General features: G+C 45.6%; 4 protein-coding genes across 4 annotated transcripts; 3 read left to right on the top strand and 1 right to left on the bottom strand.

Annotated features, from left to right (window-relative positions):
- Positions 1 to 7,394: 7,394 nt before the first annotated feature.
- Positions 7,395 to 23,139, top strand: LOC137545276 (zona pellucida sperm-binding protein 4-like). Its single transcript, XM_068266390.1, has 12 exons — positions 7,395 to 7,593; positions 11,129 to 11,256; positions 13,993 to 14,086; positions 14,397 to 14,555; positions 14,750 to 14,937; positions 16,460 to 16,557; positions 16,863 to 16,990; positions 17,280 to 17,469; positions 20,125 to 20,269; positions 21,336 to 21,414; positions 22,481 to 22,567; positions 23,003 to 23,139. Exons 1-12 carry the CDS (start codon positions 7,395 to 7,397, stop codon positions 23,137 to 23,139), a joined length of 1,632 nt encoding a protein of 543 aa, XP_068122491.1.
- Positions 23,140 to 35,028: 11,889 nt separating this feature from the next.
- On the top strand, positions 35,029 to 47,735 carry C2H3orf38 (chromosome 2 C3orf38 homolog). Its single transcript, XM_068270685.1, has 3 exons — positions 35,029 to 35,206; positions 40,648 to 40,853; positions 44,300 to 47,735. Exons 1-3 carry the CDS (start codon positions 35,080 to 35,082, stop codon positions 44,861 to 44,863), a joined length of 897 nt encoding a protein of 298 aa, XP_068126786.1. The 5' UTR covers positions 35,029 to 35,079; the 3' UTR covers positions 44,864 to 47,735.
- A 17,888-nt stretch (positions 47,736 to 65,623) lies between these two features.
- LOC137547270 (cingulin-like) lies at positions 65,624 to 108,504 on the top strand. The gene is made up of 10 exons (XM_068270684.1): positions 65,624 to 65,863; positions 67,810 to 68,367; positions 77,829 to 78,407; positions 87,096 to 87,174; positions 95,735 to 95,853; positions 97,432 to 97,533; positions 97,636 to 97,868; positions 100,192 to 100,264; positions 103,618 to 103,680; positions 106,573 to 108,504. Exons 2-10 carry the CDS (start codon positions 67,813 to 67,815, stop codon positions 106,762 to 106,764), a joined length of 1,995 nt encoding a protein of 664 aa, XP_068126785.1. The 5' UTR covers positions 65,624 to 65,863; positions 67,810 to 67,812; the 3' UTR covers positions 106,765 to 108,504.
- Positions 108,505 to 119,790: 11,286 nt separating this feature from the next.
- On the bottom strand, positions 119,791 to 138,734 carry LOC137547269 (uncharacterized). Its single transcript, XM_068270683.1, has 10 exons — positions 134,382 to 138,734; positions 132,179 to 132,325; positions 131,909 to 132,090; positions 130,726 to 130,823; positions 130,492 to 130,616; positions 129,352 to 129,544; positions 126,951 to 127,098; positions 124,560 to 124,635; positions 121,330 to 121,437; positions 119,791 to 119,958 (listed from the first exon to the last, which is right to left on the bottom strand). The coding sequence occupies exons 1-10, from the start codon at positions 138,685 to 138,687 to the stop codon at positions 119,825 to 119,827; spliced, it is 5,517 nt and encodes a 1,838-aa protein (XP_068126784.1). The 5' UTR covers positions 138,688 to 138,734; the 3' UTR covers positions 119,791 to 119,824.
- Positions 138,735 to 144,179: the final 5,445 nt, after the last annotated feature.

Below are 144,179 nucleotides of genomic sequence, written 5' to 3'. Positions count from 1 at the left end.
CGTGGTGGAGTAGGTTGACTCGGTGATGAGGTGGGGCTGGAGTCTGATGTGTAGGTACTAATTTGTGATATCCTTAGGTCGTTAATGGAGGGGTTTTCTTCAGGGTTGAGAGATGGTGGGGAGGGATGGTTAGCTATGGGGGGTATTTCGGCGGGGGTCTCGCTTAAGACCCATTTTTTGAAGCTAAACTTGAAGGAGGAAGGTAAAGTAACGTTTTTGACTGTTGTGTGGTCAACTCCAATATGTGGGTTCCTGGGGGTGATATCTGCAAGTGGAGAATTAGTGGAAGGTGGGGGTCGTTTAGAGAGTGTGGGGCGTTGAATCTTGGATATACCTTTATCCTGGATGGGTTTTGTGTAGTTGAAGCTGTGAGGTGGTGGTGCTGCAAGTGTGGGTTGGTTCATGGTGCCTGTGGGTAACGGAGTGTGAGGTGGTGGTGGATGTGTTGGGTCGGCCGCTGGGGTTGTGAAGGTGAGGGGAGGGGGTGGGAATGGTGGATATTGGATCTGTGTGGGCTTTGGGATGTTCAGGCTCATTAATGGGGGTGGTGGTATGGTGGGACCAGTGTTCGGTGTGGGTGGAACTGGAGGGTTTGGTATAAATCGTGGTTTGCGTTCCCGCTCTCTGTGTTCGGCATATGCCAACCTGTCACGGTTTAATTTCTTAAGTTTGGTTTCGGTGGTGTCCTGCTCAAATCGTTTGAGTCTAGAGGTGAGGTTGGATAATAGTGGATAGTATTGGGGATTGGTTTTGTGTTGGGCTATGTAGTCTTTACAATCATTAATATTTGGTTGTAGTTCAAGAACAAGGGATTTCCTTTTTTTGATAATTCTCTCCATGATGCCCTGGGTGCATATTTCTAAATAATTATAAAATTCTGTGGTGAACACAGTATCTTTTGGAAATGCAGACAATGTTTTTATGCGAATGCCATCTGGGGAGATTTTTTCGCTTATATATGTTTCCTGCATGGCTACATCAGCTAGATTGAAAAATTCATCTTTCAGGGCAGACTCCAATTTTTGGAAAGTGGGTTTCAAGTCTATATGGGGAATGTTATCGGGATTTGGGGAGTTAATAGTGGGTTCTGTTGTAGGTGAATTGTTCATTTTAAATTGTGCCAACAGGACTTTTCTGTGTATGGTGTGTTCTTCAAGGAAATCCATTTTCTGATGGGCTGCAATCGAGTCTGGGTTGCCGTGTAGTCGTCGGAATACTTGGCCAAGCGTACTTGCAGAATATGAAAAGATAGAAGACCGAGAGCCCAATATAGTGTAGTATGTATTAGTGGGGGATGGGAATAATGAAAGTAAGTAATATACTCACAAGTCAGGGTTGCCCCAAGCGCAACCACTGAAAACGCAGGTGGGGAGAACAAGCCTGTCCCCACTCAGGAGTAAAACGTCGCTCTCTGTGGATAGAAGAATAGTAGTAGTTTTATATTGACCACTGGAGGGCAGCAGCGCTTTATATAGAGTATAACCAAAATATTAACAAAGCTACACGGGGGAAAAAAACTAATATAGGGACAAACGGGGATTAATTGCTTCCTTTAGAAAAAACTATTTACCACGTGGAGGTCTTAAACAGTATACATAGCCTGTATACTGAAGCTCATCATGTGTGAACATGCCTCCTCCCTCCGCCCCTCCCCTTCCCCTGACTGGCCAAGCTGAAGTACGGAAGTGTGTGATGCGTTCCACACATTCCACAGCACTGTGACGTAGCGCGCACATGCGCACTAGCACAGCGCCACGTTATACTCGCCCCATAATCCCCCGCGCAGATCACTGGCACACATTAGACTCAGCGCACACATAACGGTCACTGAGGGGCCCTGCCCATCCCCTCCGCATTGACCAATCAACGTAGGCAGCCTATCCTGCCCCTCACATCGCCACACCCCCCTCACGTCCCTCGGCACCGCCCATATTCTCCTCATAAACCCATTACACACTATCTACTGACACAGAGGTGCCAAGCTTCATTCAGACTTGACGCTGGTAAGTGTATACTTTCCCCCCCATCCAGGCAATAGTATAGCACTATCATGTTGTTGTATCCTTCTCACTCTACCACGCTCTCTACTACATGTAGCCATCACTCCATTATTAAGCAGCACTTAGTGCTACGAAGCCAGCACAGCCCACAAATAGATTCTTCCCACGGTAATCATACACTGTCACTACCCCAAACGTCCCTACATTAAGGACACATATTCTGCAACAAGCAATGTTTTACACAGGTGTAATTATGTTTTATGACTGGTCAGCGTGAATATATAATTTTTAACACTATTCATACCAGAAAAATCATGTGTATATATAACTCACTAACTGTGTACTATGTAACACACACAGTATGTTTGCTGATGCTAGCTATGTATCTCTGTCATTTGCAGTGTTGTTGCTCCTACCCCCTATTGCCTGAAGAAGCGGGTTGATGCCCGTGAAACGCGTTGCGACTATTTGCTGGGAGCTTTCTAAATAAATTTTGTATATATGTATTGAAAAACAACAGCCTTGTTGTCCGTTGATGGTCGGCCGGTCCACCACCGCGACCAAAACATTTTAACGTTTTAGCCATTTTTACTCTTTCGGCGCCTCTGTACATCTTGACGTATAATTTAAGTAGGCCTCAGTTATTGGGACTGAGTTTTAGGTAAAAGGCTTGTTCGCAGAATATACCTTTAAATAGAGGTTTTCGTGATGCAGGCAGAAGCATCTCAGTGTCTGCTTGAAGCAAATGATACAAGCAGATACTGAGAAGATGTTCCTAGTCCAAGGTCTTAGGCCTACACTGCCCCAGACAAATGGACTACGGGAACAATCAACATGGGCCATATTTATAAAACAACATTTTTGCAACTAGGGCATAATATCTTATTGAATATTAATCGAGTAGGTGTGTGTCCTGACATCACAAGGGATCTGAACCAATCATAGATGGCTCAGTGAGGTCACATTTAACTCTTTCTGGTTCATATAAAGAGGGAGCACGGAGGGAAAAGGGGGGCACTCTACTTTCCAGCTATCCGGCTCTCTATGCTTCCTAGTTAGAATACTAGCTTCCTGTATGTATGATGTAAATATATGTGATGTACATAGGACGTAGGAAAGACTATTTATACTTTGAAGAAATCAAACTGTAACACAAGATGCTTAATAAACCCCTTTGAAAGGTGAAGAAGGCTGTCTCCGCTCTATCTCCTGTATGCTGTCGCTGTGAGTTGCAGCTCTGATGAGTTGCTGGTGCCGGAGCTAAAGGTGATTTATTACATATACCTGAAAATAAAAGTATGAGAATATTTTCTTTGCTGCTAATCTTCTAGAAATTATTCATAGTGCACAACCAATTCATTATATCATATTTTTTTTTTCGCTTCAGTGTCTCTTTAAGCCTCCACACTTCATTAAAGTCAATGGGATGCGGAATATATCACCTACTACTTGTAGGTGATAAAAAATCGGTAATTAACGACGAAATGATGCGCCTGAACATTTTTGAGAATTGATCTTTTATTGCGGAAAATACCGACTTTTGCAGAAATTTTTCCGCATGAATCCCGCACTTTTATCACACTTTTCCGCATGCGGAAAAAACATGCAGAACATTTTGAGAATTCCAACTTGACGGTATTTTGTGCTTTACCGCATGCGGGAAGTCTTTGAGAATAGAGCCCAATGTCAGATAACCCCTGATCTGCATATGCTTGTTTAGGGTCTATAGCTAAAAGTATTAGAAGCAGAGGATCAGCAGGACAGCCAGGCAACTGGTATTGCTTAAAAGGAAATAAATATGGCAGCCTGTATATCCATCTTGCTCCAGGTTCCCTTTAAGGTAGTGAGGATGCATACACACATCCAATTTTAATTTACCAATTTTCAAAATTGGATGTGTGTATGCACCCTCGGTAACTGGAAAATCTGCCTCTTGAAGAGGACAATATATAATGGCGTTACGGATCGCCAGGTTAGAGGAATTATCTTAGTGGCAATCAAGCACTGATTAATAGTAACCAAAATATGATTGTTGTTTGATAAATATTGCTATAAACATGGAATCATATTTTGAGCATTGGAGAGCACAAAAAAAGCACTGTATAAACAGACTTCATAATTTACATGCTTTTTATACTTTATGCTTTTTAACAGCCTCAAATATACAGCAATACTGACATCTTGTGGATACAATAAACAACTACCTGACTTGACAACCTGAATTGAGCTGAGATCTAAAGTGTTTTTTAAATTGGTCAGCAACTGGTCAATCAAAAATGCTTGCAATTGCAAAATTGCCAATGCTTTCTCGTTTTTTCAATGTGCGATTTTTCATGCTACTTTTAGTTTTTAGCCCATTTGAATACATTGGGCTCTATTCTCAAAGACTTCCCGCATGCGGTAAAGTACATGCGGGAAGTTTGCACCCAAAATACCGGCAAGTTGGGATTCTCAAAATGTTCCGCATGTTTTTTCCGCATGCGGAAAAAGTGTCATAAAAGTGCGGGATTCATGCGGTAAAATTTCCGCAAAAGTCGGTATTTTCCGCAATAAAAGATCAATTCTCAAAGATGTTCAGGCGCATCATTTCTTCGTTAATTACCGAATTTTTATCACCTACAAATAGTAGGTGATATATTCCGCATCCCATTGACTTTAATGACGTGTGGTGGCTTAAGGGCTGTGCTTGCTGGACTTTAACTTTTTTTTTTTAAACACTTTTTCATGCGACCTTTTTACCGCATGATTCCCGCATGAATAATGCCTGTTTCCGCATCTTTTTTCCCGCATGCGGAAAACATGCGGAAAATATTAGTGAATGTGGAAAAAATGCGGAGTTTACCGCTGGCGGGAACATTTTGCGGAAAATTTGGCTCTTTGAGAATAGAGCCCAATATGTGCTTCACAAACTCATGCAAAAATGTACTGCATGTACTCTGTTTTTTTCCCACGGCATTTCACTGCCTATCAACAGCTCGTGGAAAAGAGGCCTAAAAATTATTTTTTTTATCTCTACAATTACCAGAATAAGGCCTCTTTTCCACGAACTGTTGAGCTGTGTGCTCAGCAAGCAGTTGCCAGGCAGCAGTGAGCAGTTACCAGGCAGCGACAAGCAGTTACCAGGCAGCAGTGAGCAGTTGTGAGAGAGGCATTTCACTGCCTAGAAATAGTTAGTGGAAAAGAGGCCTTAACGATTTGAGGACCCTGGTCTTAAAATAGGTCTTACAAAATAGGCCACTGCAGCTTTAAAGGGCAACTGAAGAAAGAGGTATATGGAGGCTGCCATGTTTATTTCCTTTTAGGCTGGTTTCACAGTGGGACGTTACAGGCGCACGTTAGAGCAGCCTGTAACGCAGCCCACCGCACAGCAATGAAAAATCAATGGGCTGTTCACAGTGCCCACGTTGCGTTACATAGTAACGCTGCGCCACCAGACAACGTACTGCATGCAGTACTTTCTAAGCGGCAGAGCCGCGTTAGACTGCTTGCACATGCTCAGTAACGTTGGGGAGGAGCGGAGAGCGGCCAGGCACATGGCTAATTAATATTCACTGCACTCAGTGACGTGCAGTGTTTACTTCCTGGAGCGGCCGCTCTCTGCAGCGATTGGCCGGCGGGACCACGTGATGCCGCATGCGCACAAGAGTGCGCATCACGGCATCACGGACGCCAGAGTGAGCTGCACAACGCGGCTCACTCTGACGTCCAAAGCAGGGAGCACCAGGCGTTGCGTTAGGGGCACATTATGCGACCATAACGTCCCCTAAAACGCAACGTCCTGGTGTGAAACCAGTCTTAAGCAATACCAGTTGCCTGGCAGCCCTGCTGATCCTCTGCCTCTAATACTATTAGCCATAGCCCTTGAACAAGCATGCAGCAGATAAGGTGTTTCAGACTTTAAAGTCAGATCTGACAAGACTAGCTGCATGCTTGTTTCTGGTGTTATTCAGATACTACTGCAGAGTAATAGACCAGCAGGGCTGCCAGGCAACTGGTATTGATTAAAAGGAAATAAATATGGCAGCCTCCGTATACCTCTTACTTCAGTTCCCCTTTAAGGCCTCGCTGCAGGGCCGTACAACTCCGCACACAAGTGATCCCCCCCCCCTCCTTTTCTGCCCACCAACAAAAGCTTTCTGTTGGTGGGCTGTGATCCCTGCAGGGATGTTTGTTTGTTTTTATAAATATTTGTTATTGTTTTTTTAATTAAATTTTCCATTTTTTATTAGTATTATTAATAATTATTATTATTATTTATTATAGATAATCCCTCCCTACCCCTGCCAGCCAATCAGCGTGATCCGCTGTCATAGGCATCAGCCTATGACAGCGGATCGCTTCCCTACCGCCCAGGGGGATAGCCGTGTCAAACGTCTGTCCCCATTACAGCGCTGCTGTAGATCGCAGCGCTGTACAATGCAAATAGATGGCGTTTTCGCTGTCTAACAGCCTCCTAGCAGCGATCGCTGCTGGGAGACTGATGGCGGAGCTCTGTTATTCCAGCGGAGATGCGTGCATCAGCACTTGCGATCTCCTGCAAGACACGCCCCCAGGACTGCACGCCGATCGGCGTCATGCGGTCCGGGGGCCGCCACGTCCACGCTAATTGGTGTGGAACGGTTGTTAAATAGTTAATACATCAAGCTGTCAGGTAATTAATCATTCGTCTTTCGTACCCAATCAGCACCGTGCAAAGTTCTGGTTCAGATCATGCCAATTCTGGTCCTCGTAGTCCAGAAACACACACATATGTAAAGCTGAATTGGATTCTCATGTCTTATGATCACAGTGCAAGAGTGTATCATACCTAGCAGGAATGCTCAATAAGACGCAAATCATTCTGATTAGGTGCAGAATTATGCAAATATTATATGCAAATTTATGCAGCTTGAAAATGGACCAATCAAATTCCACCTCAGAATTATATGCATCTCACTGAGGCCTCTTTTCCACGAACTGTTGAGCTGTGTGCTCAGCAAGCAGTTGCCAGGCAGCAGCAAGCAGTTATCAGGCAGCAGCAAGCAGTTGTGAGAGTTTGAGAGGCATTTCACTGCCTGTCAACAGTTCGTGGAAAAGAGGCCTGACTATCCCTAAACCCTACTAATCATCTCTAATGACACCTAATAAGTACCGGTAGATCTGCACTAGTTGATGCAGGATTATGTCAATTCAAATGCAAATGCATGCAACTTAAAAATGGACCAATGGAATTGCAACTTGATGGGGTTTAATTGGTCCATTTTCAAGCTGCATACAAGATTTGCATAATCCTGCCTCATACTTTGCATTGCTTGCATTTCATTGGCCATCCCTAATTATGAGCAGCTGCTAGTAGGTGGTCCTCAGAGTAGAAATAGGCGGGAAGCCTAGCAGTAGGGGTACTCAGTGAGCATCATGGCTGCATATGGGAGATGGTGGAGTGCCTGGATACCAGCTCTGCTGGTGGGCTTATGGCTGGGCTCAGTTGTACAGAGCTTGGATGTTAGTGGGTCTTTCTATGATGAGCCTTCCCTGGTGTGTGGAGATGACCTTATGGAGTATAGTCTACATACTGTAGCTGATGGCAATGCAACTGTCCAGCTCTCTACTATTGGTAAGAATATCTTGATGTTTTGATAATGTAATATTAGGTTTGAGGTAGAGGTTTCACCTAATTACTGATGTGCTGTGGAACATTGGATTTTTTTTTTTTTTTTTTTTTTTGTGGTTCAGACTAGCGATAGTCAATGAGACTCATGAGTTGCTGTACAGTATACAAATTTTTTATGTGTATTTAAGCAGTTTAAACAGGAACCAATCAAATCTTGTGGAGGTAAACATTTTGATTGGTCAATTTTCAAGCTGCATAATCAAAATTATTTGAATCTGATTGCCCATCCCTAGTTTAAACCAATTTGGCTTCATTCATTTCAGGTGTGACTTGCTTTGCTTACATGCAGGTTGTCATAAGACAGGTGTTTTTGGGCCTTATGCCACATCTCCTGCATGTCTGTCAACTGTCTCCTGAAAGCTAAATCCACCTATCCCTTAAGTCTATCAGACATGTGCACAGAGGCGGGACAAGGTCCTCCAGCACCCAAGGCTGCGACACCAAAGTGCGCCCCTCCATCCCTCCCACCCCAGCCGTCACACACTGATTGCTATTAGACTAAGAGGGCCCCAGGGCCCACAACCTCCCCAACACCTTTAATATCTAGTTATCTGGCTTGCAGTCACTGCTATGTATCCCCTTTTCTTATTTCTTTCTGCTTCATACATGATTAGGAATGACAGCTGAATGAATTGTGTGCCCCCTCCTACACTGCGCCCTGAGGCTGGAGCCTCTCCAGCCTATGCCTCGGCCCGGCCCTGCATGTGCAAACTGTTGTTCCCACAGATGTGTTACTTAGCTTCAAAGTCTAAGGCAGTTAAAGCAGAATATAACCCTGCATTTCAACTTTGTTTTAAAATATTATTTACAGCATATTATATGCAAAAAGCATTTTTTTTTTTTACTAGACCAGCATTGGAAGGGTTAAACACAGAGGTTTAAAGTTCCGTGGAGAGATATGCAGAAGTTCAGATTGCTACATTCTATTTAGATGAATGTATCTATTGATAAATGTTACACACTCTTTGGCTGTCCAAGCTCCTCAGTCAGAGATGAGTCACATTCAACACTTAGATACATTTATGTAAACAAAATGTATCTATTTCAGCTTCCGATGCATCTGCAGAAATCTCCAGGAACTTTAAAGCCCTGTGTAACCCTTCCAATGCTGGTGTAGTAAAAAAAAAATGCTGGTTGCATATAATATACTGTAAATGTTTTAGAGCAAAGTTGAAATGCAGGGTTATATTCTGCTCTAAGTAGTAACTAGTGTTTTAAATAAATCATATTCAGCATGGCTATTCCAGTGGTAAGTAAGCCTCTATCTCATACAGCTTGGAGGTCTGCCTCTGCATTACTGTAATACATCCACATGTGGCTGATTGCTGTAACCTGACTGGTGTGTGCAGGTGCAGCTTGTAACTGTCCTCACCTATGCTGTCTGAGTCAACTAGACCATAGCTGTAGCTTTTGTCTTTATAATTGGGTCCCAGGTTTGTATGCACAGCCAGGGATGTCTACATGAGTTTCCTCCTAAAACATACAGATATTTGGCTTGGCCTAAACTGGCTGTAGCCTGCAATGGACAAATGACTAAAATTCCTGGCTAGGGTCATTATCTAGCCAGTAAGGCCTTTCTTGAGTGCATCCCAGTGGGGTTCTTGAGAAAAGTGCTATACAATTGTTTGGATTAGCACTATGGAGGGGATTAGATTGTGAGCTCCTCTGAGGGACAGTGACATTGTTAATGATCCCTACTATTCAAAGTATCTATAGAAGTGATCATTATGAGCACAGGACCAATAGAGGGCAATACTGTCATTGAGGGAGGGCCCCTCTGGCCCAAGGGCCCCAATGTGGTGGCTCTGCACCCCCTATTGCTATGCCCCTGCATAGGAGCCATGTGTATAATTAAATGCTTGCATGGCTTGAGAATTCTCAGCTCTAGAGGGTTGGTTCAGCATAGGATAAACTTGCTGGGAATAAATGACTTGGGGACTCTCTAGCAGTTTTCGCACTAACTCTGCAGATGTGACACTGGCTGTCCTAAAATTGCAGCGTTAGCATGGCCATGCAGGTAGCTATGCATCTCTAAACACCTGGCCACCTGCAAGGTAAGAGGCCCTTATCTGAGGATCCTCCCCAGTGGATAACTGCTTATAACTAATATGCTCTGCACATCTGAATGTCTGCAACTGGTGTTTGCCTTGAGGTCCTAGTGCAGCTATAGTAGTGGGGTAGGAGTGGCCCAGGTCTAATCAATGAAATGCAAACTTCTCAATGCATTCAAAATTTCATGTCAATGCTATGCAGTCTAAACCTGGACCAATAAAAATTACTGGAAGTTATTCTGACTGGTCAGGTTGAAGCTGCATAACATTCATTTGCACATTTGTTATCCCTACACACAGGGCTGAGGCAAGAGGCTCTAGCCTCAGGGTGCAGTGTAGGAGGGGCGCACAATTCATTCAGCTACCCCCCCGTGTCTGAAGCAGAAAAATAAAAGGGGTTACATGGCAGTGACTGCAAGTCTAATAGCAATCAATGGCTATCATTTATAAAGCATTTCCGCATGTGGAATTGCTTAATACCGGTGACTTTACCGAACACTCTGCAAAATCCCCATTCATAAAGGCTCTTTCCGCATGAAAAGCTGACAGAGCGATACATTTACGCCTTGTGCGGAGTTTTTCTAGATTTATCTAGAAAAAGTTACAAACACATCCATTCATAAAGATTAGAGCAAGCGGTATGCAGAAGGAAAATACCGCTTGCTCGACAGTAGCGATAGGCGGGTGGATTACGTGTAAATGAATGGGACGGACCTCCCAAGCAGCATCAGACAGAGGAGCGCACGGAGGGAATCGGGCAGCTTTAATCTTTCCGCATGTCTTCCGCCAGCTTCCTCCAGAAAACCTCCGCACTTCTACCGCAACAGGCAACTTCTTTATGAATGACCACCCAGAAGTCTTAAGTACCGGTTGCGGAGAAGAACGGTGTTTTCCCGCACTACCGACTGCACCTTTATGAATGATAGCCATTGTGTGTGGCTGGGAGGGATGGAGGGGCACACTTTGGGCTATCAGCCTTGGGTGCTGGAGGACCCTGTCCTGGCTCTGCCCACACAATACTTTTCCATCAACCCAACTGTAATTAATTGATGCTATAGTTGTGGTTACTTAGAAGTGAACTCCATGCTGATATGTACTGCCCCCCCCAAAAAAAACCTGCAGCTTATCTCCTGCTTTGAATGGTATGCATGCAATGCAGTTGCTAGTCTTTTCTGATCCGCACTAACTCAGTATTGTAATTTCGATAGCCATCCCTAAATGGTGAATGAGATGCAAATCTGATGTACGCTGGTTGGCACTGGACCAATTGCAGGTGTCAAAGTTCCTCTGGCCCAATTCCAAGCCACAGACCACTAGAAAGAAATGTGTGCATACTTTGACTCAATTCTCTAGGCAGGGTGACCTGTTGTGACAGGTGGTTTAATAATCTGCATGAAGCAATAATTTGAACTTCTATTTATCTGCAGATGCTGATGGACATCGGGCTGTTCTGTTGGATAATACAGTTAACCCCTGCAGCGTTTGGCTTACCTCTGAAACTAAAGGAGTTTCATTCCTCTATGTGCCATATTACAGCTGCTATCTTTATGAGAAGGTGAGTGTTCCTAAATCCCACCCCCTGATTTAAAAAGGGTTAAAGTGGAAAATCTAGATCAGTGATGGCTAACCTTGGCACTCCAGCTGTGACAAAACTACAAATCCCATGCTGCTGCCTCCCTGAGTTATGCTTAGCAATGTCAGAGTATTGCAATGCCTCATGGGACTTGTAGTTCCACCACAGCTGGAGTGCCAAGGTTATCCTTCACTGTTCTAGATCAATACTGAGTGATGTTTGGAACCTGCACTTTTTACAAAACTTGTGTAAGCAGCTGCAGTTGTAATTTGTAAAGTTTATTTTGTCTAATCCCAGTGGAGGGGAAGTGGTTTTTTGTTTTCATAGCGCTGCATTAGCAAGAGCTTTTCAAATTACAAGCACTTAGAAAAGTGGTGCTGGTGGGCTCCAGGCCTGAAGTCTACCCCCAAAACTTTAATCACTGCATCCTTATGTCCATATTGACACTTGCTCAGACATCTGGCTTTCTCCAACCAGGTGTATGCATTTAATGCCCACATCTGGAGACATCCCATCTTGCTGCATGATGATCTGCGGAGTAAGGACTTTGTTAATCATGGTATTTTTCTACAAATGTATGTTGACTGGAAGCAAGTCTAGATATTAACTTCAATTTTGTAGACATCAAGGGTGCATAAACCAATCTACAGTGGCCAGTTTTAACACTGCCAACAGTGTTCAGTGTATTCAGATACTATAAACTGATTTGTGTAGGTAAGCTCAAACAATTGTGCATGTGCCAGGCTTAAAGAGAAACTCTGACCAAGAATTGAACGTTATCCCAATCAGTAGCTGATACCCCTTTTACATGAGAAATCTGTAGGAAGACAAAGTCGTGAGCCCCCAATAGTGTATTGATATAAGGTAATCAATTTGTACAGCAGATGGGGATATACTCACAAGTCTGGGTTGCCGACCTCAGGCAACCATTCCAGTCTTGAAATTGTATATAGACAGCGCTCCGCAGGTACAGACAACAGTGTTTCACTCCCTTAGGAGTTGCACTCACCCCGCCTGTTTGACCACTGCAAGACTGGTCAAAGATCGCTCAGTGGTGTCCCTTTCACTCCATCAGGGTTGCGATGCACCATGTAGTCTTCCTCCTCCAGTTGTCCCAGACTCCGCTGCTCCTAGAAGCTGTTGGTTCCAGTTATTCTCCAGATGTTGCTGTTCCTATATGCAGTAAGCTGCATATGTCTTGGTTTAAACACTTGCCTGTGAATCTGTCTCAGAATGTGCTTCTGATTGGGGCACTAACTCTGGTGAATTGCTTGTTGCTCCTGGGGCTTGCGGATGTGCCTTGCTTGCAGCATTGGGTCCCCGGTTCACATCCCAGCCAGGACACTATCTGCACAGTTTGTCTGTTCTCCCTGTGTCTGCGTGGTTTCCTCCGGGTACTCTAGTTTCCTCCTAGAATGTACACATTCAGAGATCTGCCTGCTGTGGCCTAATGACCCTCCAATCCATTCTGGCAGTAAAAGACCATTCCGATTGCATATGGGGATATTAAGCCTGTCCCCACTCGGGCTAAGAAGTCACTCTCCATAGAAGAAAAATAAGGGTGTACACACCCATCAACCAGGTGGATAATGTATTTTCTCCTAGAGGTGCCAGCAGAATAAGTTAGTAGTCTATTAAAACCAAATATTGGGGACTGGGGTGGAGTCATCTCCCCAATATGACACAACCACCATATATGGTATCCAGAATGTATAGTTAATCAGTACTCCACATGAAATTATGCAATGCATTTTGTGGATTCCAAGCCCACTTCCTCAGTCAAATACAAGAGCAGGAGTAACTCCGCAGTTGTGCAGATAGGTGCAGCGCAGAGGCGCTGCACCTATCTGCACAATCTGAGTTACTCCTGCCCTTGTATTTGCCTTGTCATATTGGGGAGATGAATCCACCCCAGTCCCCAATATTTGGTTTTAATAGACTACTATTTTCTGCTGGCACCTTTATCTACTACATGCATGAGAAATCTATTCCTTTTCACAAACTGACCATCAGGGGGTGCTGTGTTTCATTGTGGTGAAACTCCTCCCACAAACTGAGGACCATGGTACTCCTGGCAGTTTCCAGTCTGAACCCTGTTACATTGTGTGACATGGCTGTTTACAGCTGTTTCCAACTGCCAAAAAAGCATGCAGCAGCTACATCACCTGCCAACTGTAAATGTCAGAATGTAAATCAGGGATTTAAAAGATTTTACAATGGCCATACACTGACTAAATCATTTATACATAATTATTGTAAAATGAAGTGCTGTATTACATTTTCACTAGAGTTCCTCTTTAAAGATGTGTACACACTTCAACTGTTCAACCTCCATATACTGTAGTATGGTGGCTAAACTACTCACCATTCATGGTATGGTTCAAGATCTCCATCTTCAAGAGGGCTAAAACAAGGCTGGCAAATCATGCAATGTAAAGGGCTGAAGGGAGTGCATTGTTCAGCTAATGTTGACTTTAATTTTTCTCTGGCCACCAATGCATTGGTAACTTGACAGCCACTCAACTTCCTAGTAATACAGGAGTTTAAAAATATGTGCTTTTAGTTGAAGTCATTGCTCCCAAACTTGTCTTGTTCCAGGTGTTGGGAAAATCTATTGTGCTTCCCTCAAATAGTTAGAAGCTGCATAAACTTATCTGCCATGTAATAGTTAACTAAAACTTGTCAATGAGATAACTTGGCTATCTTGTCAACATACAGGATGGGTACTACATGATGACCATCTTCTTGGAGGTGAACACCACAGGAGAATGGGAAGTGTACCAGAAGGAAGTTCTCAGGTGTCCAATAATTGGTAAGACCTACAGTGCTACAAGGCCAGATGGTTTTAGACCATACCAGGGTTTCTCAAACCTGTCCTCGTGACTCCCCAACAGTGCATGTTTTGCAGACAACCTCGCCTATGCACAGGTGGGGCAATTGGTCTCTGGTACATGGAATCCACCTAGATGAGACACTACCCCACCTGTGTATAGGTGAGGTTGCCTACAAAGCCTGCTGTTGGGGAGTCACAAGGCCAGGTTTGAGCAACACTGCACCATACTAACTTGTGCAGTGATTTAAATCTGTTCTCTGTATGTGACGAGCTCTGCTTTGTTTTGCAGTGATGGATGATGCTCCATCAGTTGGTGATTGCTCAAACGTCCCCAGAGAAAGCAGACTTTCATGTGGTGGCACATCAGTCTCTCAAGATGTCTGCTCACAAAATGGCTGCTGCTATGACCAGACAGACTCCAGGAATCCCTGCTACTATGGCAACAAAGGTAACTGGAGGTTTAGTACATGTGAGTTGCTAATTCAAGCTTCCATACAAATTTGTATGTAGCTTGATGCTGTCAATCAGCAGGAAGTGCATACAGCTGACCAATTTTGCATGACTAGAAATGGCCAGACCTGCATGCAAGCCAGCTGTAGCATCTCATTGACTACAGTATAGTATTCATTTTTTCTCTTCTAGTTACTGCCCAGTGCACCATGGATGGTCAGCTTTCTGTTGCAGTTTCCAAAGATGCCACTGTGCCATCTCTAATTCTTTCTTCTGTCAAGCTTCTGAGGGGAAGTGGACCTGGATGTAATCCTGTAGTCCAAAATGATGTCTTCCTTATCTTCAATTTCCCATTATCTGCTTGTGGCACAACATATACTGTAAGTGCTTTTGATTACTTTCCAAAATGTGCTCAGCTAAGGCCTTTACATAAAAGCAGGGGTGGAACTACCATGAAGCCACCTGAATTGCATAATTCAGGCAGCAAAATCAAGGGGGCAACATTTGGGGCACTTGCTCTATTTGCCCACCTTCCTGGCACACTACAATCATCCCCAAATCCATGTCCTCATTTGACCAGTGGCACCTGCCACCCTTCCCTACAACCTCATAAGCAGGTGAGGTACTGCTATATGCCTCTTTATCAAGGCATGCTACAGGAACACCCATCACTGGTGACATCACCATGTCCAGTCAGGGGAAAGCTTGGGCACATGACAAATTGGATCAAGGAGCTGGAACCAGGCCAGCCAATCACAGCTAGCAACTGCTCCTTTCAGTACTTGGTGCCAATGGTCTTGTGGGTGGTATCATGGTGCAATACCTGGACCAGTGAAGTGCAGCAATTGGCCCAATGAGGGTGGTGTGGTCAGTAGGCCAGAGCACTGTAAACAGCACAGGGGATTTGAGCACCGCCATAGGCCATAATAGGAATTATGGCTATAGCAGTAGCAATCAGTGAGTGATTTGGGAGCCATCAGAAGACAGAGTGCTAAACACTAATCCAGCCGCCAGTAATAGCTGGAAGTCGAATTTACAACTTTCCTCAACTATCCATAGCAGCCTGGAGGGAGTATGTTGATGCTGCTGGGACTATGGCCTCAATTCACTAAGCTTATCTCCTGTCTTAACTCTTCTAGAGTTGTTACCATGGTGATAAGGCATGTAGTATTAAGGAAACATTTTACCTCAGGCAAACCTAACTCTTCTGTCTTTAAGTTAACTCTTTAATCCTTAAAATAACTCCAGAGTTAGACAGGCTGTTAATTAACTGCGTGTGAAAATGACTACAGAGGAGGTAACGTAAGGAATGGAAGAGATAAGATAACTCTCACTGTGTGAAGGTAAAGTTTTTCTCTTGCCTTATTATCTCCAGCGTGATCTTAGTGAATTGAGGCCTATATCTGCTTTCCCCTGCACCAAAATATGGCAGCTATGTAATGGGTACGCATTGGGCCAATCACTGCCATGACTGGCCATGGTGCTCTCTCCAGTGATTGGTCTATATGCCTGGTATACATGAAATGGGGTATATCCCATTCTCAGTTTCTGGGGCACATCCTCCAAGTTTGCTTTTAGGCAGTCTAAAACCAGCCCTGCATAAGTTAAATTTATACAGAAGCACATCCAGTGCCTGTGGTATCTAATGCTCAAACCAGCAGGAGAAGAAATTAACTATACAGCACTGGTGGCCAGAAAACATTTTGGTTTTGTACTTTCTTTATCAAAAGAATCACACAACTTAGAGTGGTGCTTGGTAGAACAGGAGGACTTGGGAGACCCTGCCCATGTGAATAAGGCCTTGCAGTATTTTTCCTATGTTGCATTCTACTGCATCTTACAGTAACCTAGTTTTCATAGATATGAACACAAACCTAATTTAAAACCTTTTTGTCCTGAAAGGATGATGGCACTGCTGTGGTTTATGAGAATGATCTGGTTGCTGATCAAGATATTGAGACATGGAGAGGTTCCTCAATAACCAGGGACAGCACCTTCAGGTAAGCTATGAAATTGAAAAATACAACCCAAATGTTGTTTTAGACATGTCATCTGAGGGCACTAGGCCAAGAATAACAATATTGAATAGGATGAAGTGTTTGTCCCCTTTTGTGGTGGTTTCCTCACATCCACTAGTGCGTCTTTGACCTGCTTCAGACATGGACAATGCCTTCTGCTACTTCTGAAAAGTGTAGAGGCTTTGTAAACCTAAATGGTTCCCAGCTACAGTGCTTGTCAACTGGAAGAAAAGGCATAAGACGGGCTTAATGTTGCTCCTTTCTTACAGTAAAAACTGTCTTCTTAGGTTGCACATCCGTTGCAGTTATGTTGCTGGAGGCTCAGTTCCATTGAGCGTTGAAGTCTTCACCCTGCCACCTCCATCACCTGCCAGCAGTACCGGCCCACTGAACTTGGAGCTGAGAATTGCCAAAGGTAAGTGCTAGTCCTAAATTCTAAAATGGGCATTCAATTAACTGACTTGCTGTAGATGGTACTGCATACATGGAGATGGGTGTGCAGGCTAACATAGCTCAGTCACAAGATACTGTGCTGGCCTGGGACTTCCACTATGGTGGAACATGCAGCTACAAGCCAATGCAGTTTCAACCAGTAGGCAAATGTGTGTTTTTTTTGTTTGTTTTTCTTTCTTCTCTCCCTTCCCTGGCTGAGCCTGGAGTGAATAAACACTAACATGCCACTTTCTGGTCTTGATTTTCCTTAGATCCTCAGTACCAACAGTACTATGCAGATGCAGAATACCCCATACTGAAGGTCCTTAGGGATCCGGTTTTTGTTGAAGTTCGCATCCTTAACAGAAATGACCCGAACTTGGTGCTGATGTTGGATCAATGCTGGGCCACAAACTCTGAAACCCCCATCCTTCAACCTCAGTGGCCACTTCTTATAGATGGGTAAGATTTACTGGTAGCAACAATTTCCAGACCATGTAGTACAGCCCATGAATATTAACAGCAGGTATCTGCATAGTTTTTGGTAGCCATGCTATTGACATGACATTCGCTCACTCTTACAGGGTCTTTATTTTTTTAATCTATATTGACACTGCACTTCAGTAGTATTAAATCATCTAAGACTGTAAAACATCTGAAGTGTGCCTTAAGATTAGACACTCGTCTTTTCTGCCTTCTATGTAAAATTGACAAACTTGAGCAAACAAAGCTCAACAGGCTCCATCCTAAAGGCCAACAGCAGAGAAGTGGTTATTACCTACCATTTGTAAGTGATAAAAAAAAATCCTTACCAAATTTTCAATTGAGAATCTCAAATTGGAGATAAATTTTGAGGTAATTACCACACTTTTACCACATGAGGTAATTTAGGGAGAAAAATTGTGACTTTGAAAATGGAGATATTTTGGTCAGTGTCTACCACTACCTAATTTAACTCATGCGGTAACTCATTGAGAATAGAGCCCATTATCGTGCTTACAGTATCATACAATGTTCAGCAAATTGTAACCAGCAGTAGCACATAATGCATCTAAATGTGTGGCTCCCCATCTTGAGAAATCATAACTCTCACCACAGTGCAAAACTTCAGGACAGCATATATCACAAATCTCCAAGTCAAAGACCTAGTGCCTAATGCTGATGCCCCTTCCAACCAAATGATCCCCAGGACCCCTGAGTCAGCTGCCAATCTGATTAAATATATCAGCACTGTACTGCAGCATTTAACAGCTTGTGCCAGACCTTTTCAGTTTCTTTGAGCTGTCTTCCTATATACTAAAGCATTACTGCTGTTATAGGTCACCATAGCTGGGGGTTAGAGGTGCACCTTGGGGGCCCTGTCAGGCTATGGGGCAATTGCCTCTTTGCCTCTATGGAAGCACCAGCCCTAATACAGATTGTATGTGTAGGTCTAGCAAAAGGCTTTGGGGTCTATCTTTGTAATCTGGCCATATCAGCTAATAGCAGAGCTATATTTTCATGGGACTAAGAGGTTCTCCAGGGAAGCCAATGTTTTCAATTGGCTGTTTCAAGAGTCTTTCCAGTTAAATGTGAAAAAAAACATCAAACAGTAACATTTGGCCTAAACTGCTTAGGAGTCAGGTGGCCTAGTCAGGATTTGGTATTTCCCAGATCTGCTGGAGCCATTTTTAAAGTATTGGGAATTTTTATTTTTTACAACCCTCCCACCCAAAAGGATAAAATCCAGTCCAGCCCCCAGGGGCTGACCTTGAGGTCACACCCAAAACTGGGTCCTTGAAAAGGACAAGGCTGGGACTCTGCCCAAGTCCATCTTACCACCACCAGAGCATGCTGCTAGCCTGAGGACCAAGCTAGCAGCCTTCTTGCATTTTGATCTGGAACAAAGGACTCTAACTTGCTTCCACAAACACTTCACCTGAACTCAAGTATTTGTTTTTTCTTTTACACTGGGTTACTTTACTGTTTAATCGTGGTTTTTAATTTCTGTATATTCATATTACATTTATAATGAAGACTTCTAAAGTCACTTTCTCAGCTACACCTACTATTCAGCCACACAGAACAAATCCTAGTTTTCTGAAGTCACTACTATTCATTATATAAATATTTTTCCTTGCCAGTCTTAGTCAGTGATGTTAGCTCCTCTGTCCTTTACAGAGGTGGTGGCAGCTTTGTACCCTGAGATACTGTAGTTTGTAATGCTGTAGCTCACAAGCTCCCTTCTAGCTGGTCTGCAGCCAAATTCCAGCTGGTTCAGCTTAATTGCATCCAAGAGGTTGGTCACTCTGTGGGTTGGAAGGCTTTGAGCAGTCCAGCCACTAGGGGCATGTGATGCCTAGTACTACACCACTCTGGCAGGTGGTGTGGGATCTACCCAGTAGACTTTTGCAATCTACCTAATAGGCACCCTTGGATTACACCATCTCCTAATTGTAAGTGGTAAATTCTTGCGGTATAATTGGCATATGATATCTACTCAATAAAGCACACTGTCCAGCCAGGAGCTGAAACTATGGACCACTACCTCAAATGAGGTTTCATGGCTTTTGACCATATCTGTGCCATGAGCCTGGAATCAGATGGGCAGCTTAAAATCAAAACTTGGAAAGGTTATCTCCAATCTGAAGTTAACATTTTCCAAGAGGCAGATAAGCCAGTCTTCTGAAAGTAGGGCTGCTAGTAACTAAAGGATTTGCCATGCAAGACCACCTAGTAGTAAAACTATGTACAGGGCCAGATTTGTAATCTTTACCGCCCAAAGCCACTGTCACTAGCCACCCCCTTTGGTATAGGTAGCAAGCTTGTCTTCACACCGCAGCAGCCATCAATGTCGCTTATTTCTCTGCTCATCTCCTGTGCAGAAGCATCCTCTTCCTTTCAGTCTCCAATGCTGCCAAAATCCATAGCTGCTGGCCACAATGCAAACATGCACAGAGCAAGGTGGCTGTTGCACAGGCCTCGAGCAGCAGACTACCATGGTCAGGTGCTCGCCTGATCTCCATGCATTGGCAAGCTTGCACCAGTTTCGAAGGCTGCTTTGGTGCCATGGCCTTGCCCTGACTATGCTACAGACCTTTTAGGCACCACCAGTAAACTGTTGTCCTTTACCTACAGGTGCCCTTTTGGAGGAGACAACTACAAGACTCAACCAGTAAACATTGGGAACTCTGGAATTCAGTTTCCACTTCATTATAAGCGCTTTATTGTGAGCACTTTCACATTTGTCAACTCTGGAAATCAGCAGCCAATAGGTGGACTGGTAAGTTTTATTTTACCCCCAACCTTTTTTTCACCTTTTGAAATTTGGTGCCTCTGTTCCATCTCATGAGTTCCACATATGGGATGGCATAAGATGAATGCTTTGCTGTAGAATTGTTACACTTGGAGACCATAAACTGCACTTTCTACAGGAAACTGTAGTGTCGCTCTAGACTAGTCAAAGTAACAGCACCTGCATTTGGTCTGACATCAAGCTGCATGAAAGCTGTAAATTAGCAGCTCTTTGGTAACCTCTAGCTTGCATACATGCAGTGGCTTGGTTTGGGAACCATTGAGTAAGACTGAAGACTTTAAAGGGGCACTATGGCACAATTTAAAATGTGTGCAAACTTTTTTTTTTTTTTTTTTTTGAAATAGAGCCGTAAATTTTCTCCTGTCGCTTACAGTAGGTAGTAATGACAAGCAAAAGGTTTTGTACTAGTCAATCTCCATGGGGGAGAAAAGTAATTTATGGGTCATTTTACTCTGGCAAAATGTACAAGTTAAATTGTGCAACAGATAAATAATTTCCATAGTGCCCCTTTAACCAACCAGGCTTGGGCCTCTTTTTTCCATGGACAGTTTGAGGCATTTCACTGCCTGGTAAAAGCTTGCAGAGCAGTTTAACTGTCCATGGAAAAGAGGCCTTACCTGTTACAAAATACTAGAAACCAGAGCTGGATTAAGATGTAATGGGACCCTAAGCAATGTAGTAGATTTAGGGTTCTCCATGGTCCTTTTTGGTAAGCTGAAGTGGGGAGGTCAAATGCTGGCAGGTGGGCCTGACACCCACTAGGCCCCGAGCACCTGCCTAGGTTACCTGGTAAATGCTCCTGACACTGTTGCTGCATGCCCCACAATTGCAGAATCTTCTCCCTATAAAACCTAGGATGAGAGATTTGTCTTAAGTTACTATGTGTAGTAAAATGAGTGATCTTCCAATAAAATTCCTAGGCCTTAAACAAGTATTGGGCTTAGTCCAAAATGTCCACCTTGCTATCAATGTCATGCACTTGCTAAGCTTTAGTACTTGTATGAGAGCTGACTACATATTGTCTGTCTTGCAGGTATATTTCCACTGCAGTGCATCGGTCTGTGTCCCATCTCCTGGTAACCCATGTGTGACCACATGCAATTCTGCAAGAAGTAAGCAATCTGTGTGCTTAGGCCTGCTCTTAGTAAACCATTCCATTCTAGTGCATGCACTTCCATTATGGTACAGCAGCCAGAATGCCATGTTGCTTCACCATGAATTTAAGGGCCATGGTGGCATCTACAGCATGTCATACTAGCTGAAGTAGTTTACATTTCATATTGAACTAAATTTCATATTGTGCAAGTGCCACCTACATTTTGTAGGTTTTATGAAGTTTGTATCCTGCATCCACCCAATGAGAATGACCATACCTAGTGCTAATGACTTGTTTTCAGAGTTCCCTGTTGATCAAAAGTGCACAAAAGTGGATGCCAAGGTAAACAGGCACCTACATAGTCTAATGCAGATAGAAAACCCTACATGAATTATAAAATGGGACATAAGCAGAGGGCCCCAACCAAGATAAGTCTAGACTAAAATCACAGAACATTTATCACGCTCTTCTCCTGGTGGACTTGAAGCGCCAGAGCTGCAGCCACTAGGACACGCTCTATAGGCAGTGTTGAGGGAGACTGGCCCAAGGTCAGTGAATAGGTTCTGACATACTGAACAGTCAGGGCTGAGATTCGAACCCTGGTCTGTCAGAGGCAGAGCCCTTAACCATTACACCATCCAGACTAGATAATGGATGGAATCCTAAGTAATGACTTAAGATTTAACCTTCATGTTGAAATTAAAAAGTGGTGTCAAGGTAATGACAGCATCAAGTTTCATGTGCTGGATCCCAGTAGCATCAACCTAGTACCACTTCTGGGTCAATGTAGAGTATTGCATGCTATAGAAAACATGAGGACTTGAATAGATAACTACCCCTGCCAACAACTTTTGGCTTTAACACATTATGATCTTAAGGTAACATACAAATGATAGAACCTGCAATAGTTGGCACATAATACTAGTGTATTTGTCACTAGCAGGTCTACCCAGCTTCTGGTTGCTTAGCCACAAAGGTCTGGCGCAAGGCACAAAATGCCAAGAGATCAATTAACCTATTATGGATGGCATTGAAGGCTGTTTGAGTTAAGCCAGTAGATCTCACAGATGTTTCTGTTACAGGAAGAAGAGCTCATGACTTGGAGTCTGGAACTCTGGTGTCAGCAGAAGGACCAGTTGCATTCTACCAGGGTGCAGAAGAGTTTGAAGGTATAGTGCTGGGCTGCTTCAACTTGATAAACGTGTGTACAAGGCTCAGTCAGACTTTAATACTTTGTAGTGCTTAAAGTCCCTTTCTTCCCAAACAGACTCATTGCCAGAAACTCATGACCACTTATGACTTCTCTGCTTTATAAGGCTCATATTTCCAGAGGTGTCTTGCATTCACCTCCATTAGAAGGCACTTATTGCTTGGCCAGACCCTGCTGCCCCTTCCACAGTGCCCAATTTACTTTCCCCATCCCTTGGTGTTCATAACTTCCCTGGCACCAACAGTACTCAAGCCAAATGCTACAAATGGCCCATGTCACTTTGTAGTACCTTATTCCTCTTGCATTCATTGGAGGAAAAGTTGGCCCAAAGGTTTTAGATGAAGTTAATTCTGAAATGAACATATGGTCTTATGTGTAACTTCTTTCCTCCTAGGTGTTCATGGAAGTGGTCCTCTTTCAAAGATGGGCTGGATCTTGGCTGTGGTACCTGGCTGTACTGTTGGTGTAATCTTGATCATTTTTCTGCTGAAAAGGCAAAACAAGTATAGCATTAAAAGAGTAAATATTTAACCCATGTAGTCTTTGTGTTTATTTTGTAGGTATAAGTCCACAGCAATAGATCTTGTCAATGTTACCTTTGCCCTGCATAGGTTTTGGATGAGCCAATCCATATCAGCTGGAAGCACATTTAATTGTATCATTTCTGGCAGAATTAAACTTGCAGGGATAGTGGTTGGATAATGTACTTGTCAACCACACCACCACCTCTGACATGAGACCAGTTTGAACCCTGGCTGAAACCAGTACCTATTCAGCAAGGAGTTCTTGGGCAAGACTAGAGTGTACAATTTTGATTGGCTGGTCACTGACCAATTTTAACACCCATGTATGAGGGCAAATCAAAGTTTTTTTTTGTTTTTTTTTTAACTGGGCTGTAAAACTGTAGGGTGAGCCCTTAGTGACTGCAGCTCTCAAATGAAGTCAACAGAGCACTATACAATAGCATTCTCATTAGGCATTTCTAGTCTGCATCCACCCCTTCACGTTCTCTGTACTTGTGCAAAACTTTATGGCTGCGTGCAAACCTTTTTTACTGTGGTAAGTCCAAAAGGCACAGCAACCTGAAGTAGGTTTCTCAATTGCAGGTATGGTCAACAGAATGCACATTTTGATCTTGTGCAGCTTTTTTGATCTAATGCAGCAGCTGCATAAGCCTGCAACTGTTAAACTGAGGAGGTGCAGTGGCTTGATGCTTACTAGTTTATGCCAAGTTTTAAAAGACTCTCCTGCCATGGTGTCTAGTCACTCAGCATGCAAGAGTTGCCCCACCTGGTAGTTCTGCTTTGGGAGAGGGGTCCCTTGCTGCTGGGGTATGGGGAATAAGTGCTTACTGCAATTTTCATGGCAACCTTATTGGATACAAAGGTCAGTGGGCACCTTGTGAAGCCTTGCCATGGTGCCCTGTTATCTGGCCCCCTCACTCTGTTAATCTTAAGTTAAGCACCCCAATTTTGCTAAAGATCAGAATTTGGCATGGCTGCTCTTCCCACACGGATCTGAAAACACATCGGAATCCCTATAGATGTGCATGAGATAGCTACAGGGAGTTTAATTGTGCTGTCTTGGAAACAGCTCGGGTCTAGTAGAAACCTGGCCTTAGCAGTCCACTAGTTAAAATGTTTTTTTTTCTTTTGGGAACAGATCCTTTTCATGGGATCTGATCACTGTTAAGGTGGCCATAATACAATTCTTCAGATGCTCAATTCTGTTTGAGTGGCTGAAACTTCTGCCCTGGGCAGACAATCAGCTGACACTAAAACGATTGGCTCCTGCTGTTACACCCCATGAGGCTGGGTTCCCACTTTAGCCAGGCCTCAGACTCTTAATACAGGGCTCAAAAATGCCCCTAGGGCATACCTATAAAATCACTGCTGGGAGACTTGGGCACAGGACACAGCCAATATATGGCTTACCCTGCTCCAGCATTGGGCTCGTCAGTCCCTAAGGACTTGCATTCATGATTCAAAATGAAACCTAATTGCCGCAGCTGAGAGGGTTACTTGTGCAGAAGTCAGTCTATACGTTCCAAATATCTTGCATGCATCCTATGGGACGCGTTGCAAGACTCACTACCATGCACTTCTACTTCCGGCTTGGAAGTGTGAAGTAGGGAGTCTTGCAATGTGTCCCATAGGATGGATGCATGCAAGATGTTTGGAATGTACAAATGGACTTATGGGCAAGTAACCCCTCTCCCAGCTGCACAGCTGAGGCACTTAAAGGATACCCAAAGTGACATGTGACAGACATAGTTATGTACAGTGCCTAGCACACACACTTTTTTTTTCTGCTTGAAAGTTAAATATCAGGTATGTAAGGGCTGACTCAGTCCTGATACTCACTGATAAGAAATTCAAACTAAAACACTTTCCTAGCAGAAAATGTCTTCTGAGAGCAAGAAAGAGATAAAAAAAATTCTTACTAGTGAAGGTCACACTGTAGTCACTTCCTGTATGAGTCAGACACATACCTGACAACACTAACACTTTCAGGCAGAGAAAGAAAAGCACAGCATAGTTGGCCTTTGGGCTAGGCACTGTACATACCCATGTCGCTCATGTCACTTCAGGTATCCATTAAGCCTCATTTTAATCACTAATTTGAGTCCTTAGGCACTTGTGAACCCAACGCTACCCTGCTAAAACCCAACGCTACCCTGCTAAAATCCCAGGGGTGTTAATTACTATTCCCCCTCCAGGTAAAATGGATGGTGGGGAATTTTGTAATTCAGCTTCCAGCTATTCCTGGTGGCTGAATTAGTGTTAAAATGACTTAAGCTCCATCTTGCAGCACCAAAGCTACTAGCTGTGTGCCACTACAGTAATTCCTATTACAGCCTATAGGGAACCAGCTCCACCCAAATATCCACTGTTACAGCACTTGGCCCCTAGGAGCTGAGATTCACCTCAGTAATGGCTGCAGTTTACTTATCAGACTTCAGTATATTCCTACAAAAAGGGAATCTGAAGTGAGAGGCCATGGAGGCTGGCTTAAACTTTAACCACCTTAGCAGTAATCCTGAGTCAGGCTGGAGACAAATCCACAACTTGGAGCAGTAATCCTGAGCCTGAGTGGGTTGTATGCAGGAGCTGCTGCAGTTTTTTTTCTAGGGTCTAAAAGCTTGTCCAAAATGATTGTACAGCTTTTAGACACTAAATCTGGAAATCGTAATGCCAAGGAGGCTAAACGTGGATTCTCTGTCCTACCTGATGCTTCTGAAGGTCATACTTTAGGGGTGGGTGGGAAAGAAGGCTCCTGGGTAAGTCACAAGGGATTGCTGGACATAGAATATCCCTGCAATTAGCAATATTCTGTGTGCTGATAGTGAAGTATCTTAAATGATCTTGTAATATTGCCAAGCCTACTCTACAGAACCCTCCCCTGGTGCCCCTGTTCCCTAAACCTTAATTAACCCTCTGCCATCAAATGCAGCTAGGGTGGCAAACTTCATCACTGGAAAGGTGCCTGATTACTGGCAGACATACTAAAGTAGCTTGTGGAAATGCATATTACAGCACGCATCTCCCTAAGTCCCCCTGGTGGTGCTCAACCCTGCCAAACCCCTCCACTCCAAACCTTAATTCACCCACTGTCACAATATGCAGCTAGGGTGGTAATTTTAGCATCAGGAGGCACCTGATGACCAGCAGACAAGTCTATGCATAGTATGCCACACTTTGCATACAAGCTCCTTTAGTATGTGCTGGTTATCAGGTGCCTCCCACCACTGAAACTTACAACCCTGGCCTCATAGCGCAGACATTGTTAAAGTTGTGATTTCAGGCAAAGTTAGATTTTGGCATCAGGAGGTGCCTGACAGCTGGCTCTACCATGCACATGAATTTCAGGATCTATGTGGCCAAGTAAGTTTGCACTTACAAGGAACTTGATTTGGAAATGTGGTGCTGCAAATGGCAACTTTTACAATGGGGTTTTGTTTTTGTGTGGACTTCTGTACGCTCTTGCTCTAAAGGTGCACAAACATCTGTGTCTAGTTAAAAACGGCACCCTCTTCTGCCCGATATATGTTTAAAACGATATTTATCGTTAAAGGTTAAAATAGTGCAGACCTTTTGAATGAAATATATTGTTTTAAAACTTTTTTTTGTCCTGCCTGAACGATATTTATCATTTTAACCCTTGCTTTGCTGCCGTTTGGAAAATATCTGCCCGCCGGCTTTAATGTTTAATAGCAAAGCCCCCTTAAAAGGTAAAAACACCAAATTTGCAGGGAATGTTAAGAATAAAATTGTGAACAAGAGGAAAACATTTTTTCAAAAAGACCTTTATAGTGTTTGAGAAAATCGATTTTGAATCTTCTTCTGACTGTGGGAAAATTAAACACCCGCTGACTTTAGCGGTTAATAGCAAAGCCCCTTTAAATGCCAGAAACACCAAATGTGTACAAATGTGTAGGGAATGTTAAGAGAATTTTGAACAAGAGGAAAAAAAATTGTTCAAAAAGACCTTAGTTTTTGAGAAAAATTGATTTTAAATCTTCAGAGGAAATGTATCTATTTAAATCGTGTACTGACATTTCCGTGGAAACTTTTTCTGCCGATTTTAGCAGTTAATAGCAAAGTCCCCTTAAATCCTAGCAACACCAAATTTGCAGGATATGTTAAAAAGATACTGGGAAATAATATTTAAAAAATTGAATTTTTTTTAAATTAAAATTTGTGGGTTATGTTCAGAGTGGGAATTTTGGAAAAAAAATGACGTGGGGTCCCCCCTCCCGAGCCTCTGTAACCTCTTGTCTCCCATGCAGGCTGGGATAGCAGAATGCGGAGTCCCGGCTGACTGGGGCTTTGCACCCTGAGCTATACCAACCCGCATGGTCCATGGTATGGGGGGGGGGGGCTTCGGGGGGGAGGGGCAGCCAAGCCTTCCCCTCCCCTGGAGCCCTTGTCCAATCCATGGACAAGGGGCTCTTCCCCCCCCCCCCACCTCCGGTGCCCCAGGAGGAGGTGGGGGTAACGACTCCCGGGGGGGTTCATGGTGGTATCTGGGAGTCCCCTTTAAGGAGATGCCCACCCCCTCCCAGGAGAAATGAGTATAGGGCTACTTTGTAACCCTTCCCCACTTTAACAAAGGGTTAAATGAAATAAAAACACAACCACAAGAAGTATTTTAATCTTAATTAACCACAAATACTTGTACCTTTAATAAAAAAAAGTTCCCATGCCACTATATCCTCGTAAATGATCCAACGAATAACAATATCCTCTTATCTTGCGATCTTCAATTTAACTTGATTGATGATCTCCCACGCCAATTAGAATACTATACTTTACAATGTGTCCTGTGTAGGGACGCATGGCTCCCGCTGTCCTCCCCGCCTCCTCACCTGTCACCCTCACCTAGCCTGGCACCTGGTGCACCCATGGGTGCCACCCTAGGTGAGGGTGACAGGTGCAGGCAGATGGGGAGAGACAGCGGAGCTGGCAGCTATACGTCCGCACAGGACGCATCCTAAGGTATAGCAACCGGCTCTTTAGTAGCCGGTTCTTTTTGTATTGAATCAAATGAATCGATTTGCTAAAGTTGGTGGGCGTTTAATTTTCCCACGGTCAGAAGAATATTCAAGAAAATGGGTGGAGCCTACAACAGCCAATCAAAATTTGCCTATTCATTTTCAAGGGCAATATTTAAACTGCTGCTATTCTTACACTTTTAATGGCAGAGGCTTCAAACATGCTACAGTTGGTCATTGGGTGACTGGGGTCCAAATTCACTAAAGGGGTGGGGCCATATACAGCTACTCAGATTTCCTTGGTGGATAAACTGTTTCAATTCACTTTTATGCCAGGAACCTGAAAGCTCACAAACCTGGTCATTGGGTGACTGTGTCAAACTTACAAAAAGTGGGCGGAGCCAAAACAACTTTTACTGGGAAAATATAAACTGCAGCCTTCCTTACACCGTTAATGGCAGGGTTCTCAAACTTTGCACAGTTGGTCATTGGGTGACTGGGATTAAGATTTTGGAAGGTGGGTGGAGCCTACAATAGCCAATAAAAATTCACCTTTTGATTTTCAAAGGGAATGTTTCATCTGCTACCATTCTCTTATACTGGTAAAAGCAGATGCCTCAAACCTGGTACAGTTGGTCACTGGGTGACTAGGGTTCAAATTCAGAAAGGGGTGGAGCCACAAACAGCCAGATTTGTTTATTTTTCAATGGCAATATACAAAGTATTGACACCAAGGACTCCAAAGCTGATAATTGAGTGACTGTATGCCAAGGTTAGAAAAAGTGGGTGGTGCTAACAACTAAATTTTTAACATGGCAGGGTTCCCGAACTTTACACAATTGGTGATTGGGAAGAATATTCATCAATGTGGGTGGAGCCTACAACAGCCAATCAAAATGCACCTTTTGATTTTCAAGGGGAATATTTACATTGCTGCCATTCATGCATTCTTAATGGCAGAGGACTAAAATCTGCTACAGTCAGTCACTGGGAGACTGGGGTTTAAATTCTGAAGGGAGCGGGCCAAAACCAGCCAATCAGATTTGTTTTATTTCAATAAAAATAATAATGGTAAAATGCAACGTATCGATGCCAAGGACTTCAAAGCTCAAACTTGGTCATTAAGTGACTGTCAAGATTAGAAATAGTGGGCAGAGCCAAAAACAACTAACTTTTTACATGGGGAAATGTAAACTGCAGATTTTCTTACACTGTTAATGGCAGGGTTCTCAAACTTCCCACAGTTGGTCACTGGGTGACTAGGATTAATATTTTGAAAAGTAGGTGGAGCCTACAAGAGCCAATCAAAATTTACCTATTGATTTTCAAGGAGAATATTGAAACTGCAGCCATTCTCACACTGTTAATAGCAGAGGCCTCAAACCTGCTACAGTTGGTCGTTAAGTGTCTGGGGTTCAAATTCAGTAAAGGGGCAGAGGCAAAAACAGCCAGATTTCTTTTCTTTGCTGGGTAAACTACTTTCATTAGCACAATTTTGATGCTAGGAACCCAAAAGCTCACAAACTTGGTCATTGAATAGTGACTGTGTCCAGGTTACAAAAAGTGGGTGGAGTTAAAAACAGATTTTTCTGGGAAATTGTAAACTGCAGCCCTTCTTCACTGTTAATGGCAGGGTTCTCAAACTTAGCATAGCTGGTTACTGGGTGACTGGGATAATATACAGACAAGTGGGTGGACCGTAAAAATGCCAATCAAAACCATACCCAAACTGTACTGTGCAATTGAGAGGCAAGTGGTGTCATCTATTGCGAAAAGCGTTGGGTCAAGGGTCCACCGGACCACGGATGCCTGGTCTGCCAAGCACGGGCAGGGCCGCTACATTACGTACACAGCCCTTTGGGTCAACCTGGTGACCGATGGCAGCAAACAGGGAGTACGTGGCTGTGCAGCGGACCGACTTGTCACACCTCCACGGCTTGCAGGCAGGCTTCCAGCCACCTCCTCTCCACCTGCTACCACCTCTTTGCTGTCGTCATCCTCCTCCTCCTTGGCTGGTGCCGCAATCTCCTCTCCAGCTACACAGCCCCCGCACCCCAGGGCCTATGCTGCATGCCAGGTACGACGGTGTCACGCAGTGTTAGACATGTCTTGCCTTAAAGCAGAGAGTCACACTGGAGCAGCTCTCCTGGCTGCTCTTATCAAACAGGTGGAGCAATAGCTGACCCCGCACAAGCTTGACATCGGCAACGTGGTGTGTGACAACGGCAGCAATCTCATTTCTGCGTTGAATTTGGGAAAGCTGACACACGTACCATGCATGGCACATCGGTATAAACGAGTGATTCCTCAAACAAACCCATAAAAAGATTTGCATAGGACGGGGCCACATTCGACCCCATCGCTGTTCCCCTCTGCTGGACATAAAAGTTATCCTCAAATTTGAAATAGTGGAAATGCAGTACAATTTTCAAAAGTTCAAGGAGAAAGAACCTTTGCTTAACTGAGATCAAGATGGGTCATTAAGTACCAATCAACAGCCTCTACACCCCCATTATGCGGGATGGAGGTGTAGAGGCTTTCAACATCCAATGTGACCAAAAGAGTGTCACCATTGATGTCACCAACCCCTCTCAACTTCTCAAGAAAACAAGAGGTGTCCCTGACATAGGAATCCAAACCCACTACGATAGGCTGCAACACCTTATCAAGATATTGTGCCAACGGAACGAAAATGGAGTCCACGCCGGACTGGTACCCATCTTGATCTTTCAGTTAAGCAAAGGTTCTTTCTCCTTGAACTTTTGAAAATTGTACTGCATTTCAACTATTTCAAATTTGAGGATAACTTTTATGTCCAGCAGAGGGGAACGGCGATGGGGTCGAACGTGGCCCTGTCCTATGCAAATCTTTTTATGGGTTTGTTTGAGGAATCACTCGTTTATACCGATGTACTTTTCCGCTAGCATGCCAAATGCTGGTGGAGGTACATCGATGACATTTTTGTTTGTTGGCGGGGCCGCGTTCGACCCTTGACGAGTTTTTACGTACCCTCTCTGAACGAAGTCCTGCAATTCGTCTTACAGCTCATGCTGATGTACAGAGTGTCTCCTTTTTAGACACAATTGTTTATAAAGATGGATCGGGGTTGAGTACAGATTTATACACAAAGGTCACCAATAGGAATTCGATTTTACATTATTCTAGTTTTCATCCCACTCAGATCAAGAATTCTATCCCGGGAAGTCAACTAAAAAGAGTGACTAGGATTGTACCAGATGGAGAGAATCAGCAAGTACAGTTGGCCAAAATGAAACAGAAGTTTAGACATAGAGGTTACCCTGCCCATACCCTGAGCACTTCCCATAAGAACAAGAAATCCAGAAATAATTCACTCCGAATGCCCTTTGTCTCCACTTTTAACACCTGCAGTACACAAATCACTGGTGTGATTCGAAAACATTTGCATCTGCTAAGGGAAGCCTTCCCCAGGGTTCCAGAGGTCCGCTACCCCCCTTTGTCATCCTTTAAGAGATCACCCACGATTAGGGACAAACTAGTACACACGAGGGCCAGGACATCTAAACCTAGAGAAGGCAAGAAGGGTACATACACTTGTCTTAGCTGCCACCTTTGCAATTCCATAATTAAGGGAGATGTCTTTAGACCTCCCTCTAAGGGTACACCTTTTGTGATCAGAGAACACTATGATTGTAATTCAACGTATGTTATTTACTTACTTAAGTGTCCTTGTGGACAAGCCTATGTGGGTAAAACCACAAAGGCTCTCAAGGTGAGACGCTCATTACATAAGTCAGCCATTAGGAACAGGGATATGACACAGGTGGTAGCTAGACACTTTGCCGAGGCAGGCCATAATGTCTCACAGTTGAGGGTCCAAATTATTGATGGGGTTTCCATTGGTTGGGGGGGAGGGCGCGATCGGGACAAAGAATTGTCTAGACGTGAGGCATTCTGGACTAGGAAATTAGATACTCTGGGTAATGGAGGTCTAAATCTGGACTATGATCTGTCCTTCTGCATCTGAAAGGCGCTGGTATTCAGGTGGCATGTTCTAGATTATCTCTTTTTTAATTGTGTCATTTTTTTTAATGTCAGTGTGAGGCGTTTGATTTTGGTTCATTTGAAGGTGCATTATGGTTAAGTCAAAATATAGAACAATTGGGGTCTTGTTGCCTGATTGTTAACATGCCCCCCACCTTTATTACATTGAGATAGGTAGGCTACTCACTGCAGTTGTGGCTGTGCTTACGGAGGACCTTTATTTTGTTTATGGTTGCCTAGGTGATCATACAAGGAAGTGTTTCCTTGTTGTTGATAGGCAATTTTTCACTGACATCCTTTTGAGCGTCCGCATTGGACGCTCTAGCACTGTATCTGACGCGCATTGGTTGCGTACGGGAGGAGGCGTGGCCCTCTCACTGAGCGTGGCTTTTTGCCGCGCCGAGTGGGGATGGATATTATTGGCTGGCGGGGACATGGTACACATGCGCCGCCCATTGGTTATACACTTGGAGGCTGCGTGACGTCCGAGCTACTGAGTGGCTGCCAGGTTGGTGAATGCTGATTGGTCGCCATCTGACCTGATGTCTATGCGGATAGGTGGATGGCTGAGGCCGCTGATTGGTCGGCGACGACTCGAGAGAGTATCACCTATTCCACTTTGATAACGGAGTTGGGGTCCCTCCTGTGCACAGCGACAGCTGCGGTGAGATGTGGCAACCTTTTATTAATATCATGCGATTTTCTATAATGTATTTATTTTGACAATATAGATAGAGGGAGTGGTTTTTCCTTTAGGGGTGGGCTTTACTGGGCTTTGCACAGTTCCCCATCAGGTCCTTTATGCTGTTGCTGCACGTAGGGTTGCCAGGTCGGCTGATGGAGAAAACCGGACAGGGGGTGGAGTTAGGGGCGGAGTCAGAAGCGCACTTTTATGTAGAGTGGGGCTAAGCAATGGGCTTTTAAAAAAATGTTTTTTACATTATTTATATCGCACTGACATCTTCTGCAGCACATTACAGAGTACATAGCCATGTCACTAACTGTCCTCACCAGTACATGCACATAAGAGACCACTTTTCACCAGTAAATGCACATAATAAGAGACCGCTTTTCACCAGTAAATGCACATAATAAGAGACAGAGCAGAAAACTATTACAAAACTGGAAAACTATGCAGATAATGCAATGCATTTATGGCGTTTTTGCACAGTGAAGTGGTCGATTTCTTGCGGGAAGTTTTAAAATTTATTTATTTTTTCCCACCAAAATTTTTTATTGAGAACAATAAAGTGGACATACATAGGCATAAAGTTAAAATATAAATCTGCGCATACATGTATGTACACATTTTGAGCAAATATAACAAATATAACAGTATAACAGTATAAATTGCGTTGTACAATAGTATGAATTCAAGTGTAAAGTATAGTAAGCAGCGGGCTCAGGCGAGATTGAATGAGATTGAAAGTCACGCCTGGCCTATACGGAGGGGAGATAGAGCGGAGCCAATGCACACAAAGAGCGGAAATACAACCAGAGAATTATGGGTCACTCACTCACCATATCTCCAGACTCCTGACCTTACCTTGCTTCCTTCGCAGATGCAGAATCGCATTGCAAATGACGTGAGTGACGCACGTCATGCGTGCGTTGGCAACGCAGCGTTGGCGTTGCCGTAGCAACGTCGGGAAGCGCGGGCTCGGGGGCGGTACTTAAGCTGGCGTAACTTACGCCGCGTAAGCTGGCTGGCTGTGCCTTTGACTGACAGCCAGGCAGCGAATCAGCGGTCGCGCAGCGCTGGCGGACAGGTGGCGGCAAGTGGCAAAAGGCATAAAACCGGACATCTTAATTGTCCGGTTTAACATGCCTTTTTGGACAGGACACAGCGGCCAAAAACCGGACTGTCCGGTCTAAAACCGGACACCTGGCAACCCTAGCTGCACGTTCATTGGCTCATTAAAACGCTGACCACTGATTGGTGCTTGTATTGTATATATTGAGTGGTGGAATGTTAATGCACGTATTGCAGTTTTGACAACTTGAGAAAGAGCATGGTAGCTCGAAACAGCGGTCTGTCGTTGTTGTACTGCTGCTTTTACTGATGTGATTAATAAAGGAGCGTTTTATTACATCAGTGGTGCCTGCTTCAAGTGGATTCTCTGAAGTAACAGCTCCAGTGGTGTGGAATGCTGTAAGCGTGGGCACACATCTGTCTCCTTACATGGGTGCTGATCCAAATCTCCTTTGCTCCTAACATCAAATTTGATAAAAATGATTGAATCGTATGTTCGATTGGGCTGTAGAATTGCATAGCTCCCATCTGCCCCTCTTTTGGAAGCCCTGTCCCTCCGTTGTCCTCATTTGTCCCTCTTTCAGGACTTTGTCCCTCTTTCTATGTATATATATATATATATATATATATATATATATATATATATATATATATATATAATTTCTCTACTAAAAAATGTGTTTGACTCTAAACTTTACTCCCATCCTTTAAACTGATATATTATTAATTTTAAAATGTTAACATGAAGGAAAATAAACCAGGATAGAGAGGACCAGTGTGGCTTGAAACATAAAACATATTTTTCTTATGAAATCTTTATGGTATGTGTGATTAGGGGTGTGACAGGGGCGTGGCTTAAGTGTCCCTCTTTCTCATCTCAAAAAGTTTTACACTTAATATGACTTCCTGCATATCAGTGATGCTGATTCCGGACCCTCACACAAGGAAAGCAAGCACTGTATCACTGCTGAAAGTGAATTATATCCTACAATCCACATCAAGCCAGCAGCCACATGGCTCTGTGACGTCACGCAGTTCTTTCAGGCCGCGGGACCGCGTCTACTTAGGATGGAAAACTACAAACCCCGGCATGCACCTCGCCGGCTGCTTTCTGCTCTTCCGCCAGCAGGTGGTTTCTGTCAGCTGTAGACCGGAAGTGGCGGAGTTCCCTGAGTTTAGCAGGAGGAATTGGGTGTTGGGTATGTCGGGGCTCAGCGCCCGGGAGAAGGAGGGCTGCCGGCGGCTGCTGGAACTGCTGGACAGCCCGGATCTGTTCTCTGTGGTGGAGACTGTCACCAACCGCCTGATCCAGGTCTTCAGCCGGGAGGGTGAGGCACTGCCTGATGATCAGCCCCCTTCCCCATCACTGCCTGTATAGTGTACACTCCAATGTATCCTAAATGCTATATACAGCTCATGTATCATGTATACACCCCAGTATGTCCTGTGTGCACCCAATGTATCAGTTATATTATCCAATATATACTGTGTACACTCAATATGCCTTGTAGACATGCTGTATACTGTGCATACATAGCAATATATCCTCTAAACCACAGTGTATAGCCTAGATCCCATATAGACCACAACGATTCCTGTATAACCCATAAAATATAGGTTTACACCCCAATGTATCCTTAAAGAAAACCTGAACTGAAAATTAAAAGTCAAAATAAGCATACACAAGTCATACTTACCTCCTATGTAGTCTACTCCTCAATCTCTTTTTCCTCTCCTGCATCCTGTTTGTCCACTGTGATCAATGGAATTCTCTGTCCTCCATTTTGAAAATGGCCATTACACCATAACGGCTTTCTGGCCAGCACACAGTTAAACTGTAACATTGCCCATAGGGAAACCTGGACACATCAGTTCTTCTCTCAGCTGTAACTGACAGCAACTGATCTATAACGGAGAGCAACTGATATATTTCAGTTCTGACAAAATGTTGTCAGAACTGAAAGGGATCATTGTCAGAAGAAAATGGTGAGCTTCTGAGAGGAACTGATGGCAAGGTAACTATGTAATGTTCATTTGAAGTTACCTCGAGTGTTTATTTTAAATAATTTAACTCAGTACAGGTTCTCTTTAAAGGAAACCAGAGACCAGATCATATAAAGTTTTATGCATACCTTGGGCTTCCTTCAGCCCCATCCGCACGGATCGCTCCCACGCCACTGTCCTCCGCCTTCTCCAGCTTCAATACCGGGTCCTGTAACTTCAGCCAGTCGCGGCCAATCTGATGCAAGAGAAGTGCTTTCTTTACTGCAGCCTCCGACGTAACTCACCTGAGGACGGCAGCGTGGGAGCGATCTGTGCAGATGGGGCTGGATGAATCCCCGGGTAGGTATAAATCTTTTATGTGATCTGGTGTCTGGTACACTTTAAAGCGGACCTGAACTCAGAACTTCCTCTCTGCTCTAAAAGATAAGCAACAGTATAATAACCTTTAACCTGAGATGTGTTTGTCAAACCTTAGGACATAGAGGCATGTTCTGTGTACAATGACCTGCCTCCGTGTCCTTCTATTGAGGCCCCCCCCCCCCCCCCGGTGCTCTGCTGTCCACCCTTAAAAAAAGCCTCAGGCTGGCGACAATCTGCTTAGCTAGTCTGCTATTTGCGTAACAAGAGGAATAGGGGCGCAGGGTACAGCCGGTATATGGCTGATCCTGCTGCTGCACAAGTCACGGCCATGTTAAATACTATTCCCCCTCCAGGCCGCCATAGATGGTGGGGAAAGCAATAGCTGGAAGCCGAATTATTGTGTTTTAAAAGTAACTTCAGCTCTTCTGACGGCGCCGAAGTTGCACCCTGTGCGCCCAAGTCTCCTGCGCTGGATTCACTGTGTTCGCCTGCTATTTAGCCGCGCTTGTCACTCATCGCCGCTCCCCCGCCTGTGTCCCTTCCCTCCCGCCTCCGTAAGCTTCCGATTGGAGGAAGCTTGCGGGAAGGGAAGGGGCACAGACAGGGGAGCTGTGCAATTAAGGAGGCAGGGGTGCAGTGATGAAGTGACAAGCGTAGGTAACAAGCAGATTGTCGCTAGCCTGGTACTTTTTTTTTTTTTTAAGGGGGGGACAGCAGAATCTGGGGGAGGTGGCTGGAGGCACAATAGAAGGGCACAGAGGCATGTCATTGTACACAGAACATGCATCTGTATCCTATTGAGATTTGACAAACACACCCCCTGTTCTCTTTAAAGAAAAATATTTTTGCTACAGCTGATACAAATCCTGCAATAAATCTGCAGTGTGTGTGCTTTCTCGGGAGCAGGCATAGGGTTAACATACATCCTTTATTCAATCCAATAAATACTCTGTACACCAAATATAAAATGTGTGCACTCCAATATGTCTTATAAATAACCCAGCATATCCTGCATAAATGCAATATACCCTGCATACATACTGATATACCCCAGTGTGCCTTGTATACAGCCTATTATTATTATTTAGTATTTATATAGTGCCGACATCTTCCGCAGCGCTGTACAGAGTATATTGTCTTGTCACATAACTGTCCCTCAGAGGTGCTCACAATCTAATCCCTACCATAGTCATATGCCCAGTGTATTGTAGGCTAGGGCCAATTTTTTCGGGAAGCCAATTAACCTATCTGTGCCTATCTGTTAAGTTCCCCAGAGCTGCTCCACGCTCTGTACACGTGCTGCTGCTCCACGCTCTGTACACGTGCTGCTGCTCCACGCTCTGTACACGTGCTGCTGCTCCACGCTCTGTACACGTGCTGCTGCTCCACGCTCTGTACACGTGCTGCTGCTCCACGCTCTGTACACGTGCTGCTGCTCCACGCTCTGTACACGTGCTGCTGCTCCACGCTCTGTACACGTGCTGCTGCTCCACGCTCTGTACGCGTGCTGCTGCTCCACGCTCTGTACGCGCGCTGCTGCTCCACGCTCTGTACGCGCGCTGCTGCTCCACGCTCTGTACGCGCGCTGCTGCTCCACGTCCTGTACGTGAGCTGCTGCTCCCCGCCCTGTACGCGCGCTGCTGCTCCCCGCCCTGTACGCGCCCTGCTGCTCCCCGCCCTGTACGCGCCCTGCTGCTCCCCGCCCTGTACGCGCCCTGCTGCTCCCCGCCCTGTACGCGCCCTGCTGCTCCCCGCCCTGTACGCGCCCTGCTGCTCCCCGCCCTGTTACGCGCCCTGCTGCTCCCCGCCCTGTTACGCGCCCTGCTGCTCCCCGCCCTGTTACGCGCCCTGCTGCTCCCCGCCCTGTTACGCGCGCTGCTGCTCCCCGCCCTGTTACGCGCGCTGCTGCTCCCCGCCCTGTTACGCGCGCTGCTGCTCCCCGCCCTGTTACGCGCGCTGCTGCTCCCCGCCCTGTTACGCGCGCTGCTGCTCCCCGCCCTGTTACGCGCGCTGCTGCTCCCCGCCCTGTTACGCGCGCTGCTGCTCCCCGCCCTGTTACGCGCGCTGCTGCTCCCCGCCCTGTTACGCGCGCTGCTGCTCCCCGCCCTGTTACGCGCGCTGCTGCTCCCCGCCCTGTTACGCGCGCTGCTGCTCCCCGCCCTGTTACGCGCGCTGCTGCTCCCCGCCCTGTTACGCGCGCTGCTGCTCCCCGCCCTGTTACGCGCGCTGCGGCTCCCCGCCCTGTTACGCGCGCTGCGGCTCCACGCCCTGTTACACACACTGCTGCTCCACGCTCTGTACACAAACTGCTGCTACATCCAAAGTCAACTGTAGCAGGCAAAGAAAGGAGGCAGTGCTGTTAGCTGCAAGATGCCTGCAGATAATATTCTGGTGTCTCACCTTGTGCCTGTCCCCAGATATGGCAACCGCCCTGGTCTGAGGGGGGATTCTGGGCAGCTGTAATCCCACCTGAACTTGCCTATGACACAGGAGGTAGAAGTTGGGTGTAACAAGTGACAGCTTCCAGAGGGTGTGTTTATTCTGTGACTTCTACTTACTGCTGCCAAGTGAAGCTTATTTGTGAGGTAGGAGAATGTTTTGTTTATTAATAGATTAGGGAGGAATATAAGGTACAGTGTTTATGAGGTGGTGTTAGTTTGGCTGTTTAGGAGTTGGTGTATTTTGAGGGCCTGCTTAAAGTGGACCTGAACTCTTGCACAGGACAGAAGGAAAACATAGAGGAATGCACCCTGTGTGTATTTAGAGATTAGCCTGTCTAATTCCCCCTCATCTGTGCTAATCACAAGTTTTAATTTGATCCCTCAGCTGTGTGAGCTGGCTGACAGCTGATTATTGCAGGATTTGTATTAGCTGTAACAAAGAAATGTTTTTGTTTAAAGGGTATTATGCTGTTGTGTATCTTTTAGCAAAGAGGAAGTTCTGAGTTCAGGTCCGCTTTAAAAGAAACCCAAGGTTTGAGACCTGTGGAAACTGCCATATTCATTTCCTTTTAAAGAGTAACTGTCGGGCATAAAATAAAAAATCAATTCTTTATTTTTATCTGGTAAATTCAGGTCCACTTTAAACCCTACTGAGCAGGGCTGCCAGGCAACTGGTATTGTTTTAAAGAGGAGCTGTCAGCCATACTATCTCAGGAAAAAAAAACCACATATATAAGTAGATAAATGCTTGCTCTAGTTACATAACACATGTATTGCACTGTCCATGTTATGATTCCTGTGAATTTTATAAAGGAAAAGTAGAGAATCCTATTCTAGACGGTTTCCATATTTACTGTGGCTATTTTGAAGCCAGTTGTGATGTAATATCTGCCCTTAGTCTCCTCTGCCTGATTTGCCAGCCCTTCACTGTAGAAAGTGCATTGTTTCAGCATGAGAAATATTAGCCAATCAGAAAGGAACAAGAGGTGTGGGAGGGGAAAACAGGAGGGAAAGAGGCTTCAGCCAATCAAGCTGCATTAGTTAAAGTGGACCCAAACTAAAAATACAAGATTTCAGAAATAAAATCTATTTTCTAAGTTATAATAATAAATAGCAGCCTTTTTTCAGCTGCATGATGACAAATATAAAATATTTTACATTTATTGGAGGAACCCCTCCCTTCCTTTCAAATTGCCGGGATTTTTCCGGCAAACTGGTGGAGTAGATGGTGTCTGGCAATGGAGGAATTGCTAATGGCTGCCCCCAGTATAACCCTAGCTATGAAAAGAGAAGGGTGAAAAGCATGCACTGAAATGCTCATAGGCTTGAAGGAGTGTTTATTTATCTTTGTATGTGTCAGAGTAGTGCAACTAAATATTTTTAATTAAAAAAATGTTTGGTTTGGGTCCGCTTTAAGTCTGAGGGGAAGTAGAGAAGCAAAAGAGGACAACCCAGCATGCCCTGCAACTTCTATTTTGTGTACCAAATTTTCTGTGTACCAAATAAGTCATGTAAACTGGGGAATGATAATTTATCAACAAGAAAAGTAATAGTGATTTTAACTTTTGGATTGCCTGATTAGCTTCCTTATTACTTGTTTACCAACTAAAAATAAAGAATTGATTTTATGCCCGACAGTTACACTTTAACAGTCTGTGCTTTCAAATGGGCTTATATGCTTACCTACCATAGGCAGTCATGTGACACAGGGGAGGATCAAATTACAACTTGAGATTAGACACAAATAAGTCGTAAACATGCTAAACTCTCTGAATACATACAGGGTGCATTTCTCTATGTGTTCTTTTATTGCGCTACAACCATGACATTAATTGACACGCTCTTTAATTCAAACTTATCAGTGTATATGTAATGTCACCCCCTGGATTTGATTTTTTTTCTAATTTATCTCATGCTGGTTTTCTGGATATAATTGACCCCTCTGCCTTGTTGATCTCTTTTAGAGGCCATTGACGCCATATTAACATACAGCAAGAATTCTGCAGAGCTGTTGAAAAGGCGGAAGGTTCACCGCAATGCTATATTTAAGTACCTGGCTGATGAGAGAGTCCCAGTGCCGCCATCTTGCGAAAAGCATCAGCTGATCCAGTGCGCCATTGACCACTGGGCGGGGCCAGGCGTTCAGAGGACACAGTCTCCTGGGAAACAGGTGAGCAAAGTAACTAGTGACAGTGTCGCTAGGGGGATCACTTGTGTTGCGTGACTCGCGGTTTAAATAGTCTTTAAGAAACACGTTTCTTCTGTTACCATTACAATCAAGAATCCCCATCAGATGTACATTTTTTAAACATCTGAATTGAAGTGCACTGTGTGCTTTTCTGGAGTACAGTAGAAATGATTACAGCAGGGTCTCGGTTATGCGATGGCAGGGATTCCATGATGATGGATATGTGTAATTTCTGGTTGCTTGAGAGTTCAAGCAACCGGGGGCTAGGGCTGCAAGGTTTTTCGGTTTAAAACCGAAACCGCGGTTCGTGTCAAGACGATCTGGTGATCGTCAGTATCCTCGGGTTTTTTTTTATAGTGCCCGCCCGCTGCCCGCACGCTTCTCTGGCCCGGCTACCGCTGTGCGCGGATTGGCCAGAAGCAGTAAATATGTATGTGTTAATGGGCGGGGGGGGGGGGGGGGCGGATCCACTCGAGCGACCGGCCGGGCACACACAGCTTTACCAATCGCTGGATAGCGATGGAATGATGGCAGCGGTAGGCGGAGCTATACGCTCTGTACAGCTCCGCCTACCGCTGCCGTCATTCCATCGCTATCCAGCGATTGGTAAAGCTGTGTGTGCCCGGCCGCCCGCTCCAGTGGATCCGCCCCCCGCTCATTAACACTAATACATATTCACTGCTTCTGGCCAATCCGCGCACAGCGGTAGCCGGGCCAGAGAAGCGGGCGGGCACTATGGAAAAAAAACAGAGGATACTGACGATCACTACATCGTCTTGACACCAACCGCCCCCACCATTCCCCCCCCGCGCTCCCCGTACGCCCCATCAACCTGACAGTGACAGACACTGACCCCGCCCCCCACTAAAGCTTGTTTTTTAAAAAAAATCGTGAATAAATTACAATTTCTGAGAGAAAAATCGCAATTTCGATTTTTACCTAAAATCGTGCAGCCCTACCGGGGGCCTCATCATAACATTAACCTCCCCCCAGAGAGCAAGTGCAGAGCAGCGGAAACAGTGGAGAGCCTGCACATTGCCACATTTTCCTGGCTTATGTGCATGCTTGCGTGTGCGCACCTACCGCAATGCATGCCGGGAGATGTAGTCCGTGGATGCGAGTACTACCGCAATGCATGCCGGGAGATGTAGTCCGTAAATGTGAGTACTGCTGCAATGCATGCCGGGAGATGTAGTTCGTGGATGTGAGTACTACCACAATGCATGCCGGAAAATGTAGTCCGTGGATGTGAGTACTGCTGCAATGCATGCCGGGAGATGTAGTCCGTGGATGTGAGTACTGCTGCAATGCATGCTGGGAGATGTAGTTCGTTGATGTGAGTACTGCTGCAATGCATGCCGGGAGATGTAGTTCGTGGATGTGAGTACTGCTGCAATGCATGCCAAGAGATGTAGTCCGTGGATGTGTGTATTGCTGCAATGCATGCCGGGAGATGTAGTCCGTGGATGTGAGTACTGCTGCAATGCATGCCGGGAGATGTAGTCCGTGGATGTGAGTACTGCTGCAATGCATGCCGGGAGATGTAGTCCATGGATGTGAATACTACTGCAATGCATGCCGGAAGATGTAGTTTGTGGATGTGAGTACTGCTGCAATGCATGCCGGAAGATGTAGTTTGTGGATGTGAGTACTGCTGCAATGCATGCCGGGAGATGTAGTTCGTGGATGTGAGTACTGCTGCAATGCATGCCAGGAGATGTAGTCCGTGAATGTGTGTATTGCTGCAATGCATGCCGGGAGATGTAGTCCGTGGATGTGAGTACTACTGCAATGCATGCCGGGAGATGTAGTCCGTGGATGTGAGTACTACTGCAATGCATGCCAGGAGATGTAGTTCGTGGATGTGAGTACTACCACAATGCATGCCAGGAGATGTAGTTCCATGGATGTGAGTACTGTTGCAGTGCATGCCAGGAGATGTAGTCCGTGGATGTGAGTACTGCTGCAATGCATGCCGGGAGATGTAGTCCGTGTATGTGAGTACTGCTGCAATGCATGCCAGGAGATGTAGTCCGTGGATGTGAGTACTGCTGCAATGCATGCCAGGAGATGTAGTCCGTGGATGTGAGTACTGCTGCAATGCATGCCGGAATATGTAGTTTGTGGATGCGAGTACTGCTGCAATGCATGCCGGGAGATGGTCCGTGGATGTGAGTACTTCAATGCATTCCAGGAGATGTAGGCCATGGATGCAAGTACTGCTGCAATGCATGCCGGAAGATGTAGTCCGTGGATGTGAGTACTGCTGCAATGCATGCCAGGAGATGTAGTTCCATGGATGTGAGTACTGCTGCAATGCATGCCGGGAGATGTAATTCGTGGATGTGAGTACTACTACAATGCATGCCAGGAGATGTAGTCTGTTGATGCGAGTACTGCTGCAATGCATGCCGGGAGATGGTCCGTGGATGTGAGTACTTCAATGCATTCCAGGAGATGTAGGCCATGGATGCAAGTACTGCTGCAATGCATGCCGGGAAATGTAGTCCGTGGATGTGAGTACTGCTGCAATGCATGCCGGAAGATGTAGTCCGTGGATGCGAGTACTGCTGCAATACATGCCGAGAGATGTAGTCCGTGGATATAAGTACTGCTGCAATACATGCTGGGAGATGTAGTCCATGGATGAGTTCACCTCTATACTCACATTTATGGACTACATCTCCCGGCATGCATTGCGTAGCGAGCGAGTGCTTAACACTGCTGGGAAAATGACAATTCGGCACCTGCGGTCGGTCGGTGGAGAAGATGGTGGATGCCATTCTGGCTGGGAGCCAGAGGAGCAGCACCCTGTAGGTTAATAATGCTGATCACCGCACCCCCCACATCCCCAACGGCACACTCCATTAAGAACCTCCCTTGGTGGAGGGTTCAGTTACAAAAAAAAATATCCAGTGCTCAGTTTGCTTTAACGCTAATTCTCTCTGATCCTTCTAATCTATCACCTATACTTGCCTTTCGAATTGGAAAGTCCAGAGAATCGCTTTTGCATGCTTCTGTGTCCAGATGAAAACCAGTGTATTGTAAGATTGGTGTAAAAGTGGCCATATATCTTTTCAACGTGGAGGTGGATCAACCATCCAATTTGATAATTATTATTGAATCGGATACAAATCTGTGCCGCCAAGAGCATGCGTAATTGATTATGCAACCAATTTGCTGAAATTGGTTGCATGTATCGATCAGACATGCTGCAAGATGTCGGGCCGCCATGGCAGCGGTAACGTCGAGCGATATTGGGACACAGTACCTGCGATCTGAGAGAGATCTCTCTCTTGATAGAATCTGCTCATCCTAGAATCTGCTCATCATCACTCGTTGTATGGACACCTTTTGGTCTGTTTGTTTTTTATCCTTGCATCGTCCTACCTTCCAGGACTGATGATATTGCTTGTTATCTCTTTCAGGTATCAGAAGGAGGTGCGTCTGAACTTCATCCTCTTGACTATAAGCTGCTTGGCGAAAAGTTCTGTGAGTGGTTCTATCAACTCCTGAACTCCCAGAATCCTCTCCTGGGGCAGAAGGGAGACTGGGGTCCTCAGCACTTCTGGGACGACGCTGTGCTTAGGTTTGTTTACAAAGCGGTGGAAGCCGCCAAGGAGGAACACCACGGGGCTCAGATGGCGAGTCTGCGGCTGCTTGCCCTCACACGTGATGAGAGACTGATATTCAACCCCAACCTCGACAGCAGAGGACTGAAGTGTGTGTCTTCCCCCCACGGACTGGTGGTTGTGGCCGTCGCCGGTACGGTCCACAGGGACAATGTCTGCTTGGGATTATTTGAGCAGATCTTTGGACTAATACGTTGTCCGATTGGTAAGAACTGGAAGATCAAACATGTGGATCTGAAAGTCTTGGGACAGAACGCTCTGGGCACTGAGCAGACAAATTGTTTGCCCTCTGTCAATTATCAGGATAGCGAGTTACAGGTTTACTACGCTGATTCTCTCCTACCCAGCCGGGTGGCATGAAAAAGTAGCCGGGTGGAGCGAGATGAGAGAATGCAGGGCCGGTGCTGCTCTGCACAACTCTGCTTACAGCTGAGGAGGAGGAGGTGAGCCAATGACAACCGGGTTGTCACTAAAACTAGCCGGGTGGAGCACCCAGCCAAAAAAGCCTCCCCAATGCATCGCTGAGAGATCCGGAGTGCTGGATCGTTACAGCACAGAACGTTGCTCTTCTCCTTATCCCACCTGCTGGAAGCTGCACCGTTGTCCCCCCTTTCCCCCTATCATGTAACAAAACACTTAAAGGGAACTAGAGACGAAGACTGCCTAAAAAATGAAAAAAAGATTTTATACATACCTGGGGCTTCCTCCAGCCCCATCTGCATGGATTTCTCCCACGCCGCCGTCTTTCGCTGCCTCTATCGCCGGCCCCGTCACTCCCGCCAGACGCGACTATTTTTCCGCATGTGCAGGGGCTCCCTCCGGCTCTTTACGCATGCGCCTGCGCAGTACGGAGGGAGCGGGGAGCGCACTGCGCTTGCGTCGACTGGCCGAAATGACGGGACCCGGTACAGGCGGCCAGAGGCAGCGGAGAAAGGTGGCGTGGGAGCGATCCTGGCTGATGGGGCTGGAGGAAGCTCCAGGTATATATAAATCTCTTATGTTCTTGTCTCTGGTTCTCTTTAAGCTCCGTTTACACTTAATCAGTTAGTACGTGTTTTTTTTCTTCCTTCTCCATAGCAGTACATTGTGAAAAAGTTTTCAGTTAAAACGTGTTAAGTGTGAACTTTGCCATAGAAAAACATTATTTTGATAGTCCGTTGTCCTTTCAGTTATAACTGAGAGCAACTGATTAAGTGTGAACAGGGCCTCACTAAACTGCAGTTGCTTAATCCAACGGCCAAAATAGTGTGCAAACACTTAAAGGGAACCGGAAACAAGTAAAATTATTTAAAATAAACACATGACGTAGCAGCAAATGAATATTACATAGTAACCTCACCGTCAGTTCCTCTCAGAAGCTCACCATTTTCTTCTAACAGTGATCCCTTCCAGTTCTGACAAGATTTTGTCAGAACTGAAATATACCAGTTGCTGTCAGTTACAGCTGAATGTGCAAGGTAATATCCATGTTTCCCTATGGCTCAAGTGGGTGATATTGCAGTTTACAGTGTGCTGACCAGGAAGCGGTTATGGGATAATGGCCATTTATTTTAAAAATGGAGGACGGAGAATTCCATTGATCACAGTGGACAAATGGGACGTAGGAGAGGAGAAAGCGATTGAGGAGTAGACTATACAGGAGGTAATTATGACCTGTGTATGGTTATTTTGACTTTTTTTATTTTCAGTTCAGGTTCTCTTTAAAGCAAATCTGAAGCGAAAAATAAACTTATGATATAATGAACTGTTTGTAAAGTATGGATATTAAATAGAACATTCGTAGAAAAGAAAAGATTCACATATTTTTATTTTAAGTTGTATAGCTTTCTTCATAACATTGCATCATACTGTCACAGTTGCAATTTAGAATCCACACTCTGTATTTTGAGCTGTAAAACAAGCAGAGCTAATGAGCATATTTGAACTGTTGTGCAGTAAAACCTTATCTCAAGCTGTCTTTCGTTGTTTAAGCTCTTCAGAAAACAGGACAGAATTAGGCTCTGTTCCCACTAGAATGGAGAATGGACATTTTTTTTTTCTTATTTTATAAATCTGCCGTTCACACTTGTCATGCTGCAACAGGTCCGCAGGATCCGTGGTAGTATAATCCTGGGAAGGTTGATGCGTCGCTCATTCTGCCCTGAGCGGCCGCCGGACCATTGGAGCAGGCATTAGACTGTCCGCCACAAGTCAAGTGGGAACCTAGCCTTATGCTGGGTACACACGGTACGATTTTCCGAGCGATAGATAGATCCGATTGATAAAATCCCTCATGTCCGATATTCCTCCCGATCGATTCTGTGCTGGATTTCTCATAGAAGTGAATGGAAAAAGATAAGATAAACGATTCTCCACTCCATTCTCTTATCTTCCTCTCGTTTTTCTTATCTTTTTTCCATTCACTTATATCAGTAATCGAGCGACATAATGATTTTAACGGGAGATCGGACATATCGGAAATTATCTATCGAACCATCTATCGGCGGCAGAAACGAACCGCGTATTCCCAGCATTAAACCAAGTTGGTCGACTAGCTCCGATACTCTTCCTGTACTCTTCCTGTACTTGTATTATATACATGTAGTAATGTTCTATTTGTTGTCCGAACTACACCTATAATTCATTATTTCATAAGTTTATTTTCGCTTCAAAAGTACCTGAGATCAGAAAAAAATGTGCGCATGTACAATAAATACATACATACCTGGGGCTTGCTCCAGCCTCCTTCAGGCTCATCGGTCCCTCGTTGTCCTCCGCCGCCTGCATTGTCTGTAATTATCCAGGTAATTCGGCCAATCGGCACAGACGCAGTCGACCCGCGCATGCTCCTTCTGTCGCCAGGAGCGTTCTGCACCTATGCAGTACTACTACAACGCTCTCGCTGGGAGGAACATAGGGGCCGGACATCCCTTTTAAACAATGCACATTGCCTAGCAGCCCTGCTGGTCTATTTGGTTGCAGCAGTATCTGAATAAAACCAGAAACAAGCATGCAGCTAATCTTATCAGATCTGACAATAATGTCAGAAACACCTGATCTGTTGCATGCTTGTTCAGGGTTTATGGCTAAAAGTATTAGAGGCAGAGGATCAGCAGGACTGTCAGGCACCTGGTATTGCTTAAAAGGAAATAAATATAGCAGCCTCCATATCCCTCTCGCTTCAGTTGTCCTTCAAAGCAGAACTACTGTCTTGCATAACATGCAAATAATAAACCTGACTCCTTTTTCACCACATACTCTCCAGTCTGCTTTTGACCCAAAATAAATTTCCACTATATAACGATCTTCAAGGAAACATGAGATGAGTTTCCCTGGTGTATTTGTACGTACCTGGGGCTTGCTCCAGCTCCATGAGGTGCGTGAGCTCCCTTGCCGATTCATCGTCTTCTAAGCTGCCGCCCCCCTCCTCCCCGATTCTGCACGTGCACTCTGTGCAGGCGCAGAATGTTCCCGGGGGCACACGCGCAGCTGGGCCGCAAATACGCAGGAGCGCATGACTGGCTTGATTACCGGGGAGGATTAGAAGACAACTGAGCGACCGGAGAGGACGGCAGGAGAGCCAACGCACCTTATAGGGCTGGATAAAGCACCAGGAAAGTATAAATATACCCTTTAATCCCATCTTAGGTACACTTTAATTTTTCACTCTGGTCATTAGATGTGGGCCATGTGATGCCGATAATTGGGACTTGCATGGAAATTCAATGTACTAGTAAACTTGTAATTTGTTGGGAGCTAGGGTCAGGCTATGTGAACGCAAGTGGAGGTTTCACAAAAAGCTTTGACTGACTTTTCTGTCAAAAGCCACAGGAACCGAGGCAGGAGGTTTTCGAGGAAACAAAGGCTCAGAGTGGGTTCTGGGTCAATGGAGCTGAGTAGAGAGTAGATTCTCCTCGAATCATCCGGTGTTGTTGGCTGTGGAGAGCTTTTGAGATTATTGGAGGGTTCTGTTAGGTCATCACATCTCCAATTTGTCACACAATTGGCCGCCATTGCTTATTTAAAGAAACTGCCACACAAAGAATCCTCTACTGGTCTCCCTTTCCCAGCAGAACTTCTAGACTGAGGTAAATCTCTCTCTGAGAGCAGTGCAACCGAGTAACCAAGCAGCTCGGGGGTGACCCAAAAATAGATAATTTGCATATTCAGTAGCGGTGCATTGTGGGTAACCACAGATGTTTGCTTAAAGGGGCACTATGGCAAAACATTTAAAATTGAAAGTGTGTAAACATAGACATAAAAAGTGTGTTTTTTTTCCAGAGTAAAATGAGTTCTAAATTACTTTTCTCCTATGTTGCTGTCACTCACAGTAGGTAGTAGAAATCTGACAGAAGCAGCAGGTTTTGGACTAGTCCATCTCGTCATAGGGGATTCTCAGGGATTTATTTTCAAAAGCACTTAGTAAATGGCAGTTGCTCTGTACAACTGCCAAAAAAACTGTGTAGCAAGCAGGGAAGCTGGTCAGCATCATTGTTTAAATAGTTTTTAGGGAATATCTTTATAAAGAATAAAAGCCTTGCTGAGAATCCCCTATGAAGAGATGGACTAGTCCAAAACCTGTCGCTTCTGTCAGATTTCTTCTACCTACTGTAAGTGACAGCAACATAGGAGAAAAGTAATTTATGGCTCATTTTACTCTGGAAAAAACATACTTTTTATTTGTTTGTTTGCACATATTTTCAATGTTTTGCCGTAGTGCCCCTTTAACCACTTCACCTCCAAGGGCTTTTCCCCTTAAAAATAAAGAAAAAAAACATTTTCACCTGTCAGCGCTCCTTCCATTCATTTGCCTCTAACTTTTACTACTTATCACAACGCAAACAATCTATATCTTGTTTTTTCGCCACCAATTAGGCTTTCTTTAGAGGGTACTTTTTGCTAAGAATTATTGTATTCTAAAAGTGTTTTATAGGAAAAATAAGAAAAAAATTGAAAAAAAATGCATTGTTTTTCAGTTTTCGGCCATTATAGCTTTAAAATAATGCATGCTAACGTAATTAAACACTGCACATTTTTTGCCAATATGTTCTGGTTATTGCACCGTTTAAAATGTTTCCCTAGTACAATGTATGGCGCCAATATTTTATTTGGAAATAAAGGTGCATTTTTTCAGTTTTGCGACCATCCCTAATTACAAGCCCATAATTTATAAAGTAATAGTAATATACCTTCTTTACATACATATTAAAAAAAAGTTCAGTCCCTAAGGTAACTATTTATGTGTTGTTTTTTTGTTGTTGTTTTTTTGATTTGGTAATTATTGGGGAGTGTGGGAGATCAGGGGTTAATTTAAAATTTAAAAATAGGACTTTTATTGAAAGAAAAAAAAAATGTAATTTTACTATTTGGCAACAAGATGTCCTCGCAGTTGACTTCCATATGCTTAGTATTACTACGCAAACAGGAAGCACTGCGTGGACGGTCTGTGTCAATGGTGGCGGCGTCTCATAGACTGTTTCGGTCATTCACACAGGCACTTAGATCAATGAATGGCAACTGTACGGCTAACGGTCGGCGACAGTAACGAGTGCTTGGGGAAGGGCAAGTGGAAACGCGCCGCAGGGGGAGGGACGTAATAGCTACGTCCCTGCACATAGTTATAGCATTTTGCAGGGATGTAGTTACTCGTCCCGGGGGAGGGGAAGTGGTTAAAGCTGAATTATTGCAAGTACCTTCTGTTTTAAGAAGACAAATCACGCTGAGAGCAGTACATATACATATAAGTAGTCAAGAATAGTAATGTGCACTTACGACTACATAACTTCTGGTCATCGATATTAAAATTAGACAGCACTGCCTGCGGTATGGGGGGGGGGGGGGGGGGTCATAGGCTTTGTATTGAGTGTGACTTGCTGGTGTCATATGGGCTGCTGCTAGGGCTTTTATTTAATGTCTTATATTTCAAGCATGCTAGGCTTATTCTCAGGGGATGTCTTACTTTAGGGGAAACACAGTAGCCATCACTATGGCCCGTAGAATCGGGGAGATTCAGGCAGTTAAGCCCGCACTCAGGACTTGTAATTTAGAGAGAGGCTCAACACCTCAGAATAACGTAGGCAGCATGGACTCTCAATATAGTTAGTCCCTGTAACCTACAGGAAAAACAAAACACTGATGCATGTATCAAGTCCTTCAATCTTCACACATTGTATTGAAAATCTCTTTGGTCTTTATACCATTCATTTACACAGAAATCAGGTCATTTAGTTAATAATTACTGCTTGGTGGGTGTTCATAAAAGTTGGCAGATAATTTTGCTGCAGAAAAATCCAGTTTGACATGACCTAAGACCCTGTAGCTAGGTCATTTCTAGCGTAATCACATTTACAAAGTAAAGAGAAAAAGTACTTTGGATCTATCTTTCATATAAATAATGGAAGATATGATTTCATGTAAAATGCTACCTTCGTTTGTTCCTAAGGTGGTTTCCGCTTTTCGTAAAGGACAAGAGATTATGTTGCCATCTTTTTTTTGTCCTAATCCAGGGAATGAAAAAGGAAAGAAGTTTGATTCTCTAGATGTAAGGAAATGTTTTGTTTTATTTATTATATTTTTGAGACTATAGGACACCCTGGACTGTAAGATGTACCCAGGTTTAGAGGGCAAAAACCAGGGGAAAAAAAATATACTAAACCTGGTGCGTCCATAGTTCAATAGTGTCTTTTAGATGTTCTCCCACAGTAATTGGTTTCCTGTATCCCCTTCTGTCCCACTGTGTCCTTCTTTGCCCCCTTATATCTCCCTGCGTCTCCTCCACTCCCCTGTGTCCCCTCCTAGCCCACCACGTCTTCTCTGCTCCCCTGTGTCCCCTCCTAGCCCACCACGTCTCCTCTGCTCCCCTGTGTCCCCTCCTAGCCCACCACGTCTCCTCTGCTCCCCTGTGTCCCCTCCTAGCCCACCACGTCTCCTCTGCTCCCCTGTGTCCCCTCCTGGCCCACCACGTCTCCTCTGCTCCCCTGTGTCCCCTCCTAGCCCACCACGTCTCCTCTGCTCCCCTGTGTCCCCTCCTAGCCCACCACGTCTTCTCTGCTCCCGTGTCCCCTCCTAGCCCACCACGTCTCCTCTGCTCCCCTGTGTCTCCTCTGCTCCCCTGTGTCCCCTCCTAGCCCACCACGTCTTCTCTGCTCCCGTGTCCCCTCCTAGCCCACCACGTCTCCTCTGCTCCCATGTGTCCCCTCCTAGCCCACCACGTCTCCTCTGCTCCCCTGTGTCCCCTCCTAGCCCACCACGTCTCCTCTGCTCCCCTGTGTCCCCTCCTAGCCCACCACGTCTCCTCTGCTCCCCTCCTAGCCCACCACGTCTCCTCTGCTCCCCTGTGTCCCCTCCTAGCCCACCACGTCTCCTCTGCTCCCCTGTGTCCCCTCCTAGCCCACCACGTCTTCTCTGCTCCCGTGTCCCCTCCTAGCCCACCACGTCTCCTCTGCTCCCCTGTGTCCCCTCCTAGCCCACCACGTCTTCTCTGCTCCCCTGTGTCCCCTCCTAGCCCACCACGTCTCCTCTGCTCCCCTGTGTCCCCTCCTAGCCCACCACGTCTTCTCTGCTCCCGTGTCCCCTCCTAGCCCACCACGTCTCCTCTGCTCCCCTGTGTCCCCTCCTAGCCCACCACGTCTCCTCTGCTCCCCTGTGTCCCCTCCTAGCCCACCACGTCTCCTCTGCTCCCCTGTGTCCCCTCCTAGCCCACCACGTCTCCTCTGCTCCCCTGTGTCCCCTCCTAGCCCACCACGTCTTCTCTGCTCCCGTGTCCCCTCCTAGCCCACCACGTCTCCTCTGCTCCCCTGTGTCCCCTCCTAGCCCACCACGTCTTCTCTGCTCCCCTGTGTCCCCTCCTAGCCCACCACGTCTCCTCTGCTCCCCTGTGTCTCCTCTGCCCCCCCCCCCCAAACAAATATAGAAACCACCACTCACTTCAGTTGTCCTTTTAAAAGTGTAAGCTTACCCTAACCTGTAAAATGTTTTACATGAACTGTGCCCACAAAGTTACCAAATGATCCTCTGTTCCCCTGCCACAGCTCACTTTTCCTCCTGGTAGTCGATGTCCACTGCGCCTGCGCAGCTCTGGCTGCGCGCGGCCGCGTTCGCCCTCCCATTGCCGGAAGCGTACTGTGCAGGCACAGTAGATTTTCTCATACTGTGCCTGCGCAGGATGCTCCTGGCCAAGGGAAGCACGTATGAGGAGGCGCGCAGGTGCAGTAGTCGTTGACATGAACAAAAGTGAGCCCATGGCAGGGGAACTGAGGTTTGATTGGATACTGCGCGGGCACAGGACAGCTGTAGGGGGCTGGCAGAAGCCCCAGGCAAGTGTAACACTTTTTTTTCAAATCATATCTTCAAGGTCCATTTTAGGCTAGGAACACATTTAGCAGAAACGCTAGCGCTGTGGAAAACACAGCGTTTTTTGCCGCTAATGGAAATCAATGGGCCGCATCAAAAAAGCATATAAAAATGCATAAGCATTTTCAAACATGCATCTTTAAACCCCTGGTTTTGTTGTGCATTTTTGATGCGTTTTTGAAAAATATACATCATGAAAGTCAGTGATGTATTTCTGCTTCCTGTTGTCCTGTTCCTGTAGTGATTTGCATAAAATATAGTATAAAAACACATGGAAAACTCATACAAGCGTTTTGTATATACAAGCTTAAAAACGCACAGAAAACGCTTGAAAAACTCATGCGGGAAAAAACGCAAATGCACTAAAAATGCACACACTTTATACACCCCACACACACCCCACACACACACACTCCACACACACACCCACACACACACACACACACACACACACACACACACACACACCACCAGAAAGGCTTGGTCAGAGAAACAAAAATAGGAGGAGCGTTCCATAGTGTAACAACGCTTTATTAAAACAAATTGCGCAAATAAAAATCCACTTACTAGATGTAAGTTGAGTGCAGGCATGTAGTCAGGCTTACAGCCTTAAAATCCTTCCTAGGTGGGTGCAACCTCAAACTGCGGTGGCCATCGGAGTTGAATGGATCCGGTGGTGAACGACCCTGGAAGCTCGTCAGTTATCTGATGAAGGTGTAGAACGCCGAAACGCGTAATAACGCACCAGCACACATTCATCCCTTGGGGGAGCATCCAGGGTCGTTCACAACCGGATCCACTCAACTCCGATGGCCACGGCAGTTTGAGGTTGCAAGGATTTTAAGGCTGTAAGCCTGACTACATGCCTGCACTCAACTTACATCTAGTAAGTGGGTTTTTATTTGCGCAATTTGTTTTAATAAAGCGTTGTTACACTATGGAACACTCCTCCTTCTCTATTTTTGTTTTAGTCACAGTAGCTGTTCAGTTACAGTTGTACTGAACAAAATATAAAAAACGCTACACAAAAACGCTCCAAAAAACGCTCCAAAAAACGCTAGGCATGTTTAGAAAATCTCTCTAAACATGCCTAGAAAAGCCTCTTCAAAAAACGCTAGCGTTTGCGGATCCGCTAGCGGTTTTTGGTGTGCATTGGCCTTTTGTGCTAGTGTTTTGAAAAGGCTCTTGCTAATGCAATGCTGTGGGGGATTTATATAAAATTACATCGCTCAAGTGGGATCGCCCCCATAGCATTACATTAGCAAGAGCTTTTCAAATCACAAAGTGCTCAGAAAAGCGCTTCTAGTGGGCTCCAGCCCTGATGCAGCTTGGCACTGGACCAAACAAAACCATTAGCAGTTCAGGCCTGGAACCCACTAGGAGAGCTTTTCTGAGTACTTTGTGATTTGAAAAGCTCTTGCTAATGTAATCCTATGGGCACAATCCCACTTAAGTGATGTGTTATTTTATAAAAATCCCCCATTGCATTGCATTAGCAGGAGCTTTTCAAATCACTAGTGGGTTTGTGCCCTCAAAATTCTTATGGTGTGTACACACTTGAAAGATAAATGAAAGATATCAGACCAATTTTACCCCCTTCCATGTAGTATGAGAGCCATACTCTACACAGTCTATTCTATGGAGCTGAACTCCCCATCAGATAAAACGGAAAATTGTATACTTACCTCAGGTAATTTTCCTTTCCTGTCTAAACTCCATGGCAGCATACTACGGGGTTAACTCCGCCCCTTAACCCCCCAAGGACTAGTGTCTATAAATTTCAGCCCTGCCCACTTCCTCCTGCTTTTTTGATTAGTCCAAATACTGACTGTAAGCCAAGGGTGGGTCCTCCGTATGCTGCCATGGAGTTTGGACAGGAAAGGAAAATTACCTGAGGTAAGTATACAATTTTCCGTTTTCCTGTCCAACTCAATGGCAGCATACTACAGGGACTTAACTAGCATTATAACAGGGAGGGACAAGCATAAATAAACTATACTTGCACGTGAGACAGTTTGCTTATCACACCATGTATTTATTTGCATCTCTAATACATTCAATTTTTCTGCCTTGTCGTCCTGACAGCGGACAGAACCGCTCTACCAAATTGGACCGTGGATAACGCTCCCGGATCCACTTTGTAGTGATTAATAAACATATTCGTCGAGGACCAACTTGCTGCTCGACAAATTAATTCTGGTGACATCCTGGTTAATGTTGCCCACGACGCCGAAATCGATCTTGTAGAGTGCGCAGTTACCACCTCTGGCGGTGTTTTGCCCATTATATTATAAGCCGCTCTGATTGCCCTCACTAGCCAGTCTGCGATCGTCCTTGTCGTCGCTGGGTGACCTTTCCTGTAACCCTCTGGGATTACAAACAGTCTGGTCGACTTACGTATCTCCTTTGTTCTGTCTATATAGGTCTTTATTATTTGCGGAACATTCCATGTTTCCGGGTTTTCCGCTTCAGGATCCGAGAATACTGGGAGATTCCACTCCTGATTAAAATGGAAAGAACTCGTAACTTTTGGTAGAAATTGCTGTACCGGTCGTAGAGCTATTCTGTCTTGGAAATACTGTATGTAAGGAAATTCGCAACTTAGTGCCTGCAGCTCAGCTACTCTACTTGCCGAACATATTGCTGTGAGAAATACGGTCTTCAGTGTTAAGCTGTATAGCGTGCATTCGCTGAGGGGCTCGAACGGTCTTTTAGCGAGTGCCGTCAATACCAGTGGTAAGTCCCACTGCGGGTACCAGTCCCTTCTCGGTGGTTTAATCTTGTTGACAGCCTGAACGAACTGGATTACTAGGGGGTCGAAGGCCCATCTTTTGTGCGTCAACGCTGAGATTGCCGAGATTTGGCCCTTGATCGTTCTTGATGCCAATCCCAGTTCTAACCCTCTCTGCAAGAAGTCTAGTAGGTCTGTAACTTTGAGCGTTGCTATTTGAACGTGTCTTTCCTCAATAAAGTCTAGGAATTTGACCCATGTTCTGTAGTAGGTAACATTGGTTGTTGTCTTCCTTGATTTAAGTAGGGTCTCTATGACAGTGGGAGAGCATCCCAACGTCTCTAATCTCTGCCTCTCAATTTCCATGCCATAAGGTTTAGCACCTGAGGATATGGATGTACTACCTCTCCCTGCATTAGCAGGTCGTTCGGGCACGGTAGTTTCATTGGACGTTCCACCGCTAGCTTCTGGAGTAGCAGAAACCAGGGCCTGCGTGGCCAGTATGGAAGAATCGCTATTATTACCACCTTCTCCCTCTGAATCCTCTTCAACAAGCGATGTATTAAGGGTATCTGAGGAAACACATACCCCTGGGAGAATCGCCAAGGTGTCGTTAGGGCATCCCAGCCCGCTGCTTGCCGGCATCTGTATCTGGAGAAGAAGGTCACACATTTTGCGTTCTCTGCAGTGGCCATCATATCCACCTGAGGGTTGCCCCATTTCGTGCAGACCAGCTTGAATACGTCCTGTTTCAGAGACCACTCCTTGTGATCCAGCCATGTTCGACTCAAAATATCGGCCAGATGATTCTGTGTACCGGGTATGTGAATTGATTGGAGAGAGGAAAGATTGTTCTGCGCCCACTCCATTATGGGTGTTACCTCGTTCAGTAAGGTCCTGCTGTGTGTGCCCCCCTGGTTCTGAACATATGCCACCGCCGTGGTGTTGTCCATTCTCAAGATTACATTTGCGTGCCTGATGTGGCTGCCGAAATGAAGGAGTGCCTTGTATGCTGCTCTTAGCTCTATTATGTTTGCTGGTAATTCCTGCGATTGTTCGTTCCACCTCCCCTGAGCATACATCTGGTTCATATGTGCTCCCCAGCCCCACTGGCTGGCATCCGTCGTTATGGTAATTGGTGGTTTTGGGACAAGACTGTGGCAGTTTAGCAGATTGTCCCTGTCTGTCCACCAAAGCAATTGCTTCTTCATCGGAGGAAGTAGGGTGATCCTCTGACTGTAATTCCCTGCCGTCCATTGATGAAGGAATGACATTTGGAACTCCCTTACATTCCACCTCACCCACTTCACCATTGGTATAGTGGATGTAAACATTCCCAGTATCGTCAGGCACTGTCTGGCTGATAAGTAGGGTTTCTGTGCAACCTCCTTCACCTTCAGCCGTATTCTCTGTATTTTTTCTTCCGGAAGACTGACCGTATTTCGGACCGTGTTTATTTCTGCACCCAGGAATATTAGTGTTTGAGAAGGCTGAAGCCTGCTCTTCCTCCAATTGATCAACCAGCCGAAGGTTTGTAGTGTTTCCAACAAGATTGCCTTGTGATGGTCTAGGCCTTCCGCCGAGTCTGCTACCAGTAAGATGTCGTCCAGGTAGTGGTGTGTACGTAGACCCTCCTGTCTCAACTTCGCAATGACTGTAACCAGGATCTTTGTGAAGGTTCTGGGAGCGGTGCATATTCCAAAAGGCAATACTACGAACTGAAAGTGTTCTTCTCCTACAGCAAAACGTAGATACTTTTGGAAGGTTGACCGAATCGGTATGTGCAGGTATGCATTGGCACGGTCGACTGCCAGTAACCAATCGTTCACCGCTATTGTAGGCAAGATACTTTGCAACGTCTCCATTTTGAATTTGTCTAGTCCAATGTGTCTGTTCAGCAAACGTAGGTCCAACACTGGTCGCAGTTCTCCCGACTTTTTGGCAACAAAGAAAAGTGGGGAATACATTCCCGTAAATTTTTCCGTGTCGGCCACCCGTACAATGGCCTTCTTTTGTATTAATTCCTTTATATACTGGAACAGTATGTCCCGCTTGAATTCTGATGTTGGAACCTCTGTCCTTACAAAGTGGGGAAGAATGGGGTCTGACGTGAATGTCCAATAGTGACCTCTCCTTAGAGTGTCGATGACCCAGGGATCGTTTATCCTTTTTGCCCAAATCTGGATATATTCTTGCAATCGACCCCCCACCGGTTCCAGCTGGGCGGACAAGTAGTCAGAAGGACTTTGCTCCCTGCGTGGTTGTAGTGGTATTTCGCTGCTTGTTGTACTTGGCCAGCGAGGATTGTGTGGACTGCCATGACTTGCGAAAGGAGTGGCCTCCTCTGTTATTCCTAAAGTCTCTTGACTTGTATTGAAACTGTCTTCTATCCACCGGGTGAGCTTTCCTCTGTTTCCTGTCCTGTGGGAGTAGTCCCGATTTGCCACCGGTGACCCGAGAAATGGCTGTGTCCATCTTTTCTCCAAAAATTCCTCCCGTCATACGGGATCTTGCACCATACAGCCTTGGAATTAGAATCTGCTGACCATGGTTTTAGCCACATGGCCCGTTTAGCGGTGACAGCGTTGACTATGCCTTTTGTAGATAGACGGATTATGTCGATAGCTGCCTCTCCCACAAAATCCGAAGCCAATCGAAACTCATCGAGAGCAGAAATGAGGGTGTCTTTATCAACTCCTGCACTGATAGCCCCTTCGAGATTGTCTGTCCAAGTTCTCATGGCCTTTGCTATCGAGGTCAGAGCGATTGCCGGTTTACACGCTCCTCCAACGTTAGAGTACACTCTTCGCAGATCCTGGTCCGCCTTTCTCTCCATAGGATCCCTGAAAGCTACCGAGTCTTCCAGCGGCAGAGTAACATGATTCGCTAGACGCATCACTGATGCATCTACTACTGGTGGGTTTTCTAATTTTGTTATTAAGCTGCCTTCCATGGGATATAGCTTGGCCAGGCGATTCGATAACGGTGATTTTCTGTCAAGTCTCGAAAATTCTTCTTGTACCTGTTCCTCGATTTCCTCCATCACTGGAAACATAATGTTCTTCGTTTTGAGGTGTGGATAGTAGCGTCTCTTATTAGGTGGTTCCTCAGTGTCCTCCCACTGTATCGCTTCTCTCACTGCTTTAATCAGTTTTGGAACTAGTGAAAAATCGAAGCCAATCGCCACAGCATCTCCCAAGTCTGAAGAACCGGCAACGCTAGCCGTCTCCTCTTCCTGAATAACCGTGGCCGAACTGGCTGATGGCAAATGTTCCGCTAAAGTCTGCTTTACTATTTCCTTGACTAGGGAAGGTAAGTCCTCCAGAGCCTCCTGATAGGGATCTGCGTAAGGCTCCTCTTCAGTCTGCATCGTATAAAAACAGTCACCACAGACAAGTTTGCCTGGTAGTGTCCTTTCTCCACAAGCCCAGCAATCCTTAGGTCTATTAGTAGGTGGCCTATCCTTATTGTTACTCTTCGAACTTGAGCGATGAGAGGAACTGGATGATGATCTTGTAGTACTCTTAGAGGTAGAAGCTTGAGGTTGTGAGGGGCTGTGAGAGAAACAAAGAAAGAGACAAAAGAAAAAATATTCTAACATTTTGTCTCTGTGTGCCTCAAAAACAAAACATGCAGAGTAAAAATCCAAATACAACTAATCTTCTGGTCCTTACCAATCCTTATGCGGCTGATCTGTTTTTGGGGCAGTTTGCAAGTCCATGGTCTAGCCAAGACACTGCAAGTATAATTAAATATTATTTGAGTATTGTGAATCAAAAACTCAGGGACCTCAAAAGTAAACACAACCCTGTACTGCTGACCTTTCGTTAGTACAGAAGTTGCACGGCCTCCGGCACAGACAGTCTTCACTACTGCTGACCTAAAAAACATGACATAGTATGACTCTCTGCCTCCTCTCCGTGCGACAGGTAACACAAATCTTCCTGCGCACATTTAGTCTTGCAGCCACCAACCTTATCCTCCGTGAACGTAGCCCTGCCGAAAGCGGGTTGCGGCGATACCGCCGTAGCTTTAATCAGCTGGCTGCTGACGCCGCCCAGCATCCGGCTCTTCTGACAACTTCCGGGTCAACCCGGAAGTGAATGTTCCGCCTTCCACCTCTGCGTTCCACAGCGGCTTCTTCGTGGAGTGTGTCTTCTTCCGCAATACTGACCCATCCGCATTCCGCCGCTTTACGGCGTACTCAGGCTCCATCCGTGCCCCAGAAAGATCAGCAGAAAGAGGGGCTCCACCGCAGACACCTTGTTTAAAGGTATAGCGGGGACTTCATGCTCTGAGGCTGACGAGCATGGACGGCTGTCAGGAAAACAGCCGGTAAGGACCAAAAATTTGAAAGAAAGATAAAAAATAAAAATAAAGTTATTTATGTGCCATAGACACTGTCCTTAGGTAGAACGAAGAAAAAAAGCAGGAGGAAGTGGGCAGGGCTGAAATTTATAGACACTAGTCCTTGGGGGGTTAAGGGGCGGAGTTAACCCCGTAGTATGCTGCCATTGAGTTGGACAGGAAAAATCTTTGCGAGATGATGTGCACATTCAAAAGATCAGTGTCTGCAAAAGATCTGTTCCTGCAAAATGCATTCATAGTCTGATATCTGCAGATCCTCATACACACCTTGTTAACAGACATTCATCTGCATATCTGACAATAATCTGTAGATCCATCCTGGTGGATGTGATCTGCAGATGATTGTTTGTTAAACAAGGTGTGTATGATGATCTGCAGATATTATAGACTATGAATGCATTTTGCAGGAATGGATCTTTTGCAGGAACAGATCTTTTGCAGATACTGATCTTTTGAATGTGTACGGGCATCTTTGTGTGCAGCATCTTGCAAAGATTTTTATCTGATGGGGAGTGCAACTCCATAGAATAGACTGTGTAGAGTATGGCTCTCATACTACATGGAAGGGGGTAAAATTGGTCTGATATCTTTCATTTATCTTTCAAGTGTGTATGTAGCATTAGTACCTTGGCTGAGAACCGTCTACAGCAGGGCTCTGCAAACTTTACGTGGCCCGGGCTGCGTTCCTAACATATCCTCCCTCCCTGCACAGTTGTGAGCGGGGTGAAAGGGAACGGATAACTCACCTAATTGCCTCTTCCAGCGTCTTGTCTTCATGGCCACAGCAGCATCATGTGAGACGCCGTCAGGACGTGCCAACGTGTAATACACTGGAACGTATTGCCCAGTCGGGGTCTATGGCTAAATGTACTAGAGGCAGAGGATCACTAGGCCAGCCAGGCAATCTGCATTGTTTAAAAGGAAATACACATGTCAGCCTCCATATCCCTCTCACCTTGGGTTCAACGATTAAAAAAAATAGAAAATCAGATACTTGCCTGTGGAGAGGGAAGGTTCTGGGTCCTATAGAGCCTTCTTGTTCCTCTCCCGGTCCCTGCTTTCCAATTTACTGCTACGGGAAGCTTGAGAAGCCCTTGTGTCCCTAAGTGTGCCTGAAGATGGATGACTCCGCATGGGGTGGCCCTTCCTAGGAAGTGCTTGGCGGAGCAGTGCTTTTCAGCGCTGCTAGATTTGGGCACAGCCGGCGCCTCCATAGACTATAAAGGGATTCAGTCTATAGCGGCGCTCAGTGAGTAACGTTGGCGCCGTCAGAAGACGGAGCCGAGGTTGCTTAAAAATCATAATAATTCGGCTTCCAGCAGTTGCTGGAAGCCGAATTATTTCATTACCCCACTATCCATGGCCTGAAGGGGGAATAGTAATTAATTCGGGCCGGACTTGTGCAGAAGCAGGACCAACCATATAACAAAATCTTAAACCACAAGACTGCTCAGCGCTCAGATGAATACCTAGCCAATATGGTTCAGTATATGTTATCTATAATCAATATGATTATTCAACTATGACACATTTATAGTCCTTATATAATAAGTATACGACAATCCGGAAATTGTGAACAGTACAGTCCTTGTATGCTACACACAGTTCAATGGGTGCGCTTCTGGAAAAAAGGCTTGAGTCAGTCCTTTCTTGCAAACACTATTTCTATACCAGACCAGCGCTGCGACCATGCATCCTTTTGTATAGATTGTAGCCACCACCAAGGACACCCTAAAAGGTCCACACTCACCAGCTGCGATGGGCCATTAGTCACAGTGGCCTTAGTCCGCTTGTGGGGTACTTATCAGGCTCCCCATACCCTGTGGCTGACACCACTCACAGATCTCTCCTTATCTGCTTGGGTCACATATACACCTCAACATAAACAGAATCTATCATTGCGCAGATATCATGTAAAAACGTATGGTTTATTAAAAGGTTCCACTCACATATTCCAAGCAGATGGTAAGCCTGTGGAGTATAGGAACGGGCTCCACCCCGTGCGGCCTCCCGGGCTGACCGCCGTTAAGTTGTTAATCCAGGGCTTCCCTCGCTCCACCACGCCGCCAGGTCCCTCTGCTTCTACTCCTCTTAGTTCCGCATGTGGCTCCTCCCTATCGATTTCGTCATACAATGACTCATTCAGGGGATGGAGCCACTGTGCACAACGTGCCCACAAAGCGCACTGACGTTATGGAGGGAGGCGGGGCCAACAGCCTATACAAGCACGATCTCCGCACAGTGGCTCTATCCCCTGAATGAGTCATTGTATGACGAAATCGATAGGGAGGAGCCACATGCGGAACTAAGAGGAGTAGAAGCAGAGGGACCTGGCGGCGTGGTGGAGCGAGGGAAGCCCTGGATTAACAACTTAACGGCGGTCAGCCCGGGAGGCCGCACAGGGTGGAGCCCGTTCCTATACTCCACAGGCTTACCATCTGCTTGGAATATGTGAGTGGAACCTTTTAATAAACCATACGTTTTTACATGATATCTGCGCAATGATAGATTCTGTTTATGTTGAGGTGTATATGTGACCCAAGAAGGAGATAAGGAGAGATCTGTGAGTGGTGTCAGCCACAGGGTATGGGGAGCCTGATAAGTACCCCACAAGCGGACTAAGGCCACTGTGACTAATGGCCCATCGCAGCTGGTGAGTGTGGACCTTTTAGGGTGTCCTTGGTGGTGGCTACAATCTATACAAAAGGATGCATGGTCGCAGCGCTGGTCTGGTACAGCCATATAACAGCTGTATCCTGCGCCCAAGTCTACCGGCGCCGAATTCAAATGTACTCGTGCTTGGAGGCAAGAGTGCTTCTGAAGCCTCCCGTGGAGTCAAAATTGAACGCGAGGAACAGGGAGGCTCTGTAGGACCCAGAGCTTTTCCTCTCTGTAAACACTCAGAGACGTGTGTGCTTTCCAAATGCACTCGGTGGCGGATGGAGCTGTTTTCGACCCAATGGTCGAAAACAACTAACGGGGATGACATTGCTGGAACGTGGGGACCCTGAGCGGAGAGGGAAGGCTCTTTAGAACTGAGAGCCTTCCCTCTCCATAGGTAAGTATCTGAGTTTTTTTTGTTTTTTTTATAAATCGCTACAGTTCTACTTTAAAGGAAATAGGCAAAATACTCCACTCGACGTGTAATGCACCTACGCTCGTCACCAGGAGCATTCTGCGCAGGCGCAGAAGTACTACGCCTGTGCACAACGCTCCTGGTGACTGGACCATGAACGTGAGTGGCACGGCTGCTCGCTTGCACAGGCACGGTAGCCGCCGACCTCTCCGAAATAGGAAGCCCCAGGTAAGAATCTGTTTATTATTTTGCCTGATATTTCCTTTAAAGGTGCCCATTATCCGAACCATTTTTTCATCACATGCAGTCTTTTGACGCAATATTTTTACGTTCAAATTGTACAGAAAACTGCGCAGTGTGTGGCAAAAATGTATGTAAAATGATTCTATGGTCGGTTGGAACAGTAGTTTTAATTGATTTTAGAACTGAAATGGAAGAGAGAAAATGCCCTAATAGACCCGTTTGTGGGAACAATCAATAATTGCCTTCCAATTTCTTTCCAACACAAAAAGTCGTGCTGAAACATTGCATCTAATGAAAAATGTGTACTGTAAATGGACACCTTTAGGCTCGCTCCACATTAGAGCCAGATCTTTAACCGCCAGCCGGAGCGGACAGTGCAGCATTTGAAGTCCAGCACTAATACGATGCCTACTGGATAGGGGAATGGGGCTTTGACTCTGATTTGGCGAAAAATGAAACTAGCTGGCAGCGGGGGACTGGAGGAGCAGTGAGTGACTACGAGGGCACAGTATGGCTGCAGGGGGCTGGTAGATGCCCCAGGCAAGTGAAACTTTTTTTTTTTTAAAGAGTTAAAGTGAACCTAAAGCCGATCAAAAAAAATGAGATTAACTCACCTGGGGCTTCCCTCAGCCCCCTGCAGCCGATCGGTGCCCCCGCAGCTCCGATCCGATGCCTCTGGACCCGCCGGCGACGACTTCCGGTTTCGCCGTCACCGGCCGACAGGCATGGGAACGCGAGTGATTGTTCGCGTTCCCAGCCTGTATATCGCCCCCTATGCTGCTATTGTGGCCAGGAGGTCGCAATAGCAGCATAGGGGCGATATACAGGCTGGGAACGCGAACAATCACTCGCGTTCCCATGCCTGTCGGCCGGTGACGGCCAAACCGAAAGTGTTCGCCGGCGGGTGCAGAGGCATCGGACCGGAGCTGCGAGGGCACCGATCGGCTGCAGGGGGCTGAGGGAAGCCCCAGGTGAGTTAATCTCATTTTTTTTTATCGGCTTTAGGTTCACTTTAAGGTTCCCTTTAGGGCTCGTTTCCACTATTGCGGTGCGGAATCGCCACGGAGGAAATCGCATGCGGGTGCGATTCCACATGCGATTCCGCATTGGTAAGGGTATATGCGATTTTAACCACGTCACTGCCTGTGTAAATTAACATAGATTTTTATGCTGAATCGCATGCGAAATCGCGGGGAAAACGCATATGATTTTCCTATTAAATACATTGCGTGCGATTCGCATGCATTCCACACGCAAGCAAATTCTGCGGGGTCTACCGTACAGAAAAATCCTGCACGGAAAAAAGCTAAGGAAACCTGACAAGTGGAAACAGTCCCATCCACTTGTATTGCCTATGCGAATCCGCATGCGTTGTTTGCATGCGGATTTGCGCTAGTGGAAATGGGCCCTTAATGTGACCCTGAGATTGGGGCCACAGCAATAAAATATACATACCTGGGGCTTCCTCCAGCCCCCTTCAGCCTGTTCGCTCCCATGCCATCCTCTTCTGCCTCTCTGTTCTTCCACAATTGGCCCAAGAAAGTTCTCTTGTCCAAGGCCAACATGTGTGGCCGCTGTGTTCACGTTGCCTCAAGGGCTCTGCGCCTGTGCAGTGGTACTGCGCACGTGCAGAACGCTCCTGGCAAGGTGAGACAGGTGAGCGGGCCTGGCCGGACTGCGCATGCGCTGACTGGCCCCGACTGGAGGATGTTTCGGAGCCAGTTGTGGATGAAGGAGAAGGCAACTGAGGACAACAGGGGAGCCATCAGGCTGGAGGGGGCTGGAGGAAGCCGCAGGTATGTATACATTTTTTAAGGTGCCCCATCAGGTACACTTTAAGGGCCCCTAAGTTCAAATCTCTGCACTTCCTGTTGTATCTATTTACTTAGGCCCCATTCACACTTACAAAACGCCTGCGATTTTTGCCGGCGTTTTGCAGGAGTGATTTTTCCACGATTTCACGCAGAAAAATCACTGAACACTGCAGTGATTTTGTCGCGATCGCGTTTAGCGCTTCTATAGCACTGAAACGCAATTGCCTGAAAATGGTGCAGGCGATGCATTTGCGGTTTGCCCGTTTTGGGGTGATTTGTAGCGATTAGCGCAAATCGCCCAAGTAAGAACGGGCCCATAGGTTTTCATTACGCTAGAGATTTTAAAAGCGCTAGCGTTTGAGCGGTTTGCCGAAATTGCGTGTGAATGGCGCCTAACGAGACCTTGGGCAAGACACTGCTGCTGCCTACTGAGTGCACTCTACTGTAGTGGCTGCAGCTCTCAAGCGCTTTGAGTACAATGTCAATTTCTGCTGCCGATCACTTTTTGCTGCGCATGCGCAGTTCCATAACTCCCGGCGAGGCATGCGTATTGTCGGATTTTCCCCCGATGCGATTTCATCCCCGCCTCCTCCACACCCCTGAATGGAGGCCACAGCACGTGATAGGACTGCGGCTAACAGGAATTGGATTGGAGGTGTCCCCAACCCCGCCCAGCCTAGCCGCACGGATTGCTGGGAGAGGAGGCGGGATTTTTGAATGTTTTGAAAGCTACTAGTGGCCAATCTCGAATACGGGAGAGCCCTTTACCGCTGTGCTGCCTGTAGCTGATCGCTGTGGTGAGATCTGCTCTGTTGTTAGTAATAGTGGCGTGTAAGCTTCTCAGCAGCGTGTCTCCAGCGCTGTACAGTGTGTGTTACTGTACCCCCTCCCCCAGCACTGTCCCGATGTGCGCCCTCTCGTCTGTGAGATTTCCCCCCCCCCCCCCCCCCCCATCCCCAGCACTGTTCCAGTGTGCTTTCCTCTCCAGTGCCCGTGTGTGATCCCTTCTCCCCCCCAGCAGTGTCTCACGATGTGTGACCCCCCCCTCTCCACACAGTGTGTACTGTATGTGTGACCCCCCCTCTCCACACAGTGTGTATGTGTAACCCTCCCCCCCCCCCCCCCAAAAAAAAAAAAAAACCACAGTCTCAAAGTGTCCTCTCCAGTGTGTGCAATTCCCACACCACCACCACAGCTCTTTAGTGTGTTTGTGTGTCCCTCCTTCCTCCAGCATTGTCCTTCAATGTGTCCCCCTTCATTCTCTACCACTCCCCACCACCCTCTGGTGTTTGTGATACCCACCACCACAGTGTGTATGGGTGTCCTTCCCTCCCCCAGCACTGGAACATGATACCACATGGACTGTATACCCCCCTCTATGGACTGTATATCCCAGCCCCCCATACTGTCCCTTACATCCTCCACATCCTAAGGACTACATACCCCAACCCCCTATACCCTTCCCTTATGGCCCGTACTCACGGGCTGCAAAAGTGGCCTGTCGCCAGCACACGTGAGCGTGTGCGCGACAGCTCGTCGCCAGGTCCCTCCGCGTACACACGCGGAAGAGGGACCAGCTCTGCGACGGAAGCTGTCGCCTACGTTCCTCCCCCGCCGCCGGAAGCGCCGTGTTGCAGTAAGAGGTTGGTATCGCTAGTCCGCATACTCACGCGGACTAGCGACAGCTGCGGCGGAGTTGCGGCCAATCGCCCGGCGACAGCAGCGACGAGCGACGGTTTGGGGTGCGCGCCCGTGCAACGGCCCATACTCACGGGCGACATTTGTAGCCCGTGAGTATGGGCCATTATTCCCACAACCCCCTTCCCATGTTAATTCTTTGTTTTGCTTTAGCAATGCTAAGGGCACGGTTTCACTGCTAAATGATGCGGGCGGATGCAGCCGTGCGATAATCCGCTGAATGCTCCAGATTCACGGATCGCACCGCTCCGCACAACATGCACGCAGTGGAAACTCTTCCACCGGCGTGCATGTGTTTCAGGACACCTGTGGTACGATGCGGCTATGTAGCTGCATCGCACCGCTGCTAGTGGAAACGGGTCCTTAATGTATTTGGTCCTGCCAATAAAGCTTTTTTGGATTTGTATAACCCTGCTTTCCAGTGTGTGACCCCCACCACTGTTCCTTGATGTGTGTGGGATTCCCCCCCCCCCCCCAACCTCTCCAGTGTGTGTGTGTGTGACACCTTCTCTACCCAGGATCAGCCCCCAGTGTGTGTGTGTGTGTGTGTGTGTGTGACCCCCCCCCCCCCATCTCCCCACCAGCACTACCCCCAATGTGTGAGTAACCCCCACACACACTGCTACCCAAAATGTGTGCTACCTCCCCCTCTCTCCAGTGCATCTGGGTGTGACCACCAACACCACACCAGCTCTGCCTCCCAGTGTGTGTGACTGTCCTCAGTGTGTTTGGAACACCTTCTTCCCCCGATACTGCCCCCCAAAATGTGTGCAACCACCCCCTATCCAGTGTTTGTGTGTGACCTCAGCTCCCACCAGCTGCACACCCCAACCCAGTGTGTGTGTCCAGCCACCACGTATGAGGGCTGTAACCTGGTAGGGATTGGGATTCAATCCCTTGGGTGACTGTGTGGTTGAGGCTGTGTCATTGGCCGTATTCAGCATCTATACTGGTTCTTTAAACTCATAAGTTCACATAGTTCAAGCTGGATACAAAGGAAAATAGTCATTTTTTTAAATGTGGAAATGTCTGTATCTTGCTGTAGGCGATGGCTCTTCAGGGCACGGGGAGGAGGCAGCCTGGCAGTAAAAGCCACCGAGCTGCTCCTGCTGATATGGATGCTATCATTCTGGTGAAAGAATTTGCAGAGCAGAAACGGAAAAAGCGGGAAAATGACCCTAATGTGAGGCGTATGAAGAACAGATATAAACTGAAGCCCTCCGTTTCTCCATCTCCTGGGAATACTCTCCATAGCAGCGGGCAGCTGTTACTCACTGTGGGGACTGACGTTCTGCTTCATGTGCCGCCGCCGAAGTCTGACGCTCTGATACCCGGCGATGACTCCTCTGACCAGCTGGAGACTTTGCCAGCTAGAGACTGTAGAGCTACTTGTGGCAGGCAGATGCCCCTCACTCCATCCTCAACAAAGACTGAGCAGAGTCCTGGGCTGAAGGAGGTGCAGCCCAACACTCAGGGCCGTGCACTCCGCAGCAGCACACAGAAGATTGTCAGGAAAAATGCTGGGAAGATCCAGGCTGTGACGACATGTGACACCCTGCCAGACTCCGAGAAGGAGAATTCCACTGGTGTCACCGCACACAAGGTGAGTCCTTTCTGCAAGACTGTTAAAGTAAAATAACTGGTAGGAAGGAAATTGGTGGGGCGGATGGTACATACCAAAGAACGATAAGACCATTTAACTTGAAAAAACTGTATAAATTTTATTTATCAAAAAAAGAAAAAACATTTAAAAAGGTTGGTCCCTGAACCCCCCCCCCCCCCCCCCCCCCTCCCGAAACTCATCAACCCGCTGGGGCCCCACACGCACTCACTCCATTCACCTCCTCAAACATGCATAACTGATGATCCAGGTGCACCTGGACTTTTAATGTGGTCGTATACAGTTGCTGCAGGTCACTCCTAAGAACACAAGAGCTCCCAATGTTCCAAATTAACTCCACAACGTATTAATAAAGCAGGTGAAATGTCCGCCTCCCAATAATTGCTCACAGGTAACAGTCCTTTTTAAATTGCAGACAGCAAAAAAGCACTTGTAAGTCGTAGCAGTGGAGCGCAGCACAAGCCCAAATAGTTCACAATGTTCAAGCAAAGCAGTCTTCTAAGCAGAAGCATAAATCCAATTGCAATGGGCACAGAAACAGCTGAGTACCATGCGTACAGGCATACATGCCTTCAGCTAAAAGTCTTGCAATCAAGGCAGCTAATGCAGGGGCTCACCATATCAGATGCAGAGAATTGTATCCTTGGATTTGGCTAGATGACCATGTGCCGCTATGGCATGGGACGCTGGTGGATTGGAGCGGAGGTGTCCGGATGCCAGGGGGCTCCCAGTAAGGCAGAGAGGTGGGGAGGGTCGGACCAGCAAGCGGTGACGCCACCTAGACTGTTAAAGTAAAACTACAGCTGAGGATTGATCATTATCATGATCTTAGAGGAGAAATGTAGTGAGAAGGATATGGAGGCTGCCATGTTTATTCCCTATTAACCACTTCAGTACCACCCGCTTAAACCCCCCTAAAGACCAGGCCATTTTTTTTACAAAATGGGCCACTGCAGCTTTAAGGCCTTGCTGCAACTCTGCACACAAGTGACAAGTGGCGTTTTTTAAAAGCGCTCAGAAGCGCTCTTGGTGTGCACCAGCCCTTACTGAAGTTTGACTGGTTTAGCCACATGCTTGTTTCAGGTGTGTGATTCAGACACTACTGCAGCCAAAGAGATCAGCAGGATGCCAGGCAATGTGTATTGCTTAAAGAAAACCTGTAGCTTAAAAAGTTCCCCTGGGGGTACTGACCTCGGATGGGGGAAGCCTCCGGATCTGATCAAGGCTTCCCCCGTCCTCCTGTGTCCCACGGCGGTCTCGCTGTGCCCCTCTGAATAGCGAGGATGTAAATATTTACCTTCCCAGCGCAGGCGCAGTATCGGCTCTCCGCTCGGAGATAGGCGGAAATAGCCGATCGCTGTCGGTCCGCTCTACTGCTCAGGCGCAAGTCTCCTGCACCTGCGTAGTAGAGCGGACTCGACAGAGATCGGCTATTTTCGCCTATTTCCGTGCGGAGAGCCACTACAGCACCCCCTGCTGGAGCCAGGAAAGGTAAATAAATCCGAGCTTGTCGGGGGGGAGGGGGGGTTCCGGGGTGCTTCGGGGGAGTCAGCGCTGGATTGCCTGCAGCTACAGGGATGGGGGAAGCCTCAATGGGACCCTGAGGCTTTCCCCTCCCGAGGGGAGTACCCCCCCAGGGGATTTTTTTTTTTTTTTATAAAAGGAAATAACTTTGGAAGCATTGCTTTAGGTTCCCTTTAAAGAGAAACGCTGCATCTCCGCGGCTGAAATCTCAAATATTAATAAATATTGCGTCTCTGGGAGCTTACAGCGTAGGTGCAGTACGAGGTTTTTCTTGTACTGCGCAGTAAGCTCCCGGAGACGTGAGCGAGCACGTGCACGCTAGAGGAATAATCTCGGTAGAGGAATAATTGGACCGGCGGCGGGGAACGGATGATCATAGGAGGACGGCACGGGACATGACGGCTACAGAGGGCGATAGAAGCCCCAGGTAAGTGTCAGTTTGTTTTATTTACACTCCACAGAGCCCCTTTAAAGAGACTCCGTAACAAAAATTGCATCCTGTTTATCATCCTACAAGTTCCAAAAGCTATTCTAATGTGTTCTGGCTTACTGCAGCACTTTCTGCTATCACAGTCTCTGTAATAAATCAATGTATCTTTCCCTTGTCAGACTTGTCAGCCTGTGTCTGGAAGGCTGCCAAGTTCTTCAGTGTTGTGGTTCTGCTATGAACTCCCCCTTCCAGGCCCCTCTATGCACACTGCCTGTGTATTATTTAGATTAGGGCAGCTTCTCTCTTATCTTTTACAAGCTGGATAAATCGTCCTCTGAGCTGGCTGGGCTTTCACATACTGAGGAATTACAGACAAAGGCAAAGCTGTTTGCATGAAGAAACGAGCAGCCTGAAACTTCAGTGCGTGAGAACTGCAGGGGGAAAGAAACACAAATGATCTCTTGAGATTCAAAAGGAAGGGTGTATACAGTCTGCTTGTGTATGGATGTATTTTCTATGTGTGGACATACTGTACATCAACCTACTTCCTGTTTTGGTGGCCATTTTGTTTATAAACAAACTTTTTAAAACTGTTTTTAACCACTTTTAATGCGGCGAGGAGTGGCGAAATTGTGACAGAGGGTAATAGAAGATGTCCCCTAATGCACTGGTATGTTTACTTTTGTGCGATTTTAACAATACAGATTCTCTTTAACCACTTCCCGACCGCCCACTACACAGGGGCGGCGGGGAAGTGGAGCCCTGCAGGACGGCCTCACCCACAGAGGCGGCGGTCCATTTAAGGGCATGGGCGGAGCGATCGCGTCATCCGTGACGCGATCCTCCGCCGGCGCCTGTCACCGCTCGCCGCAACATCCCGCCGGCTATACGGAAGCGCCGGCGGGATGTTAACCCCGCGATCGCCGCATACAAAGTGTATAATACACTTTGTAATGTTTACAAAGTGTATTATACAGGCTGCCTCCTGCCCTGGTGGTCCCAGTGTCCGAGGGACCACCAGGGCAGGCTGCAGCCACCCTAGTCTGCACCCAAGCACACTGATTTCTCCCCCCCCTGCCCCAGATCGCCCACAGCACCCATCAGACCCCCCCCCTGCCCACCCCCCAGACCCCTGTTTGCACCCAATCACCCCCCTAATCACCCATCAATCACTCCCTGTCACTATCTGTCAACGCTATTTTTTTTTATCCCCCCCCCCCTGCTCCCTGCCCCCTCCTGATCACCCCCCACCCCTCAGATTCTCCCCAGACCCCCCCCCCAGACCACCCCCCCCTGTTTACTGTATGCATCTATCCCCCTGATCACCTGTCAATCACCTGTCAATCACCTGTCAATCACCCGTCAATCACCCATCAATCACCCGTCAATCACCCCCTGTCACTGCCACCCATCAATCAGCCCCTAACCTGCCCCTTGCGGGCAATCTGATCACCCCCCCACACCAATAGATCGCCCACAGATCCGACATCAGATCACCTCCCAAATCCATTGTTTACATCTATTCTCTCCTCTAAACACCCACTAATTACCCATCAATCACCCATCAATCACCCCCTATCACCACTTGTCACTTTTACCTATCAGATCAGACCCTAATCTGCCCCTTGCGGGCACCCAATCACCCGCCCACACGCTCAGATTGCCCTCTGACCCCCCCTTATCAATTCACCAGTGCATTAATTACATCTGTTCTTCCCTGTAATAACCCACTGATCACCTGTCAATCACCTGCCAATCACCTATCACCCATCAATCACCCCCTGTCACTGCCACCCATCAATCAGCCCCTAACCTGCCCCTTGCGGGCAATCTGATCACCCACCCACACCATTAGATCGCCCGCAAACCCGCCGTCAGATTACCTCCCAAATGTATCGTTTACATCTGTTATCTTCTCTAAACACCCACTAATTACCCATCAATCACCCCCTATCACCACCTGTCACTGTTACCTATCAGATCAGACCCTAATCTGCCCCTTGCGGGCACCCAATCACCCGCCCACACGCTCAGATTGCCCTCAGACCCCCCCCCCCCCCCCCTTATCAATTCGCCAGTGCATTAATTACATCTGTCCTTCCCTGTAATAACCCACTGATCACCTGTCAATCACCTGCCAATCACCTATCACCCATCAATCACCCCCTGTCACTGCCACCCAACAATCAGCCCCTAACCTGCCCCTTGCGGGCAATCTGATCACCCACCCACACCAATAGATCGCCCGCAGATCCGACATCAGATCACCACCAAAGCGCAGTGTTTCCATCTATTCTCTCCTCTAAACACCCACTAATTACCCATCAATCACCCATCAATCACTCCCTATCACCACCTGTCACTGTTACCTATCAGATCAGACCCTAATCTGCCCCTTGCGGGCACCCAATCGACCGCCTACACGCTCAGATTGCCCTCAGACCCCCCCTTATCAATTCGCCAGTGCAATATTTACATCTGTTCTCCCCTGTAATAACCCACTGATTACCTGTCAATCACCCATCAATCACCCCCTGTCACTGCCACCCATCAATCACCCCCTGTCACTGCCACCCATCAATCACCCGCTGTCACTGCCACCCATCAATCAGCCCCTAACCTGCCCCTTGCGGGCAAACTGATCACCCACCCACACCAATAGATCGCCCGCAGATCCGACATCAGATCACCACCCAAGCGCAGTGTTTCCATCTATTCTCTACCCTAAACACCCACTAATTACCCATCAATCACCCCCTGTCACTGCTACCTATCAGATTAGACCCCTATCTGCCCCTAGGGCACTCAATCACCCGCCCACACCCTCAGAATGCCCTCAGACCCCAGCCCTGATCACCTCGCCAGTGCATTGCTTGCATCCATTCCCCCCTCTAATCACACCTTGAGACACCCATCAATCACCTCCTGTCACCCCCTAGCACACCTACCCATCAGATCAGGCCCCAATTTGCCCCGTGTGGGCTCCTGATCACTCGGCCAAACCCTCAGACCCCCTTCCGATCACCTCCCCAGTGCATGGATTGCATCTATTTTCCCCTCTAACCACCCCCTGAGACACCCATCAATCACCTCCTGTCACCCCCCTAGCACTCCTATCCATCAGATCAGGCCCAATACAACCTGTCATCTAAAAGGCCACCCTGCTTATGACCGGTTCCACAAAATTCGCCCCCTCATAGACCACCTGTCATCAAAATTTGCAGATGCTTATACCCCTGAACAGTCATTTTGAGACATTTGGTTTCCAGACTACTCACGGTTTTGGGCCTGTAAAATGCCAGGGCGGTATAGGAACCCCACAAGTGACCCCATTTTAGAAAAAAAAGACACCCCAAGGTATTATGTTAGGTGTATGACGAGTTCATAGAAGATTTAATTTTTTGTCAAAAGTTAGCGGAAATTAATTTTTATTGGTTTTTTTTCACAAAGTGTCATTTTTCACTAACTTGTGACAAAAAATAAAATCTTCTATGAACTCGCCATACACCTAACGGAATACCTTGGGGTGTCTTCTTTCTAAAATGGGGTCACTTGTGGGGTTCCTATACTGCCCTGGCATTTTAGGGGCCCTAAACCGCGAGGAGTAGTCTAGAAAACAAATGCTTCAAAATGACCTGTGAATAGGACGTTGGGCCCCTTAGCGCACCTAGGCTGCAAAAAAGTGTCACACATGTGGTACCGCCGTACTCAGGAAAAGTAGTATAATGTGTTTTGGGGTGTATTTTTACACATACCCATGCTGGGTGGGAGAAATTTCTATGTAAATGGACAATTGTGTGTAAAAAAATCAAACAATTGTCATTTACAGAGATATTTCTCCCACTTAGCATGGGTATGTGTAAAAATACACCCCAAAACGCATTATACTACTTCTCCTGAGTACAGCGGTACCACATGTGTGGCACTTTTTTACACCCTAAGTACGCTAAGGGGCCCAAAGTCCAATGAGTACCTTTAGGATTTCACAGGTCATTTTGCGACATTTGGTTTCAAGACTACTCCTCACGGTTTAGGGCCCCTAAAATGCCAGGGCAGTATAGGAACCCCACAAATGACCCCATTCTAGAAAGAAGACACCCAAAGGTATTCCGTACGGAGTATGGTGAGTTCATAGAAGATTTTATTTTTTGTCACAAGTTAGCGGAAAATGACACTTTGTGAAAAAAAAATATTAAAATCAATTTCCGCTAACTTGTGACAAAAAAATAAAAACTTCTATGAACTCACCATACTCCTAACGGAATACCTTGGGGTGTCTTCTTTCTAAAATGGGGTCATTAGTGGGGTTCCTATACTGCCCTGGCATTTTAGGGGCCCTAAACCGTGAGGAGTAGTCTTGAAACAAAAATGACCTGTGAAATCCTAAAGGTACTCATTGGACTTTGGGCCCCTTAGTGCAGTTAGGGTGCAAAAAAGTGCCACACATGTGGTATCGCCGTACTCGGGAGAAGTAGTACAATGTGTTTTGGGGTGTATTTTTACACATACCCATGCTGGGTGGGAGAAATACCTCTGTAAATGACAATCTTTTGATTTTTTTACACACAATTGTCCATTTACAGAGGTATTTCTCCCACCCAGCATGGGTATGTGTAAAAATACACCCCAAAACACATTGTACTACTTCTCCCGAGTATGGCGATACCACATGTGTGGCACTTTTTTGCACCCTAACTGCGCTAAAGGGCCCAAAGTCCAATGAGTACCTTTAGGATTTCACAGGTCATTTTGAGAAATTTCGTTTCAAGACTACTCCTCACGGTTTAGGGCCCCTAAAATGCCAGGGCAGTATAGGAACCCCACAAATGACCCCATTTTAGAAAGAAGACACCCCAAGGTATTCCGTTAGGAGTATGGTGAGTTCATAGAAGATTTTATTTTTTGTCAAAAGTTAGCGGAAATTGATTTTAATTGTGTTTTTTCACAAAGTGTCATTTTCCGCTAACTTGTGACAAAAAATAAAATCTTCTATGAACTCGCCATACTACTAACGGAATACCTTGGGGTGTCTTCTTTCTAAAATGGGGTCATTTGTGGGGTTCCTATACTGCCCTGGCATTTTAAGGGCCCTAAACCGTGAGGAGTAGTCTTGAAACGAAATTTCTCAAAATGACCTGTGAAATCCTAAAGGTACTCATTGGACTTTGGGCCCTTTAGCGCAGTTAGGGTGCAAAAAAGTGCCACACATGTGGTATCGCCGTACTCAGGAGAAGTAGTATAATGTGTTTTGTGGTGTATTTTTACACATACCCATGCTGAGTGGGAGAAATATCTCTGTAAATGGACAATTGTGTGTAAAAAAAATTAACAAATTGTCATTTACAGAGATATTTCTCCCACCCAGCATGGGTATGTGTAAAAATACACCCCAAAACACATTATACTACTTCTCCTGAGTACGGCGATACCACATGTGTGGCACTTTTTTGCAGCCTAACTGCGCTAAGGGGTCCAAAGTCCAATGAGCACCTTTAGGCTTTACAGGGGTGCTTACAATTTAGCACCCCCCAAAATGTCAGGACAGTAAACACACCCCACAAATGATCCCATTTTGGAAAGTAGACCCTTCAAGGTATTCAGAGAGGGGCATGGTGAGTTCGTGGCAGATTTCATTTTTTTTTTGTCGCAAGTTAGAAGAAATGGAAACTTTTTTTTTTTTTTTTTTTTTCCTCACAAAGTGTCATTTTCCGCTTACTTGTGACAAAAAATAATATCTTCTATGAACTCACTATGCCTCTCAGTGAATACTTTGGGATGTCTTCTTTCCAAAATGGGGTCATTTGGGGGGTATTTATACTATCCTGGAATTCTAGCCCCTCATGAAACATGACAGGGGGTCAGAAAAGTCAGAGATGCTTGAAAATGGGAAAATTCACTTTTGGCACCATAGTTTGTAAACGCTATAACTTTTACCCAAACCAATAAATATACACTGAATGGGTTTTTTTTTATCAAAAACATGTTTGTCCACATTTTTCGCGCTGCATGTATACAGAAATTTTACTTTATTTGAAAAATGTCAGCACAGAAAGTTAAAAAAATCATTTTTTTGCCAAAATTCATGTCTTTTTTGATGAATATAATAAAAAGTAAAAATCGCAGGAGCAATCAAATAGCATCAAAAGAAAGCTTTATTAGTGACAAGAAAAGGAGCCAAAATTCATTTAGGTGGTAGGTTGTATGAGCGAGCAATAAACCGTGAAAGCTGCAGTGGTCTGAATGGAAAAAAAGTGGCCGGTCCTTAAGGGGTAGAAAGCCCTAGGTCCTCAAGTGGTTAAGCTGTGCTGCAAAAGCAGTGCAACTTGGATTGAGCAGCATGAGTTAAAAATCCCCAACATATGCTTCGGGCTATAGCGCTATGTAGTGTGTGCTCCTAAGTTCTGTGCGCTCCCTTTAGGCTAGGTGCAAACTTAGCAGAAACGCTAGAGTTGCAGAAAAAGCTGCGTTTTTGACGCTAATGGAACACTGGGCCACAGGGAAAAATGCATATAAATTTTTTTTTTAAAAAAATACATGCGTTTTATATACGTGCATTTTCAAAAATGCTGGTTTTGTTGCATAATATGCAAAAACACATAAAAAATGCACATAATGAAAGTCAATGGAAACGCAATGATATGCATTTTTCATGCATTTTTATAAATAGTTTTGTGATGTATTTCCTGTTTTCCGATTAATTTACGTAAAACACATATGCGTTTTGTATATGCGAACAACAAATGCATTAAAACACACGCTTGAAAAATGCATCTGCGGTATAAAAAAAAAAAGCTAACAAACGCACACAAAAAAATATGCACATGTCCTAAAACGCAGCCTTTCATGTTATCTTATGTGTGCACCTACCCTTAAAGGGAACCTGAAGCGGAAAATTATTTAAAATAAACACATGATGTAGCTGCAAATTAATATTACATACTAACGTCACTGTCAGTTCCTCTCAGAAGCTCACTATTTTCTTCTTACAGTGATCCTTTCCAGTTCTGACAATATTTTGTCAGAACTGAAAAATACCAGTTGCTGTCAGTTATAGATCAGCAGCTGTCAGTTACAACTGAATGTGCAAGGTAATGTCCATGTTTCCCTATGGCTCAAGCAGGCAATGTTACAGTTTAACAGTGTGCTGACCAGGAAGCTGTTATGGGATAATGGCGGAAAAATCCATTGATCACAGTGGACAAATAGGATGCAGCAGAGGAGAAAGAGATTGCGTAGACTACATAGGAGGTAAGTATGATCTGTGTATGGTTATTTTGGCTTTATTTTCAGTTCAGGTTCTCTTTAAAGTACTGGCGGCTCCTAGCGTGAGCTGTGAGGTAGCTGTGATACATATTTACTGGCCAAAAGTTCTGCTTGTCACGAGGCGCATACCACATAGGGCTTTGCTGTAAGCCCGCCTGAACCACCAGCCTTTTGTTGAACATGTGTAACTTGCTGTTGATGGGGATCTCTTTGTACTTGCTTGTAGGGGATGACTTCTGAGGACACGGAGAGGAGGCAATCTGGCTGGACATGCTCTAAGACTGCTCTTGGGGTGGAGGAAGCGGTAAAACTTCTGAAGGAATTGGCGGAGCAGAAGTGGAAAGAGAGACCTGATGACGCTGAAGGAAAATGCGTTGAGCGCAAACCTAATTTGAAGGTTCCTGCTTACCCATCTCCTGGGAATATTCTTCACACTGGACGGCAGCTTCCACGCACTCCAGGCCCCGGAGTCCTCCCGCTGCTGCCCTCACAGAAATTTGATCCGCAGGTGCCTGATGAGGACTTATCTGAGGAGCAGAGGTGTTTGCTTGCTAAAGAAGTGGACAACAGGGTTCCCTGTGGCAGGCAACTGCGCCGAACCCCCACAGCCGCTGAACCTGAGCAGAGTCGTGTGCTGAGAGGGGTTCAGCCCACCGCCCAGGAATGTCCACCTGTCCACAGCACACCGAGCCGGACTGTCCGCACCTCAGAAGTGCCTAATAACAGTATTCGGGTTGTGACTGAGTGTTGCATGGTGCCGGATTCCGAGAACGAAAATCCCACTGCTGACCTCTCTGCACACAAAGTAAGTCCTTTCATGAGAGTGTTATACATGGAATTTTTCGCTCTTGATCATAAAAATATAGCACAGATGGGAAACTTTTTTTTTTTTACATGTAGATTCATTTGGGGATCTATACTTAGAGTTGTGCTTTAAAATGTGTATCTGGCCTAAAAAGTACATTTCGGTGGACCTCCTGTAAGGAAAAGTTATAATCACCTGTGGTGTCTTCTAGGGTTGCAACGGTATGAAATTCCGCGGTATTATACAACTATTTGGACCTGCCCCCACCCCGGTTTGGTAGCCAGATGTGCCCCACTCCCTCGGCATACATATGCTCAAGCTGCCGGGGGATTTGAGAGAAGGGTAAAGCTGTTCACCCTGCTCCTACACAAGTCCTAGTGGCGTTAAACACTATTCTTCCTCCAGGTTACCATGGATATGTACCGTGTTATCAAAGCGCTATAGCTTGTACAATTTAAAACTGATTAAAATGTCCCAGCGGAGTGCGCTACCACAAGGTCCGGCAAGACCTAAATACTTATACACAATCGCTTAAGCGCACATCCTATTCAATATAAAAGTCCACAAAACACTATTCAGGAGTTTCTCAAAGCTGTTCTCATATGCAGTTTCTCGGTCTCTTCTACCACCATCACCATGGACACCCAACAGTAAACAGACTCACCAGATGTATTGGCCACTGCTAGACTGGCCAACCATGCACAAATCCAGGAGCCTCAGTACTTCAGGATCCTGGTACCGCTGTGATGCTGTCCGTTTAGACCACCATCATCCTCCCCATAATCCATGCATTGTACCTCAAAGAAACAGCCTCCATAGCGTAACTCCGTAAAAAACTTAAAACTTTAATATTAAAATTGCACTCACATGCTCCAGATTGTATTGCACATTTAGAGTTTCACGGGCTCTCCCCCGTTGCCTGGCAAGGCACAGCTTGTGTTGGGTCCTCCTGTTCCCCCTCCACTCAGCTTGCAGACACCACCGCCTCCACCGGCTGTTCGCTTCCTGGTATGTCCAACCTCCCGCCCGATCGATTTCGTCACTCCCTCGTGACTCATCAGGGGCACGGGAGTTGGACTCATTACCAGGGTTTTTATATCCTTTAGTTGGAGGCTAATTGCCTTTTCCTCCTCTTCCGTCCGCGTCATACGCGTCATGACGTACGCTTGATCACGTCTTTCAGTTTTCCACTTCCGCCCTTACTGCATGCGTCATTACGTCCGCGTTCGTGCACCGTTTGTCCGCGTCGCATACATCAATACGTACGCATTATACTTGTTGCTCTAATTGGCTGCCTGTTTCCGCGTCACATGCGTCCTGACGTACGCGTTAGTTTTAACTGGTTTGCAAGCTGATTGGTGTTCCCCTTTCCCACTTCCTATCTCCGGGACCTCCCCATCCTATCCCAGTTAACCCTTCATGTAGGTGCATTCCACACTTAGGGCAACTGTATATCAAGCTTGTAGTGTCCTCTCCAAGGAGTGTGGGTACTTATGTTTTTACCGGGCCACCCCTTCCTATACTGTTTCCCTGCAGCCCACCCTGCAAGGGAGAAGGCCCGTTTACATCACAATCCTCTACATTCACATTATTTGCACATGAATTATACCCCCCTCCCCCAAAAAAACCCTCCCCCCACATCAACCACACCACGTTACATATTCTTAAAATCATATTAACCTCTATAACTACCTGTTATTCTTGGTCAGTTATCAGCTATAAAACAATTTAGGTCCAGGTCAATATTTAACCCCCCTGGCTGCAGACTCCCCAGCCCATATATCCATCTTGTCTCTTTCCTAGATATGTGTCGGACCTTGTGACAACCCCTCCACCCATATTCCATCTTTTCAAGGCCGGAGAAATGTAGTCCCCCCGGATTGCATTGGTGGTGGGTTCTAAAGTGTTCTGATACACTATGTCCTCCAAACCCTTTCTTGATGTTCCTGATGTGCTCCATCACCCTAGATTTCAATGCCCTGGTGGTCCTACCCACATATTGTTTCCCACACCCACACCATAACAAGTATACCACCCCCACTGTGTTACATGTGATGTTCTGTAATATATCTTGAACTTGGCTCCATTTGCATAGGATATGACCTCACTTATCTTGCTACCCTTGGCCTCTTCGCATGCCTTACACCCCCTGCTCGGAAAGAAACCTTTCTGCTGCCAGAAGGCTGCCTTTTTATTCTTGGGTCCCTCCACCAGGCTGGGTGCCAATATCTGTTTTAAATTCGGGGCCCTTCTATATATGAACTGGGGCCTCTCTGGCAGGATCCTCTGAAGTGTTCTGTCCTCCTTCAGTATGTGCCAGTGTCTCCTAACTGCACCCTCCATCTCTCTATACTGACTGGAGAATTCTGTGACAAATGGAACGACATACTTTGTACCCTCTTGTGTTCTTCCCCTTCTAATCAATCTATCCCTGTCTTTCTTCCCTATTTCGATGACCTCTTTATATAACTCTTCCTCCCTGTACCCTTTTTCTTTAAACCTTTCCACCAATGTGTTTGATTGTTCCATGTAATCTTCCACCCTACTGCAATTCCTGCGAATACGTGTGAATTGTCCCCTTGGGACAGCCTTCAACCACTGTGAGTGGTGACAGCTTTTTGTGGATAAATATCCATTCCTATCCGTGCTTTTGAAATACGTGCGTGTAATAAAGTGCCCATCTTTTTTCTCTATTTCTATGTCCAGAAAGTGTATATTCTTAGTGTCACACTCCATTTCAAGTCTTATATTCAAATCATTATGGTTCAAAAACTCCATGAACTTTTCCAACTCCTCCCTATTTCCCCCCCCCATACAATGAACAAATCATCAATGAATCTTTTCCACATTAATATCTTCCCCTCCTGTTGTGAATTTTCCAATACCAGTGATTCCCATCTCCCCATAAACAAATTTGCAAGTGAAGGTGCAAACCCCGCCCCCATTGCACATCCCCTGATCTGTATATAAAATTGTCCCCGATACCAAAAATAGTTCCTACCAAGTGCATAGGTCAACAACTCAAGTATGAATTCCACCTGTTCTTTCTCCAATGTTCCATCTTCCCTAAAAAAAAATGTTTTACTGCTGCCAAGGCTGCTTCATGTGGTATGTTGGTATACAGACTCGCTACGTCTGCCGTCACCATAATGCTATCATCATGAACCTGATTGTCTTCCAGTATTTGCAACATGTGTTTCGTATCCTTAATTACATATGGTAGCTTCTTTACCAGTGCCTGTAGATAAAAATCTATGTATTGTCCCAACCTGTGGGTTATGGACCCAATCCCACTTATTATGGGGCGGCTAGGGGGGGCACTGGTGCTCTTATGAATCTTTGGTACCTGATATATAATTGGTATTCTTGGCGCTGTGGGTATCAAGAACTCAAATAGGAAGTGGGAAAGGGGAACACCAATCAGCTTGCAAACCAGTTAAAACTAACGCGTACGTCAGGACGCATGTGACGCGGAAACAGGCAGCCAATTAGAGCAACAAGTATAATGCGTACGTATTGATGTATGCGACGCGGACAAACGGTGCCCGAACGCGGACGTAATGACGCATGCAGTAAGGGCGGAAGTGGAAAACTGAAAGACGTGATCAAGCGTACGTCATGACGCGTATGACGCGGACGGAAGAGGAGGAAAAGGCAATTAGCCTCCAACTAAAGGATATAAAAACCCTGGTAATGAGTCCAACTCCCGTCTCCCTGATGAGCCACGAGGGAGTGACGAAATCGATCGGGCGGGAGGTTGGACATACCAGGAAGCGAACAGCCGGTGGAGGCGGTGGTGTCTGCAAGCTGAGTGGAGGGGGAACAGGAGGACCCAACACAAGCTGTGCCTTGCCAGGCAACGGGGGAGAGCCCGTGAACTCTAAATGTGCAATACAATCTGGAGCATGTGAGTGCAATTTTAATATTAAAGTTTTAAGTTTTTTACGGAGTTACGCTATGGAGGCTGTTTCTTTGAGGTACAATGCATGGATTATGGGGAGGATGATGGTGGTCTAAACGGACAGCATCACAGCAGTACCAGGATCCTGAAGTACTGAGGCTCCTGGATTTGTGCATGGTTGGCCAGTCTAGCAGTGGCCAATACATCTGGTGAGTCTGTTTACTGTTGGGTGTCCACGGTGATGGTGGTAGAAGAGACCGAGAAACTGCATATGAGAACAGCTTTGAGAAACTCCTGAATAGTGTTTTGTGGACTTTTATATTGAATAGGATGTGCGCTTAAGCGATTGTGTATAGGTTACCATGGATAGTGGTGAAGTTTAAATTCGGCTTCCAGCTATTGCTGGCAGCCGAATTACAGTGCTTTTATAGTCATTTGTGCTCTCTTTTGACGACGCCCAAATTACTCACTGAGCGTCGCTATAGCCGTAATTCCTATTGCAGCCTAAGGCGGCACTGGCTGCGCCCAAATCTCTGGCTTTGTTTTTACAGAACTTCACGCCCACACCCCTCTGTATGGTAGCCAGGTATAGGTGCCTCCAGTATAACTAGCTAGTTGGGTATAGGTGCCCCCATTCTAAGTAGCCAGGGATAGGTGTAGCCAGTAATGGGTGGCCGCAGCATAGGTAGCCAGGGATAGGTGTAGCCAGTAATAGGTGACGCAGCAGAGGTAGCTAGGGATAGGTGTAGCCAGTAACGGGGCTACAGCATAGGTAGCCACGGGTAGGTGTAGCCAATAATGGGTGGCCGCAGCATAGGTAGCCAGGGATAGGTGTAACCCAGTAACAAATGGCCACAGCATAGGTAGCCACGGGTAGGTGTAGCCAATAATGGGTGGCCGCAGCATAGGTAGCCAGGCATAGGTGTAACCCAGCAACAAATGGCTGCAGCATAGGTAGCCAGGGATAGGTGTAGCCAATAATGGGTGGCCGCAGCATAGGTAGCCAGGCATAGGTGTAACCCAGCAACAAATGGCTGCAGCATAGGTAGCCAGGGATAGGTGTAGCCAGTTATAGGTGGCTGCCGCATAGGTAGCCAGGGATAGGTGTAGCCAGTAACAGGTGGCCGCAGCATAGTTAGCCAGGGATAGGTGTAGCCAGTAATAGGTGGCCACAGCATAGGTAGCCAGGGATAGGTGTAGCCAGTAATAGGTGACCACAGCATAGGTAGCCAGGGATAGGTGTAGCCAGTAATAGGTGCCGCAGCACAGGTAGCCAGGGATAGGTGTAGCCAGTAATCGGTGGCCGCAGCACAGGTAGCCAGGGATAGGTGTAGCCAGTAATAGGTGGCCGCAGCACAGGTAGCCAGGGATAGGTGTAGCCAGTAATAGGTGACCACAGCATAGGTAGCCAGGGATAGGTGTAGCCAGTAATAGGTGGCCGCAGCACAGGTAGCCAGGGATAGGTGTAGCCAGTAACAGGGCTGCAGCATAAGTAGCCAGTGATAGGTGTAGCCAATAATAGGTGGCCTGCAGCATAGGTAGCCAGGGATAGGTTTAGCCAGTAACAGGTGGCCGCAGTATAGGTAGCCAGGGATAGGTATAGCCAGTAATAGGTGCAGTAGTTCTGCACCTGCGCAGTTTGCTGCGGCCCACATGGCCATGACTGACAGCGGCTCTTCGCGCAGCCGCAATAAGGCCGACCCCGCGGTCGGTCTGAAGAACGAGAACGGAGACCGGGACATCGGTGGGGAGCAGAGCGGTCGGCGTGGGACAGTCGGCTGCAAGGGGCTGGAGAGAGCCCTAGGTGAGTAAAGCTCATTTTGCCTAATTTGGCTGATGGCTCCTTTAAGTGCTTCAGAAAACAGGACTGTCTTTGACCCAAGTTGCTTGAAGAGCCCCGAGAAGCTCTTTTGTGTAGATAACTGAAGTTTAACTATTCCTGTACTGGAAAACAATTACACTTTTTTTTTTTCTTCTTCTTCTTCCTCCTTTGCTACTTATGTTCTATATATAAGCTGTACTACACATACAATTCATTTTCCTCATACATTTATTTTCACTTCAGGTTTGCTTTAACCACTTCAGGACAAGAGCAATTTTCACATATCAGCTCTGCTCCCATTCATTCGCCAATAACTTTATTACTACTTATCACACCTAAATGATCTATTTTTTTTATTTTTTTCATGACTAATTAGGCTTTTAGCGTGTGATAATTTTGTTTAGTATTCATCTTCTTTTTCTATGCATTTTAAAGAGAAATTAAGGGAAAAAATAGAAAATACACTCCTTCTCCATTTCCATCCATTATAGCTTTACAATAAACATTGCTAACTATAAGATAAGTTAAACCCACAAATTTTATTTGCTCATCCATCCTGGTTATTACAACATTTAGATTACCGTATATACTCGCATACAAGCCGAATTTTTGACCCCCAAAAAGGGGGTCAAAAGTTGGGGGGTCGGCTTGTATGCGAGTCTTCCCTGGTGGTCTAGTGGTGGGTGGTGGGTGGTCCGCTCCCCGCTCCCCCCGCGGCCGCCGCTGCTATTACCTGCTTAGGCAGCGGCTGCTTCCTAATCCGCGTGCCCCTTCTGAAACTTCCTCAGAGTGTATCACAGCAGCGCGCCTGGCGCTGCTGCTGTGACGATGCAGGGAGCAGGAAAGAGCGGTTCCCTTGGTAACGGCGATACAGATTGCCGCTATAAGGAGCCGCGCTCTTTCCTGCCCCCTGCATCGTCACAGCAGCAGCGCCGGGCGCGCTGCTGTGATACACTGAGAAAGTTTCAGAAGGGGAACGCGGATTAGGAAGCGGCCGCTGCCTAAGCAGGTAATAGCGGCCGCGGGGGGAGCGGGGAGCTGGGGGGGAGCACTACCTACCTATGCTGGGCACTATACTGGCTAAACTGGGCATTATACTTGCTAAACTGGGCACTATACTGGCTAAACTGGCCACTATACTGGCTAAACTGGCCACTATACTGGCTAAACTGGGCACACTGGGCACTATACTGGCTAAACTGGGCACTTTACTAGCCATACTGGGGCACTATACTGGCTAAACTGGGCGCTATACTGGCTAAACTGGGGCATATACTATACTGGCTAAACTGGGCTATACTGGCTAAACTGGGCACTATACTGGCTAAACTGGGCACTATACTGGCTAAACTGGGCACTATACTGGCTAAACTGGGCACTATACTGGGCACTTTACTAGCCATACTGGGGCACTATACTGGCTAAACTGGGCACTATACTAGCTAAACTGGGCACTATACTGGCTAAACTGGGCACTATACTAACTAAACTGGGCACTATACTGGCTAAACTGGGCACTTTACTAGCCATACTGGGGCACTATACTAGCTAAACTGAGGCACTACCTACCCATACTGGGCACTATACTGGCTATACTGGGCACTATACTGGCTATACTGGGCACTTTACTAGCTATACTGGGCACTATACTAGCTATACTGGACACTATACTAGCTATACTGGACACTACCTACCTATACTGGGCACTATACTAGCTATACTGGGACACACTGGGGGGCTGCACCAATCCGGCATTTCCTACCCCCGGCTTATATGGGGGTCAATCATTTTTCCCTGTTTTTCAGGGAAAAGTTGGGGGGTCGGCTTATATGCGAGTATATACGGTATGTTCTTAGTTCAGTGTAGTGACAATATTATATTTGGGAAAAAAACTTTTTTTTTTGTTTTTTTTGTTTTTTTTGTTTTTTTGCTTTCTCATTGTACGCCATTGATTACTAGACCTTATTTGCAAAAATAAAAGTAATATACTCTCATGGCATACATATTTAAAATGCCAGGTTCCGAAGGTAACAATGTAGGTGTTTTTTTATTTTATATCTTTTTTATATTCTGCCACTTTTCATTTTACTAGCATTTTTATTTTGGTACAGAATATGCGAAAATGTTTGACTAAAAAGAATACACAAGACATGGGACTCAACCCTAAAACTCTCTCAACCCTTTTTTTACTTACCACACTACCACATATGTTTCTTGTAGTTTTGCTAAAATTTTCCCAAGTTCGGATTGAGTTTGTCCGTACCTAATTTTTTTATGTGACGTGGGTCCAAGCTTTAAAGTGTATCAGAGCTGGTATACATAAAACGTTTTATACATACTTGGGGCTTCCTCCAGCCCCATACGACGTATCGCTCCCACACCGCCGTCCTCGGCTGCCCGCAGTTCTGATACCAGGTCCCACACTTCCGGTAGTTTGACGTAAGTGAAGTGCGCTGTTTGCGTATGGAGAGATAAGTAGAGGGCGCATTTCTCCTGCGTAGACTGGCCTGACTGACGGAAGTGCAGGAAACCTGGTATCGGAGCTGCAGAAGACTGAGGATGGCGGCGTGGGATCAATCCATGCGTATGGGGGTGCAGGAAGCCCTAGGCATGTATAAAACGTTTTATGTATACCAGCTCTGGTTTCCTTTTAAGACGCACCAAAATGTATTCTACAACTCATCATGGTTAAAATGATACCACATGTGCCTGATTTAGTAACAAACTGGTGGTGCTCTGTCCAACTACACTGGACATATATATACATTGTCATTAAGTGCTTAAAGGAGGACCCCTGACATTGACTTTTTAGGCTGCATATCTGCTTTAATGTAAGACTAGGCAGTGCTGCTTGTAGTGTAGGTGTTTTGCTTGTCCTGGTTGGTGTTTGACCACAGAATGCATTGCTTTCTTTGCATTAAATTATAATGTACCTCATGTAAGTAACCTTTACTTATAATTTCAGGAAACACATACTGAAGAGATGAACTCTTGCAGCCCTGAGACTCGTATTGTCAGGAGAATAAGTGAATTGCCTGTGAAAGGCAAGTATTGATAACCTGCTCTTCATAAGGTTACTGTGCAGTTCCTATCCTCGTGGCGTTCCCACACACGTTAGTCTGTTAAAGGGGCACGATTGAGAATTAAGGGGGGGGGGGGGGGGTAGTGTTTGCGTGTTTACATAGCATTGACATCTGCACCAGCTTCTCTTTTTATTTCCAATCATTTTGCTTTGAAATGGAATCTCTTAAATGGAATACTGAGATAAATCAACAGTGCTAAAACAATCTTATGTGCATGTACTGTCGAGGTTGTAATAAAATAAAAATGTAATACTTTTGACCATGCAGGGAGACTTTACTATCTGACCTTGACAATATATGCATGTAGGATCGTTTTAGCTTTGTCATGAATCTCTGTATTCCTTTAATGATGGTTTGGCTCTCATCCTACCTCTCCAACCGCACCTTCACGACCTCCTTCAATGAGTCCTCATCCACCCCCCAGCCACCTCTCCGTATGAGTCCCTCAAGGCTCGGTCCTTGGCCCCCTACTGTTCACCCTATACACATCCTCCGTTAGAAAGGTTATCTCCTCCATGAGTTTTAATTATCATCTGTATGCAGATGACATCCAGATCTACCTCCACACCCCTGACCTATCCATCACTACCATGGACAAGGTTTCCTCCTGCCTATCTGCCATTTCCTCCTGGGTGTCCGCTAGGTTCCTGAAACTAAACCTGGACAAAACAGAATTTATGATCTTCCCACCCGGCCATCCCTGACCCTCCCAGTTGTGAATGTCACTGTTAACCACATTACCATTCACCCTACCTCTCAAGCCCGCTGTCTGGGTGTCACCCTGGACTCCACACTCTCCTTCACTCCTCACATCCAAAACCTCACAAAGCCCTGCAACTTCCACTTCCATAACATCTGCAAGGTCCGCCCTTTCCTGACCTATGTCACCACAAAGCTCCTCATCTATGCCCTCATAATTTCCCGCCTTGACTACTGCAACGCCTTTTGTCTGGTATCCCTAGGACCCAAATTTCCCCTCTGCAGTCCATCATGAATGCTGCATCCAGAATTATCCACTCCTCCCATCGCTCCACCACTTTTCTCCCCTTTATGAATCCCTTCACTGGCTTCCTATCCAGTCCAGAATCTGATTCAAGATACTGTCTGGCCTACAAATCTGTCCACAAAACCCGCCCAACCTACATTTCCAATCTTACCCAGAGGTACACCCTAGCTGCTCACTCCACTCCTCCAATGAACTTCGCCTGACCGCCCCCGCAGCACCCAGTCCCATGCAGGCCTCCAGGACTTCTCAAGAGCTGCTCCAACACTATGCTCCAACACCTCCCTCCATTAGGGTTTCCCCCTCCTTCAGCATCTTCACCTTTACACTCTGGCCTACCCCCCTCCCCCCCCCCCCCCCCCTCCCTCACTGGAGCTCTGAACCGGCAGCTGAACTCAGGTCCCCTACCTTTCCTTTCCCTACCTCTCCCTCTAGATTGTAAGGCAGGGTCCTCCTCCTTGTGTCTCCTACCTGATCATGTACCTCCATTACCATACACCCATCCTATGGATCTGAATGAACTCCACTTGCCTAATCTCCATGCTCCATCCAGTGACTGACTAAGTATTACTTTGTACTCTAAATATTGTCTGTAAGCTTAACTAATGTCCAGTGCTGCGTTATATTGGCGCTTTATAAATACAATATATAATGGTGTGACAAGTTTATTCAGCGGAGTGCAGTGACCTAGAGACATGTCAGCGGAGTGCAGTGACCTGCAGGACTGGATCGCATTGTGCTGGACTGTACACTAAACAATTAATTGCTTAGCTATTATTTACCTGACCTGCAAGGCCTGAAGGTGTTCACTTTAGGACCACACAGTTTTTTTTTTTTTTAACCAGAAAAGTTTATTCAAACAAAACAAAAAGGACACATATCGTACAGTGAAACCAGAGGTTACATTTGAGAAGCAGTCTTCGTATGGGGGTACAAATGTGGTAAAGTTGGGTCTGTGCAGTTACATGCATAACAGATTGTGTTATAAAGGGAGGCACACATTGCTCCAGAGGAGCACTTATTTAAAGAATAATCACATAGGTTAAATAATATAAGAGATGGAACATTCAAAGGGGAACAAACCATTGCTCATATTGTACCACATCGCCACTGTCTAGGTGCGTGTATAAACCAACAATTAAGAATAAAAAGAGAGGGTACATACGAGCTTATATAGTGTAATTTTAGGCTTGTATAAAGGTTTCATATTTGGAGCTCATTTTCTATCTTTCCAGACATCCCAGATTAGGTGGAATTGCTTTATTCTGTTTCTGTGTGTATAAACCAATTTTTTTGAAGGGAAGGCCTTTATCTAGACGTTGAATCCAGCAAGAGAGCAGGGGGGGGGGGGTTAGGTGACAGCCAGTGCAAAGCAATTTCTTGCCGAGCGGCAAATAGCGTCTCTCTCATTAACATTTTGGTACATGCTCTTATTTCTTCCTCATCGATTATACCCAAGATGCATAAAAGGGGGTTGAGGGTAGTTGGGCAGCAAATACGGTCATGTAGGAAATTTACAGTTTGGGTCCAAAAATCTGCCACCGGGGCGCATTCCCAAATAAGGTGGTAAAATGTAGGAGCACTATATCCGCACTTTGGGCAGACGTTTGTTGCTAAGGGGTTGTATTTTATCATTCTACTAGGGGTCAAGTAGGCCTGATGGAGTATATAGAGTTGAGTGGCCCGGTCTTTAACATTGAGAGATACTCTCTTAACTGCTTCCAGAGCGTCTACCCAGTCCTCCGTATCTAGAGTCATACCTGTGGCCTCCCATTTTTCTTTAGAGCCTAAGGTTCTGTCGTAGGCAGAGCGCTCTATCATTTCTTTATATAGAGTTCCTATTAAGTGTTTTTTAGGCCCATCTGCTATTGTGTTAAGTACTGAGTCTGGCTCAATATGTACGGGGTCCTTCTTAAACTGACTGTAAAATGCGTGCTTCAATTGCAGAAAACGGAAATAGTAAGGTGAAAGTGCAGGGCATTGGTCCACCAGTTTAGCGAAGGGGATAAGTTTCCCGTGTTCTACTATTTGGCCTAAGTAGATTATACCCATTTTAGCCCATAGGTGAGGGTCCGGTACAGAGGTAAATTCCTTCAGGTGTTGGTTATGCCAAAGGGGCGTGTGAGCATCAAAGCTAAAGGATTTATATAGGCCTCCGGCACGGCGCCAAATCATTAGTGCCTGCGTAAGAATTGCATTAGGCATCTTACTAGCAGGTATCTCCTCTCTGAGGAGATCGTGGGCAACACAATCTTTAAACAGATCAGAGCTATATCCCAGTGCTTCAGGGTTATATAGGTTCCCCGTAAAGAACCAGGATGAGATGTGTTGCATTTGGGATGCTAAGTAATAATGCTGCAAAGAGGGCAGCGCCAGACCTCCCTGACCATTTGGGTTTATAAGTATAGTGTATTTAATTTTGGCCCGTTTGTAATTCCAAATAAAAGAAATTAATATAGTTCTAAGCCGTTTAAAAAAGGACATGGGAATGTATACCGGCGAATGATGTAGAACATATAACATCTTAGGTAAAAGTATCATTTTGACCAAGTTAACGCGGCCGACGACCGTTAAGTATAATTTGGACCAGGCCCTGCGCTTTGCCTGTACAAAGGATAGAAGTGGATAGACCTCAGCTTGTAGATATAACCTAGGGTCTGAATGGATCTGAACACCAAGGTATTTGAAGGACTGAACGGCGAGCAGCGGGAGGTCCGACAACTGGGACGTAGCTGGAGGGGAATCTAAGTATAGGAGTACTGACTTGGCCTTATTCAGTAGAAGACCTGAATAATGCCCTGATTCTGTAATGGTGTCTAGAGCGTTGTGCAACGATTCAGCAGAGTCTGCTAAATAAAGAATGGTATCATCCGCATAGAGGCTAATTTTTCTCTTCTGTGTGCGGTGTACAGAAGCCATGTATTGAAGGGTGTGCTCTTATGCGGCAGGCGAGGGGTTCCACTGCTAAAGCATATAGTAAGGGGGAGAGCGGGCAGCCCTGTCTAGTACCCCTGCCCAGAGAAAAAGACTCGGAGATCCATCCATTCGTACATACCCTTGCCTTGGGGTGATGGTAGAGAATTTGAACCCACTTGCAAAAAGTGTCTCCAAAGCCAAACCTGGCAAGGACCGCATTGAGATATGGCCACTCGACAGTGTCGAAGGCTTTTGCCATATCGAGTGAAGCTACCACTCTTTTCCCCATATTGATGTGTCTAGCTTGGATGTTTATCAATAAGCGGCGAATATTCATAGCAGTATTTTTCCCAGGCATGAAGCCCGTTTGATCGGGGTGTATCAGTGAAAGAATAACTGTGTTGAGTCTGTTGGCGAGTATTTTTGCTAATATTTTAATATCCGCAGTCAAAAGAGAGATCGGACGGTACGAGTCGCATAGCAGCGGGTCCTTGCCAGATTTAGGGAGTATAATAATTAACGCCTCCATCAGTGATGGTGGTAGTTCGCCCGTTTCAAATGCGGAGTTGTACATTTCTAAAAGGAGGGGTGTAATGTTATCCATATATTTTTTGTAGACTTCAATGGGGAGACCATCCAGACCAGATGCTTTTTTAGATGGGAAACCAGCAATGGCCATACAGATCTCATCTAGTGAAATTGGGGCGTCTAGGCCATTAGCTTGGTCAGGAGTAAGCCTAGGTAATGTAATTTCCGATAGAAAGATCTCCGAGTCTGTCTGGTTTGTAGTGGTATGGCTGGCATACAGGGCTGAATAGTATTCATAAAAGGTTTTGTTTATATCTTCACAACCTGTTACTTGAGTACCGTTCAGGTCTTTTATGTGAGTAATAACAGGTGGGGAGGTGTATGCTTTGCTTATTTTGGCAAGGAGCGTGCCCGCCTTCTCCCCCTGTTCGTAAAAGTTTTGCTTGTTAAAAAACAATTTGCTTTGAGTGATTTCCTCTATTAACTGTTTATGTTTTCTCTCAGCTACTCGCCATTCATCCAGCAATTCAGTCGAGGGGTTGGCGATATAGTGCTTTCTAGCTGTTTCAGCCAATGTTATAAGCTCTCTTTCTTTGTGTTTAGAGTCTGATTTACAGTTGGAGATTGCACTAATAAGTTCCCCTCTGAGGAAAGCCTTGAAGGCTTCCCATTTTAGAAGTTGATTGTCTTCATCCCTGTGGTCAAATTTAAAGTTTTCAATATGATTAGCGATGTGGTCTTGGTCAGTGACCAGATCTAGCCAAAAAGCATTAAGTTTCCAGAACTGAAATGGTGGTTTATTACCCCACGCAATCACCATAGTAATGGGGGAATGGTCCGACACTAGGCGCGGCAGGGCCCCAATATCAGAGACATATTTAAGGAGATCAGGCGACGTAAAAAAAGGTCTATGCGAGAGGCTGCTTTAAAAGAGGCAGAGTAGCATGTAAATAGTTGCTGCGAGGGATTAAAATGGCGCCAAACGTCTGTTAGGTGGACTTCAGCCATAAGGTTTGCAAAAGAGGTAGTGTTTCCTGACTTGGAGGGGTGTTTATCTAGTGAGGGGTTACATACAGCGTTGAAGTCGCCCATCCATACTGTATATTTACAGAAAAATTTAGCTGCATACTGCAACCCCTCCTTAATTACAACAGCACTGTAGGGTGGGGGAATATAAATATTCATTATTAACAGAGGCTCACCATTTATCCTGCAGCAAATAAATACATACCTGCCATAATGGTCTGTTTTAGCATTAAGGAGTTGAAATTGTAAGGACTTTTTTTTTTTTTTTTTAAATATCTTTATTTCAAATTTTTCCAAATATAAATAGCATACAAGTACAGTAAAAAAAAAAAAATCTAAGAAAATAGTCTCCATATTTTTCCTATACACAGTGATCTATCACTTGCTTACAATATAATGCCAAGTACACACCACACAACTCTCCGCCAGACTCCCTCCCAGACCCACCCGCCAAATAGCCCCTCTCCATGCCGCAGGCAAATCCACCAGGAGAATCCAACAGAAAACTGAGCGGCGTGCCCCCAGCACAACAGGTGTCCTTCCCCTTCCCTATAGATCTGTTTCACACTCTAATGTCATACCTTCCACCATGGATATTAATTTATAGCACTGTGTCTTTTATGTGACCTTTCTCGTATCTTAAGTTCCTATACCCCCCACACGCAAGTGCCAGTTCCCACCATTCAAGCCTCCATTCACTCCCCCCCCCCCCCCAAGGGTCAGTCCGTCTCGTTGTTTGTAAGGACTTTTTAAACAAAAGAGACACCCCTCTGGAGTACTGACAGTATGTTGAATGATATGACCATCCAATCCAGCCTCTGCGCAGAGCCATCACTTTATCTCCTGAAAGATGAGTCTCCTGCAATGCTATCACATCTGGTTTGTGCCTGGCTATGTAGTTAAGAACTATGTGGCGCTTCCTGGAATCATTCAAGCCTCTAACATTCCAGCTCATAAACCTAAGCGATTGTACCTGTGTTGTGCTACGTGACATCTAGACTGAACTCACTATGTGCCTGTACGTCTGCATTGAAATCCCCTTGTCTATGTAAGTTTATTGACTGTAAACCTCGGTTTTGAACGGTGAGAGTTATCATAAATAACCTATGAGTATGTACGTGTAACAGTAAAAAGTAACATACCCCAAGAACCCGAGACCCACCCTGACTTACCATTTAACTCGGCAAGTCCTTGTACCCGAACAACGAACACTCATACACAGCAGGACAACAAACTGCCGCTATCTGCTGAGGGTAACCCAGAAAAGCCCTTAGTGGGGCGAAAACAAGTAGTTACGATCTGGCCGATCGCTCAACCGGCGAGCAGCCTAGATCAATCTATACGCTTTGGCTTTGAGACGGCAGGGAGAAGGGAGATAGCAAAACCTCCAGCCAGCTCCGAACTCCGTGCCATCCCGCTCCTAACGAGAGTTACGTATACACAGTTTTATATTGCATCCCAGTTCCGTTATATTTTAGTAAAATCAGAGAACATTTCTTACTTTACTTTATAAAGTTGTATGTGAGACAGGTATATAACAGTAATGAGCGGATAAGAAGGCAGAGTGAGAGGGATGGAGGAGGAAAAGAGGGGGGCAAAGGACAAAAGTGTAAGTATAAAAGGTGTGTAGATCCTGAAATCTAACCCATAGTCTTTATGCGCCAGAGTCCTCACTTATAGCGCCACTGAATCTCTGCAAACATAGCGTTCTGCAGCCAGTGGTGCAGTTTATAATTCGCTTGGTTAGTATCAGTCAGGCACAACAGGCACAATTAAAGTGGATTGCAAGGTATATTGTTTGGCATGTGCTAGGGAAGAGAGGGTAAATCGAAGCTAATTCCTTGCCTGCTGCATTCCTGCTGTCCTCAGAAATCCAATAACGCTGGAGGCTCCGGTGGTTGCGTTTGCATGGATAATGTCCAGTTCTAAGCAGCAATAAACGCCCAGTGCTCACTCATCCTTGTCACCCTCTTGCCGAGGTGGAGATTTACGAACTTTTGAGCGCGCTTCCAGCCAGCTCATCACAGCTTCGGGTTTAGTGAAAAAATGTGTTTGGTCATCTGCAATTACCCGGAGTTTAGAGGGGTAGAGCATAGCATATGTAAAACCAGCATCTTTAAGTTTCTTTTTAGCATTGAAGAAGGTTGCACGCTGTTTCTGCAGATCTATGGAAAAATCCGGATAAAATGACAATCTGGCATTTTCATATTTTACATCTCCCATTGCTCTAGCAGCCCTCAATACCGCGTCTCTGTCCCTGTAGTTCAGAAGCTTTAGTATAAATGTACGCGGAGCAGCTCCAGGGATTGGGATTTTGGGAGAGACCCTGTGCGCCCTTTCTACAATGAAGGCTGTGGAGAACGTGGCTCTGTCAAATAACTGTATTAATAGTTTCTCCGCAAAGTTCTCGGGTGAAGAACCCTCCGCTTTCTCTGGCAAGCCCACTATACGGATATTTGACCGGCGGTTACGATTTTCCAAGTCTTCGTGCCGCTCTTTAAGTGATCTTACCTCATGCTGGGTCTGCACAGTATCTTTTTTCAAAGGCCCCATCTGATCCTCCAACCGGCTTATACGGCCCTCTGTTTCTGTGACTCTGCCCCGGAGAGACTGCATGTCTGCCCGGAGGAGGGAGACATCCGATCTCACCTCCTCAAGTTTGGTCGTAATGCTGGTAAGGCTTTGCTGACAGGCAGATATCCCTTGCATAATCTGCTTGAGCGTAGGAGGTGCTGTCTCATCTTCTGAGGGGTCGTCGCCATCTTGTTCTTCCTCGTGGCGAAACTTGCGGAGCTTAGCCGCCGCTTCCGAGCCCCTTCTGGTCATGGTGAATGGATCTGAACTGATCCCAAGGGTTCACGGAGCTGAGGCGAACCGGTCCGGTTGTTAATTCTCACGGATTACTGCGGCAGGATAGAATAGTGCGGATGTAGGAGCGGGAGCTGATCTCTAGCACGTCCTCACCCCATGAGCCTCCGGCCACGCCCCCAGGACCACACAGTTTATGTCTGATTTTTATTTAAGGCACTTTTTATTTCCTGTATACAGGCTTGAATCAGATTCGTGTTTCAGGAATATTGAGCAAGTTGCCCGGCTATGAGCGCCGCACTGCAGACCTGGAGTTCCTGAAGCTCATGGAAAACCAAGAGAAGGCTAAAGCTCTGAAGGTATCCGGGATGCTGCTATAGACTTATAATATATGAGGAGTCGCAGGACCAGATGAGCAAAACGAACAATCCAAGGCTCCACACGCTCCAATATAAACATGCTATTGTGACAATGATCCATTCACATAACCATCATTGTCACGATTACTGCAAAAAAAAGAAAGAAAAGGAACTGTTGATATTGGAGTGTGCAGACCGTTTGGATTGTTTATAATTTAGGAGAGATGTCTGTTAGAGGAGTCCAGTATGCTCCGCACTGGGGTTCGTTGCAGAGACTCTCATTTTTCTGAAATTTCCTTGCCCCTCGGAGAAGGTTAACATGGCCACCCCAGTATAACAGATAGCAGCATCAGGTGGTCTTTGTCCCCAACCCCAGACAGCTGCTGTAAATGGCTAAGGGCCTGTTTCCACTACACGTGGATTCTGGATGCAGAAAACTGACTCCAATGAATGCCTATGGGAAATCTGCATCAGAAAAATTGCATTTGGTGGACACAGGCCCTTAGGCATTCATTATAGTCAGTTTTTCTGCATCCAGAATCCTTGTGTAGTGGAAACAGGCCCTGAACTGGGCAACAACTAATATTCTGATATGGAAGCTGTAACTGGCTCTGGATGCGTGTATTTTTTTTTAAGGTTTATGAGAACTCCTGGTGGGCCTAGGACCCTTTCACACTGAATTTCCGTCGCCGCTCTGTTGCTGCTCCCACGTCGCAGTGGCCATTGGTCTCTGAGACTGGCCACACTACTTGCAATGTGATGCAGTGGAAGTGGTCCAGATGCATATTACCTTGTTGGCGCACCCTGAGATGCTGGGGGGACAAAGTGGATGGACAAGCGCACTGTACCATATGTGAAATTGGCCTAAATGTTCAGATATTAAGGATGTTCCATAGTCTAGCATAATATTAATCACTTCACCCCCCTCCCAAGGGGTTTTTACCCCTACGAACCAGAGCAATTTTCACCTGTTGGCGCTCCTCCCTTTTATTGTATAATAACTTTATTACTATTTATCACAACAAAATGATCTATACCTTGTTTTTGTTTTTTTTGTTGTTTTTGCTTTGTTTTTTTTGCCACCAATTAGGCTTTCTTTAGGTAGTACATTCTAAATGCATTTTAACGGGAATTATAGGAAAAAAAATTTTGAGCCATTATAGTTTCAAAATAAAACGTGCTACCATAATTAAAACCCACGTCCCGGTTATTACACAGTTTAAAATATGTCCCTATCACAATGTATGGAGACAATATAATATTTGGAAATATAAATGTAATTTTTCTGGGGGGGGTTTGTGTCCAGTCCATAATTATAGCCCCTATGTAGTAAGATAACAGTAATTTACCCTCATAAAATACATATTAAAAAAAGCTGAGCCCCTAAGGCAACTATTTATCTTTTTTTTTGGGGGGGGGGGGGGGGGTAATGGAAGTAAAAGGGATACATTTTATTCATTTTTAATTATAATGTATGGTGTGTGTAAAATGTTACAATTACATTTCATGACTTGGTGCATCACTCCTAAAATGTCCTGAGTTGACCTATATTTCAAATGAGTTTGGCTTATTTTGCAGGCAGAATTACAGCTTCTGAGGAAGAATCTTGTAGCAGCAAAGCAGAATAAAGAGCTGTTGATTGCCAAAAAGGAGAAGATCGACAATGACATTCAGAAAATGGTAATACCCTGTAGCTTCTCCTGGGCGCGAGAGCTTAGTAGTAAAGACAGGGTGACGTGATTTGATTTACTGCTACATGCCTTTGTCATTGTGGTATTATAGAAATGTGCATATGAGAGGACGGTGCAGCTGGGAAGAGCCTTCCTGAGCAGGACACAGGATGCCACCCATGTCCAGGATTTGACACACGAGGATCTTCTGGAGAAGCTAAACCTTCCGAGCATCCAGAGTGTCCTTCAGCAGGAGAGGGCGCGGCTCGTGGCTGCTGAGAGGGAAGTCATCAGGAGACAACAGGAAGCATCCAGCAAAGCCAGATACCTAGAGGACACACAGAGGTACAGTGGGGGTGGGAGCTACTCCAAATTCAAAACAAAAAAGCTTTATTGTCAGGAATAAATACATTTAGTATTGCCAAAGCAAAACACTTGCATGGGAGGGGGTGGTTGTGGAAATAGGGGAAGGGTGTGGAGGCTATAAGGGACAGTATAGGGGGCTGGGCTATATAGTCCATAGGGTGTAGGGGGCAGTATAAGGAGTCTGGTAGCTGTAGGTCTACTAATTCAACAGAAGAGTCCACTTTCATTAAATTGTACCTAAAGTTAAATATGCCCCAGAGTGGTACTCTGCAGGTTGCCACATTTGGTGAGGATCGGCATGGCTGTAGGTGAGGAAGAGGCCATACTTAGGCGGCATATTTAAATCATTTAAAGTATCAAAACAAATTCTATGTTGTCAACACAGTCCACACAAGTTATAGTAGAGTAGCATGAATAATGTTTAAAAACTGACCTTTTTTGTAGCAGAAAATACAGGTTTTGTTTAGCCACGCCCCCTCCTGAAAAACATGCCATGGCAGTTTTCTGCCCTTGCAAAGGTTTCTAAGAGATCATGACACGGGAGGGTGGGAGGCGGCTTTTACTGAGATACAAAATGGCAGTACAATATTTTGACAGAGATGAGTACAGTTATATGGTAGAAGTATTATACAGTACCTGTACAATGAATTGCGATGGGTACATACAAAATAGTGTCGGTGCATTTTTTTTCCGACTCCAGGCACCCAAAATTGCTCCGACTCCGACTCCACAGCCCTGAAAATAATGCATGCTACCATAATTAAAACCTATGTATTTTATTTGCCCATTTGTCACGGTTAGTACACCATTTAAGTTATGTCCCTATCACAATGTATGGTGTCAATATGTTATTTGGAAATAAAGGTGCATTTTTTTCAATTTGCATCCATCACTATTTACAAGCAAATAATAATAATAATAATACAAATTACTATTTGGCCACAAGATGGCCACAGTGATTTTTTTTTTTCCTCATCCTGTAAGCGAGAGATCTTGCTTACAGGAACTGAAGGGGTTGACGTGGGACATAGAAAAACCGCGGCTTTTCAGAGAAAGCCATCGTTTTTTCTTAAGGGGACATAGATCAATGAGTGGGATCTTCTGTATTCCCATTCATTGATCTCAAGGCGGCAGGAGCAGCAGTGCAGGCTATCTGGACGGATATATCCGTCCAGATAAACCTAAAGCTGGCCACTAACGGTCAAATTTCTAGCGAAAAATCGTTCGAGCGATCAGAAATTCTGATCAGATTGGTTGTAAATCTCAGTTGATGGGCACAATCGATAATGAACGATTATAAAAACAATCGTCTGATTGAATTTTCATTGAACCAAAATTTGGATTTTCTTGTTGGTCGTGATAGATAGGAAGCAATGATTGGTTAGTTGGTGTAGTGAACGATTTTTCGTCCGATCAGAATTTCTGATTGCTCGAACGATTTTTCGCTAGAAATTGGACCGTTAGTGGCCACCTTACGTGGTTAAAATAGCAGTGCTGGCACCACCCATCCACATGGAAGCCAGAAAGCTTTGCTGGTTTCCAATTAAAATTCCACATCAGGTGACACTGCTGTCCAATTGGACTGTTTGTCACCTGGGTATGCTTCACTGTCTGGCCCGCAATGACTTCTGCATCATTTTATGTATACTTGCCACCCCCCCCCCCCCCCCTCCAGCAGTCTGAAGTATGCTGACCTGGCCCTTGACCCTTGTGGGTATATGTATATGTAGATAGATAGATATATAATTTTTTTTTTTTTTTTTCACTGGAGTAAAATGTGCCATAAATGTATTTCCTGTTTTGCTGTCACTTACAGTCAGAGCTGTGGAGTCGGTACAAAAATCTTCCAACTCCGACTCCGGGTACCCAAAATTGCTCAGACTCCGACTCCTTAGTCTAATACTTAACAGGGCTGTGGATTTTGTACAAAAATCATGCGACTCCCGACTCCTCCGTTTCTGAAACTCCGACTCCGGGTGCCCAAAATTGCCCCGACTCCAACTCCGACTCCACAGCCCTGCTTACTGTAAGCAGCAAAAATCTGTCAGGTTTTGGACTAGTCCATCTCCTCACGGTAGATGCTTTGTCATAAATGAATATTGTACAAAAAAAAATGTATTCATTACATTATTTTCACTACAGTTTCTTTTAAAGCTTTGGATTCTGAGTAACTTGGTTTACTGTAGTAACTGGCTAATCTGTTGTGTTTGAGGATGATACCATTTAATACTCTACTCCCTCTGGCCATCTACATAGTATCCTAACTGCATCCGGAAATTCCTCATTCTCCTCTGTTTTCCAGGTCGCTGAAATCCAAGATGGAATCCTGCCAGAAAGATATCAGTGCAGCAGGAGAGAGGCTCCGGCAGCTAAAAGTAAGGCCACTTATTTCTGCGTGTGAAGCCCACTAATGACTGGGGCCTCATTCACACCTAAAACACAAGCGTTTTTGTGAGCTGTTTTTTTTCCCCTCTCCCGGCGCTCCACTGCGCGCTGTTTCTGGGGAAATCGCTTTTCCAGAGAGGTTTTGTAATTCGCTCCCTGACGCAAGGCAGGAAGTGAACTCTTTGACCCGGAAAATACGATGTATTTGTTCTAAAAAACCGCAAACGCTGCATAAAGCGGTTTTGTGAGCGTTTAGCGCTCTTCCTATACCTTCCTTTATAGCAAAATGCCCCAAAAATGGTCCAGGCATCGCTTTGCTGCACGGCACGAACCGCACTGATATGAACCTTCTCATAGAGATTCATTGCACAAGCATTTTGTGGGCGATTTTAAAAATTGCCTTTGCTTGAAAAAAAGGCTGAGAAACGCCCCTAATGTGTACGATCCCTGAGAGATGATTGCTCTGTTCATAGAAAGCTATTCAGCAGCTGATGTCTGTCCATGCTCTGGGGGTAGAGGAGGAGCTTTGAAGAGTAACATGATTCAGAATTTGGGGATGAACTGGCATTTCCCATAGAGATTGTTTCAGTTGAGTTGAAGAAAAAGGCTTCTTTAGATGTCCAGTCAATCCACAAGCATTAATAAAGCAGTATTCAGGGGTCTGTATAGTCCAGTGTCCTGCAAGGAGAAGCCAGCTAGCGATTAGTCGTGTCTAGAAGAACTCATGGAGAAGCATGTGATTTGTTTGATCAGCTGATAGATTTGCAAAGCCCTGATTTGCTGTGATCACATCCTGCTTAAGCACATGATGACGACTAGCAAATCAGAGACTTGCATATCTATCACCTGACCAAACTGATCACATGCTTTTCCATAAGTTTTAGACCAGGCATGGGCACACTTGGCCCTCCAGCTGTTAAGGATCTTAAAGTCCCACAATGCATTGCAGGAGTCTGAAAGCCACAGTCATGACTCATAAAGGCAAATGCATTGTGGGACTTGTAGTTCCGTAACAGTTTGCCCATGCCGGGTCTAGATACACTCACGTTGGTTCTCAGGCAGGGCAGCCAGTCGGTGCCATCTGTTCCAAGTATCTGGCCTGTGTACAGCAGCTCCCGATGCTTCTGCAGGAGATCCAGATTGACGGATCACCTTTGAGTGCAGGCTGATCCTTCTCCTACTCGCCCTGCCTGCTGTATGTCCTTCCCTTGTGCCGCTTGCTGTTGTCTCTCCGGGTCAACTGGAAACTTAGTGAATCAATTTGTAGAAAAAGTTTAATCAAGCCTCACTTGCCAATATAATATAACGTTTATTAGGACACCATGTCAGAGCAATTATCAAAAACGACACAATTAAAAACAATGAGGAACCAAAGGATGTAAGCTGGCTCACCCTCACTCATACATGCATCACACCAGCCATGCACACCCCAAGCATATTATGTATAACCCAGATACACAAGCCTCAATTGTGGCGCACCTATAGCTCTCTCTATACTCCAGTAGATGAACAAAGAAAAAAGAGGGAGCGTATTCTCAATATGAGACTAACAGATGTACAGCAAAAAATTATACAGTTTGACTTGAAAAAGGTTTTGCAGTCCATAACAAGCCTGTTAATAAAAACGTTTATGTCCTGATAGACAACAGCCGCTAGTTAGAATAGCAGGCATATCCTGTTGGTTGGTAAGTCCAGTCAAACAGCCACATTTGCATATCAGCATAAGCTCAGCTGGTTAGTAAGCGAGAAAAATGGCTTCCTTCTTATCACTGTATAAGGTGATTTCACAAGCTTGTACCTTATGTCCATGCACTTAGGATTTGCAGAGCCCTGATAGCTGCGTCCCTTCTGCAGACAAGGTGTATCCACCTGTGACGAGGATACTCATAGACAGTCTTGGGTAGCTAGTAGTGTCTGCCTCGCGATCTACCTGCGCTTGCATTACCATCGGCGAGCTCGCAGGGATCAAACGAGGCTTGCTTGCATCGAGGGTAGAGTGGTGGGTGAGGCCGGCCTCCTGTAGCTCCTCCCTGCAACTGGAAACTGTAAGAGGGTCCTAGGTGGCGACAGTGGTCTTCATGATAGGCTTCCCTCCCTTTTTTAGGTAAGTATACAACCTTTTATTTTAAAATCACGTTTGGTTCGTTTTGGCAGAAAATATTACACATGAACAGATCACAATTCCTTTTTTTTTTTTTTTTATTCTACTTGAATCTTCAGCAATTTATAATAACATTTGTTTGTTTTATTAGAATGCACAGAGACATGTAAGCTAGTGACACGTTTCGCCCCGAACTGTCGCCCAAGTGATAAAGTCCCGATCCCTGTGGGTGACTTTGAACTGATTTTTTTTCAGCTTGCTTTACAGTGTGTAGTCTTAAAGTGGATCTGAGATAAACTTTTACTCATTGCATAAGTGTGTTTGTTTCATATAGTTTATAGGGCATTCATCAAGCCAAATACTTTTTTGTTTTAATACTCTAATTCCCTATAAACTAAACAAACCTTGCCCACAGCTTTCACAGTGCCTTGGCACTGTAGCAAGGGCTTATGGGAGCTCAGTCTGGGCAGGAGGAGGTTACTAGCCATAGATTTCAGAGAGAGGAGGAGAGGGGATTGCATTTACACACAGGCAAGCTGATAGCATCTCCGGCCTTTAGCCTGTGACAAACCGAACATGGCTGCCCTAATTGTATCACAGGAATAAATATTCATAAACTTTCGAAGCTGTTTGCTTCTAGATTTGGTGTGTAAACCATCTAAACTGTACATAAGATATACAGACAAGTTACCTGTTGTTGTTAGTTTTTTATCTCGGATCCGCTTTAAAGGAAACCTAAAATGAGGGAAATGGAGGCGGTCATATTTGATTTCCTTTTAAACACTGCAGTTTGCCTGGCTGTCCTGCTGATCATCTGCCTCTAATACTTTTAGCCATAGCCCCTGAACAAGCATGCAGCAGATCAGGTACTCTGACTGAAGTCTGACTATTAGCTGCATGCTTGTTTCAGGCTTGTGATTCAGACACTACTGATGCTAAAGAGATCAGCAGGGCTGCCAGGCAACTGGTATTCTGTAAAAGGAAATAAATATGGAAGCCTCACTTTAGGTTACCTTTAAGATGATGGAGTGTTTAGTGGTATATGGGCAGCTTCTAATCCCCCACTAACGGCGTAGATGCTAGCAGATGATTCGTCAAACCTGCCCTTTGAAGAGTGATCTGCCCTGGGAGGGAGTCAGCTGCAAAATGAACTTTGCCCCTTATTTGCATACGAGATCACTGAAAAGATTTTTATTGCGGTAATCAGAACCAAATATTATTATTTTATTTTTTTTTATGTAGGATGAAGTGGTCAGTCTGAAAACTCAAATAGAGAAAACAGAAAAGAAAAAATCAGAGTTGAAGGTAGGTGGCGCTGTTCTTTCAGGATTTTGCAGTTGGTTTAAAGTGTAGCCGAGGCGATATGTGACATGAGATAAACGTGCATGTACAGTGCAAAACATTAATGACCAGGCTGTTTTTAACTTTATTTATTTCGCTGTCTGAGAGTTAATTTCTAGGCATGGAAGTGGCTGCTTCTGTCTTGTTGGTAGCTTGTCGGGAATATAGTAAACATCACTGATAAGCTAATTACAGTCAAAGTTTTCCTGGCAGAATTAAACTTTTGAGCTCCGGGAGAGAGATAGAAAGGTCAATAGTTCATGCATTCAACCTACTTTGTAAATGTTTTTAAATGTAAAAGTAAACCGTGGTATACTTGGTAATTTTTAGGAGTAGGAGGATAAATATACTGTAACAGTATCTCATCAATTTTTCACCCTGGGTTGACTTTAAGGGTCAGACACAACGGGCAAAAATCGTCCAACATGAACGACTCATCATTCAGAGATTGTTCCGAAATTGTGCAATAGATAAAGAATCATATGAAAGGTTAAACAAATGATCCACAATGTGCATTTCCAATGACAGTCGTGGCAGATCACTGTGACAGATTATTGTTTATAGTTGGCAGTGTGAACAGACCTCTGAATGATAACTAACCCATGTGTGCAAGAAGGCTACAGCGGCTTTCCCATCATTTAATCTCAAGGGGCCCATACACTGGTCGATTTCAGGGATTGATAGATTCTATGGAATTGATCAGAAATCCGTTCTATCAAATGGAAAATCTAGGTCGATCTGCTGCTGGCAGCAGATTGATGGCCTGTAGAGTTGCATTGGATCTAATGGTCCAATAATGCATTTAGATCGCTTTCCAATAGATTTCATTCTGAAATCGATTGGAAATGTGTTTCTAGTGTGTGACATACATCAGATTCCGGTCAGATTCGACTTGACAGGCATCTGACAGAAATCTGATGGTTGAATCTGCTGCAAAGCTATAAGTGTATGGCCACCTTTTAGTCATCAGTTTTGCCTGTTGTCCATAGTCACACATAGTTTTCATCTTGTTGTATCTTCTGTTACCAACCTTTGTGGGTATAAACCAGGGCTGTGGAGTCGGTCCAAAAATCCACCGACTCCGACTCCTCAGTTTAGGATTCCACCGACTCCACGACTCCGACTCCTCTAATTTGCATATTACAATTTTGTTGATTAAAAGTATGTAACATGAAATCCGTCTCTTAACTGCCAACGCTTAGGAATTTTACAAGACAACTGAAGTGAGAAGGATATGTAGACTACTATATTTATTCCTTTTAGACTAAAACTAGTCCTTGGTAAGAGTACTTGTAAAAGGTACAAACCGGAACAAAGAACATCTATCAGGCCCTAGGCAATGTAAGTGTGGGTACATGTAAGAATGATGTGCAGGTACTCTGCAGGGGAAGAAGGAGATTTTAAACAGACAACACCTCTGTGTTCAATGTGCACAGCATTCTCAGTGGATTCCCTGCAGCTCTGTGGGGAGTGCATATGTAGAGTATAGTACTACTGTGTAACAAAGTAAACCTGAGACAGATGAAATTAAAGTTTTATACATACCTGGGGCTTCCTCCAGCCGCCTTCAGGATAATCAGTCCCTCGTTGTCCTCCTCCATCCCCTGGATCTTCTGCTATGAGTCCAGGTACTTGAGCCAGTCAGGCGTAGTGCACATGCACACACTCGTGCAGCACTATTGCGCAGGTGCAGAATGTTCCTGGCTGTGGGAGCGGCATGCGGCTGGACAGCGCTGACTGGCTGAATTACCAGGACTCATAGCAGAAGATCCAGGTGGTGGAGGACAGCGAGGGACTGATTAGCCTGAAGGGGGCTGGAGGAAGACCCAGGTATGTATAAAACTTTACTTTTCATCCGTCTCAGTTACCCTTTAATTTGTAGTCACCAAACCAAATTTTAATAACATATAAAATTATTTGATTTCATCAGCAAAGGGAGTGCATACATTTGCATAAATCAGCATCAATGCAGAATTATTTCCACCTCATTGACCATCTCTATTAGTGACACGGCTACACATCAGGCTTTATACTTACAGCATAGATGTTATTTAGTATATATAAGAGATTCCTGTGTACACATCATATATACAGTCACAATCAGATATGTATATCTGACCTTAAAAATACGGGGACTGCTTTATTGAAGCAGCACAAGTAACTAATTTTGATTGGTTTATTTCATTTTTGTGGACTAAGCACAGCTATTACTGTATTTATACTGTGTATATATACATTACTTTTAATGACTATTATCTGAGAAATAGAACATTTTATCATATTTTCTATTTTAATTACAGTTACAAATTCATTAGGAGTCGGAGTCGGTGCATTTTTTCCCGACTCCGACTCCGACTCCAGGCACCCAAAATTGCCCGACTCCACGACTCCGACTCCACAGCCCTGGTATAAACTTATACCACCAGCCCTTACATTCTTACACTAGGTTGGGCTCCCGGTGTCCGTGTGGTTTTTCTCTTCCTTACAAGTATGGAGGCTGACATGTTGATTTCCTTTTAAATAATACACATTGCCTAGTTGTCTTGCTGATCCTCTGCCTCTCATAATTTAAGCCATAGGCCCTGAACAAGCATGCAGATCAGATGTCTGACAAATCTGACAAGATTACCCGCATGCTTGTTTTAGGTGTGTGACTTAGACCCTACTAACCAGAAAGATCAGCAGGAAATAATAAAAATACATAAAATGGCAGCTTCCATATCCCTCTGACTTTGGGTTCATTTTAGATACATTTTCCTGCAAGCCACAATTATCTTATTGACCATTTCTAGCTGGCAATCTAGGGTGGTCCAAGTCACCTCCTCTTCAGTGCTTGTGTCTTTCTTGTCCCCCCAGCAAAGCATACAGCGGATGAGAGAACGGATCAGCCAATACTCAGAACAGCAGTTGGCTCGCCATGCACCAGCAGAACTCTCTGAAGAAGACCAGGAGATAGTGAACCGCAGGCTGCAGCGCCTTCTGCTTAGAAAACAGCTTTATGAAGAGCGAGAGAGGATCCTCCAGAAGCTGAAACAAGACCTGAAATGAGGACTCTACACTGTAATATCTCGTGGTTCTACAGCGTGTCCTTGGTGTGCAATAGCTTACCAGAACGGAAGGCGTGACCCCAGAGGTGGTTGTGCTTTTTCTTCTGTTCCTCATAGTAAAGCATCAGTCCACAAAGGTGTTGGACACAGCAGCTCCTCCGACAGCAGCGCTGTTTTGGTCAATAGACCTCAAGCTGCACAAAGTAATGTCTGTGCAGCTTAAGAAAGGTCTATTGACCGAAACAGCGCTGTTGGAGATGTTGGTCATGCTATCTTTTTACTAATAAAGAGCTATACTACTACAGATGGTGCTGACTTGACTACGGAGGAGTTGTGGGAGCGTCTGGAGTGCAGAGACGCTGAAGATCATAGCACATCGCTTTTCCCCTCCACTGGGTGCTTGCTATACACTGATCTTCTTGTGGACACAGCAGCTAGTCCCTGCTGGCTGCTGTCTATTCCTGCCTACAAGAACTTCCATTCAGGGACAGGTGCATTAGCATAAACTAGATGCATGATTTGAATCCCTTCCTGTTGAAGCATCCAGATAGGGATCAAAGTTGAACATTCAAAGCCTGTTTGATAGTTTACCTGGGTTGCAATCCATACAGTTAAATATGGCTGGTTTACTGAGGTTGGAGTGCACAAGTGAATCAGAAAACCTGGAATGGATGTGTTCAAAACTGCCTATTACCATATATATTTGCATATAAGCCATATTTTTTGGGTCAGATAATATGCGAGTCATGTGTGGGAATATCTTCTTGTTCCTGGGAGCATCTGTGCAGCTGTGCTTGCTGGATGACTTCCTCCTTGTCCTGGCTAGCCACTTCCCGTTTCCCTCGCATCTGACATCTAGTGGCTGAGTACGAAGCTGTAAGCTAGATGGAAAGATGGCTTCCGACAGACCAGAAGATGCCTGCAGCAAAAACAGCTGCAAGGGATTGTGTAATTACGCAATTTTGCCATACTTTGTGTTTCCCGTTCAATACAACTGTTCCAGAATCTTTCTATATTAAAATGCATCCTTGTAGCAGACATACAAAAACTACATCGAACAGGGTTATAATCCCCATTCAAATAAATTAACCCTTGTTACTGCCTATTGCAGATGTGCTCCACATCTCATTCCATCTCTCCAATGCTTCAGGTTTTAACTGCTTACTTTTTTCGCTGGAGTTGTTCTTTTAACTACTTAAGGACCGCCTCACACCAATGGGCGTGACCGCGGTGGCAGCCCCAGGACAGCCTAACGCCAATTGGCTGCAGTTTCCCAGGGAACAGCCACGGGCATGCGCGATCGTTCCCTGCAGCTTCATGGAATGGAGTTCCGCGAATAGCTGCTTGTAAACGTAAGGGGAAAGAAATCCTCTTTGTTTACAAGCGTACAGCGCTGCCAGGAGCCGCAGCTCTGTACGAGATCGGCGATTCCCGGCCTCTGATTGGCCGGGGAGCACTCTCCTGTCATAGGCTGATGCCTATGAGAGGCGGAACAGGATGGATCGCCGTCCTGTTACAAATTAGATGATGGAGGGGGGCAGAGGAGAGAGCCTCACTGAAGCATCTGAAAAAAAAAAAAAAAGAAATAAACCAAGCCTGCAGCGATCAGACCCCTCCAGCGGCATGTCCCCTTAGGGACAAAAAAGAGGAGGTGAGTCTGATCGCTGGACACCTAAGCTGGGCTGTGCAGGAGGCTGAAAAGCCTGCACAGCCCAGCACTGCAAAAATGAGCCTGGTCTTTAGGAGGAGGGGGGGGGGGGGGGTTACCACTGCGGTCGTCAAGTGATTAAAACGCATGCCTGGGTCACATCAGAGCATTGTTAGTCGAGGCTAGAGACCCTTAGTAAACCCAGGCCAGGTTTTCTGACATAAGCGTCTCTAGCCTCGACTAACAATGCACTCATGTGACCCAGGCATGCATTTTTAAAGGACCACTCCAGCAAAAAAAAAGTAAGCAGTTTAAAACCTGACAGAACTGAGGCTTTCGACTAGTCCATCTCTTCATGGGGGATTTTAATTTCCTGAATGGCAGTTGCTAATTCTAACTGACAAGTGTATGCAAGTAAGTAGCAAGGCTGGCATCTTTACCTCCTCCAAGAGGAGGTTGAATAGTTTAAAACCTGTTGATTCTGCTGCATTTTAACTGCTTAATTTTTTATTTTTGCTGGAGTGGTCCTTTAAAACACATGCCTTGGTCACATCAGAGTATTGTTAGTAAATCCAGGCCAGGTTTTCTGGAATACTAGGGGTCTCCAGCCTCAAATGACACTTAAGTAAATCAATGAAACGCCTCTTCTGTGAAGAGCACTGCATATTTAATAAGGGAGGGGCCAAGTTAAATTATTTTGTATTAAAGTTTATGTACGGTAAATGGTTTGTATGCATGCACAATGCCGCATTCTTTTTGAGGAGCCGCCACATGGGGCGGAGTTCTCTCCTCCTCATGATTAGAGGAGGAGCTATGTGGGGTGGAGTCCTCTCCCCCCTCCTCATGTTCAGCAATCTTTTGGAGGAGTAGCCACATTGGGCGGAGTCCTCTCCCTCCTCATGTTATGTTTTTATTTCACATGTTGTACATCAGCACCTCATACTATTTATTGTTCAGCACTGCATCATATGTGTGATCATTGTTAGCTTTTAGTTTTAAAGCACAAGCTGTCATTTTTATGTTTTATTTTTCCTATGTTCTAATTAATTTTACATAAACTTGAATTAAGGCCCAGCCAGTCTAGTATGTGTACCAAGTTGTTAGGAGGACACTGTTTATGCAGTAGCTCGGTCCAATGTTTGCCTAAAACGGTGGGTTTTAAAGTCACATTAAAGTGGACCTGAGCTCTTGCAAAGAATAGACTGGAAAGTGTTCATTCCAGATAACAATGCTGTATAAATCAGCTGTATTGAGTTGTTACATTTGATGGTAGCTAAATAAACAAACAAGTGTTTAATCAGTAGTCATGACTCATAGGTGCTGGCTGTGCAGGAAAAGACAATGCTTTAACCCTTCCTTTGCTCCCTAAAAGTTCAGCCACTACATTTTCAGGGTTTTACTATGGGTGAATTAAAAAAAAAAAATCACATCTCTCTAGTGAGAGCACACATATTGCATTATATTAGCAAGAGCTTTAAAAAAAAAAAAAAAGCTTAGAAAAAGCTCTGGCAGTGTGGACCAGCCCTAACACATTTTTTTTTTTGGTGACCGTTAGGCCTCATTCACACTGGAGCATTTTACTAGCAATTTCAGCTAGTCTGTAAATCATTAGCACTTAAAGCATTATGACCATGCAAATCAGTGGTAGTGTTCACACTGATTTCAGCAAATTGCTAGTGATCATTAAAGAAACACTGAAGCCAGGCTAAATTCCTTTTAACTTGTATTTATGTTCATTACTATATAACCCAAGCTATATCACCACTATCCCGTGGCAAAAGGAGGGGTTCATACCCCCCAAATCGCCCCTGCAAAATCCACGACTTTCTTGGTCATGGATTTTGTTGCCCATGGAGGCAGAGCTTACGGCTGCAGCTCTTCCTCTATGCGTGTCAATCGCCGCACGAATCTCTGCCTCTCTCTGTGAAGGCAGATTGAGAGGGGCGGAGAGAGGCGGCGATCAGCCAGGATTGACGTGCTGAGAGGCAGGGCTGTGGCCATTAGCCCTGCCTCATTCAGGAAGCACTCCCTGGACTGAACAGAGGGGATTTGGGGGGTATTAACCCCTCATTTTGTCACAGGATAACGGCGGTTTAGCTTAGGTTATAGTGATGAAAATAACTAAAAGTTAAATGAAATTTAGTATCACTTCAGAGTCTCTTTAATATGGTGCATGCGTTTTTTTTTTTGTGGTTTTGGAACGATTGCCAGTATCACAAAATGCAATTGCTCTAAAATACCTCTCCTGTACCTTGAGAAAAAAAAAAAAAAACAGGAAAATTGCTTTCCAAAACGCCAGTGATTTTGCTAGCGTTTGATTTCCAGTGTGAATGGGGCCTCAGGCTGCTTGTGTAACCAGGAAGAAAAAGAAAACATCCTGACACCTTCCGTCCTTTACTTTATTGCATCGCTTGTATCATCGTGGGTTACATACCATAAGTATGTTCACCTATTGGTTCATGGTGGTGAGTTGGCCGTCGCAAGCCCCAACTGATGCCCGATACCCCCACCACCCCCACCACCAGCATGAACCAATAGGTGAACGCACTTATGGTATGTAACCCACGATGATACAAGCGATGCAATAAAGTAAAGGACGGAAGGTGTCAGGATGTTTTCTTTTTCTTCCTGGTTACAGCTGCAATTTCTTTTTCAATCCTGGATCCGACGTGCACACGTCCAAGCAAGCAAAGCATCAAGGGTCAATGGAGGAAGGGTGAGATAGAACTTGTTTACCTTGTGATTATTCACGTTTTTCTGCATGTAGTGATACATATGGGGAGTGCCACTCTACAAGCACTTTACACTAAAAACAGCCTCAGGCTGCTTGTACCTATGGTGCAGTGCAATTGTCCTGCAACAGGAGAGGCCCGGGGCAGGATCATTGCACTGCACTACCACGCACGGCACTACCACGCAGAGTGCCGACATTGTAATATGCATAGCTCCGCCTCCTGAACAGTGGCTTGCTTCCTGCTGGATAGGAAGTATAGTAATCACTGGGCCAGATTTATCAAGAGTGTCTGAGACAAAATATATTAGTAGGTTTTTAGAAATCCATGCAGACATTTTAAGAATCTGCACACTACTGAGCCTGCATTCATTACCTCAAAAAGCACCATCTGGTGAGATCTGTGCAAGCTTTTGCCTATCATCTGCGACTTGCTTGTGCATGGCTGCAACACTACAGCATCATCCAGGCTGCACAGAAATGTGGATGGTGCAGGTACTGTACTTAGTGTGCTCCCCTATCTGGTGAGACTTATGCTTCCCATGCAAACTGTTGCATTATTATTGAAGGCAAATCCCTGCGTATTCAGTACTGTGCATTTTGACACTTAGACACTATCTGTGCTCGCTCGCTGAAGCATTAAAAAGAAAAAAAATTACTCCCACTTATCAGGGCTGTGGAGCCAGAGCAATTTTGGGTATCTGGAGTTGGTTTCGTAAAGTGAGGAGTTGGATGATTTTTGTACCGACTCCACAGCCCTGCCAATTATTGACTGAATTAAGATACAGTATTATAGTACCACAGAATATTATGGTGCTTTATAAATTAATATATACTTTGTGCTTACGTAGAACAATTTCTGATTCATTAACCACTTTCCCTGCTGCCTTGGAGTTCACTGTAAAGGGATTCTACTTTATTGCTAATATAAAAACAATTTTGGGGAGGTAGGGTGACAGGAAATACATTAATTGTTGCACATTTGAGCCTTACATCATCTTCCAGATGGTCAGTGAGATGCAAAGAATTGCAAGTTTATTCAGGATTATGCAAATTAATGCATCTTGAAAATCCAATCAAATTTTATCTTGGTGGGATTTGATTGGTACATTTTCAAGCGGAATAATCCTGTATCAGCAGCATTTGCGTCTCATTGAACATCCCAGTTTCTAGACAGACAAAAGTTCTCATGTTAAGTTACGTAGTGCAGCACATTCTACAGTCAGTATGAATAATTGCCAGTATTTGGGCTTTCACACACTTTACCCATATATTATAGAAAGTACACTGACCTCATTTCTGGTAGCTTTGTGCAGTAAATATTTTGCAGGTAAAAAAAACCCACAATCTGTATTTTCCCTTTAGCATTTTCCAGCATTTCTAAAAGGTGTGGAAAAACATACATAAAGTACAGCATCTCAGTGGTAAATAAGTCTTCCATAAACTAATAGTATTTGGAAGGGGTTTTTTTTTTGGGGGGGGGGGGTTGGGGGTATTTGATTATGTAGCAACCTATGGAAAGTATATTTATAGGCATCCCCAATAAAATATAAATCCAATAATTTGGAGTTTTATTTCTACAATACTTTTCTATTACACAACCTCAATAGGAACTATGCCGTATAGTCCTAATGCTGCAGATAGTGTACAGGAGCCCCTGCACCTACCTAACATATTGTGGGGCTCCTGTAGCTAGGGAAACTCCCTGAGCAGCATGCCTGACACTGCCCCACACTGGCATACTGCTTTCAGCAAAAATTCCTTGCCCGGCACTGTCAGGCATACCGCTCAGGAGGTTAAATAATACCATTTGCCTGACTCTCCTGCTGATCAATTTGCTGCAGTAGTATCTGGATCTCACACCTGAAACAGGTATGCAGCTAATCCAGTCTGACGTCAGTCAGAGCACCTGATCTACATGCTTGTTCAGGGGCTGTGGCTAAAAGTATTAGACACAGGATCAACAGGAGAGCCAGGCAACTGGTATTATTTTAATAGTAAAAGCCACATCCTTCTCAGTTTAGGTTCCCTTTAAACTGACCGGTAAATTATGTGCTAACATGCCCCTGTATTTCATGAGAATTCCAATTTTTGCTAAAATGCCACACAATTTATGACTTAAAGGGAACCAGAGGCCCCAGAAAAAAGATTTTATACATACCTGGGGCTTCCTCCAACCCCATACGCATGGATCGCTCCCACACCGTCGTCCTCCACTTCCTGTATCCGGCATACCCTTACGCGTGCGGCTGCATACTGTGCAGCCGCGCATGTAAGGGTATAGAGGGAGCCCCTGCTGATGCAGAAAATTGGCCGCGTCCGCCGGAAGTGACGGGGCCCGGTACCGGCGGATCCAGGAAGCAGAGGATGGTGGCGTGGGAGCGATCCAGGCTTATGGGGCTGGAAGAAGCCCCAGGTATGTATAAAATCTTTTTTCTTTTTAGAAGTCCGGCGTCACTAGTTCCCTTTAACTTACCACGTGATAAATTATGACAAATCTACTAGAATAGCAAACTGCTTTTACCACATGCAGTAAAATACCACTTATATGGTAAAAAAAAAAAAAACACTAAGCCTACCAGAATTGAAGCCAATATTTGCACCCTTAAAATACCATGGATTTCACTGAAGATTTGTCCGAACCTCAAGAGTAGTCTTTATGAATGGTACCTTCACTCAGGGACGGGCAGAGGCAAGAGAGGCTCCAGCCTCAGGGCGCAGTGTAGGAGGGGGCGCACAATTCATTCAGCTGTCAGTCCTAATTGTGTTTGAAGCAGAAAGAAATAAGAAAAGGGGATACATAGCAGTGACTGCAAGCCAGATAACTAGATATTAAGGTGTTGGGTAGGTTGTGGGCCCTGTGGCCCTCTTAGTCTAATAGCAATCAGTGTGTGACGGCTGGGGTGGGAGGGATGGAGGGGCGCACCTTGGTGTCTCAGCCTTGGGTGCTGGTGGACCTGGTCCCGGCTCTGCCTTCACTGACATGTGACTAAGGCCTGTTATCGACGTGAAAGATGATGCCAAACAGGTGAAGTGAATGTGTAAATATACAACTATTGTTAATAGCCATTGGTCAATTAAGCAATATTACAACTTTAAAAGTAGCCAATGCTGCAGTTGTTGAACAGCAAACGATTATAGACACACCCCATTTAAAAGTGGTTTTAATGCATGCGCCATGGTTTGTAACTGATAAATTCCTTGATCTCAGTACACACACCACACGATAATAGTTTAAAAAAAGAAAAAAATCCAGCAGGTTGGATTGGGCTTTTTGGAACAACTTCGCTAGCAATCATTGGTTTTAATGATAGTTTTGTACATTTTTACCAAGGAGCTGAGACCTCCTGAAATAATAAAAAAAAAAAAATATATATAGTTGGATGTGTGTACAAAACTTAAAGGAATACTATCGATTCACATATTTTTTTGCAATTGACACAGGAATTGTTTGGGAAGTGCTGCTAAGTACTGGTGTATACATTTTAGTAGCAACTTCTGTTTACTGTTATCAAAATACATTCAAACTTTACTGACGCCAAAACTGACGGCTGACTGAGCCATGAGGAGGAGAGGGGAAATTCCCCTCACACTTCATCAGTTAACTCTATGTGTAACTGTGTGTGACAGAGAGAAAGCTGCAGCTTCTGTGTCCTGTTTCTGACTGATGTGTCTGAAGAGAGCAGAGGAAATGTAACTAATTGTCACAGCTTTTCATACTGTTTTTGCTTTCAGAGTTTGATATTTGCTTTCTGTAGTCTGATATGCAACTCTGGCTGTGCATTGAAGCAGACACCCCTTCTGCAATTGATTTGTCCCAATATAGCTAAATCCTACCCTCAAATTACAGTTTTTGTCTCTGATATGCATCGAACATGAAAAGTAGGAAAATGTTTACACAGCTACTTAGACATTATTTGCACACTGTCATTTTAGAACACTTGGGTATCGATAGTATTCCTTTAAGTAGACTTAGTACTACATGCCATTAACCCTTAGAATTCAGCATATGTCTTTAGGCACTTCTGTAGCCATATACCATAGTCACCTAAAAAGGTGCCTTTGTTTCCCCATACCCCTCTACAGTCTACATGAATGTTATACAAAGGCTTGTCTTGAAATATGAAACCAATTTTACTGATGCAGAATTATGCAAGAGTAACTGCAAATCTATGCAACTTGAAAAATGGACCAATTACATTTTTTTTTGAAAATGTATGCAGCTTGGGGAAAAAAAAAAAAAAAAAAGGAGCTCAACAACTCACACTTCTTTTGAATCACATGAGTTTTCTGCAGCATGCAAAATGCACATAATGTTACTCTATGGGCCACACCAAAAGAAAACTGTGTGTGTGTGTGTGTGTGCGTTCGTTCGTTCGTTCGTTCGTTCTTACTTAGATTGTCATTAAGTGGTTAATGAATATTCCTAACTTATTAAAACATCCTGTTTGAGCCTGTTAACAGCTCCAGGACATTTTAATAAGTCGCTTGATCCCGCTCCACACATGTGCACCAATCCCGCTGCTGTTTACCGTCAGGTCACTGTGATCTGGGAATGGGGGAAGAGGACCGAGCGGTCCTCTACCCAATCGCAATGCATGGAATGAATGGACATGACCACAATCAGCAGCCACCTTCATTAATAAAAACAGGATAGTAAAATGTAAAAAAAAGTGAACATTTCCTATAAAATGGGAGTGTTCACTTACCAAAAAGTAAAATTACATACTTAAACAACAATTGCACTTCCAAAGCCCCCCCCCCCCCAACAAATAGTTGCCTTAGGGACTCAGCTTTATTAATCTATATTTGAGGGAAAATTACTTTTACTCTACTACATAAGGGCTTGTAATTATGGACCGGACAAAAAAAACAAAACCTATATTTCCAAATATATCATCCATTGTGATAGGGACATAATTTAAACGATGTAATAATCATGACAACTGGGCAAATAAAATGTGTCGGTTTTATCCACAGGAGACCGTTTTATTTTGAAACTATAATGGCTGAAAACTAATGAATTTTTCCATTATTTTCTTATTTTTCTGTTAAAATGCATTTAGAATAAAAAAAAAAAAATTCTTAGCAAAATGTACTACCTACAGAAAGCCTAATTGGTGGCAAAAAAAAGTAATCATTTTGTTGTGATAAGTAGTAGTAAAGTATTTGGCGAATAAAAGGGAGGAGCGCTGACAGGTGAAAATTGCTCTAGTCCATTAGGGTAAAAACCCTGGGGGGTGAAGTGGTTAAAATAAAAACCACAAAACACCTGGGGGGAAAAAAAATAAATAAATCCACATGCAGGAATACTCATGGCAGAAAACACATGCTTTTCTGCATAGACAAGTGTCGCCCTAGCCTCACTAGCAGTGTTGGGAAGCAGACTGTTCAGCATTAAGTGTTACAAAGTGCTTCCACAAGGTATAAAGTAATTTTGCCACCTCCAAGTAGTATGAGGTTTTACCTGCACCATCTGCTTATAGTACTCAATATTTGTTCACCATCATACTACACGGAGGTAAAATTGACCAATCACCAATGTTGAGTGACTAATCACTGCCCACTTTTACCACCTCCATGTAGTATGAGAGCTTATCTAATCAATTTGTTCATACTATTCAAAATCTGTTGACCCCAATATTACAGTGCCGGTGCTACAATGCAGGCAAGGGGGGGGCAATTGCCCCCAGAGTCCATAGAGCCCCCCAGGTAAGTTTTCTTTTTTTAGCCACAGGTATGCAGCATGTGTTGTGCGGGTGAAGGAGGTTAGGCAGTGGCAGGCAGGGAAAGGAGGCAGTAGCTCCCCGAGTGCTCTCCCCCCAAATGCTGTGTAGTGGGCAGAGCAACAGAAGGACCCCGAGGGTACTACTCACTTGTCAGCATTGTTGGGAAGTCCAGAAGGTCTTCTCCACTTCATTCAGTCACAGCGTCTCCTCTCTGCTGCCCTCTAGTGGCTCCTCAGTATCAAATCAAAGATAGCTTTATTGGCATGACCAAGATTCATTACAGGTATTGCCAAAGAAAGGGGGAAAAAGGGGGTACATGGGACCGGGTGGGGTAGGGGACAGTGGCTAAGCAGGCTGTGGACTTTTTTTTAGTTTTACAGTTCTGTTATGCTCCTCAGTCTGTGGCATGCTGTGACAGTGTGCAGAGGTTGTCACTGTGGATTTCTCTTCTCCTAGTAGGATATAGGTTTTTCTCTCATCTTCTAGTGTGAGAAAGTCTGGGAATAGTTCCAACAATTTCTTAAAGTAAGTGTCCCTGGTTGCAGTATATTTGGGGCAGTGCAGCAGGAAGTGGCTTTCATCCTCAAGGGTCTTCTGCTCACAGTGTTGGCATAGTCTCTCCTCCCTGGGTTTGTACGTCTGTCTGTGTCTCCCAGACTCTATTTCGAGGTTGTGAGCACTCAATCCGTAGACACTCAGGATTTTCCTCTCGAGAGTTTTTCAGCTTTTCCAGGTATGGGGCCATTTTATATTCTCTTTGTAGAGACTGGTATATGGTTAGCTTTTAGGCTGTGGAAAAATGGAGGAGTGAAATAAAAAACAGTCTTCTTTGCTCTTAGCGGTGGTGTGTTTTATCTGGACTTTTGTTATGACCTGTGGGTCGGAGGGAGTATAGAGCTGACCACAACTTCAGTGCACACGGCTTTTCTTGGTCTTCATTGTGCAGCAGTACTGCACCGCTGGAGGAGTTGCTGTGACAGTGAAGCGGAGAAGACTTTCTGGATTTCCCAACAATGCTGACAGGTGAGTAGTACCCTCTGTTGCAATGCCCATTGCACTGCATGTGGGGGGCACATAATCCTGGGAGACACATCTAGCTATCTATATTGTGGAAAGGGGGCTCTCTACTGGAGGGGGGCTACCCATTTATGGAGGGCACATCTAGCTATCTATACTGGGGGCTGCCTAATCCTGGGGGACACTTCTGGCCATCTATACTAGGGGGTAGACTACTTAAGACTGGGGAGCACAGCCGGCCATTAAATCTGAGGGGGGGGGGGGGGGGGGGGAAGATGAGAGAATGCAGGTCCGGTGCTTCTCCAATCAACTCTGCTTACAGCATAGGAGGTGGTGAGCCGATGACAGCCAGGTGCTCACCAAAATTAGCCGGGTGGAGCACCTGGCTAAAAAAGAGCCAGCGGAAAACACTGCACCTTTAGAATCTCAAACCACTGGAGGGCCTGAAACTAGCAGAATCTGGGGATTGAAGAGAGTCAAGACAGCCACATCAGTGGTAAATCAGAGGGTGTTCTAAAAAAGGTCCAGTTAAGATAGTATGTGAGGCCATTCACTAACCTTAGGTAGACACAGGAAAATGGTGGATGGGCAACATCTCAGATGCAAGTAAACATAAAAGAAAGAGGTAGGTAGCTTCCAACTGACCTCTTGTTCTAGAACAAAATTTATATACCCGCCTAATTTTATTTAAACAATTATTGCGCACTGTCAGTAGATCCAATAAACTTAATTTCACTTCTCAAATATCAGTGTTTCTCCTATAGGATATATTTAACTGACATTTATTATAACCACCAATGATTTCTACAGGAAAAATCATGACGATTGACAAGGTTGCCCAAACTTTCGCATCCCACTGTAAGTAGTCTCGTCAGTCAACTAGTATTGCTCTGCATCCTGGTTCATGTGCATACAGAAATTGGAGGTGGGTGGTTTATGGTAACAGAAATCGTGGGCATGTTTGTTTTTGTGTTTTAATTTTGTCTAAGTATATTAAAGGCATTGTTTCTGGCCTGTTCCATTTTAGGCTTCCTGAACAGGGAAGTCCCTTTTCTTCATAGAGCTCTTATGGACTTTGGTTGACCATATTTCAAGGACAACTGAAGTGAGAAGAATATGGAGGCTTTCATATTCATCTCCTTTTAAAAAAAATACCAGTTTCCTGGCAGCCCAGCTGGTCTATTTGGCTGCAATAGTGTCTGAAAACACCAAAAACAAGCATGCAGCTAATCAGGCGTTTCTGACATTGTCAGATTTGACAAGATCTGCTGCATGCTCGTTCAGCATCTATGACTGAAAGCAGAGGCAGAGGATCAGCAGGATAGCCAAGCAAATACCATAGCTTTAAAAGATACCCAAAGTGACATGAGAAACGTGTATATACAGTGCCTAGCACACAAATAACTATGCTATGTTCTTTTCTCTGTCTGAAAGAGTTAAATATCAGGTATGTAAGTGGCTGACAGGAAGTGACTACAGTGTGACCCTCTGATAAGAAATTCCTTTTTATCTCTTTCTTGCTCTCAGAAGCAATTTTCTGCTAGGAAAGTGTTATAGTTGGAATTTCTTATTAATGAGGGTCACACTGTAGTCACTTCCTGTCTGAGTAAGGACTGAGTCAGCCACTTACATACCTGATATTTAACTCTTTCAGACAGGGAAAAAAAAAAAAAAAAAAAAAAGGGAACAAAGAACACAGCATAGTTATTTGTGTGCTAGGCAGTGTACATACACGAGTCTATCTCATGTCACTTCAGGTATCCTTCCTTTAATTTCTCCATAGTTGGGGGTGAGGGTAATAACCCTACAACTAGATTCCCTTTATCTTCGTGTTGTACCACCTTTGGCTATGGTTAGAGAACACATCATGGCAGTAATGAGGACACAAATCAGCCAAGTCCATACTGTATAAAATGGCATTTAATAAGTTATAAAATTACATTTTGTCATCCTGAGGTTTGCATCGTCTCTTAAATGCAAAATGTGCCAATACTACCACTGTGAGAACCGAGACCACGATGACGATTCTGACCCATTTCTTCTCCAGCGGAGCAGAGGGCTCAGGGGAACCTGGAGGACAAAGCAACAGCATGATGAGGAGAGTTGGGGTCTCCAGATGCAGTTAATGCCAAGGAGAAAACATACAGTTAGGACTATCCCTATCGTGAGGTAATGTCAGATCATCTCAAAGTGCCGCATATCCAGTGAGTTCTTTTGACTAAGTGCTGGTTCACACAGGCATCTGCCCAGCTTTCAGTTGCGGTCAGCGGTTTTCTTCCCCATAGGGAGACATTAGCCGCAGCAGTTAAGTACAGTGGCAAGCATACAAATAGCTATGCTGTGTTCCTCTTTTCGTTGTGCCTAGAAGAGTTTTATCAGGTGTACAAGTGACAGTTTCTCTCTAGTCAAGACCTAGTCAGAATATAGTGTAACCCTCACTGATAGGGAATTGCAGCCATGAAGTGCTTTCCTGACAGAGAACAGCATCTAAGTGCAGAGTAGGAGATAAAACACACACTTAAGAGTAGGAGGATAGAGGCTGAGGCAATTGTTTTAGTTTTCTTTTCTCAGGTTTCCTTTAAGGCAGGGGGGGGGGGGGGGGGGTCACACTTCACACAGGGAAACAGTGGTATTGCTGGAAGAATCATAGATAACGTGACAGTCCAGGTCAATCAATAGGTTGGTTCACATTAAGGGCTCTTTTCCAGTGAAATGCCTCTCAGGAGGTGTATCTAAAGGGGTGCTGCACTGCCACGCCTGCCTCCCTGTCATTCAGACCTCAGATCAGATTAATGCAGATATCTGGGGAACATGGCTACTTAACTATGTAAGGCACAATTTGCCTAGTGTAATAAAAATAAATAAAATTTACAGGCAACCACAACACATGTACGGATGGGCACGGGCAGTTGAACTGTGTGCTCAGCAAGCAGTTGTGAAAGGACAACAGGATTTTCACTGCCTATCAACTGCTCGTGTGAAAGGGTCTTTACCTAGATCCACCCCTGCTCTCAAACTCTCACAAGTGCTCAATGCTGCCTGGCAACTGCCCGCTGCTGCCTGGTAACTGCCCAACGCTAGAGCACACAGTTCAACTGCCCATGGAAAAGATGCCTTAGTGCTACCAAAGCAGGCAGGGACCAAAATATAAGCTTACAGAAGCTTACAGCTGATATGCCTGAAAATTTTACTTTAAAATGTGAGTGCGCAGGGGGTAACTGGGAAGTACAAAAAAAAGCATTTTCTGTGGCTTACGCATGAACCCTCCCTCAGGATCACAGACAGGAAAAGGATGAGTTTCAGTGTTAAGGTGTCCATTAATGGTACAATTTTAGTGAACAATGGTTTTGTTCCATCAGATCATTCAGAGAGGGAAAAAAAAAACAAAAAAAAAAACAAACAAAAAAAAAAAAAAACAACAACATTTGAACGTTAGATTACCTTTTCCAGAGAAGTCGGAATCCTGGGCAGTCGGGAAATACAGCGGTATGTGCGAGGACACCAGTATGGTTGTTACATTAGAGGCAGGATCCTGCACTGACCTCTGGCCTGTGATAAGACAATTAAACCTTGCATAAAGTCATTGTACCATACAGGAGTGCAGACCTGCTTTCCAAACTGGGCTATAAGCAAGTCTGAAGTGGGAAAATAAAATTATTATGAAACCCACCTCACCTATGGAGTTCTAGGGCTATAGGGCCTTCCTGCTCCTCACTGTCCCCCCGTTCCAGCACTGGCTCCCCCATTAGTAGTATATTCGACCAATGAGGTTAGGCAGAAAATATTGTAGCCCTCCCCTGGGTCATAGTCGGACTCCAGTGGCTGGCAGCACAGTTATTTGCATGTAAATTCATAGAATGAAAGTCTGGGGCCACACAGGTCTGATTTGCAATGCATTTTTAACTTAGGTTGTAAAGGACACCTGACGTGAGCGTGATATGGAGGCTCTATAAACCTTAGGCCAGGGTCACACTTAGCACAAAGTGGAAAAAGCATGCAATTCTGCTATGGGGAAAACTCATGCAATTCTGCTAAAGGTGGCCAGAAAAGAAAAGATTTTTTTTCGGGAAATCCAATCGAATTGCTGTAAAATCACATCATTTTTTCTGTATTGTGTGTGCAGAGGCGTAGCTAGGGCTTTCAGCGCCTGGGGACAAAGAATATTAATGCGCCCCCTAAGGTGAAGGATGCGGCGCGCGCAGCGCCAAAAACGGGGCGTGGCCATATAATAAATGTGGGCGTGGTTATGGGTGGAGCCAAATGTACAGGAAGTTAGCAGGCTCACGCTCACCCACCCTCCCTCAGTATGTACCTTCCAGCATGTTCCAAGACAAATTCAGCAATCATGAGGCCCCCAACAAATCATGAGGCCCCCCAACAAGACAAATTCAGCAGTCATGAGGCACATAAATAGACAGCATTTCACATATAGGCAGAATGCCCCCTTAATATGGTAGACACCTCTCACCTGGCAGCAGTTCCCCAAAATACACTCAATCCGACAGCAGTGGTTCCCCAAAAATAGGTAGCCAGGGGGTACATGTGCCCAGTATATGTAGTCAGGGGGTATATGTCCCCAGAATATGTAGTCAGGTGTCCCCCAGCATGAAGGGAGCAGCGCAGTGGAGGGAGAGCTGTGAGCAGCGGTGGAGAAGAGGGGCCATCTCCCCCCTCCTCTCACCTTAGGGGGCTCTCCCTGGCTCGCTCACCCCTCCACAACTAATGTCTGGGTGGCTGGCAGCGGCGGGTGGGACTTACCTGCGTCTCGTCGCAGCGCCGGATGGATTTGCCGCTACTCTGGTCTAGTCCAGGCCAGAGCAGCGGCTGCGGCACCCAAACTTCCGGCGCTGGAGCGAGACGGAGGTAAGTCCCGCCCGCCGCTGCCAGCCACCTGGACATTAGTTGTGGAGGGAGAGCGAGGGAGGGAGAGCCCCCTAAGGTGAGGAAAGGAGGGGAGAGATGCCCCCCCCCCCCCCTTCTCCACCGCTGCTCACAGCTCTCCCTCTTCTCTGCTCCCCTCCCCCCCAAAAAAAAACCTGCAGCTCAGCTGGGCGCCCTCGGGGACCTAGCGCCCGGGGGCACCTGTCCTACCCCGACCCCCCCCCCCCCCCCCCCCTAGCTCCGCGTCTGTGTGTGGCCACCATAACTGTGACCCTGACCTTAGCCATAGACCCTGAACAAGCATGCAGATCGGGTGCTCTGACTGGATTAGCTGCATGCTTGTTTTAGGTGTGTGATTCAGGACACTACTGATGCCAGGCAACTGGTATTGTTTAAAAGGATAACATTTGTCAGTCTCCATATTTCTCTCAGTTCGGGGGAACTTTAAAATTGTACCGGAATTTCCCCCTTTCCTTGCATATGAATCACACAAGATTGGCATACAATGCTTTCCAATGGCTCTGCAAAGCCTTCATTGGCTATTCCAGCAATTAAACGCTTCCTATATTTGCAGACCAGTTATTTGCATGTCTCCACAGGTATATTTTGCCCATTCATCTTTAGCAATGAGCTCCAAATCTTTCAGAATGGAGGGTCTTCTTGCCATCACCCTGATCTTTAACTCCCACCACAGATTCTCAAGTGGATTCAAGTCAGGACTCTGGCCAGGCCACGCCAAACCGTTAAAAACGAAACCAGAGATTTCTTTGGCACAAAATAAACCCATTCGATAGATTTTACAAAATACATACTATACCTGGTATTTCGCCACTCTGGTGTGCCGTTTGTGTTTTGTTTTTTAACCAAAAAAAAAAAAAAAAAAAAAAAAAAAAAAAAACCTCCATGCAAAACACCAGTTCATCAGAAAAGCATATTATTTAGTGGGCTGAGTGCAAAAAGAAAATAACCATTTCTAAAAACCTCTTATGACTAACAAATAGATAAAAAAAAAAAAACCACACAAACTGCATGGGAAAGTGTTGTGTGTATGGGCTTTTAGGATACCACCACTTGGGATCCTCGTGACATTTTTCAGTGGAAATGCCTACAGGGCCCGATTCATCACTAATCTACAAATATGGCTCATTCGGCTACTAGAGGGTGCAAAAGTGAAGACAGTTTCTCTTGAACATCTGGGATCTTGTAAGGCCTGGGACCCACTAGCAGTGCTTTTCTGAGACCTTGTTCACATTGCGTTCGGCTAGCATGTCCATCCGTGGTGGCCTCCTCCACCCCCCCCCCCGTGGTTTTTTTCCTCTTTTTTTTTAAGCCTTTCCAGTGATTTTCTGTGCATTCACTTGTTTTTGAAAATCACCCACACTTAAAATTTTACAAAAACACCTGTAATGTGAAAAAGGCCTAAGAGCTTGTGATTTGTGAAGCTCTTGCTAATGTAAAAGGCTATGGGGAGGGGAGGGGGGGGGGGGGCGGGGGTTAAAAAAAAAAAAAAAAAAAAAAAAAAAAAAAAAACACACCAAGTGGGATCACATTCATTGCTTTACATTTGCAATAGCTTTTCGGATCAGCCGGCGGAAATGGGAACCAAGGAAAGACCCCAGCGGTAATCATAACCATGGGAGGGACCCCAGGATGCCGGCAGGAATAGTAACCATGGGGGAGGGGGGGGGGGGGGTAATAGTAACCAAGCAGCAATGCCAGGATTAGTTCAGGCGATGTGCTAGTTTCAAAGTGGATAATATATACATGTGTTTCAGCGCTTCTGTGCTTACGTCTTTTATGCTGCTCAGGAACGCAGGGGTCAGACACATTCGGAAGACACACAGATGCATGGCAGTGAAAGAACATCTGTCGGGACAAAAAAGGAGCATAAAGTAAATACACACGACAGACAAAGCAACAAGTACAAAATGGAGCCAGATGGCGTCCTGTCTGTGTATGGCCAAGAAACCAGTTCAAATGCTGTATTTGTTGCTATGGTTACTGCTCTCTGCATATAGTGTTATATATGCTTATGCTAATAGAATCCTTGCCAGTGACAGTGGTACATTTAGCTTCTCACCACTTTCAAGGGAACCTGAAATGAGGAATATGGAAGCTGCCATCTGCATTCATTTTCAACAATGCCAATTGCCTGAAGCCTTGTATACACATCCAATTTTGATTGGTCAATGAATTGCAAGTGTTACCATTCCATGTAGTATGAAAGCCAACAGATTCTGAATTGTTGAATGCGCAGATTGGTAAACCCTCACCATATAGGTGGTAAAGTTGGCCAATCAAAATTGGATGATTTTACCAGGATTGACTTCAGTGCTGAAGCTCCGCCCACTCTACATCACTGGCCCAGAATAAGAATGCGGATCAGATGCTTTGACTCCACTGGCTGCATTTTTTTTGTTGCAGGTTTGGGACTCAAAAACCAACTAAAGCCAAAGGCTCAGCATGACAGACAGGCAACTGGCATGGTCTATGGCAAGGGTCTGCAACCTTTAACCACTTCACCACTGAGGGGTTTTACCCCCTGAGCACCAGAGCAATTTTCACCTTTCAGCGCTCCTTCCATTCATTCGTCTATAACTTTATTATTACTTATCGCAATGAAATGAACTATATCTGTTTTTTTCGCCACCAATTAGGCTTTCTTTAGGTGGGACATTATGCCAAGAATTATTTTTTTCTAAATGTGTTTTAATGGGAAAATAGGAAAAATGTGGGGAAAAAAATAATTTTTCAGTTTTCGGCCATTATAGTTTTTAAATAATGCATGCTACTGTAATTAAAACCCATGAAACGTATTTGCCCTTTTGTCCCGGTTATAAAACCATTTAAATTATGTCCCTATCACAATGTTTGGCGCCAATATTTTATTTGGAAATAAAGGTGCATTTTTTTCAGTTTTGCGTCCATCCCTAATTACAAGCCCATAGTTTATAAAGTAACAGTGTTATACCCTCTTGACATAAATATTTAAAAAGTTCAGTCCCTAAGGTAACTATTTATGTATTTTTTTTAATTGTAAATTTTTTAATTTTTTTTTAATTACAAAAAAAAAATAAAAAAAAAAAATGGGGAGTGTGGGAGGTAATGAGTTAATTTTATGTGTAAAAGTCATTTATTTGTATGTGAAAAATGTGTAGGGTGTAGTTTACTATTTGGCCACAAGATGGCCACAGTAACTTTTTGTTTTAATGCGACCTCCAAGCTTCCTTCCGGAAGCTTGGAGAAAGAATAAGGAGGCTGGACACGTGAGTTTTTTCTCACAATGATCGCGCTGCCCATAGGAGAGCAGCTGATCATTGCGGGGCTTAGATCAACGAACGGGAATGGATTTTCCCGTTCATTGATCTCTGGGCGAGCGGGCGGCGGCGGTTTTACTAGCGGCGGGCGGCGTGTTTACGAGCGGGAGCGCGGGCAGCGTCGGGAACGCGGAAAGTACGTGTTTCTCCGTCCCTGGTTTTTAAAGGATGGAAAAAGGGGCGGAGAAATACGTACGCGCGGGGGTAAAGTGGTTAAGACATAAAGAGCCACTTGGACCTGTTTCCGAAAAGAGAAAAAAAACTGGGAGCCGCAAAACCATTATAAAACAAATCTAACACTGCATATATTGTTTCTTACCTTAATGCTATATACAGGATCAGATATGACCCCAATATGCACAAATTGTTAGCAGATATGACCCCAATATGCACAATCCTTCAGCAGATATGAAAAGAAAAACCCATTTACTCACCTAGTCAGAAGACCTCCTGTCACAATCTCCTCCTGTCCCGACCTCCTTGTGGCGCGCAACTCTCACGATCCTCTTCCTTCCCGACGTCACGTCCTGCCTGCATTACACTGCAGGGCTACGGGAAAATGGCTGCCCTAAGCCCTGCACTGCACCGGTCCAGCAGCCTCTCTGATGGGCTGCCGTCCAGCGGCAGCACACGTCACACGCGCGACGCAGCCACTGACACACGCTACCTTAGCCGCGGCCTAGGAGCCGCGGCAAAGGTGAAAAAGAGCCGCATGCGGCTCTGGAGCCGCGGGTTGCCTACCCCTGGTCTATGGGAATGAAGATGGCAGCCTCCAGATTTCTCTCATACAAGTCCATCTCCCAACTGACCAGCACAGATTCCTCCCAACTAGTGCAGAAGAACTACAGTATGCCTGGTACTTACTGATCCACTTAAATACATCAGGGAAGGAGGATTTACTGAACAGTTAGAGTAAATGATGAAGCGCCTGTAGGGAGATGGTGACCTCTGGTCGTGCGGTCCTATAGGGGATGCATACCAGGCTGCTTCATCTTCACCCAAGAATGGGCACCTATCAATAAGGAAACATGTTACAATGATAGGCCAATGTCTCATTTATACCAGCACAACTCACCTGCGTGCCACCCGGGAGATGGTCACCAATGTCAAATGTGTTACCAACAAGGGACAGGCCCCTAGGCTCACACAAAAAAAAAAAAAAAAAAAAAAAAAAAAAAAAAAAAAAGTTCGTAAAAAAGCAGCCACACATCAATCGCTCCTACAGATAGATATAGAGATATGTGTCATAAAGCTATTGTCAAGTGCATCACAAGTGCACTTGACAATGGCCCACAGGCCGAAACTGTTTTAGTTATGGCACTTGAATAAATTTGCAATTATTGCTAAAGTTCAGGTAGAGACCCAGTTATTTCTGACTTTGGATCTTAATCAGTACAAGGCATGGGTTCTAGCCAGGCCTAAGCTATATCAAGCCACTAGGAGAGCTTTTCTGAGGGCTTTGTGATTTGGAAAGCTCTTGCTAATGTAGTGCTATGGGCGTGATCCCACCAGAGTGATGTTATTTTCTAAAAATCCCCCACAGCATTGCATTAGCAAGAGTTTTTTCCAAATCACTAGCGCTTAGAAAAGGCTGCTGGTGGGTTTGAGCCCTTAGGCAGTGGTGTCACTGCAATTCATGGAGCCCTCCAGCGAAGCTTTGATGGTGCCCCCAAATGTTCACACACCCTTCCCTTGGTGTCCTTTACGGCCTGGAGGCCCATCTCACAAGGGTCATAAAACAAGTGTGGCCATCATGATCTTCCCACCCATAACAAGTGTAGCCACAAACACCTGATCTGAAGTGAAGTATAGTCCCCTGTATCGTAGGAAGGGAAGGTTGGTAGTTGGGGTCCTGCACAACTCTGGGACCTCCTGCAGGGGCTCCTCCCCCCCCTAGTTACACCCCTGTTCTTAGGTAAGACTATGGAAATAAAAGGTTTAAAGAGTACACAGCTAGTAGCCAAGTTATGGTGAGCTACAAAAAAAAAAAAAAAAAAAAAAAAAAAAAATTTGAGAAAGCCTCCCATGATGCACTGTGCTTACCACAAGAGTGCCTTTCCAGTGTGTTGAGAGCACATACAAAGCTCCACCCTTCCAAAAAGGGGTGCATTCACGACAAGGATTGGCATATTTTCTTAACAAAAAAATAAAATAAACTGAAGTTAGCTTCTGCACTCACCCACTCACCAGTACAGGCCACTGAGGATGCACTCACCCACTCATCAGTACAGGCCACTGAGGATGCACTCACCCACTCATCAGTACAGGCCACTGAGGATGCACTCACCCACGCATCAGTACAGGCCACTGAGGATGCACTCACCCACTCACCAGTACAGGCCACTGAGGATGCACTCACCCACTCATCAGTACAGGCCACTGAGGATGCACTCACCCACTCATCAGTACAGGCCACTGAGGATGCACTCACCCACTCATCAGTACAGGCCACTGAGGATGCACTCACCCACGCATCAGTACAGGCCACTGAGGATGCACTCACCCACTCATCAGTACAGGCCACTGAGGATGCACTCACCCACGCATCAGTACAGGCCACTGAGGTTGCACTCACCCACTCATCAGTACAGGCCACTGAGGATGCACTCACCCACTCATCAGTACAGGCCACTGAGGATGCACTCACCCACGCATCAGTACAGGCCACTGAGGATGCACTCACCCACGCATCAGTACAGGCCACTGAGGATGCACTCACCCCACTCATCAGTACAGGCCACTGAGGATGCACTCACCCCACTCATCAGTACAGGCCACTGAGGATGCACTCACCCCACTCATCAGTACAGGCCACTGAGGATGCACTCACCCACGCATCAGTACAGGCCACTGAGGATGCACTCACCCACGCATCAGTACAGGCCACTGAGGATGCACTCACCCCACTCATCAGTACAGGCCACTGAGGATGCACTCACCCACGCATCAGTACAGGCCACTGAGGATGCACTCACCCACGCATCAGTACAGGCCACTGAGGATGCACTCACCCACGCATCAGTACAGGCCACTGAGGATGCACTCACCCACGCATCAGTACAGGCCACTGAGGATGCACTCACCCACGCATCAGTACAGGCCACTGAGGATGCACTCACCCACGCATCAGTACAGGCCACTGAGGTTGCACTCACCCACGCATCAGTACAGGCCACTGAGGATGCACTCACCCACAGGTATCAGTACAGGCCACTGAGGATACACTCACCCTCTCATCAGTACAGGCCACTGAGGATACACTCACCCTCTCATCAGTACAGGCCACTGAGGTTGATCATCAGAGTCTTCACCCGGAGTAGCCCAGCACTGGTGAAGAATCAATGTCATCTCTGACTCCGGAGGATCCACGATTCTCACCTCAATGGGGATAGTAGAGTTGTGCTGCAGTTTTACCACAGAGTGTTCTCCATCAGCAAAGTATTCCTGGTAGAGGCCATCTAAGAGATAAAAACAACCATGCTCATACCTTCAGCCTAGACAGGGCCCCCTAATAGCACAACAGGTAGGGCCCCATAATAGCACTTGGGACAATGGCATCTGCACAGCCTTCATTGACTGTATGAGACTACGGCTCAACTGGGCATCACCTCATCCCCTTGGCTACCTGTAACTGATGCTTTTATTACCCGCTTCTCATTTCCACATTTATTATTGAACTTTGGGGCTGTAGGCAGATTGAGAGTGATGCCAAGTAGAAAATTGAGCCTTTCTAAAGTCATGTAGTCACTGTGTCCTTGTAAATCAATACAACTGGTTCTGATGGTAAGACCGATGTAACGGTTGAACCTCGTCTCCTGTCCATAATGATCTTCTGGCCTTACAAGTCCGTAACATAGAAACCAGATACCCGAAGATCAGTGCAGCAGTCAAGTTGACATTAATGCCTTTCATGACTCAACACAGAAGTACATTATTTCCCCCCTTCAAACTACGCTTGGGGCAGAAATCAGTCTCGACTGACTGGCTGCCATTCTGATGGCCTCACGATCAGGTATTCTAGTTTTTCAGGACTGAATGTTTATCGGTTACAGGGTGTCGATTTAGAGAACAAACAAAACAAAAACCACAAGATAGAGCAAGAGCAGAACCTGCACACAAGGTACAGAACTGGTGTACGATTGGATCAGCACCATGATCTAGCAATCAAGCAACTATGGTGAAATTTGTTAGCGTTCCTCGGGCTAGGTATACCTAGTCATTGATACTGGCATTTTCAGACAGTTATGGAATAAACAGAGATAGTCACTTCTCATCAGGTTTAACTGGAGATCAGATGACCTACAAAAACTCCCACATCCCTTATCGTTTGTCTTGGTGGCAAGCCTAGCATAAGGGTAAACCACCTCCCCATCCCATAAGACACAATAAGAAAAAGTGTAACAACCTTTAGCAAACCTCATCTGCAGTTCAGGTCGTATTGTGGTACCATCATACAGAGGTGGTGATGTGAGGACACCAGTAGAGGTCTTTGTGGGTATATCATGGTGAAATGTACACTGTACATAAAGCCTGTGGAGAAAGTAAAGCAATGCTGACGTTTCAGAAAATTCCTTTTTTGAATGAGTGCAGTTAGATCGTGAAAGCTGATGTGCATCATAAAGTCTCAAAATGGACTTACCTCAACTGGGAGTCGTACTTTGTTACATTGACATTTGAGTCCCTCGCCTTGATGTCTGCTACAACAACATTCTCATAGATCGCACTTCTGTCCTTTTCCTGCAGGAGAAAGAGAAGTGTCATTCTAGCCAACATGCTTTGTGGGGTAAGCTGGAATGAAGCATCTCACTGCCATCATGAACATGGTAGATAATGGGACATATATAAACAGTACAAGTACTCCCGATTAGGGATGGTTGAAAAATGCCGATTTATGCAGAGTTCCAGAGAAGTTGTAGTTCCCAAGTAAAATTGGGGGGGGGGGAGGGAGGAGGAAGACAAGATTGTTTTCTGTAGAATCTGCTATGTTTTGCGGATGTATGCTATTATGTGTAATCCGCATTTCCAACTAGCAACTGTGGTCCACTTTTGAATTCGCCGATTGGCCTACTAATTCCAAGTCTTAATTGGCCTAAAAATTTTGAGTTTGGGTACTCCGTATTACATGGAATTAAAAACAACAAAACCCTAGCTGAAATTGAGATTCCCAAAATATAAGCCCTACCCCGAAAGTAAGCCTTAGCAGCAGTTACTGTAGGGAAGAAAAGTAAAAAGTATTGCAACTTGGGGTATTACCGTATATGGTACTGTCCTCCTGGTCTCCTGTGATTTCCACTGTCCATCCCCTTTCCCACTGTGTTGACCGATGTCCCCCAGCTCCATGTCCGTGTCCCCAGTAAAGCTTTTGGCAACTTGTAAGCCGATTGTCTTGAGGGTGGGACCATGGCTTTGTCATTGGGCCAATCACTGAACTCGCTGTTACTGAGTACAGTGATTGGCCCAATAATGGATCCATGGTACCGCCTGGGAGACCATTGGCTCCAATACAGTACAAGCTACTAGTACAGTATAATGCGCATGGAGAGTACTGTACATTGCAGAATGGTAAGAGGCGGCCAGCAGCAAGGACAATGCGGTGGAGTGCCAATCGGGAACTGGTCCTGTCAACCCGGTACACAGCAAGGTAATCAGCTCTGACCAGGGGTGACCCGGCAGGTGCCTGATCAGTACATTGTATTAATAGAAGTAGAATGCACACAAAAAAAAAAAAAAAAAAAAAAAAAAAAAAAAAGTTTACCGCATGTGGGATTGTAAACCGAGCCCATTGTCCTATTTTCAGGGAAACACGGTAGGAGTTCACTTACCCTGGAGGTTGTGCCACACATTGAGAGCCTGAACTGGAAGACAACAAGTTCATCAGTCCTCAGGATAGGAGCACAACTTGCACTCTCCCCGTTCTCCAGGTGGATGGAGCTGAGCTGGAGCTGTGTGAGGTGTTTAGAGATCGCAATGGACATCCAGCCCTCCTCCGTACACAAGACCGTCACTGGCGGGGAAAGGGTGTACAAATCACAATATAAAATCATTTAATGCCATGGTAATAATAATCCAGGATCTGGGATAAATCAGGGTACCTTTCTTTCCATAATAACAGGAGGAGGATCCTGTGCCGTTCCAGCAGCATCCTCGTTTCCTGCACATCTCCTCAGAGTCACCACCACAAGCAATCCTCTCTCTGCTGGGAACCTCTAAGCAGTGATCAGGACTGGATCCAGAGAGGCCTGAAACAGACGGTTACTCAGCATTTGTGGCTTGTCATCCTTTACAACTAAGGAGCTGGTAAAAGCCATTTGCCCCTTTTAGAGCCCAGCAGCCGAGACACACCCAACAATAGCCACATCCAGAAATACTAGTGGAAATAGGACCTTAGGGCATTGTGAGAACTGAGAACTACTACCAGTCGTTGAAAAAACATCACATGCAGTGGCGCAAATACAATTCATGGGGTCCCCCAGCAAAACTGATGACCCCCACCAATGTTCACACCCCTTCCCTTGCCTCCTCTTGTTGCCCTTTATGGCCTGGAGGCCCATCTCACAAGGGTCATAAAACAAATGTGGCCATCATGATCTTCATACCCATAACAAGTATAGCCACACACACCTGATGTGAAGTATAGTCCCCTGTATCGGAGGACGGGGAGGTTGGTAGTTGGGGCCCCCCCCCCCACAGCTCTGGGATCCACTACTAGTTATGCCCCTGATCATGTGTATTAAATCTTAGATGACATGTGAATGGGGTGGGGGTGTTAGGAGGGGGAATCACAAGTATCTGCATACCTGACTTCAGCAGTAAATTTATCCCCCTCTCCTCCAGCCCTATCCCCCCCCCCCCTCAGTCAGTCTCTTCACTGGCTGCCAGTTACACCTCTCCTCCTGCTTCTCCAGCCCTATCCCCCCTCAGTCAGTCTCTTCACTGGCTGCCAGATACACCTCTCCTACCACTTCTCCAGCCCTACCCCCCCCCCCCCCCCCCCCCCCATCAGTCCCTTCATTGGCTGCCAGTTACACCTCTCCTCCCGCTTCTCCAGCCCTATCCCTCTCTGTCAGTCCCTTCATAGGACATTCTCACGTGTTCCATTTGGTCATGGTGGACAGCACTTGCTAGACTTCCAGCAGTTCAGATTATGGTCTTCTTACCCGTTGCCTTTCTGATATTTATACAAGTGTGTGCCTCTGAGGAAGCGGCCTTTGGCTGTGAAACACGGGTCAGGCAGTTTTTATTCTGCACAGTGGATCTTTGCTATGATCACTGACATTCTACGACTGCAATCGGAACGTTTTTGTACTACTGAAGAATAAAAGATTTGCTGTTCCTAAAAAAAAAAAAAAAAAACCCTATAGTCGCGAGACTGTTTTGTATATTCAAAGTCCCTTCATTGGCTGCCAGTTAACACAAAGCATACAATTCTTTATCACCATAATTTAAATTGATCTATTTCTTATTTTCAAAAGATTGAAGGAAAACTAATGATGAGGCCCAGTGCGGTTTGATTTCTGTAAAATGACAGTACTAGTTGCCACATGTGCATCTGGCAATCTTACACCTTTAACACCCATCATCGCTAAACCTAACCCTGTTCTCACACGAGCCTCCCTCTACTGATGCCCAACCAACCTCCACCAATGCCTACTGTGGACTGTTGCAGCCTCTTGCAGGATTCCACCATGCACAAACAGGGGTAGTGACCAGTTTTTCCCATACAACCAGTCTGTTGCTCAGGCTTTATTTTGCAAGTTGCTCAAAACAATAAACAAAAAGGAAAATAAACATAGCCGTCTGGCTCCTGCCTACCTCACTCAGCAGTCCTGTCTATACTAGCAACACAAATATATTTGATCACAGTCCATGAAACAAAACAGAGCAACTTACAGTTTAGCAGGTTTGCAATTACTCACAGAGCTCCTTTTCCTTGCAGCTTTCAGGCAGACTGCATACAGGAAGCTCTCCCATTGTCCAGCCTGCTAACTTAAGTACTACACCTGTGTGAGCAGCACACAGATAGGAAAAACCCGGACTGGCTCCAGGTGGTCAGGGAACCCACCCAGCTCTTCCCTGACCGGCTCCAGGACCCTAGACTGGTTTTCTTTTTCCCAATAGGCTTCAGGAAAGAAGAAAACAACAATATTCCTGGAGCCTTTTAACACATGAAGTGCTGGAATCGTGGTGCAACATATACACCATCCAGCACTTTCTCTGATAAACATTGTGACACCCTGTCACATACCTCCCCCCTCTGTTCGAACCCGTGGGTACGGACACTTTCCATAAACATACAATAAGTACGGGAGAGAGCATCAGCATTAGCCTGCAGCTTTCCAGCTCTGTGCTCCACTGAGAAGTTGTAGTCTTGTAGAGACAGGAACCAGCGAGTTACTCTCGCATTCTGACCTTTTGCTTGTGCCATCCAGGTAAGGGGGGAGTGATCAGTCACCAAACGAAACCGACGGCCAAGCAGATAGTATCGTAGAGCCTCCAAGGCCCATTTGATGGCCAAACACTCACGCTCCACAATACTATAGTTTTTCTCAGCCGGAGTTAATTTTCTACTCAAGTATACCACTGGATGCTCCTCTCCATGCACCATCTGTGACAACACAGCGCCTAGGCCCACATTGGACGCATCCGTTTGTACCACAAACTTTTTTTTGAAATCAGGAGCAATCAAGACTGGCCCACTACATAACACTTCCTTGAGTTTACAGAATGCAACCTCAGCATCTTTGTTCCAAGTAATTCCCCCTGAGCTTTTGCCTTTGATTAGGTTCGTAAGTGGGGCAGCTATGGTGGCAAAATCTGGGACAAACCTCTGGTAATATCCTACCATGCCCAGAAATGTCCTGACCTGCTTTTTTGTGCAAGGTTGAGGCCATTCCTTGATTGCGTGTACCTTTTGGACCTGGGGTCTGATGAGGCCTTTTCCAATAATGTACCCTAGGTATCGTGCCTCTTCGAGGCCCAGGGCACATTTCTTTGGATTGGCAGTCAGACCGGCCTGCCGAATGGAGTTGATAACAGCTTGAACTTTGGGAAGATGACTTTCCCAGTCCGAACTGAATATCACAACGTCGTCAAGGTACGCCGATGCAAAATGCTGGTGTGGTCTGAGGACCTCATCCATCAGCCTCTGGAAGGTGGCTGGGGCCCCATGAAGCCCAAATGGCATTCGCACATAATGGAACAAGCCCTGTGGGGAAGAAAATGCTGTCTTCTCTCTAGCAGTTGGAGTAAGTGGAATCTGCCAGTACCCTCTGGTTAGATCCAGGGTGGTAATGTACCTTGCTGGCCCTAATCTTTCTATTAACTCATCCACCCGTGGCATCGGATAAGTGTCAAACTTTGAGACCTCGTTAAGTTTACGAAAATCATTGCAAAACCGCAATGAACCATCAGGTTTTGGTACCAAGACAATAGGGCTACTCCACTCACTATGTGATGGTTCAATAACCCCTAGTTCCAACATTCTCTGAATTTCCCCTGCTACTGCCTGCCTGCGGGCTTCAGGAATACGATATGGCTTCAGGCGAACCCGAGCTTGTGGATCGGTAACAATATCATGCTCAATGACATGAGTGCACCCTGGCAAATCTGAAAATACGTCAGCATTTCTAAGGAGGAATTCTTTTACTTCTTGGGCTTGGGGCCTTGATAAAGCCTCCGAGACCCTCACCTCAGGAACTCCTCCCTGGAGTGAAGGACTGAGACGCTCAGCTGCCATTGAGACTAAAGGGTCCTTCCAGGCCTTGATTAAATTAACATGATAGATCTGTATCTTTTTCCGTTTGTCAGGTTGGTGTACTTTATAATTCACATCCCCCATTTTTTCCACAATTTCATAGGGACCTTGCCACTTTGCTAGAAATTTACTTTCTGCTGTGGGGACCAGAACCAGGACCCGATCACCTGGCTCAAAAACCCTGAGTCTGGCTCCCCGATTATAGATACGACTCTGGGCTTCTTGAGCCTGCCTCATATGTTCCTGAACTATGGGCATTACTGCTGTGATGCGGTCCTGCATCTGTAAAACATGTTCCACAACTGAGCGGTGAGGAGAAGGCTCCTCTTCCCATGATTCTTTTGCAATATCTAAAAGTCCCCAGGGGTGTCGCCCGTACAAAAGCTCAAACGGGGAAAACCCAGTAGATGACTGAGGTACTTCACGAACTGCAAACATCAAGTAAGGGAGTAGGCAATCCCAGTCTCTCCCGTCTGCATCAACCACCCTTTTTAACATACTTTTGAGAGTTTTATTGAATCGCTCTACCAACCCGTCAGTTTGAGGGTGGTAGACTGATGTCCTTAACTGTTGTATACCCAGTAATTTACACAAATCTTTCATTACCCTAGACATAAAGGGCGTTCCTTGATCTGTCAGGATCTCTTTGGGTATACCTGTTCTAGCAAACATGTGAAACAGTTCCCGGGCAATTGTTTTAGCTGATGTGTTCCGTAAGGGAATCGCCTCTGGATATCTTGTGGCGTAGTCTAAAACCACCAGAATGTATTGATGTCCCTTTGCAGACTTCACCAGGGGCCCCACCAGATCCATAGCAATCCGGTGAAAAGGTACCTCAATGATGGGTAGTGGTACCAAGGGGCCCCGGAAATGAGGAGCAGGGGACGTCAACTGACATTCTGGGCAAGACCCACAGTAACGTTTGATTTCTGCAAACACCCCAGGCCAAAAAAACCTTTGGAGCACTCGTTGCTGAGTCTTCTCAGCAGCCAAGTGTCCTCCCATTGGGTTTTTATGAGCCAGGTCAAGTACAATTTTTCTGTGTGAACTAGGAACAACCAGTTGTTCCACCATTTCACCTCTTATATTATCAACACGATAAAGGAGATTATGGTTGACAACAAACTGAGGATACACATTCTCCAATCCTGTACCCTGGGCAACACCATTAATCACAGCCACATTTTCCCAAGCATGAGCTAAGGTTGGATCCCTTAACTGGGATGTGCCAAAGTTATCCTGAGAATACTCCAGTTCTGGCATAGGTGACTCTTCCACAGTCTCCTGGGACGCTTCAGTGTCCCCAACCAACACAGAGAGAGGGAATTGGTCAGGCTCAAGTGGGGCTACCCTTACAGCTGAGACTTCAGAACTTGAGTCCCCAATTTCTGGCAAAGAAGCTGAACATTCATCTCCCAAAGTTAAGGGAGTCTGGGGTGGGAACTCGACCTTCCAGAGTTCCCAAAACAAGGGAAAGTCACGTCCCAGTATAACACTATGCATCAATGATTTAGACACTCCAACCTCATGGGGTGTTACACCAAATTGGGTTTCAATTGGGACCACCGCTGTACCATAACTCTTTGCATCACCATGTATGCACAAAACACCAATACACTGTTTTTTCATCTGGTCTGGTGCTACCAGATCTGAATGTACAAGCGTGACCAGGCTCCCAGAGTCTAGCAATGCCTGGACACTCCTTCCACCCACTTTGACCAGCGCCATGTGGGCCACAGCAGATGTCAGACACGCAGGATGGGCAAAGAAGGATAACCGCCGTGCTGCTTCACACTCCATGGGCTCTGTGACCATAGGACACTTGGCAGCTACATGCCCCCAAGCTTTACACCGCCAGCACTGGATACTGGAGCCTGGTAGAGTATCTTTCGAACACCTGGTATCCATGTTGGTCTTCACCCATGTTTTAGAACCCCCAGGAGAACTTAGGGCTGATGTGCCTCTTCCTGGCCCTGCTGGCAGACGCCGCTTTGCAGGTAAGTTCTCTGGAGCCGACACACCTGCTAAAAACCCTTCTGCCGCTAGGTAGCGTTCTACCATCTCAACCAACTCATCTGCGGACTTTGGATCAGCATGACTAACCCACTTTCTTAACTCATGCGGCAGAGCTGTCAAGAATCGATCCATCGTGACCCTTTCGACAATCTGGGGTGCAGTGAGTATCTCAGGTTGTAACCATTTTCGCACAAGATAAATCAAATCCTGCATCTGTGACCTGGGAGACTTATTAGACAGGTAATTCCAACGGTGCACTCGTTGGGCCCGCACAGCTGGAGTGACCCCCAACCGGCGGAGAATTTCTAGTTTTAATTTCTCATAGTCCTGAGCATCCTCAGCAGTCAAATCAAAATATGCTTTCTGAGAATCACCGGTTAGAAACGGAGCAACCAAGCCTGCCCACTGGGTCTTAGGCCACGCCTCTCGCTCTGCTGTACGCTCAAATGTATTCAGAAATGCTTCCACATCATCATGTGGAGTCATCTTTTGGAGAAAGTGGCTTGCTTTAACCAAGCCACTGTTACCAGTGGCACTGCCAGCTTGTTCCTGGCGCAAGTTCAGCTGCTGCAGAACCTCCGCAAGGGTTTCTCTGTCTTTCCTGGCAGCTTCAACTTGCACATTCCTATCTCTCTCTGCTGCCTCAGCCAGGGCTGTCACCTGAGCACTCAGCAGACGTACAATTTCCTGCTGTGCCTCCTGCTGGGCAGCCTGCTGTGCAGCCAGCGCCTCCTGCTGGGCAGCCTGCTGTGCATTAGTCTCTCGCTGCAGCACATTTGCCTCTTGCTGGGCTGCACTAAGTTGAGCCAAGCGTAACACAAGATCTTCCATCGTTTTTACAAACAGCAGACGTGATGCAATGCAACCAACTTGCTAGATGAAACGCACTTGGTAGGGAATCTTTATGCCCGCATCCGAGCACCAATTGTGGACTGTTGCAGCCTCTTGCAGGATTCCACCATGCACAAACAGGGGTAGTGACCAGTTTTTCCTATACAACCAGTCTGTTGCTCAGGCTTTATTTTGCAAGTTGCTCAAAACAATAAACAAAAAGGAAAATAAACATAGCCGTCTGGCTCCTGCCTACCTCACTCAGCAGTCCTGTCTATACTAGCAACACAAATATATTTGATCACAGTCCATGAAACAAAACAGAGCAACTTACAGTTTAGCAGGTTTGCAATTACTCACAGAGCTCCTTTTCCTTGCAGCTTTCAGGCAGACTGCATACAGGAAGCTCTCCCATTGTCCAGCCTGCTAACTTAAGTACTACACCTGTGTGAGCAGCACACAGATAGGAAAAACCCGGACTGGCTCCAGGTGGTCAGGGAACCCACCCAGCTCTTCCCTGACCGGCTCCAGGACCCTAGACTGGTTTTCTTTTTCCCAATAGGCTTCAGGAAAGAAGAAAACAACAATATTCCTGGAGCCTTTTAACACATGAAGTGCTGGAATCGTGGTGCAACATATACACCATCCAGCACTTTCTCTGATAAACATTGTGACACCCTGTCACACTACTGATGCCCAATTTACACCTAACCCCCCCCCCCCACCAATGCCCAACTTACCCCCCATTCAATGCTAAACCCCAATCCAGACCCCTGCTCCAAACAATATAAATAATGTACGCCGGGGAACTTTTGGCTCCACCACGCATATGTTACTAGCAGTGGCGTAGCAATAGGGGGTGCAGAGGTTGTGACTGCATCGGGGGCCTTGAGCCAGAGGGGCCCCTCCCTCAACTGCTGCAGTATTAGCGCTCTATTGGTAATATTCCCTTCTATAGATGCTTTAAATAGTAGTAGTGATTAACAAACTGTTCCCCATCTCCTTCTTGCACCTCTGACACTGGTTGTCCTTGGCAGGTTTTGGTGCGTCAATTATGTATAGAGGGCTTGCCCCCCTCCCCCCCCCCCCCCAATCTAAAACTAGCACCGGGGCCCATAGCTCCTTAGCTACGCCACTGGTAACAAGTGTCTGCTATTTGTAGCTGCAATCTGTATACTGGGCAGCTCTGGTGCCAAAATTTCTGCTTAAAGCATTGGGCACCTACGGCAGCGCATGAACTTGCCGAGCCAAAATTTCCTGTCGCCTGCCTTGTAGCTACAACACAACCTGGGACTTTTTCCTCGGAATGCCAGTTTTAATCTTTGATGCCCTTTCCAATGACTCTTTACACATCACTTACCTTCCAGCTTAGGGCAGCGCAGCTCTTTCACCTCTGGAGACCGCCTACTCCACGGGCCATATGCCCTTTTAATGAATAATGGCATAATATATGCATCAGCCTAACAAGAGGAAAACACAATGAGTCTTAACATTGCCTGACAGTACAGTAACAAGAAAATGCCACATTTATTTCCTTTTTAACAATACCAGTTCCCTGGCATCAGTAGTGTCTGAATCACATGCCTGAAACAAGCATGCAGCTAATCTACTTCAGACAGAAACATCTGATCAGCCCAACTTAAAGCGGACCTGAACTCAGAACTTCCTCTAAAGAAAAAACATTTGTTTCATATTGTTGATAAAGCCCTGCAGTAAGTCTGCAGTGTATCTACTTCCAGTTGGCATGAATGTGGCGGCGGCAGCCCCAGGACCACTCCACGCTGTTTGGCATGAAGGGCCTTCTATGGGGCTAGCAGGGGAGCGTGCATCTGCATAGTTCCCAACTGTCCCTCTTTTGGAGCCCTGTCCATCTTTCCTCCTCATTTGTCCCTCTTTCAGGACTCATGTACAGATCTATGTAAATATATGTAATCTTCAAAAGAGAAATGTGTTTAATTGACTCTAAACTTTACTCTCATCCTTTAAGTTGATATATTTCTTATTTCCAAATGTTAAGAAAATGAACCAGGATAGAAAGGACCAGTGTGGTTTGAATTATAAAACAAAATATTTTTCTTATGAAATCTTTATCGTATGTGTGACTAGGGGTGTGCCGGGGGCGTGGATAGAGGTGCGGCAGAGGTGTGGCTTAAGTGTCCCTCTTTCTGATCTCAAAAAGTTGGGAGGTATGTATCTCTGCTTGGAAGGTGGATCTTCGCTCTGCCTTCAGTCTCCCAGCTGAGGAGGCTGTTAGATGGCGAAACCGCCGTCTAATTAGGTTGTACAGTGCTGCGATCTAAGGCAGCGCTGTACTGGGGACAGCCATGTGACACGGCTGTCCTCCTGGGACATAAGAGAGCGATCGGCTCTCATAGGCTGGAGTCTATGACAGCAGATCACCGTGATTGGCTGACGGGGAGGGGGGGGTGGGGAGGGATTTAAAAAAAAAAAAAACAAAAAAAACCCACAAAACAAAAATATTTAATAAAAAAAACAAAAACACAAAACAGGGAAGCGATCAGACCCCAACAACAGAAAGCTTTGTTGCTGGGCAGAAAAGGAGGGGGGGGGGGGGGGGGGGGGGGGGGGTGGATCACTTGTGTGCTGAGTTGCGCGGCCCTGCAGCAAGGCCTTAAAGCTGCAGTGGCCAATTAACAGAAAATGGCCTAGTCTTTAGGGGGGTTTAACACTGTGGTCCTCAAGTGGTTAACATCATAAAATGAACCTGTGTTGAGAGACCTACCTGCTGAAACACATAACATCCAGCATAAGCCGCATGCAACACCATAGAGCCGTCGGGTTGTCCTGCCACAGACACACCACATGAACCACTGGAGATCACCTCAGACTCCCCTCGCTGGTCTGCAATCAAACAACAGAAACTGTGGGCAGAATTATAACATGCAGACTGAGGGGTAAACATTGGAGCAGTTATACAAACTGTACAGTAATTAGCCATGAATACAGCAATTATCTGAATTAGTCTGTCCAGGTGTGTTTGCAATAGCTGGAATGCTCATGGGCTTAAAGTGAACCAGAGACGAAGCACCCTCATGTATTTACCATACATCAGTGGGAACATTAGAGAAAGCACCTGCCCTGCTCTCTGTTTCATCCGTCACTGCTCAGCCTGCTTGTTATCAGCCCTGATAAAATCCCAGACTGAGCATCCAGTCTGGCTTTGCTCAGAAATCATTAGGGCTGAGTCTGTCTTCTCTGATGTCTTTTGAAGCCCAAGCCTGCCCCCTTCTGGCTTTGCTATAATGACTCAGCTATAATGATTCCTGAGCAAAGCCAGACAATGCTCAGTCGGTGATTTTATCAGGGCTGGTAACAAACAGGCTGAGCAGTGAAGGATGAAAGAGCAGAGTGGGTATTTTCTCTAATGTTTCCACTGATATATATGGTAAAATGCATGAGGGTGCTTCGTCTCTGGTACACTTTAACTGAAATTTAAAGGGAACCTGAACCAAGTATACGGAGACTGCCATATGCATTTCCTTTGAAATAATACCAGTTGCCTGGCAGCCCTGCTGATGTATTTGGCTGCAGCGTCAATCCTACCAGTAACAAGCATGCAGCTAATCTTGTCAGATCTGACAATGTCAGAAACACCTGATCTGCTGCATGCTTGTTCAGGGTCTATGGCTAAAAGTATTAGAGGCAGAAGATCAGCAGGTTAGCCAGGCAACTGGTACAGCTTAAAAGGAATTAAACAGCGACGAGTGAAAATGCTGATATTCTTTTCGCAGTAATTGTTGCAAAAATCTTAATATTGACTTTCGAGTGAAAATGCCATTAAAAAATTGTGTAATACATTTGTGATTTTTCACACTTAGAGAACCCGAGGTGTGTTTAAAGAATGTTATCTGCATACAGAGGCTGGATCTGCCTATACAGCCCAGCCTCTGTTGCTATCCCAAACCCCACTAAGGTCCCCCTGCACTCTGCAATCCCTACTTAATCACAGCCGTGCTGTGAGGCTGTGTTTACATCTGTAGTGTCAGTCTCAGCTGCTCCCCCGCCTCCTGCATAGCTCCGGTCCCTGCCCCCGTCCCTTCCCTCCAATCAGCAGGGAGGGAAGGGATGCAGGCGGGGACTGGAGTTCTGCAGGAGGCGGAGAGAGCAGCAGACTGACACTATAGAGATAAACACAGCCAGCTCTGACAAGCTGTTTGTCAGCAGTGTGGCTGTGATTTATGAGGGATTGCAGCGTGCAGGGGGACCTTAGGGGGGTTTGGCATAGCAACAGAGGCTGGGCTGTATAGGCAGATCCAACCTCTGTATGCAGATAATATTCTTCAAACCCACCTCGGGTTCTCTTTAAAGAGGATCAGTATTGATTATAAAAAAAAAAAAAAAAAAAAAAAAAAAAAAAAAAAAAAAAAAAAAAAAAAAAAAAAGACGCTGGGGGGTGGTGGAAGCCTCTGGATCCTATCAAGGCTTCCCCGGTCCTCCTCCATACCACAGCGGCAGCAATAGAGCTCTCCGAATGACGGGGATATAAATATTTACCTTCCCAGCTCTAGTGCAGGTGCAGTAGCAGCTCTCGGCTCGGAAATAGCCGATCCCAGGCAGGTCCACTCTACTTCGCATGCAGCACCCGACTGAGATAGTCTATTTCCACTGAGTACATTTGAAATCGGCGCCGGTAGACTTGGGTGCAGGATACAGCCGGTATATGGCTGATCCTACTGCTGCACAAGTCCCGGCCGTGTTAATTACTATTCCCCCTCCAGGCCCCCATGGATAGTGGGGAATGAGATCATGCAGCTTCCAGCTGAATTATTGTATTTTTTTTTAAGCAACTTCGGCTCAGTCTTCTGATGGTGCCGACGTTACCGAGCGCTGTGTGATGTGGCTGTGTATTCAGTGGGCTGCAGCGAGACCGCTGTGGGACAGAGGAAGTCTCAATAGGATCCAGAGGCTTCCCCCTACCGAGGTGAGTACCCCCCATGGGCATTTTTTTTTGTACAGAATCTCTTTAAAAATACAATGGGTACAATGGTTAATTTGCATATATTCGGCAGTGATGCATTATGGGAGACATCTCAAGCTCACTCCAACCTGAATTATCGCAAATTCTTTTCTGTTTTAAGAAAGGAATTTTTTTTTTTTTTCTTTAAACAAACAATTTCACACTTTCCACTGTAAAAACACCCATTTGCCACAAAATTTTCACCATACTCTCAAAATACAATTTGCCCCAATTATTTTCTTGAAAATCAAAAATGACATTTCCAATGCGAAAATGACTGCTGAAAATTTGCAAGCAACACTGGAAATACATATGGCAGGCAGCCTCCATATCCCTCACACGTCATTAGTCCTTTGAAAAGGGTACCAGTAAGTAGGAGGGGGGGCGGGGGAACTCAGCCTAATAGAGGGAGATCTGGATGGTCCAGGCTTCCCACATCCTCCTGCACTGGCCAGCGCTGTGTCCGCTGCAAAACTGTTGAGAAGCCCTTGTCAGCAGCTCATGCATGCACAGC

Source organism: Hyperolius riggenbachi, chromosome 2 (genome assembly GCF_040937935.1).
Source record: "Hyperolius riggenbachi isolate aHypRig1 chromosome 2, aHypRig1.pri, whole genome shotgun sequence".
NCBI classification, from domain to species: Eukaryota; Metazoa; Chordata; class Amphibia; order Anura; family Hyperoliidae; genus Hyperolius; species Hyperolius riggenbachi.
Note: the sequence above shows the minus strand (reverse complement) of the source record. Positions and strands in the feature narration are given on the sequence as shown.

What these genes read in the sequence shown, in the direction of transcription:
- LOC137547269 (XM_068270683.1), bottom strand. Translation starts at nt 138,687, where the DNA reads ATGGAAGATCTTGTGTTACGCTTGGCTCAACTTAGTGCAGCCCAGCAA. An exon ending in CTGTTATTATGGAAAGAAAG is followed by an intron (nt 132,091 to 132,178) that starts GTACCCTGATTT and finishes TTTCCCCGCCAG; the next exon opens with TGACGGTCTTGTGTACGGAG. An exon ending in TGTGTGGCACAACCTCCAGG is followed by an intron (nt 130,824 to 131,908) that starts GTAAGTGAACTC and finishes TTTCTCCTGCAG; the next exon opens with GAAAAGGACAGAAGTGCGAT.
- LOC137545276 (XM_068266390.1), top strand. Translation starts at nt 7,395, where the DNA reads ATGGCTGCATATGGGAGATGGTGGAGTGCCTGGATACCAGCTCTGCTG. An exon ending in TGTCCAGCTCTCTACTATTG is followed by an intron (nt 7,594 to 11,128) that starts GTAAGAATATCT and finishes ATTTATCTGCAG; the next exon opens with ATGCTGATGGACATCGGGCT. An exon ending in CACATGCAATTCTGCAAGAA is followed by an intron (nt 21,415 to 22,480) that starts GTAAGCAATCTG and finishes TTTCTGTTACAG; the next exon opens with GAAGAAGAGCTCATGACTTG.
- LOC137547270 (XM_068270684.1), top strand. Translation starts at nt 67,813, where the DNA reads ATGGCTCTTCAGGGCACGGGGAGGAGGCAGCCTGGCAGTAAAAGCCAC. An exon ending in CTGACCTCTCTGCACACAAA is followed by an intron (nt 78,408 to 87,095) that starts GTAAGTCCTTTC and finishes TTATAATTTCAG; the next exon opens with GAAACACATACTGAAGAGAT. An exon ending in TACCTAGAGGACACACAGAG is followed by an intron (nt 97,869 to 100,191) that starts GTACAGTGGGGG and finishes TCTGTTTTCCAG; the next exon opens with GTCGCTGAAATCCAAGATGG.
- C2H3orf38 (XM_068270685.1), top strand. Translation starts at nt 35,080, where the DNA reads ATGTCGGGGCTCAGCGCCCGGGAGAAGGAGGGCTGCCGGCGGCTGCTG. An exon ending in CCAGGTCTTCAGCCGGGAGG is followed by an intron (nt 35,207 to 40,647) that starts GTGAGGCACTGC and finishes GATCTCTTTTAG; the next exon opens with AGGCCATTGACGCCATATTA. An exon ending in CACAGTCTCCTGGGAAACAG is followed by an intron (nt 40,854 to 44,299) that starts GTGAGCAAAGTA and finishes TATCTCTTTCAG; the next exon opens with GTATCAGAAGGAGGTGCGTC.